General features: G+C 37.3%; 1 protein-coding gene and 1 pseudogene across 5 annotated transcripts; both read right to left on the minus strand.

Annotated features, from left to right (window-relative positions):
* Positions 1-10180: 10180 nt before the first annotated feature.
* LOC101274698 (HIV Tat-specific factor 1-like) lies at positions 10181-20911 on the minus strand (annotated as a pseudogene).
* Positions 20912-21049: 138 nt separating this feature from the next.
* On the minus strand, positions 21050-85184 carry SLC27A6 (solute carrier family 27 member 6). 5 transcript variants are annotated; one of them, XM_033405834.2, is made up of 10 exons: positions 83956-85184; positions 73497-73700; positions 65665-65823; positions 64242-64366; positions 38950-39144; positions 31162-31252; positions 28197-28395; positions 26855-26952; positions 25553-25683; positions 21050-21633 (listed from the first exon to the last, which is right to left on the minus strand). In XM_033405834.2, the coding sequence occupies exons 1-10, from the start codon at positions 84449-84451 to the stop codon at positions 21457-21459; spliced, it is 1875 nt and encodes a 624-aa protein (XP_033261725.1). In that variant the 5' UTR covers positions 84452-85184; the 3' UTR covers positions 21050-21456. The 5 variants fall into 5 exon arrangements, with proteins under 5 accessions (XP_033261725.1, XP_033261726.1, XP_033261724.1 ...); XM_033405835.2 differs by lacking the exon at positions 73497-73700 and adding an exon at positions 73757-73814 and having other exon boundaries at positions 83936-85184; XM_033405833.2 differs by having other exon boundaries at positions 28197-28368; positions 83926-85184.
* Between the last annotated feature and the right edge of the window lie 58995 nt (positions 85185-144179).

Consider the following 144179-nt stretch of genomic DNA (forward strand, 5'->3'; position numbering starts at 1 on the left):
GGAAGGGAGAGGGGTGAAAGGGTGGTTCTTGGATAACGAAGAGGTGGATTCATAGTGCAGTCTTAGTCTCAAACTCATATAGACTAGGAAAAGGACAACTATGAGAGTGGATGTTTGGAGAGGAAGCTCTTCAATTATGTGGAATTATTGATATTAGAAGAGTTGTGAAGTGTAAATGGCTCTACTTGAAAGGGAATGGGATTAGAGTTAAATCCAGGCTAGGAAAGAATTTTATCTGTTCAGGGAAGAGAGAGAAAAGTGCTAGTTAATTAGTTAGTTTTTAAATGTGTGTATAATTTTACTAATTGTAATTTTTCTTGAAATAAGTTAAAATTTAAGTTTTTTAAATGCTATGAGAAATGGAATTGTGCTGGGGCAGAAAATTCACTCATTTTTATAGCCTGTTGTCTTCTGGTCACATGGTGATAACAAAATTTAACTGAGGAAAAATTGAAAAAAAAATACAGAGATCTCATCCTCAACATCCTTTCTCCTTCTTATTAAAGACATTCAATCCTAAATCTCAGATGCTACCAAATATTATGGGATGGAATTCTCTTTCTCTCTTTCTTAAATGTATATTTTTGTATTGTTACTAAAGTAATACTTGTGTTCTTGCTAGACGATTGTATTTTTCAAATGACAATGTAAATTTTATTTTACACAGGAACGGGAAAAGAATTTAGACACCAGCCCATAAAAGCATTATAGTCTCCTGGTATAAGTACACAATCTGCTTAGCTCTATGGAGAATGTAAAGCTACAATTCCATAAAGGGAACAGTCTGAAACTGGCAACCTAGGCATGCTTGCCTGGGCCACACAGGCCAACCCCAGCCGTTACTGGGCACTCAGAAACTAGGGTGCCAGCTACTGACACCAGGGAGCAGCAAAGCAGTATACCGATATCTTTACTCAGGTTATCTATTTTGGCATTTGAAAGTTTATTTCATCCATCTTTGAAAGTACCATTTATGCAAGGTAATATGTGGCAAAATATGTTCTTATAAGTGATATTTGCACAATAACGGCCACTTCTAATTTCATTCTCCTTTTTTCCTTCTGGTTATGGTTTATTACTGCTGCTAATACTGTCAGACTTTGTGCTTGACTTACATGTGAACCTGACTTAGCTGCTCTCCTGAAAGTCCCTGATGTGTTTCCTAGTATTGATAGATAGTGAGCACCTCAGGATATTTTCTTTTTTTAACTTTTTAGTTTATATTGGAGTATAGTTGATTAATAATGTAGTGTTAGTTTCAGGTGTACCACAAAGTGATTCAGTTATACGTATACATGTATCTATTCTTCTTCAAATTCTTTTCCCCATTAGGTTGTTATAGAATATTGAGCAGAGTTCCCTGTGCTATACAGTAGGTCCTTGTTGGTTATCCATTTGAAACATAGCAGTGTGAACAAGTCGATCCCAAACTCCCTAACTATCCCTCCCCGCACCCTTCCCACCCTGGTAATCATAAGTTTGTTCTCTAAGTCTGTTTCTGTTTTGTAAATAAGTTTATTTGTATCATGTTTTTAGATTCTGCATACAAGTGATATCATACAATATTTCTGTTTCTCTGTCTGACTTACTTCACTCAGTATGACAATCTCTAGGTCCATCCATGTTGCTGCAAATGGCATTATTTCATTCTTTTTTTTGCGGTATGTGGGCCTCTCACTGTTGTGGCCTCTCCCGTTGTGGAGCACAGGCTCCGGATGCGCAGGCTCAACGGCCATGGCTCACGGGCCCAGCCACTCCACGGCATGTGGGATCTTCCTCGGCCGGGGCACGAACCCGTGTCCCCTGCATCAGCAGGCGGACTCTCAACCACTGCACCACCAGGGAAGCCCCTATTTCATTCTTTTTAATGGCTGAGGAATATTCCATTGTATATCTTCTTTATCATACCATATCTTCTTTATCCATTCTTCTGCTGATGGACATTTAGGTTGCTTCCATGTCTTAGCTATTGTAAACAGCCCTCCAATGAACATTGGGGTGCATGTATCCTTTCGGACCATATTTTTCTCCAGGTACATGCCCAGGAGTGGGATTGCAGGATCATATGGTAGGTCTATTTTTATTTTCTTAAGGATCCTCCATACTGTTCTCCATAGTGGCTACACCAATTTACATTCCCACCAGCAGTATAGAAGCGTTCTCAGGATGCTTTTTTAAAAAAATTCATTTATTTTATTTATTTATTTTTGGTTGCATTGGGTCTTCATTGCTGTGTGTGGGCTTTCTCATTGCAGTGGCTTCTCTTGCCACGGAGCACAGGCTCCAGGCACATGGGCTCAGTAGTTGTGGCATGTAGGCTCTAGAACACAGGCTCAGTAGTTGTGGCGCACGGGCTTAGTTGCTCGGCGGCATGCGGGATCTTCCCAGATCAGGGCTCCAACCCATGTCCCCTGCATTAGCAGGCAGATTCTTAACCACTGCACCACCAGGGAAGCCCCTCTCAGGATATTTTCAATGACAGCTAACTAAAGGGACTTTATTGCCTCCCATAAATAAAAGTCCAGATGAAGAACAAATTGTAGAGTGGTCCAATTAGGGCCTTTGCTCCATTTCTCTGCAGTTGTCAACTCTGCGCTTCCGTATGTATGTGTCAGTTTTTTTTTTTCCTTGGATTTTTGGTTGTTTTTTTTTTTAGCTTGATTCCCCTTATGATTGTAACAGAACTGCCATCAACAAGTATGGCAACCTGCGTCCTCATTCACATCTGACTGGAAAGTCTGGCTTTCCATTGCTGTCCATTAAAAGTAAGGAAGGGGGCTTCCCTGGTGGCGCAGTGGTTGAGAGTCCGCCTGCCGATGCAGGGGACACGAGTTCGTGCCCCGGTCTGGGAAGATCCCACATGCCGCGGAGCGGCTGGGCCCGTGAGCCATGGCTGCTGAGCCTGCGCGTCCGGAGCCTGTGCTCTGCAACGGGGGAGGCCACAACAGTGAGAGGCCCGCGTACCGCAAAAAAAAAAAAAAAAAAAAAAAAAGTAAGGAAGAACTTTCTCAGAAAATCTGCCCTGGTGTCTCATTAATTAGAATATGAGGCTCATTTCTATTCTTAACAAGTCACTGGTAAAGGCAATAGCAAGACCAACCACTTCTAGCCCATGAAATCATTACACAAATCTTATAAATGGAAGGAGAAAATCATCATCATCATTATCACCATCACTATAATCAGCATTTCAGATAGGTTTAGGAAATTAAACATATTGGTCATTTATGGACTTATTTTTTCTACTAGACACCCCCACTCCTGCATCTTTACAGTTACACTCCAGGGACCTATTCCCTAAGCATGCAGCTTCAAGCAGGCTTTTTCTAAGTTTCTTATATCCAAATCTTTCCTTCTCATGCCCCTCCTGCAAACCTTCCCCATCAAGCACATTCTCTCTCCTTGGGGGTTTGCTAAATAAAAGTAAATAAATATACTATATGCTATTCATTCATTTAATTGCTATTTAATTAAACTCCTTGTTTTTACTGAACTTGATAGCTTTAAAGAATACAAGACAGGTATTTTGTAGAATGTTCTTAACTGGGATTTGTCTGATTTCTTTTTCATGGTAAGACTGGGGTTGTCTATAGGTTATTGCCTACATATTGTCTTTTTTTAGTCCAGTGTCAATAAATAACATCTAAGGAAAGCATATGAGAAATCTGTATTATTGCTTTGCTCCTCTCATATAGAGAACTTTCCCACATGTCCTGTAAAAAATTGATTCATTTTACTACAAAACTCCGTTTGATCTAAACATCTTTCATGTTTTCATACAGCACAAAATTAGATCATAATAGCTTCAAATAATAATAATAATAATAATCTCTTTTTGGATTTAAATAGTTTATGAAGGTAATTAAATAGTTAAATCAGGTGTTTTGATGCAGATCAAAGACAACTGACCATTCATAGACTTCCTCTTTAAGCTTAATAGTTTGCCTTGCTTACCAATCACCAAAATATTTGACTGACACAGGATTTACAGGCATAGGTTTGATCATTAGCTTTGATATAAACCAATTAGTTCATATTTCTCCCTTACTGGTTTTCTTGGCACCATCAAAAAAGAATCGCCTTTTTGTTTACTTACCTCAGTCTGACAGAAATTTGTTCATTATGTTATTGCCTTTTTGGCATAAGCTTTCATGTATCATCTTCAATATTTTTAGCTTGTCTTCATGAGAATATAATATCTGGTCTCAATACTGCAGCTCTTAATATATGGAGAATTGCTTTAATTTTCCATTAAGTTATTGACAAGTTATAAAGCATATATCTATAGAAAATGGTATTTTTGGGTCCCAGATGTCCAGTTAGAGATAATAGTACATTCAAGAAATAGCAAAAAGAGCCACAATATAAAAAGATAGCAAATGCGTTACCTATTTCCATTCCCACATCTGGCAGCTGGGGGTCAGCACAAGTTTATCTTTGACCCACCCATTACTGATAATGCATTCCTTGTTCTCATTCATCGTGCACAATGAAGCCATAGTAATTGCTTGGCTACTCTTCCTATTCCAGACGTAATTCACAAACAACTAGAAAGAAGTAAAATAGCCATCAATTGTGAATCATCCTAGAAGACCCCAAGAAGCACAGTCAATGAACAGTCCTCTGAGCATCTATCGGTAGAGAGGCTTCTTTGTAATTCTGTCAAGAATTAAAAGTTAGGGAATTTAAGTTCAAGCCAGAATTAATCTAATTTCCATTTGAAAAGGCAAGACTGCAGCACTTAATTTCAGGCAATTTTGGCTTCTCTTCCATCTATCATTTCTCTTGACATTGGGTCTTAAGTTTTTGAGAGTGTGCTAAGGATACTTGGGGAGGAGGGGGGCATTGGGGCTGCTTAAATAAAGTATGATATAGGCATCAAAAACTACTGTAAAAAGTGAGAAAGCTCTTTGTATACTAATTTGGAAAGATCTCCCATATACATTATTAAATGGAAAACTTGAGGTACAGAATAGTATTTTATATGCTTGAAATGGGCACAGAAAATAAGAATATGTATTTATACTTATTATATCTTCATAAAGACACACTGAAAGTTTTCCCAAGAAATGAATAAAAATGGTTCTCTACTAAGGGCAGGAGACAAGTCAGGATGGAATCAAGACTTATCAATGTATCTTTTCATCTTGTTTTATGTATTGTTTTATTTAAAACCAGATGGTCTATTTAAAAGAAAATAAAATATTTAAATTCTCTCTTGACGCCACATACACTTCAAGCTCTTTATTTCTCTGTCCCCATTTAATGCAAAAGTTCATAAAATTATCTCCACTTTCTCACCTACCATTCACTCTTCAACCTATTTGAACCCGTCTTATTGCCCCCCTACCAGTACTCTTGCTGAAGTCATTAATGATACGTATTTTGCCAAACCCATGTAACAGTTTTCTTTCTAGCCCTGTCTTTCTAGATCAATCTGTATCATTCTACACTATTGACTATTACCTTGTTAGGTCTGTGACACTGTAGCACTCACTCACCTCTTACTTCTCTGATCACTCTGGTGTTTCCACTTCCATCTGAGCTCTAACTGTTGGTTCTCCTTATACGTTGGTCCTAGGCTCTCTGGGCTTGGTCTTGGGTCATCTTTCATTCTGTTACTAGAAGGTGTCCTTGAGCTCCTTAACATTTACATTTATGTGGCAATTCCAAAATTTTATCTGTAACTCAGACCACCCACTGAGCTCTAGACTGGTGGGGACATGCACTCTTGGATTGTTCCCAGTACCGTGTTACTACAGACAATGCCCAAGTCAATGACCTTGTAAATTCTTTCTGCCTACAGCCAGGTGCATCTGTTTGAATAAATTCCCAGAAATGAGATCACCAGACCAAAGATACATGTTTTAAAATGTTAATAGATATTGCTAAACTGATTTCTATGGGGTTATATAACTTTACACTTGCATTGGCAATATATCAGGGCCTGCTTCCTTATTCCATTGCCAACTGTTGTGAAACTTTTGAATTTTGCCAATGTGATAAGTGAAAAATAGAAGCAAAGTGTATTTCCAGTACATGTTTCCCTTATTATGAATAAGGTTGAACATTTTTTACACACTTATTTTCTCTGAACTGCTTATGTTCATAACCTTTGTTTTTGTTTTTTGGTTTTTTTTACTGTTACTTATCTTTTCTAAGAGATCTTTATTTAAGAGATTATCTCGTATCTGTGATACAAGTTGCAGATATTCCCCCAGTTTTTAATTTGTCATTTGATTTTGTGGTGTTTTTTTCCCAAGCAGAAATTTCTCGTTTTCTTTTCTTTTTTTTTCTTTCTCCGCCTCCTCTTTCTCCACCTTCTCTTCTTCTCTCTCTTTCACGTTTCCTCCCCACTCTCTCCTACCCCTTTCAGTCTCTTCTCTTTCCTGTCCTTCCTTTTATATAGTCAAATATCTTTATCTTTCCATTTTGATTTGCAAATTTTGAGTTATAGTTGGAAAGGCCTTTGCCTCGCCAGTGTTATAAAGGAATTGGTCCATATTTTCTTTCAGTGTTTCACATTTAAATATTTTAAGTGCTTAGAGGTTATCCTCATATACAGTGTGTGGTATGAATTTATCTTTTCCAGATGGCAATCTTGTTGTTTCAAGAAGATTTATTTAAAGTCTCATCTTTGTCCTATTGCTGTCATACTGTGTACTAAATTCTTGTCTTTGTTTCAAACTTTTGATCATTTTCCATTGGCCTACCTGTCTATTCATGAACCAGGGACACACTGCTTTAATTGCTGAGAGTTTATAATATGTTTTATTTATTTATTTTTAAAATTAATTTATTTATTTTTGGCTGCATTGGGTCTTTGTTGCTGCGCGAGGGCTTCTCATTGTGGTGGCTTCTCTCGTTGTGGAGCACAGGCTCTAGGTGTGTGGGCTTCAGTAGTTGTGGTTCATTGGCTTCAGTAGTTGTGGCTCACTGGCTTCAGTAGTTGTGGCTCACAGGCTCTAGAGCACAGGCTCAGTAATCGTGGCACATGGGCTTAGTTGCTCCATGGCATGTGGGATCTCCCTGGACAAGGGATTGAACCCATGTCCCCTGCATTGGTAGGCAGATTCTTAACCACTGCGCCACCAGGGAAGCCCTTATAATATGTTTTAATATGAGATATGACTCATTAGCCCTCATGGCTCTTCTTTTTTCAAAATTATCTTAGATATTTTTCCACACATACTTTAAAATCACCTTGTCTAGTTCTAGAAAAGGGAAGTCTTTTTAAATATGGAAAATAACAGAACATACTTATATACTGAGGAAAATAATCAAATAGAGAGGAGAGGTTAAATTCAGAGGAGAAAGGGAGATAATCAGGAAGAATTCTTAAGTGGGGCAGAGAAGATGAGTTCCAGAACATATATAATAAGAACGGCTTTTGATAGTAAAAGGAACATTCATTTCATGGCTAGAAAAATGAAAGTAATTGGCATATAGACTTACATTTTTTGAATGCTATGAAAATGATGGTGTTCCCATATGGTGACTTATGTATTCTCAATTAAGTGTGAGGGGAGCTATCAGCTGAATGGAGTGGTGTGGATGAGGAATGGAAGATTGGGAAAGCATGAGGAAGTATTATATGGTGAAGAAAACATGAGAAACAAATTGGTTTAATGAAGATTGGGATTGACTGATGACACGAATTAGAGAGAGAAGAAGGCTGTGAGCCCTTTGATGAAGTTTTCAGAGGATGAGGTGGCTGTACCAAAACATGAGGATGTTATAGCAAGATTTCAGGGTCCTCACAGGACCAGGAATCATAATAGTCCAGAAGGGACCATGAGGTACACAGAGCATAACCTCTGGACCACAACATTTGGGGTATATGAGTATTTACAGCCTCCACTTTAGTGGACCAAAGGGAAAATGGTACCCTCCAGGGAAAGCTACATTTCCAATAAGGCAAATAGTTGGAAGGATGGGTTTGATAAGACACTGAGGGTTTACAGGGGATTTGGTATGCACAGATCTGGGTTCTAAGAGGGCCTAGAGGAAACTCTGGGCAGCAGGGAGAGTTAGAGAATGAGAATAAAGAAATGGAACACAATACATAGCCAGAGCTCAGAATCTTAGGGGAGTTGTTAAAATGCAAGTTCCCAGGACCTATACCCAACAGAGTTTCTGATTCAGTAGAGTTGGGTAGCACCTGAGAATCTGTATATTAAAAGATGTAAAAATGATTGTTACTCACTCTGGCCTTGAGAACCATGTCTCTTGTTGGAGGCTGGGGACTGTGGCAATAAGAGCTTCCTGCAGTAGTCTGATGAAGAGGAGGAAGCATCACTCTTCACAAGGTCAGGTTGTGTTGACTGAGAAACGCAATCATACTTTCACTCTCTCACCTCACTGTTGAAATGTGACAGAGTACACAGCTGTATGGTAATCATACAGCTATGCCCCTGTCTCCAGAAGGATGTGAGTCAAACAGTTTACATAGACTAAATGTCAGATTAAATCAAGAGACCAAAATTCTGACTAAGGAAAAGACAATGAAAGCACTGCAAGAGGTTAGTAAACTCCATAGACAGTTTTAGTACTGCATTTTAACTTTGACTTTTAATTTGGTGAAGACATTGCCCAGAGCTTTCTGGTCTGAAAACCACAGTCTCGATAATAAATCCTTTCACTAGTAAAAATGCAGATGTAACAAACAATGAAAGATCATCAAGAATGTGGTTCAAACTTGATTTTTGTTACACATTAAAAATTTTACTTACAAATTTACTGATATGTAGACAGAATTAACAGCCAGTGTTCTTCCTCAAGAAGATAACACTCATGTGTGAAGTTTATAAAAAATATCAGATGCTTTTTCCTCTTCTCTTGAACTGTCTTAATTCATCTTAAATATGTCAAGAAGTGGTACAATCTACAGAGAAGTGAATTTTATTGAGAGAGAAAATGACAACCTAAAAATTATTTCTATTGAGAAAGGTTGAGCATCTTAAATTCCCCCCTGTAATAACACCTAATTCAATTCTCTGCTATCTGTCTTATGCTTTCCTTAAAGATGCCAAGACACTTAACTTTAAAATTGTCTTAAAAGCATACATAAGCAGTGTATGGCAGTTTTCACTTCAAATGACACAGAGGGTAAAGAGTAAAAACCCACCCATTCCCCATCCAATTCTATACTTAATTAATTAGACTATCTGAAACTGTCCTTGTAAATATTTATACTTCTCAATGTATTTTTAATGAATGATAAATACCCTTTAAATAAATAACCTCCATTCTTACTGATATAACATGGAAATTATTCCATGTCAGCACATGCTGACTTTTCAGTCACTCTTTGTAATCATTGCAGAGCAACACAAAATATGGATTCTACCAATATTTATTTTACTTTTCTATATTTTAGGTTGTCTTCAATTCTTCAATTAATAATGTTGCCCTGAACTGAATATAATCTGACATAAATACTGGCTCACTATCAATAAGTTTTTATTCCTAGAAGTAGAATTGTTGGATCAAAGTTACATGCATTTTATATTCTGATAGGTACTATCCTCCAGAAAGGTGAACCCACTTATAGGTCCACCAACAATGCCTATAAGACTTCTATTTTTAGTATGTTGCCAGAGCTAGACAGATCCAATCTTCTTAATTGTTCAAATCTCATTGGTAAAAAGTATCTCATCCTTATTTTAAGTTACAGTTTCCTAATTTGTAATGAATCTTAAGATTTCTTTCCCCAGTGCTTCATAGACATCTATAATTTTTCCATTGAATTTCACATTCTCTATGCTATAATTATTATTTGCATTACATCTACACAGAGTATAAGCCTCCAAAACAGTATTACAAATTATGCTTTAAACAAAGAAATAACATAATCTTTTATATTTACCCACATATTAACCATTTTCAATATTCTTCATTCCTTCCTGAGGACAGGAGTTTCTACTTGCTCTTATTTTTCCTTGGTCTATAGAAGCTACTGTTGTATTTCTTCTAATACATGATTCCTGGCTATAAATTTTTTTATCTGAAACTTCTTTTATTTCATTTTCATCCTTAAAGAATACATTTCCAGCATATAGAATTCTGGCTTCAGTTATTTATCATTTTAAAAATATTATTCCATTTTCTTCTGCCTTTCATAGTTTCAATGAGAAGTCAGTCATAATTCAAACTGGTGGTTTATTCTATTTTTTTTAAATTTTTATTTCTTTAGTTTTGGCTGTGTTGAGTCTTCGCTGTTGCACAAGGGCTTTCTCTAGTTGCAGAGAGAGGGGGCTACTCTTCGTTGTGGTGCACAAGCTTCTCATTGTGATGACTGCTCATTGCAGTGACTTCTCTTGTTGTGGAGCACGGGCTCTAGGTGCATGGGCTTTAGTAGTTGTGGCACGTGGGCTCAGTAGTTGTGGCTCGCAGCCTCTAGAGTGCAGGCTCAGTAGCTGTGGTGCACGGGTTTCGTTGCTCCATGGCATGTGGGATCTTCCCAGATCAGGGATCCAACCCATGTCCCCTGCATTGGCAGGAGAATTCTTAACCACTGTGCCACCAGGGAAGTCCTTTATTATTATTTTTAATGTAACATGCTGTTTTATTCTCTAACTACTGTCAAGAATTTCTCTTTATCTGTAGTTTCCAGCAGTGTGATCATAATGTGCCTAGGTATGGTTTTCTTTGTATTTTTCCAGTTTGAGGTTTGCTGAGCTTCTGGTATACTGAAAAAATTTTATGTCTATTGCCAAGATTGCTTTCAAAAATAACCCTCAAACCCTCAAACCTGTGCTGTACAGTAGGTCCCTGTTGGTTATCTATTTTAAACATAGCAGTGTGTACAAGTCAACCCAAAATGCCCAATCTCCCCTCCCATAACCATAAATTTGTTGTCTAAATTTGTGAGTCTGTTTCTGTTTTGTAAATAAGTTCAATTTGTATCTTTTCTTTTTAGATTCCGCATATAAATGGTATCATATGATATTTGTCTTTCTCTGTCTGATATACTTAACTTAGTATGATAATCTCCAGGTTCATCCATGTTGCTGCAAATGGCACTATTTCATTCTTCTTAATGGCTAATATTCCGTTGTATATAAGTACCACATCTTCTTTATTGATTCATCTGTTGATGGACATTTAGGTTGCTTCCATGTCTTGGCTATTGTAAAAAACGCTGCAATGAACATTGGGGTGTGTGTATACTTTTGAACAATGGTTTTCTCTGGATATATACCCAGGAGTGGGATTGCTGGATCATATGGTAGCTCTATTTTAGTTTCTTAAGGAACCCCCATACTGTTCTCCATAGTGGCTGTATCACTTTACATTCCCACCAACAGTGTAGGAGGGGTCCCTTTCTCCACACCCTCTCCAGCATTTATTGTTTGCAGACTTTTTTTTTTTTTTTTGCGGTATGCAGGTCTCTCACTGCCGTGGCCTCTCCTGTCGCGGAGCACAGGCTCCGGACGCGCAGGCTCAGAGGCCATGGCTCACGGGCCCAGCCACTCCGCAGCATGTGGGATCCTCCCGAACTGGGGCACGAACCCATGTCCCCAGCATCGGCAGGCGGACTCCCAACCACTGCGCCACCAGGGAAGCCCTGTTTGCATACTTTTTGATGATGGTCATTCTGACTGGTGTGAGGTGATATCTCATTGTCTTATTTCTTTCTTTAAACATCTTTATTGGAGTATCTCATTGTCATTTTGGTTTGCATTTCTCTAACAATTAGGGATGTTGAGCATCTTTTCATGTGCCTCTTGGCCATCTGTATGTCATCTTTGGAGAAAAGTCTATTTAGATCTTCTGCAAAGTTTTTTTTGTGATATTGAGCCACATGAGTTATTTGTAAATTTTGGAGATTATTCCCTTGTCGGTCGGATTGTTTGCAAATATTTCCTCCCATTCTGTGGGTTGTATTTTCGTTTTGTTTATGGTTTCCTTTGCTGTGCAAAAGATTTTGAGTTTAATTAGGTCCCATTTGTATATTTTTGTTTTTATTTCCATTACTCTAGGAGGTGGATCAAAAAAGATCTTGCTGTGATTTATGTCAGAGTGTTATTCCTATGTTTTCCTCTAAGAGTTTTAGAGTGTTCAGTCTTACATTTAGGTCTTTAATCCATTTTGTGTTTATTTTTTGTGTATGGTGTTAAAGAATGTTCTAATTTTTTAATATGTAGCTGTCCAGTTTTTCCAGCACCATTTATTGAAGAGACTGTCTTTTCTCCATTTTATAGTCTTGCCTCCTTTGTTGTAGATTAATTGACCATAGGTGCGTGGGTTTATTTCTGGGCTTTCTATCCTGTTCCATTGATCTGTATTTCTGTTTTTGTGCCAGTACCATACTATTTTGATGATGGTAGCTTTGTAGTATAGTCTGAAGTCAGGGAGCCTGATTCCTCCAGCTGTTTTTCTTTCTCAAGATTGCTTTGGCTATTTGGGGTCTTTTGTGTTGCCATACAGGTTTAAGATTTTATGTTGTTGTTGTTGTTCTAGTTCTGTGAAAAATGCCATTGGTAATTTGATAGGGATTGCACTGCATCTGTAGATTGCTTTGGGTAGTATAGTCACTTTCACAATATTGATTCTTCCAATCCAAGAACATGGTATTTCTTTCCATCTGTTTGTGTCATCTTCGATTTCTTTCATCAGCATCTTACAGTTTTCAGAGTACAGGTCTTTTGCCTCCTTAGGTAGGTTTATTCCTAGGTATTTTATTTTTTTGATGTGATAATAAATGGGATTGTTTCTTTAATTTCTCTTTCTGATCTTTTGTTGTTAGTGTATAGAAATGCAACAGATTTCTGTGTATTTATTTTGTATCCTGCAACTTTACTGTATTCATTCATGAGCTCTATTACTTTTCTGGTAGCATCTTTAGGATTTTCTATGTATAGTATCAGGTCATCTGCAAACAATGACAGTTTTACTTCTTCTTTTCTGATTTGGATTCCTTTTATTTCTTTTCCTTCTCTGATTGCCGTGGCTAGGACTTCCAAAACTATGTTGAATAAGAGCGGCGAGAGTGGACATCCTTGTCTTCTTCCTGATCTTAGTGGAAATGCTTTCAGTTTTTCACCACTGAGTATGATGTTTGCTGTGGGCTTGTCGTATATGGCCTTTATTATGTTGAGGTAGGTTCCCTCTATGCCCACTTTCAGGAGAGTTTTTACCATAAATGGGTGTTGAATTTTGTCAAAAGCTTTTTCTGCATTTATTGAGATGATCATATGGTTTTTATTCTTCAGTTTGTTAATATGGTGTATCACATTGATTGATTTGTGTATATTAAAGAATCCTTGCATTCCTGGGATACATCCCACTTGATCATGGTGTATGATCCTTTTAATATGTTGTTGGATTCTGTTTGCTAGTATTTTGTTCAGAGTTTCTGTATCTATGTTCATCAGTGATAATGGTCTATAATTTTCATTTTTTGTGATATCTTTTTCTGGTTTTGGTATCAGGGTGATGGTGACCTCATAGAACGAGTTTGAGAGTGCTCCTCTGCAATTTTTTGGAATAGTTTCAGAAGTCTATGTGTTGACTCTTCCCTGATTGTTTGATAGAATTTGCCTGTGAAGCCATCTGGTCCTGGACTCTTTTTTGTTGCAAGTTTTTTAATCACAGTTTCAATTTCAGTACTTGTGATTGGTCTGTTCACATTTTCTATTTCTACATGGTTCAATCTTGGAAGATTGTACCTTTCTAAGAATTTGTCCATTTCTTCTAGGTTGTCCATTTTATTGGCATAAAGTTGCTTGTAGTAGTCTCTTATAATCCTCTTGATGAGTCTGGCTAAAGGTTTATCAATTTTGTTCATCTTTTCAAAGAACCAGCTTTTAGTTTCATTTTTCTTTTCTATTATTTTCTTCATCTCTATTTCATTTATTTCTGCTCTGATCTTTATGATTTCTTTCCTTCTACTAGCTATGGCTTTTGTTTGTTCTTCTTTCTCTATTTGCTTTAGGTGTAAGGTTAGGTTGTTTATTTGAGATTTTTCTTGTTTCCTGAGGTAAGACTATATTGCTATAAACTTCCCTCTTAGAACTGATTTGCTGCATCTCATAGGTTTTTGATCATTGTGCCTTCATTTTCATCTGTCTCTAGGTATTTTCTGATTTCCTCTTTGATTTTTTCAGTGATCCATTGGTTGTTTAGTAGCATATTGTTTAGCCTCCAAGTGTTTGTGTTTTTTACAGTTTTTTTTTTCTTGTAGTTGATTTCTAATCTCATAGTGTTATGGTAGGAAAAGATGCTTGATATGATTTCAATTTTCTTAAATTTACTGAGGCTTGCTTTGTGGACCAGCATTTGATCAATCCTGGATAATGTTCCATATGCACTTGAGCAGAATATGTATTCTGCTTTTGGATGGAATGCTCTTTAAATATCAATTAATTCCATTTGGTCTAAAGTGTCATTTAAGGCCTGTGTTTCCTTATTGATTTTCTGTCTGGATGAGATGTCCACTGATTTAACTGGGGTGTTAATACTCCCCCACTATTATTGTGTTACTGTCACTTTGTCCTTTTATGGCTGTTAGTATCTGCCTTATGTATTGAGGCACTCTTATGTTGGGTGCCTATATATTAACAATTGTTATATTTCTTCTTGGATTGATCCCTTGATCATTATGTAATTTCCTTCTTTGTCTCTTGTAACAGTCTTTATTTTCAAATCAATTTTGTCTGATATGAGTATTGCTATTCCAGCTTTCTTTTGGTTTCCATTTGCATGGAAGACCTTTCTCCATCCCCTCACTTTCAGTTTGTATGTGTCCCTAGATCTAAAGTGGGTCTCTTGTAGACAGTGTACAAAATAAGACAGGTCTTATATTTTGTATCCATTCAGCCAGTCTACGTCTCTTGGTTGGAGCATTTAATCCATGTATATTTAAGGTAATTATCGATATGTATGTTCTTACTGCCATTTTGTTAATTGTTTTGGATGTGTTTTTATAGGTCTTTTTTCTTCCCTTCCTCTTTTGTTCTCTTCTCTTGTGATCTGATGACTAACTTTAGTGTTGTGTTTGGATTCTCTTTTATTTTGTGTGTGTGCATCCATTACAGATTTTCGGTTTGCAGTTACCATGACGTTTTGATGTGGCCATCTATACATAAACAAGATTGTTTTCAGTTGCTGGTCTTTTAATTTCAAGTGCATTTCCAATATCCTGTGTTGTGCTTTCCTCATCTCACAATTGCTTGTTTTGATATATTTGTGTGTGAATGATTTCCTACCTTTATTGTATGGTTGGCTTTACCAGTGAGCTTTTCTAGTCATAATTTCCTTGTTTCTAGTTGTGGCCTTTTCTTTTTCACATAGAGAATTTCCTTTAGTATTTGTTGCAAAACTGGTCTGGTGGTGCTGAATTCTGTTAGCTTTTGCTTGTCTGTCAAGCTTTTGATTTCTTTGTCAAATCTGAATGAGAGCCTTGCTGGGTAAAGTATTCTTGGCTGTAGATTCTACCCCTTCATCACTTTATATTGTGCTGTTCCCTTCTGGCGTGCAGAGTTTCTGCTGAGAAATTAGCCAGTAACCTTATGGGAGTTCCCTTGTATGTTATTTTTGCTTTTCCCTTGTTGCTTTCAATATTTTTTCTTTGTCTTTATTTTTTGTCAGTTCGATTACTATGTGTCTCAGTGTGTTCCTCCTTGGGTTTATCCTGCCTGGGACTCTCTCTGGACTTGGGTGACTGTTTCCTTTCCCATGTTACGGAAGTTTTCAGTTATTATCTCTTCAAATATTTTCTCAGGTCCTTCCTCCCACTCTTCTCCTTCTGGGACCCCTATCATGCAATTGTTGGTGTGTTTATCCCAGATATCTCTTAGACTGTCTCCATTTCTTTTCATTCTTTTTGCTTTATTCTGTTCCGTGGAGTGAATTCCCCCATTCTGTCTTCCAGGCTCACTTATCCGTTCTTCTGTCTCAGTTACTCTGCTTTTGATTCCTTCTAGTGCAGTTTTCATTTCAGTTATTGTATTGTTCATCTGTTTGTTCTTTAGTTGTTTTAGGTCTTTGTTAAACATTTCTTGTATTTTCTCTATCTGTGCCTCTATCTTTTTCTGAGATCTTGGTCATCTTCAGTATCATTACTTTATATTCTTTTTCCAGTAGATTGCCTATCTCCACTTCACTTAGTTGTTCTTCTGGAGTTTTATCTTGTTCCTTCATCTCGGATATATTCCTCTGCTGTCTCATTTTATCTGGCTTTCTGTGATTGTGGTTTCCGTTTTACAGGCTGCAAGGTTGTAGTTTGTCTTCCCCTAGTGGATGAGGCTGTCTGAGAGGCTTGTGCAGGCTTCCATTTGGGAGGGACTGGTTCCTGCCCACTGGTAGGTGGAGTTGGGTCTTATCCCTCTGGTGGGCAGGGCCAAGTCATGGAGTGTGTTTTTCAGGCAGCTGTGTGCTCAGGAACACTTTAAGCAGCCTGTCTGCTGATGGGTGGGGCTGCGTTCTTGCCCTGTTGGTTGTTTGGCCTGAGGTGTCCCAACACTGGAGCCTACAGGCTATTGTGTTGGGCTAGGTCTTGTTGAGAAAATGGTGGCCTCTGAGAGGGCTCACACCAGTGAGTATTCCCCAGAATTACTGCTGCCAGTGTCCTTGTCCCTGCAGCTAACCACAGCCACCCCCCCACCTCCACAGGAGACCCTCCAGTACTACCAGGTAGGTCTGGCCCTGTCTCTTATGAGTTCACTGCTTTTATCCCTGGGTTTTGGTACATATGAGACCCTGTGTGGACCCTCCAAGAGTGGAGTTTCTGTTTCCCCCAGTCCTGTGGAATTCCTGTGATCTAACCCTGCTGGACTTCAAAGCCAGATTCTCTGGGGGTTCTTCCTCCAATTGCCAGACCCCCAGGCTGGGGAGCCTGACATGTGGCTCAGAACTTTTACTCCTGTGGGAGAACTTCTGTGGTATAATTATTTTCCAGTTTGTGATCATCCACCTGGCATGTATGGAATTTGATTTTATCATGATTGCACCCCTCTTACAGTCTTTGTCTTTGGATGTAGGGTATCTTTTTTTGGTAGGTTCCAGCGTTTTTTGTTGATGGCTTTCAGCAGTTAATTTTGATTTTGGTGTTTCTGCAAGAAGAGGTGAGCTTGTGTCCTTCTACTCCACAACCTTGTCTCCCAATCTAGTCTCCAGAGATTTTAAAGAGCTATGAATTAGTAAAAAAAGTTCATTCAGATTTATAGCATTTTAATCTAAATTAAAAATATAAAGGCAAAACAGTTTTTTAATGGGAAAGGTAAAGAACAGCCAGATCATCAATATAAAAATTAAATGCCAATTTCTTCATTTACTTAATATTTTTTTAATAAAGACAATTAATCCATTCTCATTTATATAGTGGTAACATGGATATCCTTAGATTTATTTAACTTTTTCTATTTCTATTCATTTAAAAAATTTCTTTCTCTTAAAATTACAGATTTTTGCAAAACTGATATTATTTCTCTTTCATTTTTTTTTATTTGAAAGTGTGACCTTTTATTTCTATGCTACTTATGGTTAATCTTTACATTTAAAAAATGTTTTAACTTTATAACACATGTTTTCCTAACAATGACAAAAAGGAACCATCTGCAACTTCTCTTCCCACCAAAATAAACTTTTTAGCATGTGGAGGCAACATGAGGCAAAGCCAACTTTCCTTCTGGTTGTACAGAGAATTAGATTTATGGGCAAAGGAGTTTGCTGCTGGGTCCTACTCTACTTCTTCCTTTTTTTTTCATATTAACAACTTATTTTTTATTTTTGAATATCACAAACTTCAATCAGAATACTTTAAAAAATATTATTCTGCATGCACTTAACAAATTTGACAAAGGGCAAGGATCCAGTTGACTTGTATTATGCTATGAAGTTTGAATTGAACAGCCAATTCACATATATTTAAAATTGTTAAGTACAGGTAGCCATGAACACTTCACTGCATTAATCTGATGGCATCCTACCTCTAGGCACACGTTCATGTAACACTACTAGTAATTACCCTGGAGCAGAGGCAAAATGGAGATGGAGGAATTGCCCTACAAAGCAAGTTTAAGGGATTAAACAGCGTCATCATCATCGTCATCACTATTGAAGACAAAGCTGCTGCCTGTGGACAGGGGCCCTTCCTCCTTAACATTCCCTAAACCACCTGCAGTCCCTCTCTCATCAGAATCTTCAAACAACTTGTCACTGGAATTGTCATCAAACAACTTCTCGTTGGAATCTTCATCTTTGAACATCTTTTCATCTATGTCTTCATCTTCCTTTATATCTACATCTTCCTCTTCTTTTCCATCTGAATCTTCAAACACCTTTTCATCTGCATCATCTTCTTCGTTCTTTTCATTTGCATCTCCCAGCCCCTTTTCTTATGCATCTTCTTCGTCCTCTTTTTCATCCGACTCATCGTCAAATACTTTTTCATATGTTTCTTCCTTCTCATCTGACTCTTTGTCAAATTCCTTCTCAGAGCCTTCTTCATCAAACACTTTCCTGGAGCTGTCATCTTTGAATTCTGATTTTTCAGAGTCATTTTCTTCTAACTCTTCCTCAGAAACGTTTTCATTAAATTCCTTTTCAGAGCCCTCTTCCTCAAAACCTTTCTCAAGGCCGTTCTCTTTTAACTCTTTTTCAGAGTCATCTTCAAATTGCTTTTCTGAGCACTCTTCAGACCCTTGTTCTGAGCTGCTGTCTTCAGCTGCCTTTTGGGGGCTGGCCTCCTCCTCAGACTCCTGCTCAAGGCCATTCTCATCAGGATCCATTTTGGGTCTCTTCTTTTTGGACTCTCATTCAGGGCCATTCTCTTTTGACTCTTTTTTAGGACTACCCTCTTCATGCTACATCTCGGGGCTGCCTTCTCTGGACTCTCCGTTGAAGAAGTCTTCTTCACGCTCTCTTTTGGGACAGCCTTCCCCATAGTCTCTTTCGAGGCAGCTCTCTTCAGATTCTTTTTGGGGACAGCCTTCTTCAGCCTCTTTTTCAGGGCCACTTCTTTTAGCATCTTTTTCAGAAGCAGCTTCTTCATCTTCTCCCCTATCTTCTGTTTTTTCAAACTTCTTTTCATCTATAAGTTCTTCAAATGCCATTTCAGTTGTGGCTTCTTGAACATTCATTTGAGATGTGCCAGGGTGCTCTGAAAAATACCTAACTCTAGAAGGTCCCACGCTTCTGGAGCACAGAAGGAATTTGAAAGCTGAAGGCCTCTGTTGGCCTCGGGAGTGTTGAGGAAAGCCTCCCATCCTCTCAGCCTTTCCTCCCTTTCTCTTGTGGTCTCCTCCACCTGATAATCTGTAGTCCCATCACACACTTGGGCAGTGATTTGATGGCCACCAAACCACATTCCATTGAGGGTTTGAATACAATAACCAGCTTCCTCCGGGTCCCTATAGGACACAGAGGCCACACCATGAGGGTGCCTATCAAAGAGAAGGAGCTTCCTAATTTGTCCAAACTTTGAACACTCTACTTGAAGGTCTTCTCTGATCTCGTTCGGCACCAGTGGATCATCCTCAAAATCCATATGATGAAACGTATTTTTGATGATGACAACTTGCTCGTGGTGTATTCAGGCTGGGCCAGCTCTTCTCTCAGGTCTCCAATCCAACTGCTTTTGTTGCATAGGCAACTTTTTCTTGTAGTCTTTGCACTTCTTCTTCTTCTTTGAGGTGTCTTATTCCCCTTTCAGTTGAAACTTTGCCACCTCCATATGTAATCTGTAGTCTCTAATTTCATCTTCATCCAAAAGTTTTAATGCAAGATCCACAGATTCTCTCTTCAAATAACAGCAAAGTCCATCTCCTTTAAGATTTCCTTGATTATCTTTGTAAAGCTTGACCTTAAATTCTTGTTTGAAGATCTCTCATAATAATGCACAACTTGGATATGAGCTGTATAAATTCATCCACTGTAATGTCTGGAGGCATATCAGACACATATACATTTGTATTTCTGTCTTCAACATGAAACCATCCTGATTCAGCCTTTCTCTTTTCTCCCCTCTTTTTGGGATAACTGGGTTTGGGAGTTTTTCTTTGCAGAGGTTCTTCTGTAGTCCTAGCACTAACATCTTGGACACTCGCAGTAGAACTAGATGCACCATCATTAGAAAATCCATAATTGGCCTGATATGTAGCAATAAAATCTTCAGTGATCTTGCGGAACCAAGCCTTCTTGTCCAGGTCCCATTCATACAGGGTGTCAGTCGGCTGCTGCCTGAAAGAATTGGTTTCTCCACTGGGATCTTTCTGGGTATCACAGTCCTTGGTGTCTCCGTACAATTCTTGCATTCACAACTGCTCATCAAACTCGTCATTCGCACCCAAGTTGTTGCCGCTCATGTTGACGACTTAGCCCAGGGGCAGGGTCCAGGCGAGCGAAGAGGCCAAGCTGACACTGGTTCACCCTGCCAGGTCTTGCCGCCGCCACTCGATCCAGAACACGGCAGCAGCGCACACACGAGCTGCCGCCACCGATCGGGTCTGAGACGACTGCGGCTCCCACGGCAACGTCCAGAAACCACTTGAAAATGGAGGCCCACTTAGGCTGATGCAGTCGCCATTGTCCCCTACTCTGCTTCTTAGTCCAACTCCACCACCCCCTCCCATGGAAGTTAGCTCACTTTGGTAAGAGAGTCTCTTATATGTTTTTGGCTTGAGGCAAACACTGGAGGCTGGTGCTTCCACATGGAGATAAGTACCATTGTGCTTATTACACTTACTTTATGATACACTTCCCAGTTAACTACTCAAAAACCTGTTCACACTCAAAGCCTTTATGCCTCTGATCTTAGTGTTAACACATGGGTCCTAGTCTAGTCTATTCTTTCCCTGTATTATTAGTGGTTCCTACAGCTCTGTTGGATTTTAGCATCAATTTGATCCCATTTATATATCTTCCCAAAATTCCTAAATGCTTTGGGCTTACCAGTTTTCGTGCTTTGTTGTTTCATATTTTTACATTTCTTCTAGCATCTTAATGTGATTTTAGGATAAGGGAGACAGGAGTGCATACATTTAGTTAGTTACCTTCCTTTGAATGAATATTTACAATTAAAAACATCAAAACAAAACTTCAAAACTCATATTAATAAAGATGGTTTTATTGAGTTATAGGACAGGGCACATAAAAATCAAATATTTGATTAAAATTTAACCCTTTACTCAAAACTAGAAATTTTAAATATTAATAAGTAAATTTTTAGCAGGTGTCTAAATTGTTAACCACTTATTAATTATTTAAAAACTTTAAGGCAGATATTTACTTATGCACTGAATCCCAAATAGGTAAAAAGAATAATCACCCAAAGTTTGTTATCAATTAAAACAAATTAAAGTTAGTACTTAATTAAAGAAAACTTGTTGCATGTTAAGGAAATATAGCACATGCTTAATGTCAGTTCCCTCTCCCCATTTCATATTAAAGAATCACATACTCTCCCTTTCACTTCTCCTAAGCAGCATAGGAAAATCCCATATATAAAAAAGCTTAAAGTTTAATCTTCCCTAATACTATCTGATGATAAATTTCTTTGGTCAATGGAATGTATGATTTTTTCAACTTATCCATGAAGTAAAGTGGATCAGAAATTTTCAATGGACTAAATCCTTCTTCCACCAACCGAAACTTCTGTAGTTTGAATGTTCCTGTTGTTTCCATCTTTTCCTATAAAACAGTGACCAGGATTAGTGGAGTCAGTCAATATTATGTATAATATACAAATAAAATATTCAACAATATAGACTGTAATATTTAATGAAAGCATTTTTATATCCAGTGACCATCTCTATTTTCACTACTAATAATTTAATATTAGAAATTTTAAAATGCTCTTTAGAACATTTAAATCTTTACCTTGATTTTCCTGTGAGCTTCATTCAACATATAAGAATTATGAATATAGTTAATAACTGATTACAAATATGTCTAAAACATATAGGTTTATCTCTTCAATCCAATGTCAAGGCAATATTATGTACTAAGAATGCTACTAGACAGCAAGAAGATAAAAGCTATAAAAGACAGCAATCTATTCCATAAGGCAGAATACTGCAAGAACCAGAGGGGGTAAGGAATGATCTAAAACTTGGGTTCCCAAACTATGCACTGAGTTGCCTCATAGTACCTCAGTGAATTGCCAGAGTCCCCATAGGATATTTAAAAATTTCAAGGTAAACCCAGTGACATCTGTTGTCACACTACCAACTACTTGGTCAAAGTAGTTCAGTTTCAATATTAGTTTATGATACATTGTTTTCAATGATGTCATATCTTTGAGAAACAGGGTTTTTGGTGGTTGCTATGATAAAAAGCAAGTATAACCAAAAGTCAAGGTGGACTATGGAATTAGTCTGGCCCTGTTCAGCACAATCTCATTCCAACATTTGAGGAGCTGTGCAATGCCCAACTTACATCTCCTTAATACATGTGGTTATTTAAATATGAAATAAAAGCATTTTTCTTTCCATTTATATGCATTATTTTTTCAAAGAGCAACTAATTTATTAGACCTAAATAGTTATTTTGCTTTGCCCTAAGTACTGAATAAATGAATGTTTAGGTATTTGTTTTGGCCCAAGAGTGCCATGAATTAATTACTAAGACACGAAAGACGTTATGAATCGAGAAAGTTTAAGAATCTTTGCTTTAAGAAATTTAAAGGAGACAAGGATATTATCTCTGTGGTCGTTTCAGGCATAGGGAAGCAACCTTGTTTTAAGTCAGATGACATGCAGGGTCCATACAAGGTTCTATGAATAGTTTGGCCATTTTTATGCATCCTTCTGAACGAATGCAACTAAGTCAACCTCTCTTTGAAACTTCTTCCCTGCTCTCATCCTCTACCCAACACTGTCATCACAGAATGAGATGTAACTGTGTAAAAACACATATTCTTTTCTCTTTTTAAAAAAATTAGTTCACATTATACAATTTGACAGTCTGCCTTCTTTAAAAAAAAAAATTAACCTGGTATGTTTCTCCAGGTTAGGTAATTTTCATCAAAATGGCACTTTTTAATGGTTTCATAGGATCTCATCTAATTATATATGTTAATTAACCTTACTCTTATTCTTGAACTTATATAGAGAATACTAAAAAATTTTACTACATAAATAATAACATTTTATATATAACATTTGTACATCTTTAATTATGTCCTAAGGGTAAATTTCTGGAAATGAAATTACTAAATCAAAATATATGCAAATTCTAAGAGCATGATCACATATTTACCAACTTATTTTCAAGAGAGATGATAACAATTTGTGTTCCCAGAAGCAAAATAAAAGGACCAGTTTAATTTCATCTCAGCCATACTGAGTAATATCACATTTAAAAATTTTTTGTAAATTTATTGCTAAAAAGAATCCTTTTTAAATTTGTGCTAAACAGATCTTTAATAAGATAGTTGTCTTATTCATTTTGTCAGAAGTAACTTATATGTTTGATTGCTTATATCAGATCATTTATTATAATTCATTAAATAATTTTAGTGCCGGGGCTTCCCTGGTGGCACAGTGGTTGAGAATCTGCCTGCTAATGCAGGGGACACGGGTTCGAGCCCTGGTCTGGGAGGATCCCACATGCCGTGGAGCAGCTAGGACCATGAGCCACAACTGCTGAGCCTGCGCATCTGGAGCCTGTGCTCTACAACGAGAGGCCACGATAGTGAGAGGCCCGCGCACTGCGATGAAGAGTGGCCCCCACTTGCCACAACTAGAGAAAGCCCTCACACAGAAATGAAGACCCAACACAGCAAAAATAAATAAATTAATTAATAAACTCCTACCCCTAACATCTTCTAAAAAAAAATAATAAATAATAATAATAATACTTTTAGTGCCAACTAAGTGTCATTCATAGTGCTAACTATAGTAAATACTGTAATAAACGTAACACTCATGGGCCAAGTTCTTTTAGGTGTTTAATGATCCTAAAATATTTTCTAAATTTGTACAAGACTGATTTAATCTTACAGAGGAGTCCTGTGACAAATATTTCTTCTGCTTAATGACAGTGAATTTTAAGTTTCCCTTGGAGGAAAATGTTTAAAATATTATTTGATCCATCAACTTTCTACTCTACTAAGAATTAAAATCCATTCGTTCTGGGGCAAGATGGGAGGGGCAGGAGGGAGCTGGGTGTGGTTATAAAAGGGTAACGTGAGGGAGCCTTGTGGTGGTGGAATTGTCCATATCTTGACTATGGTCATTGATACATGAAGCTACACAGGTAATAAAAATGTATAGAGCTTAATACACACATACACACAAATGAGTACAAGTAAAACAGGAAATTTTAATAAGATGAGTGGATTGTATCAATGTCAATATCCTGTTTGTAATCATTTACACAGGATCTCTCTGTATTATTTCTTACAAATGCATGTGAATCTACAATTATTTCAAAAATTTCAATTAAAACCATGTTACTTCTTTTCCATATTTAGCTACCTTTATTATTTCAGAGGACTGCTATGAAATAATGAGACAATATATGTAAAAGCTCTTAAAATATTATGTAAATGGAATATGTATTTATGACAGTTTAGATGATGTGTCTCATTGGCCAAGCAGTGACTTGGCCACAAGGATTACCCAGCAAATGCTTTAAAAAAGAATATTAAGTCAGCTATTGCTCTATCAGGGATGTAACAGTGATATGACAAACATATCCAGAAAAGTTCTATGTGATTGGATGTTAAGAGATGATGAGGACTAGCTTTGGGAAATTATATTTGAGGCACAATATCAAATGAATAAATGGCTGGATAAATGAGCAGGCAGAGTTACCCAGGAGCTGAGAAATTTTGTTTCCTTTTTATTGGACTTTACTCCAGCAGCCTAACAAGAGAAAGCCCAACTCTCAAAACCAGTGAGTTCAGAATTCCTGCAAAATATAAGGTCCCCGAAGGAGACTGGACAGAATGAAGCTAAAAAATTAAAGGCAGGGGCTTCCCTGGTGGTGCAGTGGTTGAGAGTCCGCCTGCTGATGCAGGGGACACGGGTTCGTGCCCCGATCCGGGAAGATCCCACATGCCGCGGAGCGGCTGGGCCCGTGAGCCATGGCTGCTGAGCCTGCATGTCCGGAGCCTGTGCTCCGCAACGGGAAAGGCCACAACAGTGAGAGGCCTGCGAACCGCAAAAACAAACAAACAAAAAATTAAAGGCAAAATTGCTTAAAGCCAATTGCCCTGAGGGTCTACACACATCCTGCAGACACTCTGATGTCAGCTTGGTGGAACCTAATTTTAGGTACACAGCACCAAATGTCTTCACAAAGCATGAAGGCATGTGTAAGATTTGGGTTTGGCTTGCCACCATCACTGGGACCCTCATTTATCTGATTGAAGAGGAGGAGAGCAACAAGTAGGACAACGACAACGACTTCCTAGCATTTTATTGTCCTCCCTTCTACAATTAGGCTTCAAATATGGCATAAATTAGCATCCCAATGCTTTTCATTGTTCTTGAAATTTTCTAATAAAAATAAAATGCACCTATTATCTAAGCGGTAAATATTATTTTATAACTAAACCATCTCCAGATTCCTGGTCTTAAATTTTATGGGTAGGTAAAATTACCTGAATTCTTAAAAATTGTGGGCAGGCATAAGCCGGTAAAAATGTTACAACTTGTTCATAAACTTTTTCCAAGTCTAAAGACATATTTGGTTTTAAAGTTATAGAAGCCATTCCTGCTTTTCCTTCATAATCTGAAAAAAAAAGTTTGTAATAACATCAGTTTTACAAGTGGTAGGTGAACTTTTAAAAAAATCCAGTTAATTACACACTAATTGTTACAAATATAGACATTACATCCATTGCAGCAATAACAATGCAACAGTAGCATAAATGAGTGGGTCTTTCCGGGCATATGATTTACTCCCTAGAAATGATTTAGGAGAAAGGAAGTACAGAGTCTATGTTTAATTGTTTACACTACAGAAACATTTTAAAATAGATGGAATAGAAAACACCATAAGTGACCCATAATATGCATCCTGCCACTATTATTATAAAATATTAAGAGGAAACATTTTTTTAAAGGCAAATATATTTTAGAGAAATGTCCATGTTAAGCATCAATGCAAAAAATAAAGGGTATTATTCAATATATTCAAGTTAAGAAACTAGAGGCAGGTATTTCCACAACTAATTCCACAGATTGCTTACTGTTTATCATGTCACCTTTTTTCCAGGGCTTTGGAATCTCTTGTAGCATTTTCCCAGCACCCAGTGCCTGTCTATTAGAGTTAATATCCTCTTTCTTTGCCCCCCTATCCAAACATTCCCACACTCAGTGTCCCCTGCACCTACAAACATTAATTGGAAAATACTGTCATTTGTTTAAAAAAAAAAAAAAGGCAGTAAAGGGGAATAGCTGTCCTGTGATTTCAAGTTGGTCACTTTTCTTTGCCATTTTCACCAACGTGAGACAATCCTCATAGGCAAATTTATAACGATAAATGAGGCCAACCACATTTTAAAATAATTTCTGAAAAAGATTCAACTTAACTGCAAGTCAGTGTTATTAAACATTTAAATTAGAACATGTTCCTATTTAGTGGTATGTATAAACTCTAGTCATCAAGAGAAAAATAATAGACCATTGAAAAGCTGTAAATATTCTAGCAGTGAGTCACTGATCAGAGTTTTCAAGATCTGCTTAGAAATACACACATACATTAAAATGCAGTGGGTACCTTTCCCCTGGTGTGACCATGAAGTTTGCTAGCTTGGTCTAGGACATTACTTGCCAACCCAAAACTAAGATATTTATTTTAATATGTGAAAAATGAAATGCTGAGTTAATAAAATTGTTGCAAAGTGAAAGGAAAGTGGCACATTCTGAGAACCATTTCCAAACCTGAAACATATTCATACCTGGTACAGCCACACCATAGACATTTGTGTCCTGTATGAAATCCAACATTCCAACAATATCGGCAACCTCTGTGGTTGCAATATTTTCCCCTTTCCATCTAAACAAAAAACAAGTTCCAGTTAGTTACCTATACTTGAAGAATGAGGTGCCCAGCTTTAAGTTTTAGTGTCTTGCATTTGGCTCTGTGCAAGCACCTAATAATAAAAAATAATGGCAGTTTTCAAAATGAAAAACATTTCTAAGGAAGAACTTTTTTGAGAAGTCAACAAAGTCTGTATCTATTTTTTATTTAAAATTACATTATCTGTGTCTCATTGGTATCAACTGCTACTGTAAAAGGTTTTTTTTTAATATGTCATAAAAAATAAGATAACAAATCCCTCTTTGTTTTGTAATATAATAACAGTGAAGTACAAAGAAAGCATTCTCTATCTCTAATGATAGAAAAAACTGAAAGGAAAGCTATAGTTGTCTTTTGGTGTACTGACCCCCTTTAATTTCTAGGAATTAACCCCTTTGGCTCTTTTAATGCATATGAATGTTTTAATTAAAATGAATTGACGGGCTTCCCTGGTGGCGCAGTGGTTGAGAGTCCGCCTGCCTATGCAGGGGACACGGGTTCATGCCCCGGTCCAGGAAGATCCCACATGCCGCGGAGCGGGGGGGCCCGTGAGCCATGGCCGCTGAGCCTGCGCGTCCGGAGCCTGTGCTCCGCAACGGGAGAGGCCACAACAGTGAAAGGCCCGCGTACCACAAAAAAAAAAAAAAAAAAAAGATTTTACATAAGGTGACCTCCTAACATGACACAAAGAAGGTGAGGAAATATAATTCATTTATTCATTCAACGTTTTGGGACTGTCTACTGTCTGTCCTCTACTGTTCTATGGTCATTGATTAGTAAAGCAAAATAAATTCATAAGCCTAAAATAACCCTAAGGAATTAAAAAAGCAAATATAAGAAAGGGAAATTTTGCTGTTTCACTATTTTTGCCATTAGGTCAAGAATTAGACCATATTTGACTAAATTGGTTTTCTGTTTTAACCCTACCATTTAGACTTCACATCAGCCTGCCTGTATCATATGCTAAAAAAAAAGGAGCTCACTGATTTGGACCCAAAAGATTCGTTAAGATAATTACAAAAATGACATCAAAATGTAACTTATGTTTCAATCTAGAAACAGATGGGCAGTGAATTTTTAAACTGGGAGACATTATTGAGATAAAAGCTCTCCGTTCCCTGAAGGTAGGCAGCAGGTGGTGTATAATGTTTCCACAGAGCCTCACTCAGAGCAGGGTTCACAATCATGGAGCAAGCTTTGCAACCGACGCTATTTCATACCTGAAAGTGTCTCCAATACGGTCCCAAAAATAAAGGAAATTCTCCTGGTCTTGGACCATTAAATCTCCAGTGTTAAAGTAAACATCTCCCTTCTTAAAAACATCACAAAGCAATTTCTTTTCTGTTTGCTTCCTATTTCCAGCATAGCCAAAGAAGGGATTCTTTGCATTCACTGGAGAAATGAGAAGTCCAGGTTCCCCTGAGAGAGAGGTATTTTCAGTGATTTGATTAAAACTATTATTACACACACCATGCATGTACCTAAGTTACATATGACCAACACATCCAGTGTAGCTTATATTACTTTCCTCTGAACTTATTTTTATTATATTTGACATCAATTACTCTGGGTGCCTAAATCTAACACCATTTCACAGACTGCCAAAGCACAAATCACTTTGGAAAAACTAACAAAAAGGAAATTGAATATAAAGAAAGGAATATAAAGAAAGGAATATTAAATTTATTTTACATCCTGGGTGGATACAGCAATGGCTACTTTTTTTGATTATGTAGATTCTAACACTGATAATAATGACAATTATATAAATAACAACTACAATAATAATTTTAAATAAGGTTATGATGGTAGCAATATTTATTTATTGGGCACTTACTATGGAGCAAGCCCCAAGAGAAATGCAACTGTCACCTTATTAATTTTTCAAAGAAATCCTTTGAAATTGATCATTATAATCCCTATTTCACAGGGAAGGCACTAGGGTCCAGAAGAAGGAAGTATGTTAGCAAAGTCCAACAGATAAAAAGGAATGGACCTAGAACTCAAATTCAAGTCCCTATGATTTTTCTGTACAATATTATCTCTGATTTAATAAATATGTTATTAGAAGCTTAAGAATATGTTTTATTCCTCTGGAATGTTACTCTGGAAATCCTCAATGGACAGGAGATAAGCCACGAAATTTATTCGTTTTAATTACATTTAGACACATTATTTAAAATAATTTTTAATCGGACTTTTTCAAGTTAATCAAGATACTGCCCAGCCATCAACAAGGTAAAAAACTACTAAGAGTAGAAGACAAAGGGGACCAGCAATCACTTCCCCAGAAGATTTCAAGGTCATTGCTGACTTGTTTTGGCCACTGTGAAGAAACTAACATCTATGTGATGGGTTAGATGAGGCTGTATTCCAGCAAACTCTAAAGCGATTTATGTCATTTTAACACTCTCTTTTCAATTCTTATTGCTCCCACTCCTCTGGACATTATGGGTTCCAAGGGCACACATACCACTGGCCAAAACTAGCCTGCCCTGACTCAGCAGGGACCCCTCACTGTCACTGTCATCACGGACACCATCATTAGCATCGTTAGCATAATCACTGCCATTGTTACACTTATTGAGCACTCTCTGGGTACCCGTCACTACTCTGAGCACTTTACATATGTATCCCATCTCATCCTCATCACACACCTGTAAGACAGGGCCTCATATTGTATTCATTTTACAAGTGAAATTGAGGAAGAAAAAGTAATTTGCCCAATATTACACAGCTGACAAATGTTGACGTTGGAATGTTTTTAACCAGGTCCATCTGACTCCAAAGGCTGTCCTCCCTCGCATATCCCATCCATCTACATCCCCTATATACATTTCAGAATTTTCTAAGCCTCTTATATTTCCCTTAAAATTTATGTTCTTTATTTTCCTTCTTCAGGACACAGGTGATAGTTTCTTCACTGACAAATTAATTATTGCAAATGCTTAAAAAGGTCAGAGTGTATACTTATCTTTCCCTCCCAGGCATACTTTATGAAAGACACAATGCTTTAATGTAAAATAAAATTGAGCAATCCATAATGAGAATTACAAAATTGTAAAGCAGATATTTGGGGACAATCTGTTTTTGAAAAACCCTGAGGTTGCATAAGCAGTTCTGGGATTCAAGTTCCAATATCAGATATTATTGTAATTGTTATAAATAAAACACACTAGAAAAGAGTGCTTAAATAAAGTTCTTTGCAATCTCCTTAGAAGTGACTTTTTTCTTAGATGCTGTCTATAGAGTTGAATTAGAGAAAGATATTTGATAAATGCTCTTGAAATTCAGAGGATTGGGAAATTTGCTTTTTAAAAGACAAGGCTTATATTTTTGTCCAATCTTTCAGCTACCAGGAAAACAACCAAAACCCCAAAACCAAAACAAAGAAACCCGGGTCTGTGACCTTTATCTCCATATTTGAAGTCATCTCTGAAATGTAGTTTAAACATATTCTGAGGCAGTAGAAAGTAACTTGGGCCTGATTCTTTCAGACTGGATCTCAAACCAATACTAAGGGCACATCTCTACATTTAATTTTCTAGATTGATTACATGCAGCCGCACGTTAACTGGGGCACTCGCTTTCCTTAAAATTTCTAACCCAAAACTATGAGAAAGACTAGCCTGGTGGAGGGGGAGTGGGAGCAAGAAGAGAAAGGGAGGGAGGTAACTGGCCACATGACAGGCCCTCCAGAGGGCTCTGCATACATCATCTCATTAAAGTATCAACAATCACCTCCCGAAAGAAACACTGCTACCTCTACTCTGCATATGAAGAAAATGAGACTCAGACAGGTTGACAAAGTTGGACAGTTTCTAAGTGTGAGAGCCCAGATTTGAATCAAAGTCTGTCTCACTTTCCACTATACGTAGAATCATAAATTGCCATGCATTTTTATATTATATCTTGGTGGTACAGGACATCAGACATATGCCACTGTAAGAGTGGTGGATTAAGAGAACTATAAGCCCACAGTAATCACTTTTAAATTTTCGTAATTACCATCTGAGTGACCCACGTGGGGCCTCTAACTTCTAATAATTAAACCATTCTACCTGCATTAAAATTCCAAATAAGTCACATATTAGAAATAACCACTCTTTCTCTTCTAAATTCAGTAATTAAAGAGAAATTCAAGAACTTTGCCTGAGGAGACATCTTCAAATACAAGAATCTTACCTTTTTTCACACGACTACACCAGCTGTGTTCATTTCTAATGGGTTCATCTTTCTGAAAATCATACTTTATCAAGTCAAAAGCGAAAAAAAGCTGCAAAAAACAGAATGAAACAAAAACAAGATTTAGTTATTTATTTGTGCAATGACATCTCCTGGTAGTAGATTTAAATCTCAGTCAATTGAAATACAGAATTAGAATGTGGATTTATTAAAACAAGTGAGCTTTCCTGGTAAAAAGTTAAATAAATGTTTAAAAATCAAAACTGAAGCTGTTAGTAAACAGCGCTCATGTACTGGCATTTACTTTCACTTCTTTTATGTTGCACCTTACCTTAGAAAAGCCTTACTAATTCTAATCTTTTCTTTTTAAGTTTTTTCTTTTTTTTGATGTGGACCATTTTTTAAAGTCTTTATTGAATCTGTTACAATATTGCTTCTGTTTTATGTTTTGGTTTTCTGGCCCCGAGGCATGTGGGATCTTAGCTCCCCGACCAGGGATCAAAATCTTAACCACTGGACAGCCAGGGAACTCCCCTAATTTGAGTACCAGGAAGCAATCCCTGCACGAAATCACATACTCTGCTAACTATAGTCAAGAGGACACTTTCTTGCCTTCTCTTTTTGCAATCTTTCAAACATCCCTTGAAATGGAAAGTTTTAATAGAACTAAAATGTCAACTATGTGAATGCAAGGATTGTGTTGTGTATTTTAACTTACCATCCCTTGTAAAGGGACTAGATGCCTCAAAAGTACTTGTTTTTGTCACTTACTTAGACCTTTTCCCCAGGCCTTTCAATTTAATGTCCTTAAACTAACCCTCAGTACTTCTGTACACAGTTGTGGTGTAAGATGGAAATTTGTTGGAACATCCTCATCACATCAGGAAACAAGCTAATTGGACATCTCTCCTTGACCCCCAATATTTCCAGCTCCTCTGCTCTTGTAATGTTCATATTACCATGTCATGCAGATTCACAGATCCTCAAAATCTGACCCTGGGAGAGAACTGCAGATTGGTTCAATCCAACTCCCTCATTTCATGCATAAGAAAATTGAGGTTTTCCCAATCAATTAAACAAGCAATCTTATTAAGCTGAACCAGCATGTACTAAACTAAAATGGAGGTGATAAAATGAAGTGAGAAAAAATAATTAGGAAGGACAAACAAAAGAGAGAAAGAGAGAAGGAGGAGCATGAGGAGAAGGAGAGAAACAAAGAACAAATGGGAAAATATGAATAAAATTAATGAGATAAATGTAATAGTATAATTTATTATCAAAGACTAAACAAACATCTCAGGGAAGTCAGCATGTAACTACAATCACAATTCATTGTTTGAATTAAAATACAAATGAGAGCAACTAATATATATATATATTTTATAAATGTATTTATTTATTATTTTTGGCTGTATTGGGTCTTCATTGCTGCGTGTAGGCTTTCTCTAGTTGGGGCAATGGGGGCTACTCTTTGTTGCGGTGTGCAGGCTTCTCATTGAGATGGCTTCTCTTGCCGTGGAGCACAGGCTCTAGGCGCTCAGGCTTCAGTAGTTGTGGCTCATGGGCTCTAGAGCACAGGCTCAGTAGTTGTGGCACACCAGCTTAGTTGCTCTGCAGCATGTGGGATCTTCCCGGATCAGGGATTGAACCCGTATCCCCTGCATTCACGGGCAGATTCTTAACCACTGTGCCACCAGGGAAGTCTGAGAGCAACTAATATTGATTGAGTACTTACTGTGTCTCAGTCACTGTGCTAAGAGCTTTTAATTTAATCATCAAAAACCCTATAAGGTAGAAGTTAATATTATCCTATTTTAAGATGAGGGCCAATGAAAGAGACAGCAAAACAAAAAAATTGTTACTCTTGACATAAAGATTCTTATTAAAATGCAAGCTTGCATCTTGTTGGTCTTTGTCTGTAATTGGGCTAATAGGATATTGGCTACTTGCCTAATGACTCATCAAAAGAAAGATTCCAGAGGTTCCAGAACTGCATTTATCATTTCGGCCAAACTAGAACAGAGTCCTGTTTATTACTCTCTTGTGTTTTAACATGCTTTATATTTTGAAAAATTTGCCCAGCAACTGGTAATATCATCTTTAACATTATTTCTTTTACATTAATTTGGCAACCACACGCATGGGTAAGATTCATTCCACACCAAATCACTGTTCAGTGTGCCTGTTATCAGATACAGGGGACTTGATGGTCAGAAATTGAGTAATTTTATAATACAAATGAAATTTAAATATATCACAGCACCTTCTAGAAGTAGCCTGGATCAGAGCATTAAGTCTCAGCTAGAAGGATTTCTATTTTTTTTCCTGCCTTCAAGAGGACCCATGAGGTTACAAAAACGGTTATGTTATAATAACACAAATAACGAAACAGATGCCACACTTCAATATCTCCTAAATGTATAGTATACATACACGTACAGGTATAGGTATAGGAAGAGGTACACATGGCCAGAACGCAGCTGCAGGGGTTCTCATTTGTAACAGTCTAGACAGATGGGTCCCCAGAACTGTACAGCATACATCTATGTGACTGTGCACACTGGCCCTTGGAGTTCCCACACATACCTGTATGCTTTTGCATATTCAGATTTGCAAATTTAGAAGTTAGAAAGGGAACACAAAAATTATTTCCTCTATAAATAAATGAGTAGACTTTGAATCCAGAAGAAAGTGACTTGTCAAAGTCAAAAAGTCAAGTAGTGGCAGAGCTGGAACTAGAGCCCTAGGTACAGTGATTCGAATTCAGGAATTTTTTGCCTCAGCATTATACTACATTGCTTTGACCTATACAGTACAGGCTCATTTATCCCTCACCATAGGTAAAGGGTGGTTTCTCTGTTTCCTTAAACAGAAGACCCTTAAAATATACAAACACACACACTCATAAACTTATCATCTCTCTCTCTATCATAAATATACATTTATATACCTATAGTAACATGTAATATTATATAGACTTGGGACATTATGAATACTCATTTCTAGGATGCACTATTATGCAACAGAATAGTTTTCTGAATGGTTTGCAGACTTGTATTTAAAAAATAATCATTTTTTAAAAATCAAGTAAAACAGAAAAATAAGAAGAAAAAGTTAAATTTCCCCAAATTTTAACCAAAAGTAAACCATTCTTAACATGGTGTAATATATTCTCAATACAAAGTGATCCCTGGCCATTCTATCTAAAATTTCAAAAAACGCCTCCCAATACACATGCACATACACACAATCTCCTTTCCCTGTTTAATTTTCCTCTTTTGCACTAATGAGTATGTGCTATAGACTGTATTTTATTTATTGATCTCGTCTGTTTTCTGTCTTCCTCAATAGAGCATGACCTGCACATGGGCAGGAATTTATGTGCGTTTTGTTCACTGTGCTCACTTGTGTCAGGCATACTGGAAACATTATAAATATATATAAAGAAAGTCATTTGATGAACAATCATTACAAATGCATTTAAATCAATAGAGGGAAAGGTATGAAACTGATTAGTAAAATAATTTATGAAAAATGAAACCACACCATTCTAGTAAATGCAATCAATTTAAATTTTCTTGAATTTAACAAAAGAAAATGGAACCAAAGTTAAACTAAAATGTGTGTTTAGCATAACAGATACCAGTCCCTATGGGGTCAAAGAATTTAACTTTAACCACAAATTTAATTAGAGGCCTGGCCTTTGCTCTCAGCTTCTGGGAGATAATCTCTCACAATGTCATGAGGGACAGGACTTTTTATTTGCCTAAGGACCTTGGGCAACCAGATAGTAACTCTATGATTGAGAGTGGGTCTCTGAGCCATGCCAATAATGTTATGCAGGGTTGGGGCTTTGGGTCACCCAGCTTGACCTCCTGAGGGACTGGAGGTGGAGGTTGACCACAGAGGCAGCCAACTAGATTTAAAAGATTGAGCCCCCGCAAAAGACTCTGGACATCAAGGCTGGGTGAGCTTCCTGAGTTGGCAATACTCCATGTATTGTCACACATCAATTCCAGGAGAGTAATATCCTCCTGACTTCACAGGAGAGGACGACTGGAAGCCTTGCATTTGGTACCCTCCTGGATTCTACCCTGGCCTTCCCTTGACTGACGTTCCTTCCCTTGACTGATGTTAATCTATATCCTTTAGGTGTAATAAACTGTAACTATTATATGGCTTTTGGTGAGTTTTGTGTTCCTTCCAGTGAATTATCAAACTTAAAGGTGGTCTTAGGGACTCCCAAGCTGCAACTGATGTTAGATGTGAAGGTGGTCCCACGTGAACTGTTTTTTAACTTCACAGTTGGCTAAATTTCTTAGTCTCTAAAAGATGCCTACTTTAAGACAATAAAAAAAGTTTATACAAATGTGAGCAAAAGGAACCTTTTTAATAAGTCTCATACTTTATCTTTACTTTGTATCTATGGATTTACCACCATAAAAGATGAGATAATCAATACTTATACCTTCTTCTCTCCTCCCACACAATTCTCATTTTTTTTAGTTGTAAGTATTTTTATAGTGTCAGGATTTATACTTCCATTTGATCTATAAACATAATTCAGAGCCTTTCAATCCTCTATATTTAAGTGGATTCAAGCAAACCTTTCAACTGAAGGTGGTTCCTTCAATTTCTAAACTGCTTTATCTTCAGGTTCACTAGAATTTTTCATTCAATGAATATAAAGAAGTAGTATATTCCTGTAAGTACATGGGAATTATATTCTCTGATTTCTTAAAAGTTTGAGAACACTACTTTGTTGCCTTGGACTTGTAGGACAAGTTTGTTAGAACTAAAATTCTTAGGTGAAAACATTATGCTCTTTTTGGGGGGGCACTGAGTGTAATGTTTTTGTTTTGAAAGATGCCTGAGACATTTCCCATCTTCACCATATACTTTGTACATCTTTTGCTTTTTCTGCCTTAGCATCTTCTTATGGTTCTTCAATTTACGTTCAGTAATTTCACCAGAATATATATATTTCCTGATGATCATTCTGTACCATATTTTTTCCCCCGGAACATAATGTGCTCTTTTGCTAAAGATTCAAATCTTTATTTTCAGGAAGTTTTCTTCTATTAGGTTTCAAATAGTTTTTTTCACTTTGATTTGTTTTCTTCTACCAGAACATGAATGAAGCACATGTCAGATCATTGTCTATGCTTTCAAAATTTACCTTTTTAATTTATTTTATATTATTATTTGCTTATTCTTTACATCTGTGTGACTCCTTAATCCCATCCATCTTGCTAACAATGTTTTCAGTCCTGTTTATTTTTAAGTTCTTCAGTGTGGTGTTCAACTCTGTAATATTTTCATTTTTCCCTTTTATTCTTTTTCCTTTGGGTTGAGCATGCCTACTTTCCAACTCCATTTGTTGATCTATGATTTCCTTGCATTTTCCTTTGAGCTCTTATGTTTAAAGAGAATATTATTACAATTTTTTGAACCTATGGGAAATTGTTGTTCTAAACATTTTCTGGCCATTTGGGGGGACTTATTATTTTGATATTCATCCATATATTTTTAGCTGTTTTTTATTTAGATTCATTTTCTCCCTTTCTTTCAAGTTTTATTTCCTCTATGGATTTCATGTTTGTTCCTTCCCAATTATTATTACTGGGCATAGAAAAGGAGACGCCAGTCCCCAATTTTTACTTGGATTTGTCTCTCAAATGCACTGTCACTAAATTTTTTATATTTTTTGCTTTGGGGGCGTATATGGGACACACCTCCCTTCAGTTTCATGCATTTAAATAGTAAGCATAGCACAGAAGAAGGACATTTGGGTTAGAGGAACTCTGTTGCTGCTTCATCTTTTTCTTTCAGTTTTAACATCCTATCTCCATTTAGAGGCTGATTCCTCTCTCAGATGGTAAGTGTAAGCCTCCAATAAGTTTATATTTTTGAGAGACGCACTTAAATCTCCTCACATAGTTATGAAACAGTTATTGGTCCAATTTTTTTTCTGATTACCTGCTATGTGATGAAACAACATGCAAATGAAATGATAAAAGACTAGAATTCATATGACATTGCATACTTTTTTTTCATTTTAAACTGAAAAAAAAAAAAAAGAAAAAAAAATCAGAAGTTGCCCAAATAAATTGGAGACAATCATAACTTCCTGCATTATGGACATTATAACAGTCTGACAGGGACTTTAAGATATTAGAAAATTATAATGAGGTCAAGCCAGTAATACAAAATATAAATCTTCATTGTATTCCTATCACATGATTACTTAGGAATGACTCAGCTTCACCAAAAAGCTTTAATTATGAATACCAAATTTTTAACGGAACCAGTGCAATCCATTGAGAAAATTAACTGTAAAGAATGTAATAATACTCGGTAATATCAGCACTTACTTTCCCCCAATTATTTTTGTTCGCAACACACATGTATTTCTGAAATGTCAACAAGACCCTCACAGTCCCATAAAACGCATTATAAAAATAGTTTGTACCTTCTTTAAGTTTCAAACATTAGGGCAATTTATACCAGCTTTGAATCTATTTCTTTACTCTTTAAAAATTATACTTTTATCACTTTTGATAATCCTCACTAAATGTTTCTTTTTACTTTTTTAAATTATGCTTTTTATTACTTCCTTCCTTTTATACTCTTTGAGTTTATTTTAGTTGTTTTTTAAAATTAACTTACAGAAATGGATATTTAGCTCACTAATTTTCAGCTATTCTTATCTGAGCTTTGAAATGTAACATTTTCATTATGATTCAGCTTAAATTATTTTCTATTTCTATTTTTCTATTATGATTTTTTTCTTTGACTCAGAAATTTAGAGATGTTTCATTTCCAAATATATAGGAGATGATCTAGCTGTTATTTTAAACATTTCTATCTTAATTAAACTGTGGTCAGAGAACATAATCCATATATACTCAAGCTTATGAAATTTGCTGGAATTCCCTATGTAGTCCTGTAATCTTTGTGAATGTGTGATAAACGCTTAAAAATAATGGATATTCTGCAGTTTTTAAATGCAGTGTCCTATATATGTTCATTAGTTCAAATAGTTTAGTTATTGTATTATTCTAATACACTATGTCATTGAAAAAACTTTTTGCATGTTCTATCAAATAGTAAAGAGCTAAAATAAAATATTCTACTATGATTCTGGATTTGTTTATCTCCCCTTGAGGTTATATAAATTTTGATACTTTTAAAAAATTTTCATTTTTATTATTTAAAAATATTATTGTTGAATATAAATTCTATTTTGATAATTATTTCCTCCAAACAAGTTGAAGATATCTGTCCACTATATTTTGTCTTCCATGGTTGCTATTGAGAAATTAGCTGTCTTTTACTCCTAAGAAGGTAATTTTTTGGCTACTTTAAAAATTTTAGTGATATCTTGACATAGTTTTTAAGGAAACCATATATTAGAAGCCTACATATAATTTTTGAGTGATATAAAAATGAATGGAAAGTAGAAATAGTGGATTAAAAACAGAAAATGGAGTCAAATTAATATATATGGGACCTATGCTTGTTTATACATTATATCATTAAATTTGAAAACTGAACAAAAGAACTAACTATTATTATTCCCATATGACAGGGGGAAAAGATGGGAGATAATTGAGGTTTTCATAGTCTATGGCACCACAGTTCATCTAGAGGCCACTATGTTATTTATAGAAGTTCTCAAATTAAAAAAAAGGTGATAATATTTAGCATAATTTACAAGCACAACGTCTAGAGGAGAGGTTAGCAGATCTCAATATATTTCTTTTGTAAAGAAAATATTTTACTTACTTTGTGAAGGAAATTCGCTCTCCCAACTGATCCAATTTTCCCAGTGTGATTCATAAAACAAATGTTTCCTTCAGTAGCTCCATAAAGCTCACACATCTTAATGTTTCCAAATCTGTCTAAAAATTCTCTCCATACGTCACTCCGTATGCCATTTCCAACTGCCAAACGTACCCGATGATCCTTTTCTCCTTCTCTCTGTTAGAAGAAAAGATTTTACTAGTAATTTATTATTTCCAGTTCCCAATTTTTTCTTTCATTGCTATTACTTAAATAGCAACCATCCAGAAGTAAGTTGCATGTGTGCAATAATGCAAAGGAGTAAAAAAAGTATCATGTAAGTCCATGGCAGAACTAAGTCCAATAGCTAATGAAACTAACACTGGTCCAAAGTAATAGAGCTTTATTTCCCTATATCTGGCAAAATCGCTTCCTAAATTTGAGATGCTGAAGTCTTCTTTTTCCTGAAATATGCTTTCTTCCTTACCAGAATGGAGGCTCCTCAAAAAATTAAAAGTAGAACTACCATATGATCCAACAATTCCACTCCTGGGTATTTATCTGAAGAAAACAAAAACTCTAATTCAAAAAGATACTGCACCCCATGTTCATTGCAGCATTATTTACAATAGCCAAGACATGGAAGCAACCTAAATGCCCATCAATAGATGAATGAAGAAAATGTGGTATATACACACGGAATATTATTCAGTCATAAAGAAGAATGAAATCTTACCATTTGTGACAACATGGATGGACCTTAAGGGCATTATGCTAAGTGTCATAAGTCAGACAAAGAAAGACAAATCCTGTATGATCTCACATATATGTGGCATCTAAAAAAAACAAACAACAGCCAAAACAAAAACCCAAAACCCTGAGCAGAGAACAGATTGGTGGTTGCCAGGGGCAGGGTGAGGAGTGGGCAAAAATGGGTAAAGGGGGTCAAAAGGTACAAATTTCTAGTTATAAAATAAATAAGTCCTGGGGATGTACTGTACAGCGTGGTGACTATAAATAACAATACTGAATTGCATATCTGAAAGTTGCTAAGAGAGTAGAGTTGACCCTTGAACAACCAGGGATTAGGGACATGGAGATGAAGTAGAAAATCCAAATGTAATTTCTAGTTGGTTCTCAGTATCACTGGTTTCACATCCACAGATTCAACCAACTGCAGATCATGTAGTACTGTGATATTTACTACTGAAAAAAAATCTGCATATAAGTGGACATGCACAGCTCAAACCCATGCTATTCAAGGGTCAACTGTAAATCTTAAAGTTCTCATCACAAGAAAAAGAAAATTTGCAACTATGTATGGTGTTGAATGTTAATTAGACTTATACTGGTGATCAATTTGCAATATATACAGTATATTGAATCATTACATTTTACACCTGAAACTATATGTTTTATGTCAGTTATACCTCAATTAAAAAATTAGAGTAAGAATATAATATCAGCTTAGTCATGGTAAATCCATGATTCCTTCTGAAGTACCTCCAACCTTACAAAAGTAATACAAAATAACAAGAAATAACAATAAATAGACAACAATAATAGAGAAATCAATTGTCCCTGACACAGTTAAAAATGGTCCAATGAACACATTCTTTACCTTAGTTCCTTCTCCGTCTTAAAGGAGATTTTAATCTATTAACTCTCAAGAAAAAAGAGAATGTGAAAGAAAGGTAATTTCACAAACTGAAAGGTGAATAGATAAAAGGCAGGAGACTAAGCAGAGTAGTTAATTCTGAAATCTAAGCCCACAGTTGGGAACGCAACACATGCTCCTAAGAGTGTCAAGGAAACAACAAAAAAATGAGGAAGGCAGAAGACTTGGTTGGAAATTTGTTTAAGAAGCATCTGCACCCCTAGACACCCTGATTCAGATAATACATCTGGGAGTCTGACCTCTGCACACTGGTCAAACACTGGAGACACTCTCTGGAGAAGCCCAACCAGATACCATTTCAGATGCAGGAATCTACTGAAAACAGTAAGTTCAATGCAAAATGGTGAGATCTCAGAGCCAAACTAATCTACAGAGGTAGAAATCAGAATATTGTTCACATTTGGTAGGACAATGACTGATTTTTTTGATGACAACCAGGGGGAATATCTTCAAGAAGAAAATAAATAAAATTGATTAAAAATACTTGAAGTGTTGTTAAATCATATTCAGAAATTTGGGCTATGATGGACAGATGAATTAGTAACAGGCATTTAGAAAGCAAAATTTAAAAAGTCAATTATTTTCAGTAATAAAAAGTTAAAAATTATTATATTTTAAATACATTATGTGTCAGCTATGAATAATATATATATAATTTTTATAATGAAAAAACTTATTATCAAAGTATTTTAAAATGATCATAATTAGATTGGTGCCATAGAGGGAGAAGAAACATATGTGTGTGAATATCTGAGTAAGAAGCCAGGTAGATGACAGTTAAGACTGAAAAATCAAGAAATAGTAACATAACATGTTTTATTAAGAAATATGGAAGTAAATAAAACCCCAAATGTCTTAAAAGAATTAAATATGTTTACCTCTAGAGGTCAAGTATTGATAGGAGGGGGTATTGTTTTCTTGAGAGTACTATTTGATTTTTCAGAATTGTAAAAGTACTAATTTAATAAAATAAAAATTAAATTAAAAAAATAAAATAAGAGCCGAGGTGTGGACACATCAGAATCTGACTTGTGGATTTCATTAGGCCCTTAAACCCTTAAGGGTTTAAGGTAAATATTCCACTGATACAAACAAACAAACAAACAAAACAAACAAACAAAAAACCTCACTCAATCAAAGTAGCTACTTCCAAGACAGAGGATTATTTTCTACCACTAAACACTACCAGGAGCAATTCTGTCCTGGTTCCAACTCCCACGGGCATGCCCAGTATTGCCGACCTGGCACGGAACTAGCTCTTGGATTTTTCACTGCCATTTTCATATATAAAACAGTAGTGTTGAAAATCTAAGGATTTATTCTGCTTTAACAGAGAACAATCTTTTATTTTTATTACTTTTTTAATTAATTTGTTTTGGCTGCGTTGGGCCTTCAATGCTGCGTGCGGGCTTTCTCTAGCTGTGGCAAGCGGGGGCTACTCTTTGTTGCGGCTTCTCATTTCTCATTGCGGTGGCTCCTCTTGTTGCTGAGCATGGGCTCTAGGAGCGTTGGCTTCAGTAGTTGCAGCACATGGGCTCAGTAGTTGTGGCTCATTGGCTCTAGAGCACAGGCTCAGTAGTTGTGGTGCACGGGCTTAGTTGCTCCACAGCGTGTGGGATCTACCTGGACCAGGGATCAAACCCTGCATTGGCAGGCAGATTCTTAACCACTGCACCACCAGGGAAGTCCAAAGAACAATCTTTTATATGGCATGATTCTTGGATGCTTTTCACGTTAGAGATGAGTTTTAGCAAGTATTATTTATAAAATGAATTGGCACACTCTGGAAAACCAATAAGAAGGTGGTTGACACACCAAATTCCATAGACTTTAACCTGTGTGGGATATATAGCTATACAAGCTTACTAAATAATAATATTCATCCAAAGTCATTCAACTGATATAGAAAATAAAATCATCAAAACTAGGATAAGGCTTTTGTCTAGAAATTTCAAAGTCATGTATTTAACTCTCAAGATATGTATTTATTTAAAGTATTTAAATATTTATTCTATTTTCCTTTCATTTAAAAGAAAGCCCAGAGTATCATGCTTTGAGGAGTAGGAAGAAAGATCAACAGATTCATTACTTAGTGTTGTGGGAAAAAAGAAAATGCATATTTCTTCTGTTGTTGATATGCATGAACTCCTAAAACAGTAAAATACAAATGACAATTGATATAAGGGATATAAATTAGTTATTCTCAGTTTATTGAGATATAATCTAGTTTCAGTGATATTATTCAGATTTTTGTTTACCAGATTAAAATCATGAGCATGGAAATATATATATACGAAAATAATATGATTCCTTTATCTATAATAATGATATAAAAATTATATGAAGCTCTGTAGCAAGATCAAAATATACAGATATAGTTATTTTTTATTTTTTTTACATTTTTATTGGAGTATAATTGCTTTACAATGGTGTGTTAGTTTCTGCTTTATAACAAAGTAATCAGGTAAACATATACATATGTTCCCATATCTCATCCCTCTTGCATCTCCCTCCCTCCCACCCTCCCTATCCCACCGCTCTAGGTGGTCACAAAGCACCGAGCTGATCTCCCTGTGCTATGCGGCTGCTTCGCACTAGCTATCTATTTTATGTTTGGTAGTGTATATATGTCCATGCCACTCTCTTGCTTTGTCACAGCTTACTCTTCCCCCTGCCCATATCCTCAAGCCCATTCTCTAGTAGGTCTGTGTCTTTATTCCTGTCTTACCCCTAGGTTCTTCATGACATATTTTTTTTCTTAAATTCCATATATATGTGTTAGCATACAGTATTTGTCTTTCTCTTTCTGACTTACTTCACTCTGTATGACAGACTCTAGGTCCATCCACCTCATTACAAATAGCTCAATTTCGTTTCTTTTTATGGCTGAGTAATATTCCATTGTATATATGTGCCACATCTTCTTTATCCATCCATCCAATGATGGACACTTAGGTTGTTTCCATCTCCAGGTTATTGTAAATACAGCTGCAATGAATATTTTGGTACATGACTCTTTTTGAATTATGGTTTCCTCAGGGTATATGCCCAGTAGTGGGATTGCTGGGTCGTATGGTAGTTCTACGTGTAATTTTTTAAGGAACCTGCATACTGTTCTCCATAGTGGCTGTACCAATTCACATTCCCACCAGCAGTGCAAGAGTGTTCCCTATTCTCCACACCCTCTCCAGCATTTATTGTTTCTAGATTTTTTGATGATGGCCATTCTGACTGGTGTGAGATGATATCTCACTATAGTTTTGATTTGCATTTCTCTAATGATTAATAATGCTGAGCATTCTTTCATGTATTTGTTGGCAGTCTGTATATCTTTCTTGGAGAAATGTCTATTTAGGTCTTCTGCCCATTTTTGGATTGGGTTGTCTGTTTTTTTGTTATTGAGCTGCATGAGCTGCTTATAAATGTTGGAGATTAATCATTTGTCAGTTGCTTCATTTGCAAATATTTTCTCCCATTCTGAGGGTTGTCTTTTGGTCTTGTTTATGGTTTCCTTAGCTGTGCAAAAGCTTTGAAGTTTCATTGGGTCCCATTTGTTTATTTTCGTTTTTATTTCCATTTCTCTAGGAGGTGGGTGAAAAAGGATCCTGCTGTGATTTATGTCATACAGTGTTCTGCCCATGTTTTCCTCTAAGAGATTGATAGTATCTGGCCTTACATTTAGGTCTTTAATCCATTCTGAGCTTATTTTTGTGTATGGTGTCAGGGAGTGATCTAATCTCATACTTTTACATGTACCTGTCCAGCTTTCCCAGCACCACATATTGAAGAGGCTGTCCTTTCTCCACTGTACATCCCTGCCTCCTTTATCAAAGATAAGGTGACCATATGTGCATGGGTTTATCTCTGGGCTTTCTATCCTGTTCCCTTGATCTATCTTTCTGTTTTTGTGCCAGTACCATACTGTCTTGATTACTGTAGCTTTGTAGTATAGTCCGAAGTGAGGGAACCTGATCCTCCAGCTCCGTTTTTCGTTCTCAAGATTACTTTGGCTATTCGGGGTCTTTTGTGTTTTCATACAAATTGTGAAATTTTTTTGTTCTAGTTCTGTGAAAAATGCCAGTGGTAGTTTGATAGGGATTGCATTGAATCTGTAGATTGTTTTGGGTACTAGAGTCATTTTCACAATGCTGATTCTTCCAATCAAAGAACATGGTATATCTCTCCATCTATTTGTATCATTTTTAATTTCTCTCATCAGTGTCTTATAATTTCCTGCATACAGGTCTTTTGTCTCCTTAGGTAGGTTTATTCCTAGATATTTTATTCTTTTTGTTGCAATCGTAAATGGGAATGTTTTCTTGATTTCACTTTCAGATTTTTCATCATTAGTGTGTAGGAATGCCAGAGATTTCTGTGCATTAATTTTGTATCCTGCTACTTTACCAAATTCACTGATTAGCTCTAGTAGTTTTCTGGTAGCATCTTTAGGATTCTCTATGTATAGTATCATGTCATCTGCAAACAGTGACAGCTTTACTTCTTCTTTTCCAATTTGGATTCCTTTTATTTCCTTTTCTTCTCTGATTGCTGTGGCTAAAACTTCCAAAACTATGTTGAACAACAGTGGTGAGAGTGGGCAACCTTGTCTTTTTCCTGACTTAGTGAAAATGCTTTCAGTTTTTCACCATTGAGGACGATGTTGGCTGTGGGTTTGTCATATATGGCCTTTATTATGTTGAGGAAAGTTCCCTCTATGCCTACTTTCTGCAGGGTTTTTATCATAAATGTGTGTTGAATTTTGTCAAAAGCTTTCCCTGCATCTATTGAGATGATCATATGGTTTTTCTTCTTCAATTTGTTAATATGATGTATCACGTTGATTGATTTGTGTATATTGAAGAATCCTTGCATTTCTGGAATAAACCTCACTTCATTATGGTGTATGATCCTTTTAATGTGCTGTTGGATTCTGTTTGCTAGTATTTTGTTGAGGATTTTTGCATCTATGTTCATCAGTGATATTGGCCTGTAGTTTTCTTTCTTTGTGACATCCTTGTCTGGTTTTGGTATCAGGGTGATGGTGGCCTCGTAGAATGAGTTTGGGAGTGTTCCTCCCTCTGCTATATTTTGGAAGAGTTTGAGAAGGAGAGATGTTAGCTCTTTTCTAAATGTTTGAAAGAATTCGCCTGTGAAGCCATCTGGTCCTGGGCTTTTGTTTGTTAGAAGATTTTTAATCACAGTTTCAATTTCAGTGCTTGTGATTGGTCTGTTCATATTTTCTATTTCTTCCTGATTCAGTCTTGGCAGATTGTGCATTTCTAAGAATTTGTCCATTTCTTCCAGGTTGTCCATTTTATTGGCATAGATTTGCTTGTAGTAATCTCTCATGATCTTTTGTATTTCTGCAGTGTCAGTTGTTACTTCTCCTTTTTCATTTCTAATTCTATTGATTTGAGTCTTCTCCCTTTTTTTCTTGATGAGTCTGGCTAATGGTTTATCAATTTTGTTTATCTTCTCAAAGAACCAGCTTTTAGTTTTATTGATCTTTGCTATCGTTACCTTCATTTCTTTTTCATTTATTTCTGATCTGATTTTTATGATTTCTTTCCTTCTGCTAACTTTGGGGTTTTTTTGTTCTTCTTTCTCTAATTGCTTTAGGTGCAAGGTTGGGTTGTTTATTCGAGATGTTTCCTGTTTCTTAAGGTAGGATTGTATTGCTATAAACTTCCCTCTTAGAACTGCTTTTGCTGCATCCCATGGGTTTTGGGGCATCGTGTCTCCATTGTCATTTCTTTCTAGGTATTTTTTAATTTCCTCTTTGATTTCTTCAGTGATCACTTCGTTATTAAGTAGTGTATTGTTTAGCCTCCATGTGTTTGTATTTTTTACAGATCTTTTCCTGTAATTGATATCTAGTCTCATGGCATTGTGGTCGGAAAAGATACTTGATACAATTTCAATTTTCTTAAGTTTACCAAGGCTTGATTTGTGACCCAAGATATGATCTATCCTGGAAAATGTTCCATGAGCACTTGAGAAAAATGTGTATTCTGTTGTTTTTGAATGGAGTGTCCTATAAATATCAATTAAGTCCATCTTGTTTAATGTATCACTTAAAGCTTGTGTTTCCTTATTTATTTTCATTTTGGATGATCTGTCCATTGGTGAAAGTGGGGTGTTAAAGTCCCCTAGTATGAATGTGTTACTGTCGATTTCCCCTTTTATGGCTGTTAGTATTTGCCTTATGTATTGAGGTGCTCCTATGTTGGGTGCATAAATATTTACAATTGTTATATCTTCTTCTTGAATCGATCCCTTGATCATTATGTAGTGTCCTTCTTTGTCTCTTCTAATAGTCTTTATTTTAAAGTCTATTTTGTCTGATATGAGAATTGCTACTCCAGCTTTCTTTTGGTTTCCATTTGCATGGAATATCTTTTTCCATCCTCTTACTTTCAGTCTGTATGTGTCTCTAGGTCTGAAGTGGGTATCTTGTAGATAGCATATATATGGGTCTTGTTTTTGTATCCATTCAGCCAACCTGTGTCTTTTGGTGCAAGCCTTTAGTCCATTTACATTTAAGGTAATTATCGATATGTATGTTCCTATTTCCATTTTCTTAACTGTTTTGGGTTCGTTATTGTAGGTCTTTCCTTCTCTTGTGTGTCTTGCCTAGAGAAGTTCCTTTAGCATTTGTTGTAAAGCTGGTTTGGTGGTGCTGAACTCTGTCAGTTTTTGCTTGTCTGTAAAGGTTTTAATTTCTCCATCAAATCTAAATGAGATCCTTGCTGGGTAGAGTAATCTTGGTTGCAGCTTTTTCTCCTTCATCACTTTAAATATGTCCTGCCAGTCCCTGCTGGCTTGCAGAGTTTCTGCTGAAAGATCAACTGTTAACCTTATGGGGATTCCCTTGTGTGTTATTTGTTGTTTTTCCCTTGCTGCTTTTAATATGTTTTCTTTGTATTTAATTTTTGACAGTTTGATTCATCTGTGTCTTGGCGTGTTTCTCCTTGGTTTTATCCTGTATGGGAGTCTCTGTGCTTCCGTGACTTGATTAACTATTTCCTTTCCCATATTAGGGAAGTTTTCAACTATAATCTCTTCAAATATTTTCTCAGTCCCTTTCTTTTTCTCTTCTACTTCTGGAACCCCTATAATTCGAATGTTGGTGCGTTTAATGTTGTCCCAGAGGTCTCTGAGACTGTCCTCAGTTCTTTTCATTCTTTTTTCTTTACTCTGCTCTGCAGTAGTTATTTCCACTATTTTATCTTCCAGGTCACTTATCCGTTCTTCTGCTGCAGTTATTCTGCTATTGATCCCTTTTAGAGTATTTTTAATTTCATTTATTGTGTTGTTCATCATTGCTTGTTTCATCTTTAGTTCTTGTAGGTCCTTGTTAAATGTTTCTTGCATTTTGTCTATTCTATTTCCAAGATTTTGGATCATCTTTACTACCATTATTCTGAATTCTTTGTCAGGTAGACTGCCTATTTCCTCTTCATTTGTTAGGTCTGGTGGGTTTTTATTTTGCTCTTTCTTCTTCTGTGTGTTTTTCTGTCTTCTCATTTTGCTTATCGTACTGTGTTTGGGGTCTCCTTTTTATAGGCTGCAGGTTCGTAATTCTCGTTGTTTTTGGTGTCTGTCCCCAGTGGCTAAGGTTGGTTCAGTGGGTTGTGTAGGCTTCCTGGTGGAGGGGACTAGTGCCTGTGTTCTGGTGGATGAGGCTGGATCTTGTCTTTCTGGTGGGCATGTCCATGTCTGGTGGTGTGTTTTGGGGTGTCTGTGGACTTATTATGATTTTAGGCAGCCTCTCTGCTAATGGGTGGGGTTATGTTCCTGTCTTGCTAGTTGCTTGGCACAGGGTGTCCAGCACTGTAGCTTGCTGGTTGTTGAGTGAACCTGGGTGCTGGTGTTGAGATGGAGATCTCTGGGAGATTTTCACCATTTGATATTACATGGAACTGGGAGGTCTCTTGTGGAGCATGTCCTGAAGTTGGCTCTCCCACCTCAGAGGCACAGCACTGACTCCTGGCTGCAGTACGAAGAGCCGGTCAAGACTTTCCATTGTGATTTCAATGGAACATCAGAACTTCCAGCTTCTGTGATGCAGCAGAATTCCAGGAAGGCAAACGGAAAGTACACAGGGAGGAAGATGAACTGCAGCAAAGCCTTTGTCATATGATAGTGACCTCACGGGTTTGCCGGTCAGCGGCCAGTCAGGGGTTCTCTATGGCAAAGTGGAGAGAGAGGAGCTCACGGAGCCGCTCTGCCTCCACTTCACTGTACACTGCTCCACATACAGTACATGTCTATAGTTATTTTTGGCACACAATCACATGTATATACATAATGGAGAGAGAGAGAGATAAACAGAAGTTTTAAAAAAAATAGTTTGCCCAGGAATGGAAACTTTACCTAAAAGATATATAATACACAATAAGGTGTTATCATAAATGTTATAAAGGGTTAGCAGGGGCTAAATCCAGCTTACTTCCTGTTTTTTTTTGGTTGCACTGGGTCTTAGTTGTGGCAGGTGGGCTCCTTAGCTGTGGCTCACGGGCTTCTTAGTTGCAGCTCACTGGCTTCTTAGCTGTGGCATGTGAACTCTTAGTTGCAGCATGCATGTGGGATCCAGTTCCCTGACCGGGGATCGAACCCAGGCCCCCTGCATTGGGAGGGCAGTGTCTTACCCATTGCGCCACCAGGGAAGTCCCTACTTCCTGTTTTTGTAAATAAAGTTTTATTAGGACACAGTCACACCCATTTATATGGATTGTCTACCCTGCTTTTGCAATACAGAGGTAGAAATAAGTAGTTGTAACAGAGACAGCATGATCCACAAAGCCTAAAATATTTACTAATCTAGTGCTTTACAGAAAAAGCTTGCTGACCTCTGCCCTAAATTATAAAAAAAAAAAAGTAAAAACAAAATCAACTTAATATTTACACGCATTAAGCACCACCAGGTAAACTGGACAACACACTGGTGCTACAAATTGGTGAAGCTTCCTCATCCAGATTCCCATTTAAGTTCATTCTATGTCTTCTTAAGAAATGCTTTATCTCATTGGAAATAAATGCGAGTTGGTTTTATTTGTAAAGCAGGTGTAGAGTTTCTTATACTCATTGAGCATATCGGTAGGAGGGCAAAATATTGTTCAGATGAGCCTTTAAAAAATCCTACCCAGGTAGTGATGTTGTGAAGCTCTCTTGGTAACCCTGGAAGATGACTGGAAGCCAAGGGAAGGGATCAAGCAGAGCCTGAAGTAATAGCAACATTAACCCAGCATCAACTGGCACGATGGACTGGGAGGTTGGCAGGAGTCAGAGATAGCAGCTAAAATGGTCCAGATAAAAGATGATTAGAGGAGGAATCCAGATTATGGTCAGGGAAATGGAAAAGGAGGGTCAGCAGAACGACAAATGTATGGAAGAAAAAAATCATCAAGATTGGCAAAGGGAGCCTTCAAACGTCACCCTGGAGTTTATGGAAATTAAGAGGAGGGTCTGAGGTTGCTAATTATATTTGGTCTTATATGCGTCCATTTTGAAGGTGATTTGTGAAATTAGTGGTAAATCATCTAAAATACAACCAAATCTTCCTAATGCCCATCTATAATTTAAAGAATCTCCTCTCTGTCCATAAGTCTCCTGAAGGCTTCTTTAATTTAATTTTTTTAATAAATTTATTTATTTTTGGCTGTGTTGGGTCTTCGTTACTGCATGCGGGCTTTCTCTAGTTGTGGCGACCGGGGGCTATCCTTTGTTGCAGTGTGTGGGTTTCTCACTGCGGTGTCTCCTCTTGTTGTGGAGCACAGGCTCTAGGCATACAGGCTTCAGTAGTTGTGGTGCATGGGCTCAGTAGTTGTGGCGCATGGGCTTAGTTGCTCCGCGGCATGTGGGATCTTCCTGGACCAGGGCTCGAACCCATGTCCCCTGCATTGGCAGGTGGATTCTTAACCACTGTGCCACGAGGAAAGTCCCTGAAGGCTTCTTTAGAACAAATTCCTATTCCTTTCACTTCTTCCTGAGTTATGAAGTTACTACCTAACTGTCACTGGATATCTAAGCTGTGTTGGGGACAGAATGAGAAGAGCATGCATAAATACATGTACGATTAAATGAACTAATGAACACATAGCACCTTCATATGTACATACACAAGAGAAAGTCACAGAGTGGCAGAGACTAAGACACAGAGAGACAGAGATGGAGAATCTGAGAGAGTGCATGAGAGACAAAAAGACAGATAGAAAGCAGGAAAGGCAGAGAGTGAAAGTGAAAGAGAGAGAGAGAGAATATGAACAAAACAGAGAAAGGGACAGAGTGAAATAGAGATACACAGAAACATAGAAACAGAGTGACATATGCAGAGGCAGAGAGAGACCCACCGCATGTGAGAGAAACACAGAGACACTCAGAGAGCTGGACACACACACACACACAGAGATGCAAAGTGAGACACATTCACACAGCACAGAGATCCACAACACACACAAAGTGAAAGACAGTGACAAAGAAGCATGCACACAGAGGGATATTCTCTGTCACTCTCTCTCTCACACACACACAAACACACACATACACAAAAACACACAGCAAAAAAAAAAAAAAGATATAAACTAGACACATATACCAGAAGGCAGAGAGGCACACACATAAAGACACACAGCTGCTCACAGAGACATCAGTATTGAGACACACGGAAAGAGATACATGCAAATAAAGAGACTTACAAACAGAAATCAAGGCAAACAGAGTCCAAGAAAGGGGGAAAAGCAGAAATCCAGAGAGAGTGGGACGGGAACAAAAGACACGTCTGCAGCCATATCAGAAGAAGCAAGGGAGTGAAATATGTCTGTACCTCCATGACCAGGTTATTATATTATCTCATTTTAATCACCATGACAACCTCATGAAATAAGAAGCATTATCCCCATTTTGCACATGGGGATAATGAAGTTCAGGTCCAAAGGCATACACCAGATAAACAAAGATAGAATTTGAACTCATCAAAGTGTAAGTGCTCTGTGGGCAGAGAGGGTGGGAAGGAACGAGGGATGAGAGGAAAGAAGGAAAGAAGGAAAAAGGGGCAGAGGGAGAAAACCAGCTCAAAAACCCTTAACAGCCCCTGCTCTATTTTTCCAAGCCTTTCCACGTGATTTCAGTAATAGGAAGCAATTGAAACCTGGGTTTCTAATTCAGTAGTAAGTGCTTAAATGTTTATACACTGGCACACACACACAGTAAGCCATTTTACAGTACACAGAAAGGACTCATTTTATTGTCAGCCCTTTAAAATCCCATTTGAAATTTAAGAGAGAATTTGCTGAATGGGTCAGAGCTTTTAATGTAGTGAACCCAGGGTTATGGATTTCAGTAGACAGTCCCTCTGGCTTTCAGTACCACGCATCACAATGGTGTGCGGATAGCAGTGAAGGAGTCACGTTATTTTGTACCAAGGCTCTTGTTTCTTCAAAACATCCTTTGAGAGCTGTTTTCCAGGAGTGTCTGTTGAGCTACTATATTTGAGGCAGTGGTTGAACTACAGTTACCTCCTACCCAGTCACAGATTTATTCACTTGCCAAATATGCAGGTCTCTAACAACACCTCTTAGAAACAAAACCTCTTTCTTCCAGACCATGTGCTTAATCCTACTCAGTGAATCTATAACACACCCAGGCTGAAGAGGCTCTTTGTATGCCTGTGAAAAGTGAAACTCTGGAGGCTCTGTTTCAATACAGGTAATTTTGTGTATCAACCCTGATTTCTCAGGAAACAAAGACGGTTGTTAGATGGAGAGACAGAAAAGAAACATAAACTCATGGGAAGACAGAAGAGAAACATAAACTCAAAGTGGAAAAAAAGGAACAAATCATTTCTGCCTTCAGCCCTGGATAACTAGCAGCTTAATGCACAAAACAAAAGTATGGTCTAATTCCTTTACTAAAACATATTAACAACATGTGTTAGGGATTATGATTCTTCCATCATGATTCTATTTAACAGAAGACCTCTTTTCCCTAACACCCACTGATAATCACATACGCAAATGTATCGCACATGTACACAACCCTGTAATAAGAAGAATAACTATACATTCCAACAGTTTGCTTCTTTCATGGACACTCTAATACTACACACTGGAAAAATAAAGGCAGCAAGCCCAGTGGGTATCACAGAGCAGGGACAAAGAAACCTTAAATGCAAACAGGATATGAGAGAATCCTGTTAACAAGAAAATAGGCACAAAACAGCAGTTTCTTATACTGAAGCAGGAAAGGCATGGTGGAGGGGAGAGGGCAGGGGACTCTTTTGAGAAAGGACATAAGAGGATTCAAAAGGAGAGGCCCCCAAGGCTAAGATAGCGTGGGCTCAGCTGCCCGAGTCTTGGTGTAGCTGCCTTTCCAGTCTGGTTACGGGCAGGCCACGGTTTCAGAGATAACAGTCATCAGTTCAACAAACCATTTTAAGTCACAAATAACAGCTAGAAAAGACCTCTGTGATTGCAAATGTTACAGCAGAAAGATGTACCACATAGTGGGCTTATTTCCAATTCATTTTCTAGAAATAATAAGTAATTGAGATTACCATTTGCAGACCACTCCCTCTGCACAGGTGCTTTCTATCCTGGCAGCACTGGTGAGAACTGAAAATGGGAGGAAATCAATGCTTCAGACCAGAGGCATTGCACAGTTGCCTTGTAGAGAAAGACCAGCTCCAGGAGTCTGCAGGACTCACCTCTGACCCAAATGACTGTTTTCACTCACCTAGAAAAAGGCTGTGCAGATGTAAAGGGAGGATGATCTTCCTGGGAAACCCAGAAAGAGGTCACCTGAGCCACAGCTACCACAAGTCACTAATGAATGTTCTGAAAAGTTCAGGGGCCCATTAAAAGTGCAGGATAATTTCTGCTGTGAGCTGGAAGCAGCAATGGCCTGACACCCTTCCTGCAATGATGCTGACTTTGATTTTTCCAAAGTCTCTCCCTGAACTCTGTCCTCCCCAGGAACTCTGACTTTCTCATTACAATTGAGCTTTCCTTTCAGGTCTGGACTAGGCAAAGATTGTGCCCATCATGAACACATAGGTGTCCCAGCAACTGGTCTCATTACATTTGTTACTTTATTTTTTTAAATAATTCAACAAATTTTTATTGAGCACTAATATGGCAGGCACCATTCTGAGTACTGAGGATATAACTAGAGATAAAAATGATAAACTCCCTGCTTTCCTGGAACTTATATAATAGGGTGGGGAGATTAAGTGACAACAAATAAAAATTATCTATAAAATATGTAATGGGGTAATAAGTTCTATGAGGAAAATACAGCAGGGAAAGAGGACTCAGAGACAAACACTGTAATAAAGAGCTGACGCCATTCTTGATGTTTGACTGCTGAGAGCTTTCAAACCACCCCCAATCCCCTTTCCTCTTCTGCCCTATATCTGGGCAAGCTCTTGAGAAAGCCCAGGGCTCCTTCCTTTGGCAGCAACAGGAAATTCAAAGCGCATGAGCAATCCTGCATGCACAAGGCCCCTCAGCCTAGTGCTTGCCTCTTATTACAATAAAAGCTGAACCTGTCTCTTTCCCCTGTTTTCTCAAGCCAGTTTTTGGCCTGCTTGGGCCCCTGCCCTACTCTCCCCAGAAAGCCCCATCATAGGAGTGATAAACCTGTTCATATTCTCTTACTGCATGTGTGGCATCGTCATCAGTCTCCACTTTTGAACCAGATTTTGGGTACGGGGTCCACTGGAGTTGGGAAGGTGACCATACCAGACGTTTATAGGGGTTGTCGCCAGAGAAATGCTCTCCAAACAGGAGGAGGAGGGGATTTCAATGGATCAGGGAGTGAGGCATGCAAATATACGGGGGAACACTCAGTGGGAGGAAACTGAGAACCCTGGCGCACTGAAGAAAAAGAGAGGTCAGTGAGGTTAGGGTGGAGTAAACAAGTAGTCTGGTGGGGTGAGGGAGCGGATAGGGGAGGAGGTCCCAGCAGGGGAAGCAGATCACATAGAGCTATGTGACCCATGCCAAGGGAATCTGGACTTTTCCTCCAAGTAAACTATCAGAAGGATTTGAGTAGTGAAGTAACATAATCTGACTTACATTTTAACAGAATCATTCCAATTGCTACGTAAGAATTGAAGTTAGGGGGGCAAAATGGAGTTAAGAAGAGGCCATTGCTGGCATTTCAGGGGAGAAGTAGTGCTGATGGAGATGACAGCAGCAGGTCAGGTGGTAAGAGGAGGTTTGAGTCTGGATATATTTAAAGGTTGAAACTGCAGGATGTGCTCATGGACTGGACAGGAGGTGTGAGAAAAAGAGAAGCTGCAAGGGACATTCTAGAGTGTTTGTGACTGAGTACCTGGAAGAATGGAGTTGTCATTAACTGAGACAGTCAAGATGGAAGCAAGGAGTACATGCTGAAGCGGGAGGTGCTGACAAAGTTCGCCACTTTTTTTTTTTTTTTTTTTTTTTTGCTGTATGCGGGCCTCTCACTGTTGTGGCCTCTCCCGTTGCGGAGCACAGGCTCCGGACGAGCAGGCTCAGCAGCCATGGCTCACGGGCCCAGCCGCTCCGCGGCACGTGGGATCTTCCCGGACCAGGGCACGAACCTGTGTCCCCTGCATCGGCAGGCAGACTCTCAACCACTGCGCCACCAGGGAAGCCCAAAGTTCGCCACTTTTGAGACGAGATGTCAATCAGATTTCTAAGTGGAGATGCCAAGTAGGAATCTAGACACATAAAAGTTGACATCAAGGGAGAAGACAGGGCTACAGATATAAATTTGAGAGTTAAGTTGTAGATGGTATTTGCAGCTGGGAACATGTCCAGAGAGAAAAGGGAAAAGCGTGATTGAGAGTCCTGGACACACTAACAATTAGAGGTCAGGAAGATTGAGGAAGATCCAGCAATGGAGACAACTTAAAGCTATAAACTGGCATTCCTGAACCTGGTTTATATGAGTCTAATGTAAAGACAGGTACTGATAAATGCAGTTCTGAACCAGGCTGGAGGCTAGAACAATTTTGGCACATCTGCTATGATAACAAAACTGTTTTGCAAGGCCTCTTGGGAGAAGGCTGTCTCCTCTTCCAGAGAGCCCCCAGCATTACGGTCAATCTGTTTTCATTTGTACTTCAGTACTTAACTCATTCATCCTTATGTCAGCTCTGGATGTAATTGTTATTACACTCATTTTATAGATGAGAAAACTGGGGTGGAGGCTGCTCAGAAAAGCAAAAATTTGTCCAAGATCAGAGAGCTTGTAAGACAGGGAAGACAGGCTTGAACTTCAAGCTCCCCAACTCTAGGGGGCAAAGAAATTAAATGCTTTGCCTGATGTCACATGATGAATTAATGGAAAAGATGGAATTAAAACCCTCATCTTGGGCTTCCCTGGTGGCGCAGTGGTTGAGAGTCCGCCTGCCGATGCAGGGGACACTGGTTCGTGCCCCAGTCCAGGAAGATCCCACATGCTGCGGAGTGGCTGGGCCCGTGAGCCATGGCTGCTGGGCCTGCACATCCGGAGCCTGTGCTCCGCAACAGGAGAGTCTGCAACAGTGAGAGGCCCGGGTACTGGAAAAAAAAACCCTCATCTTTAAATTCATTGTTACTTTTTTTCATTGGGAATAAAATCATCTTTTGGAAAATTCTAGTTGGTAATAATTTGCTAAAGATTATTGTATTTGCTGGTAAGCCTTACTGGAAGGGCAAAGATCAACCATTTCTGACCTTGACTTCCTATGTCCGTAGCATGAATATCAGGAACACACAATTAAAGGAATAGGCAATGTGAAAAACAGCAAATAAACAGTAAAATAAATAATCTTGAAGGTATATTTTAAAATGTTAAATCAGTCTTTAATGTAGGAAAACCTTACTAACATACCACATTTACAGTAACAGCAGGATATACCCCAAGGGGAAACAGGTATAATGTTTTCAGGGTTTCTTATTTTATTCTTATTTCTAATGTTTTTGTGTGACAAGTATAATATAAAATTGTTAATATTTTAACATTATTAAAAAGTTTTATTTTAAAATAATCATGATCTAAATTGACTTTTACAATCAACGTTGTATGATTTTTGTTAGTCAAAGGCCAATTATTTTTTAACGCCACAAAAATTACTCTAATTTTATAATGACATTCATGGAAAACATTACCATGTTCTGCATAAAAATAAAATCCTTCCATTTGTATTGGCTTACCAGTTTACATTTTTTCACATATATCTCATAACCAGATGGTGAGAATCAAAGGCCGAATTAGGAGAGGTAGGTATTTATATAAAGACAGGAACTATGGCTCAAAGAGAAAAGACCAGCAGAGTCATACAACAGGAGCTTGAAACTGAGCCTGTCTTTTGATTCCACAGCCAACACACTATCTGATGGCTTTCCACATAAAGCTAAATTTGTAGGGAAATTTAATAAATAAAGGATATATGTATTCTTAATGGAAATGACAGCAGGAAAGGTATAAGCAGATAGACAGAAAAAGATATGTATACTTTATATGTACCACTACCCACGAACTACGAATCATTAAGAATTAAAATTGGCACTTATAAAAAGTCTTTAATATATACGCAGTTCTAAAACTTTCCAAAACATTAATTCCCTCCTAATTCTACTGACATTTAGGTTGCTAATAGCTTTTTTTTTTTTATCTTACTCCCTCATATTTCTTTTTGTTTTTTCCTTCTGCCTTTATTTATTCATTTGGCTGCGTTGGGTCTTTGTTGCTGCGCTCAGGCTTTCTCTAGCTGCAGCGAGCGGGTGCGGTGCGTGGGCTTCTCGTTGCAGTGGATTCTCTTGTGGCGGAGGAAGACGGGCCCTAGGCACGCAGGCTTCAGTAGTTGCAGCACGCAGGCTCAGTAGTTGCGGCACACCCGCCCTAGAGCGCACAGGTTTCAGGAGTTGTGGTGAGCAGGCTCAGTAGTTGTGGCTCATGGGCTCTAGAGCACAGGCTCACTAGTTGTGGTACACAGGCTTAGCTGTTCCATGGCATGTGGGATCTTACTGGACCAGGGAATGAACCTGTGTCCCCTGCATTGGCAGGCTGATCCTTAACCACTGCACCACCAGGGAAGTCCCCTTCATCATTTATTAGTTGGAATTCTTCTGGTTCCTGTCCCCGTCATTTGTGTACCTGATATTCTGAATGAAGTAGAATATAAGCCATGCTGAAGAAATAATCATCAAAATAATGAAGGATATTGACATGAAGACTAGAGAGCCACAGCTGAAGTTCTTTGGCAGCGTTCGAGTTCCAACCGCTATTGTCATTTGTAGAGATGTTTTTCTCCAGGTAACTCAAAATATCCTTACCTCTCAATTCTGTAATCATGACAGCAATAATATGTCAAGTGCCTGGATGAGTCATGGTGACTGGCTCCTGTTTGCATTTATTATTGTAGATAACCACAGCAACTGCATTGTGGAAAGCACCCTGTGATATTTTCTCTTTAAAGGTGCAATTTCCCCTCTGCAGCAAGGAAATTCACTGTTTGATGTTAGGAGGGACAAAGAACCATGTTTGACGATCACAGCTCAGATGATCAGCAAAGTTCTGAAGGCCAGAATCTTAAATCAAGGTTGTTGGCAGGGCCATCTTCCCTCTGAAGGTCCTAGTGGAGAATCCTTGCTTGCCTCTTCCAGCTTCTGGTAGCTCCAGGCGACCTTGGCTTGTGGCTGCATCACTCCAACCTCTGCCTCTGTCTTCACATGGCCTTCTCCTCTGTCATCCCTCATATTTCTATATTTGTAGTTTCTAAGCAGAAAAGAAAGTTCTGGTTCCTTGCTGACTTTTCTAAATGCTTTCATATTTAGTGTGAGAATAGTAAACACATCTTTGATTTATTCAAGAAAAACTGGGTTTTAAAAGAGAGTTGATTTTCTCAACCATGTAATAATATGCTTCAAATATTTGGGGAAAAGAAAAAATTTAAAAATATCTTTAAACGACTAGGTCTTGGAGGTAAAATCAATTGTTTTGAGTGTTGTCGAGAAAACAATGGTAATGAAACTAAATCAGAACATCTCAATAACAACTAAAATTCACAATAGTTTTAAAACGGCATTCCTTAGAGGTTACTATGTGTGATGAAAAAGTTTCCACAGCTTAATGCTTTGAGAAACTACATCTTTCACAAGATGTGAAATGGGGAAAACATAATGGTAAAACACTTGAAGTTATATAGAAACTAAGAAAATGAAAACACGATAAAAAGAACAAATGCTTTAAAAATATCCATTTTCAATTAGAAAAGAAAAGAATAAATGGTAATGCCCTGAATCAGGGACAAGGTAATGCCAATGCACTTAGCCTTTACCTGTCTTCAGACCCATTCAAAACATAACTGGTAAAACAAATAAACAACAAATTCAAGAGATTTAGGTTAAGTCAGCATCATTTAGTCTCCCCTACTGGAATTTTATTCTCTGGTACTGTTGCATTGTCTTTATCCTTACATCTTATCTAAATATGACAAGGAAACCTCTTAAAGCTTGAAAGAAATGATAGACTTTCTTTGGAGAAAATAAAGTAGGTGTCCTTTCATGTTGAAGTCTGAAAAAAATCTCACGTCATCAATTTCAACATTTTCATTTTTTTACCCTCAAAAAACACTTAGGGGTTCACTACAGGACTGTCTAAACATTACTAGTGACAAATTTAGTACAATCCATATGGAATTTAATGAACAATATTTAATGAAAAATATTTAATAAATATTCATCAAACATTCAGGTGTTTAAAAATGTCTCTTTTCATGATGGGAGTTGAGCATAATACTTTTTGTCGAAGTTTTAATATATTTTCACTACAGTATCCAGAATCATAAGTATACTTTCCGGCTCCCAATAAATATCTTAGATTTTAAGAAAATAGAATAAAGAAACAGGATATAATTAATAAAAAACATATATACAAATATATACTAAAGAATATAAGCTATGCCTTGAGAATGTCAAAACGTGGGCGTTCCACATTGAGAGCTATAGACAAACTATATAGTGTAAATGATAAACTATAACATTAACTTGAAAAACAGGCATCATACTTATGCATTATAACATAGGTCTTTGCTAACTAGGTCCCATCCCTTGCACTCTTTGGGCTCCAGATCCTTGCATCCAACTGCCTATTTTACTTCTTACCCTGGATGTCTAATTAACACACCAAACTTACAGGTCCAAAAGAAATTTAATTTTCATTCCCCAAATCTCAGTTTTCCTTATCTCAGCAAATGGTTTGCAATTTGCCTAGACATTTGAACCAGAAACCTGGGACGCATCCTTGATTCTATCCATTTCTTCACTCTTCACTCCCTATTTTTGAACTAACAAGTCTTGTTATCTTTCCTTCAAAATAGATCCCAAATTGGTATAGTATTTTCCAGTTTGCCTTCATCTTTTTCCAAATACTCTGATGGGAACAAAATCAAATTTCTCCTCCAGGGTCTACTGAGCCCCATAAGATCTGGTCTATGGATGACCCAGCTCCTTCTGTTTAAACACTCAGGCTATGTCCTCTGTGGGCTGCTCTGTTTTCAGGTTATTCCATCCAGACTGCAGTCCCCCAGCTTTTCCATGGCTGGATCCCACCTGTCATAACGATTCCTCAGCTCACAGGTCACCATGTCAATGAAGTCTTCCCTGACCATTCAATCTATTATAATTAGCAATGCCCCACTCTCACCACTCAATGGTCTCCATCACCTCAGCTGGTTTTGTTTCTTCATAATATTTATCATTATCTGTAATCGCTTTTCTTCATGTGTTTGCTGGCTTATTTTCTCTCTCCTCAAACCAGAGTGTAAGTTACGTGAGAAAAGGGGTCTTGTTTGTCTTCTGTGCCCCTTTCAACTCAAACCTACATTACTTGCATGAATGAATGAGTGACATGATCCTATTCCTAGGTAAATCCCTAGGTATGGCAGAGCTATTTAAATAAGATAAACTGTGCAGCAAGAGTCCCCCAGAGGATCACTGATGTCTAGAGTTCCACCACATTCCTCACCTATTGATATTAAATGCAGCATTAATATTAAGAAAATATAGAGCTAGACCCAATCATAAAATGTAGGATGGTCTTCAGTAATGTAGAAAATATAGAAGATTGGAAAGTGGGGAAAGAGCTGCCTTCCCAGTCTCAGGGGAAGAGGATAATTACCCCAACACTCCATGACTAAGAGAAGCCAGTACCTCAGCATTTTTTTTTTTTTAAGGACAGTGTGGCTGCCAGCAGTTTGAGGCACATCCAGTGTTTATGCAAAAGGAAATTTTGTAACTGGAGTTTTTAAAAAGAGAAAAAAGATGGGGTTGGGTGGGGGGTGCTAAGTGCTTCCAGCCAGGGAAAACCAACCCTAGGATGTTTTTATACAGCTATATACAAACACTCAACTCAGACTGTGGCTTCTGCCTGCAGGTAAATGTCCTTTGGAATATATTACTTACCTGAGATTGACAACAACTCTGGATATACTTAGGGAATATGTGGTTTCACTTTCTTTTAAAGATTTATATTAAATATCTATGGGGCTTCAAACCACGACTCATGAGACACGCAATTTAATTTCTCTGAGGATGTGGACCATGTCACTTGTTCACTCTGTGGCCCTACTTGAACCCCCTGCTATGTTGGCTGCACAGCAGACACTGACACTTCCTTTCAGGGGAAGTTCACTGAAAGGAATGAACACTGGACAGCAAGAAAGCAAGATCTCCTTGAAGGGATAAGATGTCATAACAAAATGACTTTCTCCCTTTCCCAATCTTTAATGCCAAGAACTGTTTGTACTCTTTCTGTGAGAAATCAACAAAGAGGATTAGGTAATACAACGCATCTCTGCTAAAAAAAATCATTCAGTTTTCCTTTGGCAAATCTATATTTATTTCTCTCTCTCCTCCTCAACTTGTCTTCAGGTAAGTGGTTAGAGATTATTACACAAACACTCGTCTTTCCTCAAAGAACTTTAATTAAGAGTTAGAATACTTAATAACTAAAAGCAACCAGGAGTTCTGCTTTCAATTCCTAGTTCTCTCAAATTCTCTGCAGCTATAGTATTTCCCCCAAATCAGTGCATTACAAATTCAGAGAGGTGAAAAGACTATTTCATTTCATTTAAAAATGTCAAAGGAAAACACCTTGAAAAAAGACTTGTAGCAAATACGACAAACTGTTAATTCCTTTATTATATGAAATGAGAGCGCAAATGAATAAGATAAAACATTATGTGCCAAAGAGATGAGTAAAAGACTCAGAAGAGGTATTTTAAAAGGGAAATACAGCTAGAAAACTATCCCACCTTGCCAGTAATCTTAACAAAGAAATTGAAAATGTTTGTTTCTAGTCTATAAAATTATAAATAACAAAGAAATTTAAAATGTTTGTTTCTAGTCTATAAAATTATAAATAAAATTAGAAATCTTTTCCTCATTTTTTTTTTTAAATAGGACATTCTTTGTTCAAACAGAATATCACTACGAAGCCCAAGCAAGTTGGGTTTCATCAACCGTATTTGACAGGGTGGGCCATGGAAACTGGCCTATTCTCCCTATTCTCCATCCTACAGGGACTTTTGAGGAAGCTTAAAAAGCATAACGTGTTTCAGGTGTTACCCACGTAAGTAAAATGTAAGCGTTACTGACTGACAACAACAACAACAAAAACAACTAGTGTCGGGCTTCTCTGGTGGCGCAGTGGTTGAGAGTCCGCCTGCCGATGCAGGGGACACGGGTTCGTGCCCCGGTCCGGGAAGATCCCACATGCCGTGGAGCGTCTGGGCCCGTGAGCCATGGCTGTTGAGCCTGCGCGTCCGGAGCCTGTGCTCCGCAACGGGAGATGCCACAACAGTGAAAGGCCCGTGTACGGCAAAACAAACAAACAAACAAACAAACAAAACCAACTAGTGTCTAGTTTTCCATGAAGGACACTGGAAGACCACTATTTTTAATACCACTCAGTATCGATAAGAGACTGTGCAGTGGGCATACTCCCACATTGTTGATGAGATTCTAAATCACATCCACCACTCTGAACAGCAGTCTGGAAATATGCCATAAAAAAATCACCAAAATACCCATGCCCTTTGACTACCTTCACTTCTGAGGCCCTACATGAAGCTACTAAGTACAGCATCGTTTAAGGTGGTAAAACTTCAGAAAAAAATTAATGCATGAATCCAACCATTCAATAGATACTTACAGAGCAAATGATCTTGCAAAAGTTAATGTTGCTAATAAAGGATGAGAGGAAATAAGAATGGGTGGGGGCATGGTCTAGAAAAGCCATGAAGAAGTTCATTAGGTAGTGCTTACTATGTCCTATACTGAAGGAGGCTTTCATTTTACTGGAGGGCATTAATTCCTTAAATTACATAGTCCAGATATCATATCATCAAAGAATACAATGAAAACTATAAGAGAAAATATGTAGCTTGTGGCATTATAATTATTCTACTGGGAATCCTCAAGTAAGACCACAACTCTGATATTGGCAAAATCTCCTGGAGGAAAATAAAGGTCAAAAAGCTAAAACACTTTTCTGGGACTCCTTGTCTTAGCTGTGGATGTGGGGAATCTTTAGCTATTTGAAGTACTCCTGACCAAAGAAAGAGGAAGGATGGTTTCTCCCACAAGGAGGCAGGTCAGGAGTTAGATGGAAGGTCTCTCCATGGCAAACTCCAAGCTTAAATTTACAGGCATTTTGTAAATAAGATTATCCAGTTTCAGATTCTTCTCTGTGTTATCTCTCCTGTGTAATTCCATATCTTTAATAAAGTCTTATTTAAATGCCTCCAGCCTCGTCTCAGTTGTGCTGTGGGTAAAGAAAGGCAACCTCTGTTACCATCCTTCAAGGGCGGCTGGTTTTGATTTGATTACAGGCTGAGAAACTTCCTTGTAGCCTCAAGAATGCTTAGACAATCAGACAGTGAAAAAATAAGCATCTCAAAATACAAATGAGACCAGGAAAAGGACAACAACTTCTGAGGGCAAAAAAGCAAACGAACTAATAAAGACAAGCTTTAGGCTAATGCAACTGTCTCTGCGGGTCTATTTTCAGAAGGGGGCAATTTATCAAAAGTTCATGGAAATGATTGCTTGAGGTGGTGGGGAGACAAGTGCAAGTCAAAGCAAAGTTTCTTTTTAAGTTTACAGCAAAACCAAACAAAAAGATATTCTGATGTAATCACTTATTCAAAAGAAAACAAATAGAAAAACAAGTATAATCATTGTTATTAGTTTTTGTGTGTTATTTAAAGACCAACATTTTAAAAGATGATCTAATTCAACCCTTGGAATAACTGCTTTCTGTAAACACAAAAAAATTTCATAATCAGATGCATGCTATGTTTACAGAAATTTTAATCCGTCTAAACATGAAGTGGACTGGATTGCGAGTCTGTCTTCTCCTGCCTCAATATAAAACACATTAGTACATTCCTGATATCCTCCTTTTATTTTCTCTGACTTGTTTTATACTCATTTTATCTTGGGGTTTTGCATACATCTTTGTAAGTCACTTAAACTATGTTCTGGAAGAAAATGGAGTATAAGCAAACAAAAACTATTTTCTCTCAATTATTTTCTTCTTCTTTCTGAAGTTACATTTTCTCTCTGACAACGATTACTCTTACCTTAGGTTGTTTGCAAAGGTAGCGACAAAGTTCTCCAATGTACTGAAACACAGTCACATTATACTTTTTGCAGTCGTTCCAAAATTGGCTTGCTGAAAATTTCTTCTTTAACACACAAGTAGCACCTACAAGAAAAGGTATAAAAAGGCAAAAGGGAAAAAAATTCAAGGGCAGAATTAACGTAAAACACAAATGATGTTGCTCTGTCTAGAACACTTTTGCTCACTTTCAAGGCTTTTATAATCCATCAGTGGCCATTTATATCAAGCTCATTTGAAAACATTAATCTTACAGTCCAATAAGTCTTTTAAAAATATTCATCTTGTAATTTTATATTCTGACTGTAGATACACTTTTTGCAATATATGGGATGAAAGAAGCAGTCAAAATATGTAGGAGAATTACAAGTATTAGAGCATGAATATAGATGAGGTCATCCTTCTTCACAGAAACCAAGAATATTCACTTGCTTTCAACGTTGAATATATATATAGTATTCATTTTTAAAAACTTTTAAGCAGTCTCAATATAGTTTGAGATTGAGAGCTGGTAAGGTAGAGTTAGTATGAAAGCACCAACAAAAAAGGTTCATTGATGACTGCTAATTGTAACATCCTAATTTTAATAACAATGTAAGTCATATGAGTATGTTCCAAGGAAAATACTAATGTCTTGACCCTCATCTTTATTTATTGTGGACATTGATCATATTTGAAATATACTATTCTATAAGATTACTTTATAGTATTTTAGACAAACATAAATAATGGTGAATTATCTCTGTATATTATTTCTGGGCTAACTAGTAACAGACACATAATCTCAGCACGGTTATGAATGGAATCTACTGAGTCACCAGCTCTACCAACTGACTTCTTGGGTATCTGGGGTACACTGTTTGCAAAGATAGCCTCAACAATTTCTCCTACGCCCTTACCTTTGCAGTGTGAATTTGCCACCCTTCCCTTCAAGAAGTGGGGTCTCTTTCCCAACTCTTCAAATCTTGAATTTAAACTGGCTTTTGACTTGCTTTGATCAACAAAGTGCAGGTGAAATGATCCATGTTACTTCCGAGGAGGCTAAGACTTAAGAGCTACACAGCTTCTGAGTTCACCCTCTGGGAAGGCTCCTACCACCATTTAAGGGCAGGGGCGGCAACCACTCAAGGGTGAGCGACCACATGGAGAGGGAAGCCCTGTCTACAGCCAGATCCAACCACAAGGCCAAATTACTGCTCTTGCCACTTCAGGCATATGCTGAAGTATGTGATGAAATTGTGTCCTTTTAATAAATATTTTTTTATAATTGTATAACATGCACACGATCACTCTGAATTCTACTGATAGAGTTTTGCACTTTAATGAAGGCAAGTTCCAATTATTAGGCATTTTGAGAACTTATGAAACAGAAAATAAAAGCTTACCTAACTCAATACATCCACCAATTCCCAGGAGAGATCCTGCGCTATGATACAGAGGAAGGGATATATAAATGATGTCATTGGAAGTACAACCAAAAGCCCATAATCCAGCAGAACTCTTCATAGCCTGCAGCTGACAAATCACAGCTGCTTTTGGGAGACCTAGAAGAAAAGAAAGAAAGAAAGAAAGAATAGAATAGATACTATGCTGGTATCAGCTACAACAGCAGTTGAGACAAAAATACATCAAAATGGTCTATATCCTTGGTAAAAGGGGCCATACAAATGTCAGCTACAACTGTAATTAATCTCTAGAATCTTAGATCTACCCAGAAGGATTAAAACTATAAAATTACATAGAGTTTGAGATCTTGTAAGGTTCAAAGAGCCATATCTGCTATAAAGATGCCAAAAATATATCATTCTTTCTCTGGTTCAACAGATTTACTGAATAAAGCCCAAGTTGTCATGGGTTTTTGGTGACAGCACATGTAGCTATGAACCCCAGTCTACAGTGACTTCCAGACACTCACCAGGGTGAGCCTCAAGTCCGCCTTGCTGCTGCACCTGCTTTGATATTTTCTGACAGGCTTTGTGCTCCATTTCCATTAACTGGAAGATCTCATACACAAAATTGGCATGATCTTGCCTACCACCCTAACCAAAATTCACTTATTACATTTTTTCAAAAGAAGTTTCTGTGGCTTTTCCTGATAGGTTGGCATCTCACACCCTAAGAGTTTATTGTCATCCACATGTACTGGGAATTCCTCCAAAATTTCTTCTCAAAGCCATGTATAAAGATTTTGAGTGAGACTAGCATCCTTGATTCTTGATAATGCAATGCCTTTCTCTTCTTCATTGAGAGCAAATATTTATGCATTTTCTGCTTCTGAGAAGTTCCCACCTACTGTTCTTCAGTCACCATATTCCCTACTTTCCATATTGTTCCTGACCTCATGGCAACCCAGCCTTAAAAATAACTTTTCAGTTGGAGGTATGTCGAAAAAAGAAGGATGCTTTATCTAGTTATTTTCCACCTGTGTGCTTATGTCACTCCTGTAAAGCACTTTAGTGAGCGAATTAGTCATGTTTTCGTTCCTAATTTGGTTAGCTTTAAGTGAATAATGATCTCATTAATTTATTATTAAACCATTCAAGGTACTCAGACTTTTTGATAAATGAGACAACAGATAGGAGCTTATCCAACAAATGAAAGTGATCAAAGGTTCATGGAGTTTAAAGTTTTAAAGAAGGAAAGAAGAACCAACAGAATAAATGAAGCACGTTAAAACTGCAAGTTAGAGTCCCTTCTTGGAAGAGTTAGAAAGCACATTAACATATTAAAGCTTTCGACAAGCCCAACAGTACAGAAATGTTACTATTTTTTCAATGATGTTTCTCAAGCTCATGTGGTCATAAAGCCCCTTTACAACTTTTATTTCCCTTCTTTGTAGACATGAAGGGACATGCTGTGCCACATGCTTGGAGAAATGCTACCTTAGATGGTCTCTGAAGTCCTTTGTTCTTCTAACCTTCTATGAATCCCTAGCATTGAAACTCCCCACATGTCCGCAGATGTGAGGAGACCACTGGGATAAGGTCCAGGCATAAAGGTGGGAGTGAGGCTGTGTCCAGTGAATTGGGGATTAGCAGGAAGAAGGAGGAACAGATGATATCAAGAGAAAACCAATTTAGGGGCAGGGATGAAAAAATCTGGGGAATTCGGGGATAATTTTGGAAAAATGGAAAAAGGAAAGAATCCATAGGATTAAGGAGAAGGAGGGACAAAAGTAAATAGAGACATAGATGGTGATAGCAACTAGCCCCAGGCGCAGCGTGGAAGGCAGTTCTGTCTTTTTCCCCCTCCCGCTACTTACCGGAGTGGCTGAAGGCAAGGTTGCTCTGACCAGGCTTAAATAGCCTTTCCTAGAGATCTTCAGGCACCTAACCAATTTCAGTGAGCAACAACAGAACCAGAAGCTGGCAGACTGAACACATACATAGGCCAAAAGAATGGAATTGGAGATGACAGCAACACAATTTTAGAAAGGCAGATGGGGACTTCCCTGGTGGTCCAGTGGGTAAGACTCTGCACTCCCAATGCAGGGGGTCCAGGTTCGTCGGGGAACTAGATCCCACATGCATACCGCAACTAAGAATTCACATGCCACAACTAAGACCCGGCGCAGGGAGGGAGGGAAGGAAGGAAGGAAGGAAGGAAGAAAAAAAAGAAAGGCAGATAGACAACTGGTGACTGACACAGCAGACCCAAGAAGATGAAACCGAAGCTGAAGCCTTGAAGAAAGTTGGTTTGCTCCCACAGAACCCCAGCGAGGCTCAGAAACTTGATGGCCAGGTACCCCCCCAGGTGGAATATCAATATGGAACTATAAAGAGGGAGCTAGGTGGGAGTTATGTTTAAGAAGCAATTCCATCAGAGTCATAGATAAGGGAATCACCCCTTGTTCATCAAGATCTCACAGAATCTCCCAGGTCAAAGACATGTGAATGGTATAAAAACTGACCTCAATCCTTTCCTTACTCAGAGACATTCTAAGTCTGTTCCTGGGTCCATGGATATAATATTTTGGTGAGCTTGGGCAAACAGAACTTCATAGTAGTAAAATGATTAGGAAAGATTCAATATAATCCAAAATGCTCCCTTATAACCTGCCTGAAAGGGCCTATGAGCAAACTCTACTGCCGTCATCTAACTTTTCCAAGTCTCATTTCTTTACATCACTTCGTAACTTGCACCAACACCTTCATCGTTATCAACATTATAAGATTTTTATGTGAGAATCAAGTGATTTTTATGATAATAGGTGACATACTAATATTAATTCTCATGTTCATTACAATTATCATCACTTAATTCAGCTCTGGGTTTTGAGTTGCAAAACATCAGCTTATATTAGAGAGAGAGAACAAGAGAGATGCTTTTAATAAAAAATGTCAATGAAGCCTCTAACAAGGCTCAACGTGAGACAGGCTGGGAGCTGGCGCCTGGGATCCTTTATTGGAGTTGCTTCACCTTGAGCAACAGAATACAAAGAAACTATAAGGGACTAAAAATAACTGTGCACGCATGCACAGTTGAGGCAATTATGAACAATAAAATACAAAAAGGCCACAGATCAACTGCCATTTCTGAGGTGCCCAGAGCAAAAGCAGGGCACTGCACGTGATCCCTGCACAAAGTACCACCCAGGGGGTGGGCAGAACACCTAAGCCACCCTCCAGCCCAATCCACCAATCCACCCCCACCATTTAAGGAACCAGTCCCTCCTCAGGGAGTAAGGGCACCTGTTACTTCTTTTCACTTCCTCATGTGCAGCACAAGTCCCGATAAAGCCTAGCATGAATCCCTCATCTGACCTCTTATCAATTTCTATTGAGTAGAACTTAATCAATTTCTATTGATTAAAGAGTCCAAGGGCCCTAGTCAGTAAAAAATATGATTTTGTTACATTCTTTGATAGCTTTGTATTTCTAAAGCATGACATCTACTATATGCCTAATTCTGTATGTTGCTCTGCTCTGATCTCTACATGACCCCATGTTGCTCAGAACTTTAAGCTAACAGGAGATGCTATCTGTATAACTTTCCCTGTATAAGATCATTCACAGTCCAAATTTGGAAGAATGTCAATAAATGCTTTTGATATTTTAAAATGCAAAAAATAAAATAAAATTACAGCCCCAGACTGCTTCCTCCACACTGCTATAAGATCTGATGTGTATTCTCTGGAAAAAGATGAGCCTCTGGAAACACCAGGAAGAAGAGAGGTTGAACAAGTAGGGAGAATAAAAGAAAGTCTGCATCCTTCTCCAGCTCCCTTTTCACACTTGACTAGTTTTCCCTTCAAGATTTTTATCTGAGGAATCTAAGGCGCCTGGAAGTAAAAATTGACAGTCACGAATCTCCCAACAAAATGTCGTGAGCAATGAAACTAACCAGTCCACAATCCCACTCAATCACACAGAGCTTCTAGTTAGGATTTGGTTTGTTTGTGTGTGTGTGTGTTTTGGTGGCTGCATTTTAAATATGCACAGCCAAAGGTCACCAGATATTTGAGAAAATCCTCTAGGGTAAAGGACAGAGAGCAACATAAAACAAAAGATAAAAGGATGACAGAGAAAATAGAGACAAGGTAGAGAGGAGAAATTTTCAAAAAATATTAATATTCTGAGAGATATAAGACAATGAAGTATCAATAATACAAAAATAACATGCTACAAAATGAGAAATAGTAAGAGAACGCAAGGGTTAAAAGATAAATCTCTCAAAAAGTAAATCAAGGGGTCCCATCAGTGAAAAACAGATTTTTTTTTGGCTGACTGCTAAAAGCTAAATTATAGAAAGTCATCTCTTGTCAAAAGGTTTACACCTTCCCATCTTGATTTTAAAAGCATGTCAAACAATCCACATGAGATGCCATAAACGTGAACTGTAGGAGGAAATGGTACAATCTTAGTGAATGGGAATTGGAATCAAAAGGGTTTGCTCTAAAATGTCAAGGCAGTTGCTTGTGTTTAACTGTGAACAAATAAAAATTTATTGTTTTGCACTTAAAAAAAAGTCAATCAAAAGGTAAGAGAAGGAAAATAGGATATAAAAGATTAGAAAATTAATAACTAAGTGCAAGGAGGCCAATCTTTAAAAAGTTAGAGTTCCAAAGATAAAAGAACAAACAAGCAAACAAATATAATAGAAGGAGGGAATGGGCAGAAAGAATAGAAATAAAGAAGGAAAAAGAAGAATATGTAGACACCTTTAAAAAAAAATTTTCAAGTACCTAGACTTGCAAGACATGAGTTTCTAGATTTAAAAGGCTTGCAAATTTACCAGCAAAATGGATAAGTAAGACTGGTTCCAGTACAAATAATCATGATATCATAGACTACTGAAGGCTAATAAAAGATTCTAAAAATCCCCAAAAAGAAAGAAAGAAAAACAATACCAGGTTGCAAGTAAAGGATTAGAAATCAGAAAGAAAAAGACTTCTCAATATGTGTACTGGAAGACAGAAGATAAAAAAGCAATGCCTTCAAGCCCCTGCATCAACATCATTTCTAATCTAGAATTCTATACAAACCAGTGTAAGGGTAGAAAAAGACACTTTCAGGCATATAAGGACTTAAAACATACCTGCTAAATACTCTTTATCAAGCAGCTAATGAAAGCAGTGCAGTGATAAAATGAAAAGCAAACTAAGGAAATGAATTTAGAATCTAAGAATCAGGGGATCAGAAAAAAAGAAAAGAGTTGAAGGGAATTCTCAGGGTGATGGTGAGGAATGAACCCAGGACAGTAAGAGAGCAACATGTCAAGACTGGAATCATAGGGAGGAAAGCTCTGGGAAGGGTGCAGCCAAGACGTGGGCTTGACAGAATACAGACTAGCTTTGCAACATGTAAAGGTGAGTTACTTTTTAATAAAGGGATGGGTACGAACCATTTATAGGTGTATAGAAAACTAAGCAAGCAAACAAACAAAACCAAATGATTAATCCAAGGTTGGGGAGAGTTTTACATGAAAGGAAATAAATATAATTTTGTTATACTATAGAGCTCAGCAAGAAATAGTACTTACTAAGTTATGATACTGATACCAATCAAACAAAAATTTATGATGAAACAATATTAGGGTGATATTGGGGAGAGAAAGTATCTGCACCAGAGAGAAAGAAATGAGTGGAGGGAGAGAGTGGTAAAGAAAGAAGATAAAATCCTCATCTTCCATTGTGGAAAAGCAGTACATACTTTTTAGTAGGTACCTATTAAGTATCCAGTAAAATACTATTCATAAATCTATTTAGATAAATGGAGGTGATTACAGAAGGAAAGATCTAAAAAATACTGAATGTAATTGGTTTCGGGATGGAGAAATAGAGGGGTAAGCAGGGTACTTTTCTCTAAAATTTTTAAAACTATTAGAATTTTTCATCTCTGTGATGTATAACTTTAATACAAATAAATATCAGACAGAAAAAATTAATAGCACTTTTGCTTTCAGCCTGTTGTGCAAATGTATCAAACACTCTGGTTTTAATCTTCAAGAACAAAAGATGTTAATAGTCTGCTCCACACTATTCTCTTTTGGGGTGGGGAGGGGGGTCGGAGGGAGCAGGGAGAGGTAAAGATTGTTTTGAAGACCAGAGTCACTTTCTATTTTTACAAGAAAACACAATAAAAACAAATTTGTCAAGTACCTTCCGTTGGAAGTTTTCAAAGCATATAATTTCCAAAATTTTATTGTCTCTTTCAAAGTCCAAAGTCAGTCTGAATTTATGCTGGCGACTTGATACATATTAGCATTTCCTAGTTCATTTATCAAAGCTGCTGCAAACAAAGTCAAAAAGAAAACCATAGTCTACTCTCCAGTATAGAGGAGATCATTGTTAGCCTCCAAATAGGAAAAAGGAAAAGAAAAAAGTAAGAAAATTTTACTAATGCAACAGTAGTTTTGCTTACAATACTACCTGTGCATAAGAAATTAGTACCAATATTTTTAATATGCCTCTAATTCAAACTCCCAGTCATCTTCAAATTAATTACAAAAGCTTACTTAGACTACCAAAGATATCATTCAATTTTTCTTAAGAATCAATTAAGTTTAACATTTCTTTCGAATTCTCAGGTAGTTTCACATTCTTTGTGTGTGTGTTGTTGTTTACCTAAAAAAGGGAAAGTTTAGTGACTTGATTCTATTTTGTATCCTTCCTCAAACCTGCAATGCCTTCAAGATTTCCTGTTTCTCATATGTTCCAATCAACTTATGAAAAACGAGGAGAGCCAGCTACAGGTGCTTAAATTGCAGCTACACTTGGACTGTGCTTAGGATTTAACATTTTATACAAGAATTAAGAAAATGGTTTTAAAGTAGACTAACGGATTTTTTTAATCCAGCAGGATAATTAGAAACTATTTAAACTAATCTTTTCATTTTATACATTAGGCAACTAGGGAAGCTAGCAAAGATCCTGCCAAAGAAGCTGGCCAAATTCCACACTCTGAGCAACCAGGTTGGGTCAAGTCTTCACACATTCCTATGCCATTTGTACTACCAAACTTGAAGAAAATCTTTCCACATGAGACAATGGCCAAGTGAACATGGTGACTTGTCAAGTTAAAGTTAAAACAATTACCTTTTTCATCCAAGTTTGGGAGTTCAAAGATGCAAGAACCCCAGGCCTTCTTGGATGCATGCTTTCTGAGATGTCTGGTGACTATGAAACCGAGCCCCCCTAAAACCAAGTTCTCTTACCAACTTTATGATTAATCTCTCTACATCCAAAGCTTTGTTCCCTTTCTTGTCCCCTCTGACCTCAATTCTGGGCTAACTGAACAATAATCAACCAGAGTCAGATGACTAAAATTGCTCTTGCGGATAACATTGTTAATGTACTAAAGTAGCTATTATAGATATCATTAACGTGTAAACTCAGGTTGTTTCTCCAGGGTGAGATGAGCTCACAGACCCTCAAGCCATGAAGCACCTGGTCAGAGAGTTGTAAACCAGAGACAGCCTGACTCCCCGGAAACTGGCACAGAAATGTCACAAGCTGATGATTAACCCTAGCTTCTTTGTTCTTCCCCTTTAAGAAACCCCTAACTCAAAGATCAAGTTGGAGTGGATCTGAGGCTGGGCACCCTGCAATAAATCCTTACTGGGCTGCAGACTCCCACTGTCAGAGTTTGGCTTTCTGTGTCAAGGGCACATGAGTTCTTTGCTCAGCTACAACTACACATGGCAGAGATTTGCCTGAAACTGCTGCTTTGCAAATACGCTGCATTCTTCTTAAGTTTCAAGAACAGATGGATCTTACCTGTTGTTCCAGAAGTGAAAATATAAAGATAAGGAGTCTTGAGGTTTGAGGCAGCATGGTGGCTATGTGGCACCTGACTGTCAGATGCTGTGCTCAGTTTTTCTTTGAGTGAAATTATGCCTTGTGGAACAGACTCTTTCATTGCCCAAACACTGATATCTGCTGGGAGGCTCGGAAGGATCTCTTCTATAGTTTCAAGCAAATCTGAAAGCCAAAGGGTTAGGAGTAAGTAAATAAGACATAAATCTCAAAGCACTCACCTTGTGTGTTCTTTTGCATGTTGGAACAGGGATGATATGTAAATACAACGCTTACTTCCTTTTCATGTTGGATAAGTAACATCCCAGCCATTTCATGAGTATGTTTCAACATGACCAACGGAAAGGAAAATCTAGTTATTACCTGATTTAATCAATGCAAATAGCCCAATTCAAATTGAACTTTGGAGATTCCATTATCCGGATTGTGTTTTTTTCCCAATTTTTAAATAAAACTCTATTTTCGTACTTTGCTTTACATTTAAATTCAGGACACTGCACTAAACATTCTCCTTGAAATACAACTCAGTAGCTCATTATTCCAAAAAGCCATCTGTCTGTCACTGTTTAGTTCTACTATAATGTAATGATCCAGGAGAAACACCTGACTGGATTCACAAGATTATGGCTTAGAGACCATTTCAGAGTGAAAAGTTAAATGAGGAGATTCAGAGATGCTCTTTCCTCTGGATTAGAATAATTAAAGGTAAAAGGTCTTTGAAAGCAAAAGGAGAAAAAGAACACCTTCCAGAAAAGGCAGTAGGATCCACGGTGCACAGCAGGCTATGACAATGGCAGGTGAGAGCGGGCTGGTGAAAGCAGAGCCTGTGTCAGCAGCAGTGGGATCCGAGGCCTGGCTAGAACACACGTCAAGCAAAAAAGACGGCAGAGGAGTAGAAAAGCCAGAAACACGGGTGTCTTCAGGCCTGAAGAGCTTAGGGGTCCTCACAAGGTCAAGGGTCTGGGTTGAAATTCAGACTGGAGAAAGGAAAAGGGATACTTCTCTCAGGAAGCATCTACTGTACACATTAACAAACGAGCAACTGTGGAAGGGAGACTGCGTTGAGTCACTCTGGGAGATTGAATTAGACCTTCTTAATTTGATCTTTAATATAGGAGAAACTGTCGTCTGTCCAGGAGGAGGGCAGTGGTAGAGAAGGAGGGAGATGGAGAGTGGGTGCAGGTCCTGGAGAAGGAAATATTCAGCGTGAAGGTATCTAGCACTCCACGGGGTACAAAAGAAGCAGAGCATCGGCATTCCTTGGATGAGGTGGAAGCGAGCGAGGCATCATTTTTTTTTCCAAAGTAGAGAGACAAACAGTTATTTATATTCTTTAAATTCTTTTAAAATGTGACACTCCTTTCCTTCAACATGGATCTTTAACAGTGAAGATCCACTTTCATGTTCTACATGGGTGCTCCAGTTTTATTTTCGTATTATAATACATCACACTTTTCTAAGATAAAAGCGATTTCTGAGTGCTATATTATTTATCTTAAAATCTACATTAACATCCACGGGGATATTAAGCAGTGGCCTTTTAGAGTTAATGTAAGGAATGCCAAAGATTACCAGCAACCACCAGAAGCTAGGAAGAGGTGAGGAAAGATTCTTTCTTAGACCCTTCAGAGGGAGCGTGGCCCTGCAGATACTTTGATTTTGTACTTTTAGCCCCCAAATCTGTGAGGGGATGAATTTCTGTCATTTTAAGCTACCCAGTTTGTGTTATTTTATTACACCAGCCCTAGGAAACTAATTCAACCAAGGTCACAAGTTGGTGGACAGAACTGTTAGTCTAACCTAACTCTAAAATCTATATATTACCTCATTAAAGAAATCAATGATAAAAAATATTATTAAATGTAAAATATACCCTGGTCAGAATGATAAGGTCCATGTAAATAAAACCTGTCCATCTAAATAATTACATTTTTAAATAATTTTTAAACAAAAAATAAAAAAGAATCACCAGATATATTCTATTTTGAAGCTGAATTCAGGGTGATGCATTAAACATCTTCCCGGAAATGTAAATCACTGTCTCGTTATTTCAAAAAGCCATCTGTCAGCCCTTAGTTCTACTATAATACAAAACATTTGAAAAAAACTCATGATTTACCGCCTCAAAATCTATAACCCAAATTGTTCACAAAGAAGCAGCAAGAGAAATACATCAAATAGGACTAGGAAATTCACAATAAAACCTGCAAGAAAACTGCGAAAACACAGAAAAATGATAAGGAGTTGAAATATCAGGGTTGGGGAGGCAAACTGGGGCTTGAAATTTTCTGAGTTAATTTTTATTTCTTTAACAAATCCAAATAAAATAACCTGTAAGATTCCAGAGAAAAATCTACTTGTACTGAGCATACACAGCATGCTGCTGTATACAGATTGCTTTGGTGAGAAGAAGTGAAAAATTACAAGGAATGCCAGGGGAAGGACGAGTCATAAATAAATGAAAAAGCAGGACAAGCACATCATCTGCATTTTGTATCTTCTTTTAATTTTTAGCACTAGATTTTGTTTAAATGATTCTCCTGGGCATTCTGAACATATAAGGTTAAGTCTCTGACTTGACCCATTTCATTACCTTAATTTCAAATTTCTCACCTGGAATTGTAAATTCACAGCACAAACTTTATGTGTTCTTAAAAATATGTGTGTCTAAATTGGCAAAGTAAGTACAAAGAAAGTTACAATATGATTAACTGTGGTCCCAAATCTTTGTTAGAATTGTAGAGTCCAAAAAATCAGAGTACTTACAGAGTGATGACTTTTACAAGAAAAAGGAAGTGAGTGGATTTCCTAGGAATCAGAGGAGATACAATTTAATCTCCTTCATACAATACAATTAAATTGACTTAGCTGAGACATTTAGAATTATCAAATAGAATTTTATCTAACCAAATTATTTCTTCAATAGTGGTAGGAAGTGTGGATGAGGATAGTGAAAATTGAAATAAAAATTTGAAAAGTCTTGTACGGGATAAAGAATCATTATTTACTTATCACTGTCAATCTTTCTTAATCAAATGGAAAGTTTTAGTGTCATTTTGCAAGTAAATTTTAAATATTAAGTCCCACCACAACACAGCATGTGTTTAAATACTTCATGGAAACTTGTTTGTGTTTCATGAAGATTTACTCTTTAGTGAAGTGTCCTACCATTGAAACCCATAGAACTGTAAGCACCTCAAAATGATGCCTGTCACTCCATCCTTTCACTGACTGTGCCTGGCACACACACCATAGGTGCTGGATATGGAATGGAGCTCTGTCCATGGGATCCACTGTAGGTGCAGGTCTTATCAGTAAATTACCATAAGAAAATGAGACAGACGACAATTCTACGAGATTTAACAAAGTCTGCACTACAGGAGAAGACTGAATCTCTCTTTTCAAAGCAATAGATTCTTCCAGGAAATATGCATATGCAAGGTACTGTGTTAGGAGGGGTTGCAAGCATAAAAAGAGGTAAATTATGATCTCTGCTTACAATCCTTTAGTACTGTTTGTACAAATTAATTTCTTGTTTCTACATCATTATTATGCCTCTTATTCACATTTCTAAGACTATGAAATCAATGAGTAAAAATGTAATATATTCCTCTAATATGCCATTAGTGTGAATTATGTTATTCATTCTGCATTAAAAACTCTTTTTTGGGGGCTTCCCTGGTGGCGCAGTGGTTGAGAGTCCACCTGCTGATGCAGGGGACACGGGTTCGTGCCCCGGTCCGGGAGGATCCCACATGCCAGCGGAGTGGCTAGACCCATGAGCCATGGCCACTGAGCCTGCACGTCCAGAGCCTGTGCTCCGTAACGGGAGAGGCCACAACAGTGAGAGGCCCGCGTACCGCAAAAAAAAAACAAAAAACAAAAAAAAACACAACTTTTTAAAAAAATTGAGGTATAGTTGATTTACAATGTTGTGTTAGTTTCTGGTGTACAGAGAACTGATTCAGTTATACATACCTATATATCCTTTCTCATTATAGGTTATTATAAGACATTGAATGTAGTTTCCTGTGACCTTGTTGTTTAGCTATTTTATATATAGTAGTGTGTATCTGCTAATCCAAAACTCCTAATATATCCCTCCCCCCTTTCCCCTTTGGTAACCATAAGTTTGTTTTCTATGTCTGTGAGTCTGTTTCTGTTTTGTAAATAAGTCTATTTGTATTATTTTTTTAATTCCACATATAAGTAATATCATATGATGTTTGTGTTTCTCTGACTTACAAAAATTATTTTTAAATTATCTTATTCTACATAAAACAAACTAATAGGTATCTCAAATGTATTGCTTATAGCTCTTAAAACACTGGCAAACATTTAACTTTAAACTTTTATGTGTTAATACAACTAATATGAAATTCATCTGCACAGGGTTAACTTGAGCTTTCCATAATGCAAAGCAATATTCACACAGAAACCAAAGTGAAGTTGTAGGTCTCATCACATGCTCATAATTACCATCCTACTGCTTAACAGCAGCTCAACAGGTTTCTCAAAGAACACATGGGTAGGCTATGGTGTCTAAGAAAACTGATGCTTAAGTAAGCAATGTCCTAAAGCAACGTATATCATGATGTAGATAACAATACTTCTTATCAGGCCAGAAACTAATTTCATCATCAACAATGTGCCAGCTATTTTTACAAATATTAGTTTATTGATAATCATAACCCTAGGAAGTACACTGGGGCATAAGCCTTTCAACTGTGATAACATATTCTTCCCTGAAGCACCTTTATTAACTGCCCTGAATACGAGCACACAAGTTTGTAAATGGGTTTATGGGTTTTCACTTTCAGCTGTCCCCACATCTTTTGGGGAGTAGACAGTGTATTTATTATTGGCAAAATTGTGCAAGAAAATAAAAAGTAGAATACTTCATTTGACATTATTTCCAACACATCTCCTATTGCCAGTAAATAATTATTACTCAGATGTGTGTTTCTCCCATTCAGCCTTGCCACTTCTCTGAGGAGGCACAATCCCTCTTTAAATTGTTTTTGCTCCTGTCAGTATTCAAGCACCATTCCCTTACAGTAAACACATGTTCAACATATACTGTACATAAGAATCCCAGGGTTGGTATCCTCATGATCACTGAAGAAAATAACACATGCTTAGAACAGTACCGTTTCCAACTAGTAAACCAGGAAGCCACTTAAACTTCCAATCAAAATCAGTTATTTTCTTTGGAATGGAGGTAATCCTTGACAGAGCTGAGTCTAAAACGGGAAAAAAAATTGCAAAACAGCCATTCATTCTACTACACATAAAAATTAAAATAGATATGTGACGCTATCATAGTACATGGATACAATACTACAGGTTCACATGAGCCATGTCTTATCTATCTGAATATGTATTACTTTCTATAGAACTTTCTACAGAATTTAAAGGGTCTTATTTATCCTCTACCTCTTCCTTTTGGTCTTTGAAAAGAAGATGCCTTTATGATTGAAAGTCATTTGGAGAATTACAATGGCTTGACTGTTAACTGGAATATTTGCCCTGCACAGTCTGAATGCAACAGATCATAAAAACGAACAGGGCAATGCTGCATGCATTACTGTAAGTTTAGAGAGCTGACATAGGATTGTATTTCTTGTGAACAGACACACAAAACCCTTCTGAGAATGTGGAGACACAAACTACTACTGAATATAAAGTAAAAAGGTTCTGGATAATATCAATATATATTTTTTAGTTATCCACTTATAATTATAATGATTTAATATGTGATATATTGAGAAAGGAGAGAGTGCAAAATACACACGTGCAAGTAAATCTGAGATTCTGTGGATGTTTAGTCTAAACACTAAAGACTACAAAGTCTAAAATGCTTTGACTTTTGGGGAGTCATGATTCTAACATTTAGTGACATTGATATAAAATAACACAACCAGAAATTCCATTGATATATCTACTGCCAAAATCAGCTATCAAAAGAACAGCAGAGGGACAATTCATGGGCAAAAATAGGCAAGTAAGTAAACAGTTAGTGAATGCCCAGATGTACGTTACAGTTTTTCATTAGGTCATTCAATCACCTATTCATTCATCCAGGCAGTAAATATTTATTGAGCATCTCCTTTACACTAAGTTCTGAGAATTTAGCAGCAAACAAAACAAACTTCCTTCTCTAAGAGCTTACATCTGAGTTCTTGGCCTATTCCTCAGAGCCACACAAATATCTATACGTGAATTGGCAAACAGATCTTTACCATTCCATTGAGTCACTGGGATAGCCACAGCATACAGTGACTGAGGCAAGAGGATTGGTGGGAAAGTGATGAAACAAAGTAGACGAATGGATGGAAGATGACAGAGAGAGAAGGAAAAGGAGCAGGGCAGAGGGAGGGGTGGAACGTGAAGGGAAGAGGAAAGGAAAAGATGGAGATGAGGGAATGGGCAGGAGCAGAAATGAGGACAAAGACAAAGGTATACCCAACAGGTTTTGAGATTTAGCATCAGAAAATCCAGGCTCCAGTTCCCATACTGCCTCTCCTAGAAGTAGGAGCTTAACAAGATTACTTGCCTACTCCCAACCATGCTTCCCTCATCTTTAAAACCAGGCTATGGCTGTGGTGAGGATGACATAAGATGTGTCTAAAAACAGCTTGTTATTTACACAGTACTTTAAAAATGGAAGAGATTATTATTTATTATTATCATTATTCTTATTATTGCTAAATATGTCAAAGGATATAATTACAAAAACTTTTAAAAGCCATACACAAACATCTCAACATTTTTCTGTTTGTTCCAAGTAAAGAGAAGAGCATATCTAGGTGGATGATAATCTTGGCAGCAGGCACTATTTGCAATATCAGTGTTGAAATATTGGGGATAAAGAACTAGGTTTAATACAAGACTATTTAATTTTCAGTAAGTGCTGAAATTTTCCAGGGAATGTTGGGATGCCACCTGATACATCTTCTAAATGAAACTATACAGATATAAAGCTTTTTTGCAACTATTTTTGAATCTTCAGAATGAGAAATAGGAATAATAGTTTTATAAACATTTAAATTTTTTCTAGTTATCTGTGCATGAAAAACCTAATGTCTTAATATTGGCAACTTTAATTTTACTATTTTTATATAACTGGAATGCAATTTTTTTCATGGTTATATCAAAAGGGGATTAACAGAGCCAGAAACCATTGGGCTATAGTGTATAATACAGCAGTCTTAACATCAGATACCAGGTTTTGAGTCTGCTCTGTACCTACTAAGCTGTGTCATCCTAGACACCCTAGATGAATTTCTTTCCCTTTCAGTTTCCAAAATATAGCTCTGTGCCTGCCTCTCAGAATCACTGGGAGTACCTTTTACACAGTCAGCCTTGAGTAAATGGCAACATTCGTATTTCTGTTAATGACAATTAGAGCAAGAATAACAGCTATTTCCCTGGTGGCTTAGTTGATACAGACAGAACTATCAGACACCTGCCATGATTAAAACGTCACCTATCACCATGGACCACCTTGGACAATATCTGGCCTGCCTATAAAACCTGTTTGACACTGTTTTTATATAATTTATGAAAAATAACATTTTGCTAAAACACAGCAAAGTGAAACGTTAAAGGTCCTATCCCAAACAGATAGTCCGACTTACTAGTCTTTCTTACAGCTAACACCAAATTAGAATGTAGCAGCAAAATCCAAATGAGATCCCTTAGTAAAAGCCCCCATGAATCTATAATGATAACAGCAATTATGTTAATTCACCAAGGATTTACTTTGTACATACTAGGCACTCAGCTAGTCACTTTACAAAAGTTGTCATTTAATCCTCAGAATGACACTGTGAAGGAGATGGTATTATCACCATTTTACAGCTGAGTAAAGCGAGACTCAGGGCAGCTGATAATCTTATCTTCAATCACACAGCTAAGAAGTGGCAGATCATAAGTGAAACCTGGGACTGTCTGGCTTATCTTGATCTAAACCACTTGACTGGTCTTTCCACCTGATACACTCTCCCTGGGGATATAATGATTTCATAATACATCTCCATTAGAAACATCCAATGAGAATTTAAGACCTCTGAAATGGAAAGTTCTAAAAGCTATATATAGAAATTGTTCATGGATGAGACGCAAGATGCCAAGAATACAGTTTTCAGGGTAAGAGCTTCAAATACAAAAAAGTGACCGTGATCTAAGCCGTGCTGTTTTACAAAACAAAACAAAACTAGTAATTAATAAAAATAGAACTGTCCTACCTTTGAAAAACATAAGCAGTTTATGTATTTTGGAGGCATGCTAAAAAGAACTGTTACTAGGATTTAAGGTTGATTTCTCCAGGTACCTACTTACTGAGCAGAGCAATTAAATGTTTTTGGCTTAAAATTCCAACAAAACCTGACTGGTAGTGGTAAAGACAAGGAAACTATGCAATTAGTTATTGGCAAGCAAAGCAAAAACTGGTGCAAGTAAAACTGCAAAATTAATTGGTCCTAATTAGGCAAAAACATGGTCAAGAGAAAAGTTTGAAAACTCTGTTTTGAGAGGTAACCAGCCCTATGCACTTCAAGCCGAGTCCCTCAGGAGACAGGATATGGGACGCTTCTCAGGTTGGCCTCAACATCACGGCCACAGAAATCTTTTCAGAGATATCGTGGCCCTTCTAGTTTGCTCTTCTAAAGGGACTTTATGGCTTTACTAATTTTTTGCACAATTTAAAGTTTAGATTTGCTCCAGAAACTGCAATCTAAATTAGAATGAGCAACTAAAATGTCAGAATATATCCAGAGATGCACTGTGATAGTTTTCCCTGCTGCATTCATATTATCACTGCCCCTGCACTAGAGGTAAATATTGCTTCACCATGTTATCAAAATTCTGCGTGACTCCTTTATCCTACTTATTGCTACAGTTCAGAGAAATTTTATCATACTAGTTAACTTCCTTCCAAGGTGAAGAGGAGCTGAATTTCAATCTTGGAGGATATTACTGTTGAATGGAAAAAAGAAAAAGAACAAAAATACACAATAGAGGCCTTCTGGCTTCTCCACTCCTATAACATAAGATAAAATCAGTGCTTAAGAGTAATAAGGGATAGATTGGGAGTCTGGGATTGACATGTACACACTGCTATATTTAAAATAAAATGCCTTTCTATGAAAAAAATATCATCATAAAATAAAAAGAGTAAGCATTTTAGCTATTTCATCAGGTCACAAACTGAGCTGGAAGGACAACTGGAACAAGCAAAAGCGAAAGCCTTGAATAACTAACCTTTCTACTATATACTGCCTAATTCATTTTCATGTGATGTGCAATTATTATATAATAAAGGTTACACGGAAGGTACTGTACTTTAGACACCACTGGTGTAGAAATGTAGATTTTTCCCCCCATACTTCTCTGTGAATCTAAAACTTCTATATGAGGTGTCAGTATATATCTATTAACCTAAAATACTTAAATATTTTCACTGAGGTCCTTGCCATGATCCTCCTCATGCTCCACCTTCCTACCCCCATGCAAGAAGCATAAGCATAAACCACTTAGATTATACCAAAGCATCCGTTTTCATACTGCACTTCCACTTTGTTATGCAACCCATCTTACTAGGTCCTTCATTAGTTAGGCACTCAACCAAAGACTTTTCTTTGTAGTTCACTGTCAGTATATTTATGCAAAGCCTAAATCGAAGGGGAGCGGGAAGAAGGTTAGCACTTACTGAAATAAAGAAAGTGATGCACAGGTTGGGGTGGGAGAAGGGAGAGAGAGAAGCTGAGAGTCTGCCAAGAGCCCGCCACTGGCTGGGAGGTGGGAGCCCAACCTTGCCAGGCAAATCCTAGCTTGCAGGCAGTGCAGAATAAGAGCAGACATGAAGACTGGCATTCATGCACTTGCGATTAAACATGTTTTTTCTGCAAAGGCAGTCAACCCGGATAATGTTACTATTGGAGGCAGTAGGTATTCCACAATGAAATCAGGATCACTTTCCTCCTCGTCAAATAATCTTGTCAGATCTGACAAAATTTAGAACTTACCAAACTCTATATCTCTGCGTTCTTGCACTCACTGAAGGTATCAAGAAAGGTAAAATGCGCGCCCCTACCCCTCCCCCCTGCCCCCCCCCGCCTTCGCTAAAATAATAAGCAGCAGAGATTTCAGAAGTCTTCAAAAGCTGTGCTAATAATTAGTAATTTACAACAGAGTAAGTGATTGAAGTGGGAGAGGGGGAATTAAACCATTGGCATAGAATTATGAAACTATTTTGTACCCTTAACATGCACACTTCATCACACACCCAGAATATTAGTTGTGAATTGGTTCTAACAAAAAAATGAGGGGGTAGGGGTAGGAGGCAGGGTTGCCATTCTGCACAAGCCGACCACACCCCATACTCTACCTGCACCCACCACGAGGGCCCTGGGCTCACAGCTGCGGATGCAATGCAGGAGGGAGACGTAGCGAATGTTGGAGTTGAGGAAGGCCACCACGCAGCCCAGCTTGGCCAGGCCGAACCACACGTGAATGAAATCGGGCTCATTGCTCATCAGCAGAGCCACGGTATCGCCCCTTTTCAGCGTGGAATGGTTCAGGAAGACATGGGCCACTCTACTACTCCTCTTGTCCACATCCTGATAGGTGTAGATGTCTCCCTCATAGATGATGAAAGGTTTCTGAGGCTGCTTCCTGACATGCATCAGGAATTTATCCAGGACAGTGACCAGCTCCCCTTTCAGTCTGTACATCTCCAACCGAAGTCCACAGTGTACCACCTTCAGCAGGTACCAGAAGTCGTCCCAGAAGTAAGGGTACAGGACTTTCTGCATGAAGCTCAGGAAGACCATTCCAGCCCCTAGTCCTGTTAGCCATGACAAGAGCATGGGGGCCACAGGGCCAGAAGGCAGCTCTGATCCCGGCCCTGCCATTGTCCTCTTCTAGGTGCACCTCTCCTCGGAGACACCTGGTCCGCAACGTGCAAGGCTAGCACCTGCAGCTCGTCCCAACCTTTCCGGGAAGAAGGGAATCTTGCGAAACAGAATCAGAAGTTTGCACAGAAGTCGCCCCAAGGAGTGCCGGGGATCAGGCGTGGGACACCTGGTGGATGAGCAGACAGCCCATGAGATAAGCTCAGGGCCTCGGGATCTATGAATCAAGCACAGCCCCCTCGCCTCTGAACCCCGACGGCCGCCCACGCCCTGCGGCTTTCTCAGGCGCCTGCCAGCCCTCCCCGGGCTGGTTGGGTCAGTCCCCGGTGCCTTCTAAGCCCCTGAGCAAACCCCACCACAGTCAGGGGCAGATGCCCTCCTCGTCGAGGTAGTCTTTCCGGTGCCTGCAACTTGGAGGCTGAATTCGAGCTGAGAGAAGCTGGGGTGGCGACTGCTTAGAAACGCACCGGCTTCCCGGCTTGATCAACCACAAACCGCGCAGGGTGACGCGGCCACACCTCCGTCCCGGGTGTCCCAGGTCTCGTGGGATCCGGGCCCCGCAGCGCCGCCCCGCGCCGCAGCCGCAGCCCAGCGCCCGGGAGCTCCCCTCGGGCACGTCGGGTCCCCGCGGGGCTCCCAGGTGACCGCCGCGCCCTCTGGAAGAGTTGCCTTCTACGCCGGCCGCGGCTCCGCTCCGAGAGTTCTGGAGCCGGTGTAGCTCTCCTCCGAGCCACGGCGGAGCTGTTGCCCGCCTCCCGCCCGCCTCCAGGCTCCCAGCCAACCCCTGCTCAGACCGCGGCCGCTTGAGCGACTCTGGCCCCCTCGCCGGCTCCTCCCTTGGCGCACGGCACGTCCAGCCCCCCGGCGAGTGTGCTGCGATCGGACTCCCAGGAGGGAAAGTCGCATGGCATGGGGTCGAGGGGAACCAGGCTGCTGGAACAGGGTCGGGGAGTTCATTCATTCAATAAATAGTCAATAAAGGAAACTAGGCTAGAGAGGCGAGGGGAAGAATTAAAGAAAAAACCCCAAAACTGCCGTAGGGGGCAGGGGGGAGGCAGGGAACAGGGAGACAGGCAACAACAAAAAAGATATTTATGAATTGGACAGATCAAGCAATATTTGAACTCTTTGTTCATGAAACATCACAAAGTTGGTTTGCCGTTCTACAAAAAGTATTTGTGAAAACTTATATCAGTAGGTTGGTATTGACATTTATACTAGAATTCTATCCTTAGAGTGCCTTGATAGTGCTTTTTTTTTTTTTTCCCGGTACGAGGGCCTCTCACTGCTGTGGCCTCTCCCGTTGCGGAGCACAGGCTCCGGACGCGCAGGCTCAGCGGCCATGGCTCACGGGCCCAGCCGCTCCGCGGCTTGTGGGATCTTCCCGGACCGGGGCACGAACCCGTGTCCCCTGCATCAGCAGGCGGACTCTCAACCACTGCGCCACCAGGGAAGCCCTGATACTGCTTTTTATAAAATTTTCCAGTACTGATTGATGTGGGAGCTTAAGTCCATACCCCACATCCATATATTTTTTAAAAGCATAAAATAATTTTTTTCCATTGAAATAATTTTAAAAAATGAACAGAACTTCAAACTAAGGATTCCAAAAGGGGGGAGGGCAAAGAGGAGCTGAAACAGGTAATTGCAAATAACAATAAATTTTAGACAATGGTGAAATTTTACTGAAGATAAACTGAGGGGTGTTTAATTACACATTTTTTTCTTTCACATACCACCATCCCAGCTCTCTGCTTTTAAGAAGTGTATAAATGGTTAATTGCACATATTGAAATGATTAAGCATTGCCTCACTTTGTCAGCTTTTCCTCCTTCAGTCTTATGTTCTGCAACTGGGTTCTAGCTAACCTCAGATTTCCTCATAAAGAAAAAACTGATAACTCCAAGGCAGACTGGTTTAATAATCTGAAAATGATTACTTTGAAGTCACAGTGAAGAGCCCAAAAGAAAGACAAGCCTTTAAAACCCTTTTGTGTAGATCAAGAAAATGCTTTCTAAATTTATTTGGAAACTCTGGGCTTTTCAATTCAGAAACACCTTTCCATTTAAAGAAAAGTATTAGTACCCAGTAGTTTACAACTGAGAAGTTAGTTTACAGCTTGAAAAGCATCTTTGACATTCTATGCTTTTCTCTCCTAGATCTAGTCTGAATCAGTCACCTCCAAGAAAACAATATTTGAAGCAGAGAATAGAATATGGAGCAGTTGGTCTCAGACTTTTGAATTCCAATACAAGTAAAATCTGTCCACCTCTACTGGAAAATGAGTAACAAAACATAGGTTTGCCATCTTTTTAATGTGTAAAATTAAAAACATTAAGCACACATTAAAACAATTACCATCTACTGTCACCACTATTTCATAAAGGGAAGAATTTATTTCAGCATTAAAGAAGGAAGGGAATACCATTATAATAAAAGACAGTCTTTGAGAATAAATAAAATTAACTTCATGAAAAACTCATGTGTTACACTGATTTTTCATATCACGGACCTCCTAACATCATCCCAGGTCATGGAACAAAATTTTTAGCAACTATTGATATAAGTGAGCTGAGAAAATATTTGGCACCATAAATGTGAGACAGTTTGATTTATTAGGAGAACTAAAAACATATGTTGCCAAAATTTATATTGGCTAAGGCCAATTCCATGCCTGAAATCTCACCACAAAGAAGGAATCAATGATCATCTTGGGACAGCTAGAAGTATTGTGTGTATTCCTACATTAGCCCCATGTAAAAGAAAAATCTTGCTTTATTTTCAGTCCAAATATGCTCTACTCTACCCCTTTCCCATTTCCGATTTGACTTTCCTCTCTAACCCACTCTCACCCCACTCTTTACCCTCAGTTACGTTGGGGATGAATTGTTTAGTGAGTAGATCAAAGTAAAACTGAAACAAAGCATCATATGATGAGCCATGACTTATGCCCATAGGATTTTAGCACTGTAAGTTGAAAATTTTTACTTTGTGAAGATCAGTTACTTGTGTTCATATGTTTTCTGATGAAATCCTACAGCAGTCACATTTTGGATTATGGGAGGTTTGGGGAAGAAGGTAGAGGTTTAGAAAGGCCCCAGATGATGCTACATTGGCACCAAAATACCATAACAGGTATTTGCACTGGGCCAAGAAGCACTGAGTTCCTACACTGCAGCTGGCACTTGGGGAAGGGGCTGGGGTGGAGTGGAGTATATGAGGAAGAGAGATGGTGAAATGAGAGTGAGAAATTCTGACTGTAAGTAAGACTCATCCACTTTAAAATTCTGTCCAAGAACAGGGTTTTGTTCAGGTTTTAATTACTGTTTTACTCTCTGATTGGAGTTCGGTTTTTAATGGGAAGCTTACTCATCCTACAATCTGTTTGTTTGTATTAATGAACAATTATTGCCCACGATAGTATTCCTCACAAGGACTCATGAAGCGAACTCAACATTAAAGATGAGGCTTCCTGTTAGAGAGTTGGGTGGTATTAACATTACCACATGTCTTAGATACACCAAACACTTCCTGAAATATAAAATTTTTATAGCACCAAATAAGTGATTCAGTAATAATGGTCTGGGTAACAATTCCCAAACAAATTAAATATATAATTATCATTTTTGCCACAGAATACAAACTATGCCTAGAAAGTCATGCCAGTCAGAATTCTGCCAAGACATTTTACACTCATATTTTATTCATGGCTTTTAAAAACAGTTTGCATACATCTGGATACTTCTGTTTATGATAACTTCCCCTTCCTCAGTGCTGGTGACATGTACTATTTGGAAAAGATGTTTATATAAAGTTTTATCACTGACTCTGAGTCCTCAGTGTAAGCCTCATTTCTATTTTATAAGCCACCTATGTGGAGGCAGGTCATCTGATCATTAATGAGATAAATCGAAGAAAGTCTTTGGCAGCTTTTATTAGGAATTAACAATGTACTGAATATTGCAGTGAGTTGTTCCATGGGCCCCTATTTTTGCATATCTGATAAGGTCTAAGATTTAGTCTAGAAGGTATGGGCAGGGAGAGTGGGACTTCTGAGATTCAGAGTGTATATCTTATTTCTTGACACATCCTGCAAATTTATAACACTTAAAATTAAAAATTTCCACCAAAGCCTTAATTATAATAATCATTTCTCCCTGGGCAGGTAGGTGGTCCAGAGCTGGCATGACTCTGCAGACTTCAACCTGTGCCTTCTACTTAGAAAAGCAAGGCAGCTGCTACAGCTCTTGCCTGTACCCAGTCATCGACCAAGAGAGGATGGGACCAGGCAACACCTCAGTTGGTGTTTCTTTGTTTAGGTTTCATTTTTTAGCTTTTTATTAAGTGAAAAGTTTCAAACATACATAAAGATAGAAATAATACAAATATTGCTTCCAAACCAAACTCGGGTCCACTTGCCCAAATGCAGCAAAGCCAATCTACTGACACCTGGTTGAGGTGAGAGAAATTTCAGTATTTATTGCAGGACGCCAAGCAAGGAGAACATGCTCAAAAGACCCAAACTCCCTGATGACTTTCAGGGAAGGGTTTTTAATGTCGACCTTAGGGGTAAGGGTTGTAGGGTACCTGATCAGCTCATGGACTTTCTTTGATGGGCTGGTGGTGAGGTAACAGGGTGATGTTTTGCAAATCTCAATTATCAGCCTTCTGATTCCGATCAGTCTGGCGTCTACGGCCCGTGGTGAGTGTGTAGTCCCCATCCTCTCCCTGGGTGAGGGTCTTAGGTTCTACAGAACAACTCAAAGATATGTATCAGATTATTATACATATCCCTTCAGGAGGAACTAGGACTCTTTCATTGCTGAACTATTTTTCAAGCTATCATACTTTTCTTGCTTAACTGCTTTTCCTGTGTTTCTGCATTCCCCCACTTCTCTAATTAGTAACTGCTTGAGTCTGCTCTTTGGAACTTGGGGAAGGCCTAGAAGACCAAAGCCTTTTTCTACAAATATAGAGGGGACATGGAGGGGCTTTTTTACCCAGGAAGGCCCTGCAGGGTTCTACTTAGTTTCAATCCTCCCTTTTCTTTGCTACTCCTCAATCCTGAGAGGAACAAGGGCAGGGCAAGAAAGAAAATAAAGTTTTGTTTTGTTCTGTTTGTGGTACGCGGGCCTCTCACTGTTGTGGCCTCTCCCGTTGCGGAGCACAGGCTCCAGACGTGCAGGCTCAGCGGCCATGGGTCACGGGCCCAGCCGCTCCGCGGCTTGTGGGATCTTCCCGGACCGGGGCACGAACCCATGTCCCCTGCATCAGCAGGCGGACTCAACCACTGCGTCACCAGGGGAGCCCGAAAATAAAGTTTTTGATTGAAAGGTTCATCACAGACTTGGCAAGGCAACTTGGTTTTAGGGGACTTGGTTTCACAATATCCTCCCCAATATACTCATCATCTAGGTTTCATGATTGTTAACATTCTGCCCAATTTTTTCAACTATTTTTTTCCTGAAGTATTTAAATTACAGACAACATAGAGTATTTCTACCCTAAATACCTCTGGGTACCTCTGAAAAAAGGATGTTTCCCTACCTACTCGCCATACAATAATTACATCAGATAAAATTAACAATAATTCTTTAGTACTATCTAATACTTAGTCCATAGTTGATTCCTTCCAAAATGTTTTTTAGAGTTGGTTGGTCTAAACCAGGATCAACTCAAGCTCTTTCTCTTTTAATCTGAATAGACCTTATCACAACCACTGTATCTTTTCCCAAGACATTTTCTAGTTAAAGTCCAGTGGTCTTGCAGAGTGTCCCAACTTCTGCACTGGTCTGATGCTTCCCCGTGTCTCCTTTAACATGTTCCTTTGTCCCCTGTATTCCAAATAAACTGGGAATTAGACTTAAGGACTTGATGAGGCTCAGGTTAAACATTCTGGGGGAGACTATAGGTGATTCTATGTACTTTAGGTTGTAGTACATCAAGATAAACATAATACCTAGTTGTCCTGAAATAGCACATCACTATTGATGATGAAATGTAGCTTACCGTATACACTGATCGGCACCTTGCTTCCTCCACCTAATGTGTCCCTGTGATTACAATCTGTCATTATGCAGAAATCCTCATTTTGTGTGTGTGTGGTTGCATATACTCCATTGTGTGCTATTATCACAACCTACTCTCTGCTGATGGGTTTGTTTTCAGTCTTTTGCCATTACAAATATTGTTACAGTTAATGAGCATGTGCACATAGTATATACTTTTGCCAGTGTAACTTTGGGATAACTTCCTAGAAATGAGATTGCTGAGTGAAAGAGTAAACATATCTGTGATTTTTCTAGATATTGCCAATTTACCCTCCATATCAGCTGTATCATTGGCATGTTCACCATCAGTGTATGAAATTAGCTGGGAAGTACAAAAGCAGTTACTAATGGCTTTCATTAAATTGGAAATATCAGGGAATACATATCATATTTACACAAATACGTACAAGTTAGTTCATGTTATATATTGTAAAGGTTTTTGTTCTGTCTTGTAACGCTATTATGGAAGTGTTTCATGCCTATCAAATGTAAACTTTTCTTTTACTTTCCATGATACTATTTAATTCAAAATTCATATGTTTTATGATTTTGATGATACTGAATTTCCAGCCTATATCATACAGTAAATTAGAAAAACATATTTAAAACAAAAGCTAAATTAAATTAACAGACCTTTTCAGAGTTGAGAAATATGGCAGCAATATAGCCTCTAACTCCAGGCCACACTCCAAAGAGATACTGTTTCCAAATTATCATAAGAATGTGTGTTCTTATTTGCTACAGGAGGTACATACAAATTTTGCCTTGTTTAATAGTTGATATCCATGAACTGCATAATATAATACCAACTGAAAACCTACAGATTACAGACAAGGAATTTCTGATGCATGCCAACAGGAAAAACTTGTCGACTCTTTAAATCAGCTTTTGAACCCTTAGAAAGATTACAAAAGGCCTAATATGGACCTTTCTCAATGTGGAAATTTCATGAATAGAATACAGATTTGATTATGTATTTTACTATTAATGAAAGATACCCAATAACAGATGTAGAAAGCCTGCTACTCCATCACAGCTGTGAGTTTCCAACAGACAGTCAATGCCAGTTTCTGTGGCTCAGGTTCAACAAAATGAGAACCAGAATAAACACAGTGACTGACACCCTTGTTTAAAGATCAGAATACAAGAGACACGAGTTCTAGCAATGACACACTGACAGAACCTCTGGCTAGAGGATTTACCCAGGGGAGGGCAGAAGCACGGTTAGCTCTCGCTGCTGCCATCTGACCACATAATTTGTCAAAGCTTAGGCACAGGAGTGCCTCATGCAACTCAGGACCATCTTTGACAAGGCTCTAGAGGGAATGTTAATTAAGTCATTTCTCACCAGGGAAGCTTATGAATGGCGCTCTCCCTGCGCCCTGGCATAATACTGGTAGATCACCAGTGAAATTAAGCATACAATCTGGGCTTCAGGGTTACCTGGCGATACCCACCTGACCCTGTCATCTAGACCAGGTGAACTAAATAGTTTTCTTACCTGCTCTTCAACGCCAAGTACACTGGAATTTGGTCTCAGCAGTCTTACATGTAAGTCTTTACACTCATATTAGCAAAGGTTGCCCAATTCAACCCCCTGATATGAAAAATCCTCAGATTGTCACACTCAGGTCTTTATGTCCTCTGGCTTCCAAGATCACATGATAAGACTAAAGAATTCTAATTCATATTCTTCTCTTGGTGGGCCCTTTTCAAAAATTCCATGTACTTATACAGCTCTAAATGGTACCCCCTCCTATGCCAATAACAAATGCAGAGAAAATTGTAAACTGAGGGGTACCTCAGTGCTGTATCACCTAGTGGGACAAAGTTAGCATAGTCTAATTCTCTCCAGGCATTTACTAAGTACATATTCTTCATCGTAACATTTTTTTATCCTTTTCAATGTCATTGAGGCAATTCTAATAGCAGGCCAAGATTTAGAGAAGCTGCATGGCAAATAAAAGGGCTCAAAGTAGGTAAATCAGAAATAGATAACCACAGCCAATAAGGCATACATTCTCCAGGTCCATACACATCAAGGAGTCTTGGTAGGCATAAGCAATAGCTCTCACATCTCCATAACCATCCTACCTGGACCTTCCATTAAATAAAGAAGAGCTTCCTTGGGTGATGTTTAGAGACCAAGCTAATACCCCAGGAAAACTTCTGCCTTCTTTTCCTTTCTCCCAAGACTGAACCCTGGCCTGCACCATTCCCTCCCATCACTACCCCACAGAGTCCTAACTGGTTGCACCTCTCCTTCACCAGCCTCAATATTAAGACTAAAGGATTAGGATATATGATGTGATAATCCTGTATTCACATAACCACAATGGTCAATTGTAGTATCAGGTGGAATGGGAGGGATGTAGGCCCACCTCAAGCATATAAGAAACTTGAGTAGTTCCTTGGCTTCATTTAATCAGCAGAACACCAAGGGGACCAGCCTGCCCTCCTTTAACAGAGAGCACCTACTGGAAGACTGATGAGTGATTCTGCCTCATATCTGAGGGGCCCTCAGCCCACATGTGACAGAAATGTCACTGCTGGCACTCACTGCTGGGCCTCTCCCCTAGAAGTCCTCAGGCTCTAACATCAGCAGGTTGGTAGGTGGGTCTTTCAACTCCTGCAGCTGGCCATCCCCCACTGACTCTTACATTTGCTGGATCCTTAAACTACCAATGTGCTAAAGGTCAATTTGATGAGTGACACATTCACCAATATTTAATTTACTAAAAGATGATTTGCTGAGCTATTGAGAAGTTCTTTAATGTTTCAGCTTTTTGTTTTTGTTTTGTTTTGTTTTGCCTTTTGCGTCTCCCTGTATTGCTACCAATACCTCAAGCTTGCCCTTGTACCTTCCAGAGGCTGTCAGACAAATACTAGAATGTGTGTAAGACAATTAATCCAGCAGTATTGCTGCCAGAGGCAGGGAAGGGGCAGACCCAATTGTGGGAGCAGGGCAACATTAAGCTGCAAATAGAATTTAAAGGTCAATCTATCCTTTTAATATAAAACAGGAGCATTAGCACAGGGTCAAGTGGAGCAGGGGAAGGTGCAGGAGGAGGCAGGGACCTCATTTAGCAAAATGGAAACTTTTCAAAGAGTCCAACATTTTTCTTCCCAGGCTCAATGCTTGGTATATTTCCTCACACTAGATTAGGAGAAGGGTGGAGTAAATATAGGGATTACTGGAGCTTCATTATGGAGCCAGAATGAGGAAGGGATTAGTAAATATGAATGAGGATTTTTTTCTTAAAGCAACTTAATTATTTAAAAATGCATTTGAGGGTTAAAAGACTGGTTCAACAGATTTTAGAAGATAGAATAAAAGGACTAGAAAATACAAATTATTTTCTTGCTAGGGTTTATTTAAACCACCGGTCGAAGGCTAACCCACCCATTTACTATCCTACTTGCTTCAGCAGCTCCTCTTCTGCTTTAAGCAAAGCCAGTAGATTGTTTTCTGATGTGCTTTCATGAACTGTTTGACACCTGCTCAGACTTGGTTGCAAAAGATTTTGGAAAAATAAGTAAAAGCATGCTTATTCACTAGACTAAAAATAGAGGTTCATCAACATGCATATACAGAAGTATCTACAACTGAGGCATTCACAAGTAATATATGGGTTCTTTTTGTTTCTTCTAACTTCATGACAAGGTAAATAATTCAGAATTAGCTCATGTGTATATATATATATATATATATATATATATATATACACACACACACATATATATGTATGCATGTATGTATATTCTTTCACTGTCTAATATCAATAATAAATATTATTATTAGTCAAATTTAAATGCTCTTTAGGTGACTCAGAGAGTTTCTTGAGAATATCTTATTTTTCAAACAACTTTACTGAAGTATAATATATAATAATTAGAAACAGTACAAACTCAAAGTGTAAAATTTAATGTCTTGACATATGTATATGCCTAAGAAATCATCACCACAGTCAAGATAATGAACACATCATCAACCCTCAAAGTGTCCTCCTTTGAATCCCTCCTTCCTGCCACTCCCCACCACACCTGCCCTACCCCTGTCCCCAAGCAAATCCTGACAGTTCCTTCTATCATTATATATTAATTTGCATTTTCTAGAATTCCATGTAAATGAATCAATGATGTGCACTTTTGTTTGGTCTGTTTTCTTTCACTCAGCATAATTATTTTTAGATTAACTTATTTTGCTGCAAGTAGAAATGGCTTGGGATTGACATATATACACTAATATGTATAAAATAGATAACTAATGAGAACCTGGTGTATAGCACAGGGAACTCCACTTCGCTGTACAGTAGAAACTAACACAACATTGTAAAAGAACTATACCCCAATTAAAAACAAAAAGAAATGGTTTATTTCTTTATATTGATAAGTAGTATTACATTGAATGGATATACTACAACTTGTTTATCCACACACCTTTTAATGAAATTTTAGTGTTTTCCCAGTGTTTGGTCATTATAAATAAAGCTGCTATGAACATTATTGTACAAATATTTGCCTGGACATATTCTTTCAATTTTCTTGAATAAATAGCTGGGGGTAGAATAGCTGAGTCATAGGGTAAGGATCTATCTAACTTTCAAAGAAACTCCCAAAATGTTTTCCAAAGTGCTAGGACAACTTTTTATTCTCATTAACAGTGAATGAGAGTTTCAGTTGCTCTACAGCCTGATCAACACTTAGTAAGCTAAAATATTTTCATTTTAGACATTCTAATATCTGTGTAGAAATATCTCACTGTGGTTTTGACTTTATATCCCTAATGAGTAATAATGAGCTACTTTTCAAGTGCTAATTTGCCTTCATACAGCTTAAATGTCTATCCAAATCATTTGCCTATTTTGCATGGATTTTTTTTGTTTTCTTATAGAGTTTTGAGAGCTCTTTTTATATATATTCTGGACAAAAGGTCCTTATCAATATGTGCTTTGCAAATATTTTCTCCTGGGCTTCAGTTTGTCTGCTTTTCCCCCTCGGATTTCTTAAGAATGTCTTTCAAAGTACTTTATTCTGTTTAAGTCTTATTTACCATTTTTTTCTTTTATGGTTCATGCCTTTTACACCCCATTTAAAAGTCTTTTGCCTGAGGTTTCACAAAAAAAGTTTCCTCCTATACTTTCTACTTGACAAATACGAGTTTTAGGTTTTATATTTATGATCCATTTGAGTTAATAATTTATACAGTGCAGGGTATGGATTTAACTTCATTTTTTGGGTATACTGATATCTATTCCAGCACCATTTGTTAAAAAGACTTCTTTCTACACTGAATTTCTTTTGCAACTTTGTTGAAAATCAGTTGTCTATATATGAATGGTTCTATTTTTGTAATCTCTATTATGTTCCATTGATCTATTTGTGTACTGGTACAGAATTTTTTCAGTATCTTCATTACTCTAGCTATAATCTTAAAATACATCATTAATCCTCAAACATTAATTTTCTTTTTCAAAGTTGCTTTGGCTTTTCTATATCATTTGCATTTCCATTTGAAGTTTAAAATAAGTCTGTCAGTTTCTACAAATAAAGTCTGTGAGATTTTTATTCAAATGCACTGGATCTATAGAATAATTTGGAGAGAATAGACATCTTAACAATACTGATCTTTGAATCCAGTAACACAATATATCTCTCCATTTATTCAGTCTTCTTTAACATCTGTCAACATTATGTTGGTAGTTTTTGTTGCACAGTTACAGCTCAGCTTTTGTCAGATTTATATAAGCATTTGATAATCTTGATACTACTATATACAGTATTTATAAAATTTTTCAATATCTGACTTTTCTTTCTTGGTATAAAGAAATACCATCAATTTGCATATGTTAATCTAATACCCTGGAACTGTTGCTAAACTCATTTATTAGTTACAATAACTTTTTTGCACATTCCATTGGGTTTTCTGTACAGATAATCATGTCATCAATGAATAAACATAGATTTACTTCTTCTTTTCCAGTTTGGATGCCTTTATTATTTCTTTGGTTTTACTTTGCTGTGCTACCAAGAATTTGAAGTACAATATTCGATAGAAGTGGTGACAGGACAACTCTGTCTCATTTCTGATATTAGGAAGATAACATTTAAGTCTTTCACCATTAAGTGTGATGTTAACTGTAGATTTTTGATTGCTACCTTTCACCAAGTTGAGGAAATTCTCATCTATATCTAGTTCAGCGCAAGCTTTTATCCAGAGGGATGTTAGATTTTGTCAAGTGGGAGGAGAACCAAGATGGTGGAGTAGAAGGACGTGCTCTCACTCCCTCTTGCAAGAACACCAGAATCACAACTAACTGCTGAACAATCATCAACAGGAAGACACTGGAACTCACCAAAAAAGATACCCAACGTCCAAAGACAAGGGAGAAGTCACAATGAGGTGGTAGGAGGGGCGCAATCACAATAAAATCAAATCTCATACAGCGGGGTGGGTGACTCACAAACTGGAGAACACTTACACCACAGAAGTCCACCCACTGGAGTAAAGATTCTGAGCCCCACGTCAGGCTTCCCAACTTGGCGGCATGGCAATGGGAGGAGGAACTCCTAGAGAATCAGACTTTGAAGCCTAGTGGGATTTGATTGCAGGAATCTGACAGGAATGGGGGAAACAGAGACTCCACTCTTAGAGGGCACACACAAAGTAGTGTGCACATTGGGACCCAGGGGAAGGAACAGTGACCCCAGGGGAAACTGAAACAGAGCTACCTGCTAGTGTTGGAGGGTCTCCTGCAGAGGTGGGGGTGGCTGTGGCTCACCATGGGGACAAGGACACTGGCAGCAGAAGTTCTTGGAAGTACTCCTTGGCATGAGCCCTCCCAGAGTCTGTCATTAGCTCCACCAAAGAGCCCAGGTAGGCTCCAGTGTTGGGTTGACTCAGGCCAAACAACCAACAGGGAGGGAACCCAGCCCCACACATCAGCAGACAAGAAGATTAAAGTTTGACTGAGCTCTGCCCACCAGAGCAACAGTCAGCTCTACCCACTACCAGTCCCTCCTATCTGAAAACTTGCTCAAGCCTCTTAGATGCCTCATACACCTGAGGGCAGACAGCAGAAGCAAGAAGAACTACAATCCTGCAGCCTGTGGAACAAAAACCACATTCACAGAAAGATAGACTAGATGAAATGGCAGAGGGCTATGTACCAGCTGAAGGAACAGGATAAAACCCCACAAAAACAACTAAATGAAGTGCAGATAGGCAACCTTCCAGAAAAACAATTCAGAATAATGATAGTGAAGATGATTCAGGACCTCGGAAAAAGAATGGAGGCAAAGATCGAGAAGATGCAAGAAATGTTTAACAAAGACCTAAAGAATTAAAGATCAAACAAACAGAGATGCACAATACAATAACTGAAATGAAAACTACAGTAGAAGGAATCAATAGCAGAATAACTGAGGCAGAAGAACGGATAAGTGACCTGGAAGACAGAATGGTGGAATTCACTGCTGTGGAACAGAATAAAGAAAAAAGAATGAAAAGAAATGAAGACAGCCTAAGAGACCTCTGGGACAACATTAAACACAACAACATTCGCATTATAGGGGTCTCAGAAGGAGAAGAGAGAGAGAAAGGACCCGAGAAAATATTTGAAGAGATTATAGTTGAAAACTTCCTTAACATGGGAAAGGAAATAGCCACCCAAGACCAGGAAGTGCAGAGAGTCCCATACAGGATAAACCCAAAGAGAAACATGCTGAGACACATAGTAATTAAATGGCAAAGAAGCAAGGGAAAAACATATAACATACAAGGGAACTCCCATAAGGTTAACAGCTGATTTCTCAGCAGAAACTCTACAAGCCAGAAGAGAGTGGCATGATATACTTAAAGTGATGAAAGGGAAGAACCTACAACCAAGATTACTCTACCCAGCAAGGATCTCATTCAGATTCGATGGAGAAATCAAAAGCTTTACAGACAAGCAAAGGCTAAGAGTATTCAGCACCACCAAAGCAGCTCTACAACAAATGCTAAAGAAACTTCTCTAAGTGGGAAACACAAGAGAAGAAAAGGATCTACAAAAACAAAAACAAAACAATTAAGAAAATGGTCATAGGAACATACATATCGATAATTACATTAAACGTGAATGGATTAAATGCTCCAACCAATAGACACACTCACTGAATGGGTACAAAAACAAGACTGATATATATGCTGTCTACAAGAGACCCACTTCAGACCTAGGGACACATACAGACTGAAAGTGAGGGGATGGAAAAAGATATTCCATGCAAATGGAAATCAAAAGAAAGCTGGAGTAGCAATACTCATATCAGATAAAATAGACTTTAAAATAAAGAATGTTACAAGAGACAAGGAAGGACACTACATAATGATCAAGGGATCAATCCAACAAGAAGATATAACAATTGTAAATAGATATGCACCCAACATAGGAGCACCTCAATACATAAGGCAACTGCTAACAGCTATAAAAGAGGAAATCGACAGTAACACAATAATAGTGGGGGACTTTAACACCTCACTTACACCAATGGACAGATCATCCAAACAGAAAATTAATAAGGAAACACAAGCTTTAAATGATGCAATAGACCAGATAGATTTAATTGATATTTATAGGACATTCCATCCAAAAACAGCAGATTACATCTTCTTCTCAAGTGCTCATGGAACATTCCCCAGGATAGATCACATTATGGGTCACAAATCAAGCCTCAGTAAATTTAAGAAAACTGAAATCATATCAAGTATCTTTTCTGACCACAACGTTATGAGATTAGAAATGAATTACAGGGAAAAAAACGTAAAAAAACCCAAATACATGGAGGCTAAACAATATGTTACTAAATAACCAAGAGATCACTGAAGAAACCAAACAGGAAATCAAAAAACACCTAGAGACAAATGACAATGAAAACATGACGATCCAAAACCTATAGGTGCAGCAAAAGCAGTTCTAAGAGGGAAGTTTATAGATATACAAGCCTACCTCAAGAAACAAGGAAAATCGCAAATAAACAATCTAAACTTACACCTAAAGGAACTAAGAAAGAAGAACAAAGAAAACCCAAAGATAGCAGGATGAAAGAAATCATAAAGATCAGAGCAGAAATAAATGAAATAGAAACAAAGAAAACAGTAGCAAAGATCAATAAAACTAACAACTGGTTCTTTGAGAAGATAAACAAAATTGATAAACCACTAGCCAGACTCATCAAGAAAAAGAGGGAGAGGACTGAAATCAATAAAATTAGAAATGAAAAAGGAGAAGTTACAACAGACACCACACAAATACAAAGCACCCTAAGAGACTACTACAAGCAACTCTATGCCAACAAAATGGACAACCTGGAAGAAATGGACAAATCCTTAGAAAGTTATAACTTTCCAAGACTGAACCAGGAAGAAATAAAAAATATGAACAGACCAATCACAAGTAATGAAATTGAAACTGTGATTAAAAATCTTCCAACAAACAAAAGTCCAGGATCAGATGGCTTCACAGGTGTTCTATCAAACATTTAGACAAGAGCTAACACCCATCCTTCTCAAACTCTTCCAAAAAATTGAAGAGGAAGCAACACTCCCAAACTCATTATAGAGGCCACCATCACCCTGATAACAAAACCAGAAAAAGATACTAGAAAAAAAGCAAATTACAGACCAATATCATCGATGAACATAGATGCAAAACTCCTCAACAAAATACTAGCAAACAGAATCCAACAACACATTAAAAGGATCATACACCATGATCAAGTGAGACTTATCCCAGGGATGCAAGGATTCATCAATATACGCAAATCAATCAATGTGATACACCATATTAACAAATTGAAGAATGAAAAGCATATGATCATCTCAATAGATGCAGAAAAAGCTTTTGACAAAATTCAACACCCATTTATGATAAAAACTCTCCAGAAAGTGGGCATAGAGGGAACCTACCTCAACATAATAAAGGCCATATACAACAAACCCACAGCAAACATCATTCTCAATGGTGAAAAACTGAAAGCAATTCCTCTAAGGTCAGGAACAAGACAAGGATGCCCACTCTCACCACTATTATTCAACATAGTTTTGGAAGTCCTAACCACGGCAATCAGAGAAGAAAAAGAAATAAAAGGAATACAAATTGGAAAAGAAGAAGTAAAACTGTCACTGTTTGCAGATGACATGATATTATACATAGAGAATCCTAAAAATGCCACCAGAAAACTACTAGAGCTAATCAATGAATTTGGTAAAGTTGCAGGATACAAAATTAATGCATAAAAATCTCTTGCATTCCTATACACTAATGATGAAAAGTGTGAAAGAGAAATTAAGGAAACACTCCCATGTACCACTGCAACAAAAAGAATAAAATACCTAGGAATAAACCTACCTAGGGAGACAAAAGACCTGTATGCAGAAAACTATAAGACACTGATGAAAGAAATTAAAGATGATACCAACAGATGGAGACATATATCATGTTCTTGGATTGGAACAATCAATATTGTGAAAATGACCATACTACCCAAAGCAATCTATAGATCCAATGCAATCCCTATGAAATTACCAATGGCATTTTTTACGGAACTAGAACAAAAAATCTTAAAATTTGTATGGAGACACAAAGGACCCCGAATAGCCAAAGCAGTCTTGAGGGGAAAAACGGAGCTGGAGGAATCCCTGAGTTCAGACTATACTACAAAGCTACAGTAATGAAGACAGTCTCCTCAATAGGTGGTGCTGGGAAAACTGGACAGCTACATGTAAAAGAATGAAATTAGAACACTCCTTAACACCATACACAAAAATAAACTCAAAATGGATTACAGACCTAAATGTAAGACCAGGCATTATAAAATTCTTAGAGGAAAACATAGGAAGAACACTCTTTGACATAAATCACAGCAAGATCTTTTTTGATCCACCTCCTAGAGTAATGGAAATAAAAACAAAAATAAACAAATGGGACCTAATGAAACTTCAAAGCTTTTGCACAGCAAAGGAAACCATAAACAAAATGAAAAGACTACCCTCAGAATGGGAGAAAATATTTGCAAACGAATCAACGGAAAAAGGATTAATCTCCAAAATATATCAACAGCTCATGCAGCTCAATATCAAAAATACAAACAACCCAATCCAAAAATGGGCAGAAGACCTAAATAGACATTTCTCCAAAGAAGACATACAGATGGCCAAGAAGTACATGAAAAGATGCTCAACATCACTAATTATTAGAGAAATGCAAATCAAAACTACAATGAGGTATTACCTCACACCAGTTAGAATGGGCATCATCAGAACATCTACAAACAACAAATGCTGGAGAGGGTGTGGAGAAAAGGGAACCCTCTTGCACTGTTGGTGGAAATGTAAATTGATACAGCCACTATGGAGAACAGTATGGAGGTTCCTTAAAAAACTAAAAATAGAATTACCATATGATCCAGCAATCCCATTACTGGGCATATACCCAGAGAACACCATAATTCAAAAAGACACTTGCACCCCAGTGTTCATTGCAGCACTATTTACAATAGCCAGGTCATGGAAGCAACCTAAATGCCCATTGCCAGACAAATGGATAAAGAAGTTGTGGCATATATATACAATGGAATATTACTCAGCTATAAATAGGAATGAAATTGGGTTATTTGTTGAGTGTGGATGGATCTAGAGACTGTCATACAGAGTGAAGTAAGTCAAAAAGAGAAAAACAAATATCATATATTAATGCGTACGTGGAACCTAGAATAATGGTACAGATGAACCGGTTTGCACGGCAGAAATTGAGAGACAGATGTAGAGAAGAAATGTATGGACACCAAGAGGTTTGAAAGCGATGGGGAGCTGGGGGTGGTGGGGTGATGAATTGGACGATTGGGATGGACGTGTATACACTGATATGTATAAAATTGATGACTAATAAGAACCTGATTTATATATAAAAAATTGTTTTGCCAATATGACAGGTATAAAATGGTAATTCAGTAAAAAAAAAAGATTTCTCAAGTGCTTTTTTGCATGTATTGAGATGATCTTATGGCATTTGTTTTTAAATCTACTTTCATTGATTTTCTTACGTAAAAACCAACACTGCATTCCTAGGATAAGCTTCACTTAGTCATGATATATTTTCCTTTTTATGTATTTCTGAATTTGATTTTCTAATGTTTTGTAAGGAATTTCTTCACCTTTGTCCATGAGCAATAGTGGTCTCTACCTTCCTTTCTTTCCTTATAGTTTCTTTATCGGTTTGGTATCAGGGTAATACCTTCCTCATGGGATGAGTTAGGAAGTATTTTTTTTTTTCAGTTTTCTCGTTATTGTTCTTACATGTTTGATAGAATTCTTCAGTAAAGTGATATTGCCCTGGAAGTTTCTTTATGAGAAGTTTCATAACTACAACTACTCAATGTCTTTAGTAGATATAGGTTTACTTAGATTATCTATTTTTATTCATTATGCCTTTATAGATTGTTTTTTAAATGAATGTGTCCATTTCATCTAAATTGCCTAATTTGTTGGTATAAAGTTGTTCATAGTATTACATATTGTGGTAGGCACAATTATGGCCCACCAAAGATGTCCAAGTCCCCAATACCCAGGACCTGTGACTATGCTACCTTACATGGTAAAGGGATTTTGCAGATGTCATTAAGTTAAGGATCTTGATATGGGGGAGATTATCCTGGATTATCCAGATGAGCCTATATATGAATTCCTATCTGATGTTTATTATTTTCTTTATTCTGTTTATTTGAAGTTTGATTTGGTCTTCTTTATTAGTTTCTTAAGGTGGAACTCAGGGCCTTGATTTTCTACTAAGTACTGCTTTAGTGCATCTCACAAATTTTGAAATGTTGTGTTTTTAGTTTCCTTCTATTTAAAATACTTTCTGATCCCTTTTTATTCTTTGACTCATGGGTATTTTATAAAGTTGCTGTTTAGTTTCTAAATATTTGGAGATTTTCCAGATACCTTTCTCTTACTGATTTCAAATTTAATTCCATTGTGGTTAGAGAACACACTTAGTATGATTTTAAATTTACTAAGACTCGATTTATGACCCAGAATATGATCTATGAATGTTCCAAGGACACTTGAAAATAATGTATCCTCTGTTATTGGTAGATGGAGAGTTCTATAAATGTCAATTAGGTCAAGTTGATTGACAGTGTTATTCACATCTTCTATGGCATAACGGATCTTCTGACTAATTGTCCTACAATTTATTGAAGAGGGGTGTTGAAATCTTTATATTTGTGCATTTATCTATATCTCCTTGTGATTCTATCAATTTTCACTTCATGTGTTTTAAAACTCTGTTAGTAGATGAATAAACATTGAGCATTGTTATGTCCTCTCGATGCATCAATACTTTTATCATATTAAATGACCTTGATAATATTCTTTCCTCTTAACTCTACTTTGATATTAATATAAACATTAATAATGTTTATATATTTTATATATTTATATATTTACTTAATATACTCAGCCTGTCTTTTAATTTCTTGAATATATGGAATGCAATTATAGTTATTGTTTAACTCATCCTTATTAATTCCATCACTTATGTAATTTCTGTATCAATTTCAATGGATTGATTTATCTCTTGAAAATCAGTCATATTTTCCTTTTTCTTTGCATACCTGGTAATTTTTGATTGGATGCTAGACATTGTGAGTTTAACTTATTTAGTGCTGAATATTTTTGTATTTCTTTAAGTATTGACCTGTTTTCTGGGATGCAGTTAGGAAACACAAATAAAGTTTGATTTTTTGGAAACCTGTTTTAAGCTTTGTTAGGCAGAACTAGAGCAAAGATTATTTTAGTGCTAAGTTTGCCCCACTACTGAGATAAAACACTTTCTCTACCCAATGCCCTGTGAATAATGAGATTTTCCACTCTGGATAGTCGAAATAGGAAGTATTCCTGGTCCTGAGTAAGCTTTGCATATTGCTCCCTCATATCCTTTTGATTGGCTCATTCCCCAACCTCAATACTTTATTCACATGCATTCACTGATCTGAACTCAGCTGAAATTTTAAGTACTACCCTCTACAGATTCAGAGTTACTCTGGGCATCTCTCTCCTCCCTGATACTATGCCTTGCAACCTCTAACCATGTTGGTCTCCCAAGATTCTGAGCTCCATCTCTTCAACTCAGAGAGACGGCCAGATTCCACCTTGCTCTCCCTTCTCATTCTGTGCCCTGGAACTCTTTCCAGTCAATAAGCTGGCACAACTATTGGGCTCATCTCATTTACTCCTTATAACTCAAGGATTACTGTTCTTCATTGCTGGATGTCCAATGTCTTGAAAATCATTTTTTAATATACTTTGTCCAGTTTTTAAGTTGTTTCAGATGTGAGATTTAATCCAATCATATTAGTCTATCTTAACCAGAAGCAGAAGTCTTCTTCACAGGATTTCCTTATCACTAAAAATTAGATATACTCTTACTTTTCCCTCTCAAAACCATTTTTATTGCTTTCAAGAAGTACCCACAACTCTGTGTACTAGCTGTTAAATTTTTGATGTACAGAGAGATTAGTACTTATATTATATTGTAATTCCAAAAGATTGTCAGTTTTCCTTTTTTCCAGAATAAAGAGAATATTATATCAAGGAATTAGCTTTGAATGAATAGGAAATCTATTTAAAAACTATTCCAATGAAAATGTTATTATTGAGTGTTATATAACAAAATTACTTTCATAACTACCTACACTTAGTCCTGCTCCTTTTTGCTATATAATTATTTAGCATCTATGGTAAAATTTATTTTTCTTTTCACTTTCTTTGAAAAACTATTTTATGAAAATCCTGCTCTTTACTTTTTTAAAGCTTTTAAGAATATTAACATAATGCTGTATCATATATGCTGACTCCATTATTCAATGGATTTTCTTTTTTTTTTTTTCCTGTAACTAAGAATAAAACTTCCATAGGAGGCAGCTGTAAAGTTTTAAGGAGTTAATGTATCAGAACCTACTTTGTAAAATGTAAACTATTCAGTGAAGGATCAGAAATGTTATTAATGAAACTAAAGTCCATTATCTTTTTCATATTGTTGAAATATGACAATATGAAACAATGAAAGCCTTGAGTCAATGAAAGCTGTAGGTTTGCCATTATATTATCTTTTTTTCTTTCCTGTATATTCCAAATACATTAATAAGATAAATTACCAAGCTATTAAGCAATTTGTTTCTTATGTATTGTTTAACTTCTCACCTAAATATGATTATTCTTAATATGTATAATTATAAATATATTATCATTATAAAGTAATTTAATTAAACATTATTATTTTATCCACCCTAATGGTAATTCTGTGAGTACAAGCAACTTTAGCTGGAGCAGCAAAATTGCATGCTTCACTCAAATGCATTTCATCTACTGAGGGAAGATTGGCTCTTCTTGAAGAAGATGCATTTACAGGAAAGTATAAATTCTAAGAGAATTAATAAGGGACACTTGACATTGGTGGACCATTTTGCTCAGCAAGTGAAGACATTTCCAAACAAATCTTTTATCTTGAGAAAGAAGTCCACACCTGTCAGGATGCAGACACAGGAGCACTCAGGTTAGCTATGTCTTACTATACTAGGCAGCTCTTAAGAAGAGAAACACATTGCTCTGCTGTTGATTTCACTCATGTATGGTTTGGACTGGCCCAGATGGACTATGTAGCAGCACTCCTCACGCCAGTGCTCAATCGAACTCCTGTCTGCTCTGCTTGTCAAAGCAGAGCCAAGTTATTGGTATTGGGTGACTGTCTTATTTTATTTAAATTGATGGTCAGCCTACTACCTTTTACTTCCATAGAAAAATGTTAAATATGCCATTCATTTATTTAAATGGATATACATTTAGTACCTACTGTGTAGCATATATTGATAGATTCTGGGGATACAACATGAAATATCACAGTCCCCTCTCAGGAAAGAGAGATGGACAGGAAGGAAGCAACTAGTATGATGGTTTATATAATGGATGAAATAATAAAGTGTATTGAGGGGCAAAAGGAAAGATTTCTTGAGCTGCTTGGGAGAGTCAGAGAAATCTTTTTAAAGGAAGTAATATTTGAAGTGAGCTTTTCTGAACTTTCTCATACCAAAGTGTAGGGGATACAACCTGGGTTTCACCTAGGCTTCGCGTCACATGGCAAAGTTACTTGGCTTCTTTGTATTTTACATTAGACACCTACCACCAAGACTACTATGGACCTTAAATGAGACAACATAAAGAACTACACTGTGTGGCACATCCTAAGTTTCTAGTAAATATGATCCATTCTTTCTTTCTTTGCATTATATTATCAGGTATTGTTTAGTCTTATCAGGTATTAGGGTAACACCAACTGGCTCAGGACTCACAAATGAGGAAAAGCAGACCCAGAGAAGCTGGTTAGCCATAGCCACACAGGTAATTAATCTCCCGAAATAATTTCCAAAGTTAATTTATGACTCTTCTAGAAATAGAATTTACTTCATTTTCATTTTTCTTAACTCTAAACAGGCTTAGATTCTGCGCTTACCATTCCTAAAACAGGTAGCACTCAAAAACCTATGAAGATCTTTAAATGTGACAAATGCTTAATTATTTTTTATCAGTTGGATCAAAGATTAAAACTATTTGTTCTTACTTTAAAATTTTTAAGTATTTTCCTTCTCATTTTTGATTATGTGACTATTTGTGAAGATAAGTTTATCTGTCAGTTTCTGGGAGCTACCTTTAGCATTTGGTTCATGAGCAAGAATTATTCTTTCCAAACTTTAATACTTTACTGAATAAACTAGATGATGTCCCCAAGAATTCTGTCTCTTCACATCACAGAACAGCGGCAAACATAGGCAGAACAGCCTTAATTATACTCAAGTCCGAAACGACAGGTGATACTTTTTGATAATTTATTCATACTGTTCAAAATCTCTACTGCATGAAAATCCACATGAACAAAATCTGTGCCTTACATCTATATCTCATTATAACAATGCAGGTGAAGAAAAGTCTTAGGAAAAGAAAATTTTCTAAGAAAATAAGTATTTCTAAGACTGTATTTTTCTTAAATAGAAACTCATGAGATGAATGCCAGTAAATATTACCTTTCCAAATTTTTTAAATATTAAAATTGATATTTAGATATTAAAACAATATTTATATTAATTGTACCTATATGTCCACTGCCTGAGATAAATTAGTCAAAGTTGAAATGAAATTATTTGTTACAGCATCTTTTTTTTTCTGCTTTTTTGTGAATTTATTGGTATTTCATGTTTGTTTCATTAGAAATTTCAAAAGCACTTATTTGCTACAAGAACATATTTGTGCTCATTTAGCTTAGAAGCAAGCATAAAGAGTCATCACATTTACACATGTGCATTAATCCAGTGCAGATTTGGTAGCCCAGTGATATTTGGGGTGTGAATTAAAGTTTTCAACATATTGCACTAGATTTATACACAAAACATTTAGTCTGAAATCTCTTGTGAAATGAGGACAGTTGAAGTGTCAAAACATAATGTTTCAAAGAAGAAAGCAACAATGGAATTTAATGAGTGTTTGCCCTAACAAACCTGCATCTTTGTACTTGGGGTACAGAAATTGAGTACCATCTGGATGAATCAACCAGGAGAATTTATACTGTTAATCTAGCTCTTGATTGGGAAGCATTAAACTGGATATCACAGTGTGTCGACAAAATACTGTAATAATAATTTTAATTATTTATGTTATTTAATAATAATAAATTATACTCAGATAAATGCTCATGGGTAATAATGTATTTTAGCTTCCTGTATAGTTCTCTACTCATACATACCCAGGACTGCCCTCTTGCATGTGAAAGTCTATCTCCAGGAGTGACCATAACAGCTTGCTTTTATTCCCTAATGGGCAACTTGGGTTCCCTTTCCTTTCTTTGCCTATGACTGCCTTTCCTTTCCTCCACTCTGAATCTTGGTATTTTAGTACCCCCCGAGTTTTTGACAATAAGAAGGGAAATAATGAGGAAGCTAGTTGGAAAAGAAAAGTGGGAAATTCCAAGATGGGTTCTCCCTCAACTTAATGTCTCACCAGCAAGCCACATTCTCAATCTCCCAATTAAACTTTCACTTCTCAGAATTCCCCAACCTTCTCTTCCCTGGACTTCTAATGCAGATTTTTCAGAGAATTGCCAAGATAAATTTTTTTTTGCATAAAGCAGAGCTAAAATCCCTAATGTTTAATTAAACCTTAGGGAAATGGATTGCAACTGATTGCAAACAAGAGAAATCAACTTACACTATGCAGATTTAAACAGGAGGAGAATTGCTTTTAGCTGGAGAATAAGACACAGACAAAGCAAGAATCGAAGGAACCTGGGCACAATGACCGTGGCTAAAATCCCACCACCAAACACCATGTGGGTGCAGACACTGCTGTCCTTGCAGATGACACTGGATGCAGCCTCTGGCACTAGACAGTGTACACCGTTGTACCATGGTGTCTGCGGTCAAGAGTAAGTTATGCTGCCAGATGAACTCTTGCTCCAGACCAAGGGCCTGTAAGGTTGTACTAAATCCTCACTTCCAGGGGACAGAGAAAGAGGGGGTTTGGATAGTGGAATGGGAGTGTTTTGCAGTAGGAGAAGGGCCCTGCCTCCTCAGGTATTATAAGGTGGAGAATTTTCCAAATGTACGAATGAGTTTCAACACCTAAAGACGCAAAGCAAACTAAATGTCCAGTAGAGTGAGACTTTTAGAAATTTTGTGAATTTTCCTTTATTCGTTAGTTTAAAATTTTTTTTAATTTTATTATTGGACTCTTTTTTAAAAACCTTAAACTGAGTTCTTCAAACAATGGGATGTAACCTGTAAAACAGTCATGAAATCAATTTAGTGAGCTGTGACTAACATCTTTTAATACACTAGAATGGAACAGAAATTATCATTGAGCATATCACATAGTATGTTGAGTTTTGTTCCATAAAACTTTTGTTTCAGTTAGTTATATATTTATTTAATTATGGTGTAAAATACTTCTATTACTATGAGTCTTAGTCACACACACAAAAAATTGAAAACCGCTGCTGCAAAGGACTGTACTTTCCACAGACTTGGAGACTAGAGAGTAACTCTAGTTTTTCATGTTAGTGGCCTGGGAGAGGAGACAAACTGTTGGCAGAACGGACAGGTCAAGGTAGGAGAACTGGGAATATGTGGGCAACTCTCAGGGCCGTATGAGAAATGTAATTAGAAGCTGATGTAGCAGAAAGGACCTCAGAGGACTCTGTGCTCTCTCTCCATTGTCCTTCACCCAAGCCTCAGATGGCTGCAACTCTTTATCCAGGTCCTAATAATTATTCTGTTGAGGAGACAGTATTGAAAGGGTTACAGCAGTAGGACATGGTTCCTGTCATCCCAAGTTAGAATCCATTTTGAATGTCCCCTGAGAGGGCTCGGAGTACGATGCTGGAGTCTACAGCGTTTTTACTGCTATATTTGGGCATGAGTTAGGTAGGCTACAAGTATATTGTTTTTGTAGGAAATCAGTTCGGTTTCTAAAGAACTGACTCAACTTTCTAATGATTTGGTAACTTCCTCTAATAGCTTTAAATAGAAATGGGGGCTGGTGAAAAATCATTAAGATAGTGGAGGAAGTGTCTCTCAGTTTAAACACATGAACAGGCGGTAGAAGCCATGTAGAAATTGCTTTGCTATTTTTTTCATAGTGCAAAAATTCTTTTCCAAAAGCATAGAGGGTACAAGCTTATAATTTGGCATTTGTGTAAATTACAGTAATACTAGACATTTTTAATGTCATATACTGTCCTTACTCATTTTCTGGTCTCCCTAAAACTGAGTTATTAACTTGAATGTATTGAGAGCCAGACTTTTTTTCTTTTTCTGGGGACGGGAGGGGAAATCTTATGATACTATCATGTTGATCTCCCTGTGTACGACACCAGGGCATCTATTCCTGGCAATGGAGGATGCACTGAATTGCATAATCTATCTGCTGATTAAACATTGTTCTGTAACTCTCCTTGCTTGGTGTGGTGAGGTACAGGACACAGAACTACAAAGAGATTCATTTCCAAGGAAGCAAACACATTTTCTCTCAAAGAGCACAAGACTGTGAACTGCTAGAGAGTTCCGTGTGAACTTGGAACTCTGAGATGTAATTGATGTACAACACTGTGTTAGTTTTATATATAATACATAATGATTTGATATATGTATATATAGCAAAATGATCACCACGATAAGTCCATTCCCACATGTGGGAATAATAATTTTTCTTGTAATGAGAACTTTTAAGATCTACTCTCTTAGCAACTTTCACATATACAATATTATTACCTATAGTCACCATACTGTACATTACATCCCAGTACTTATTTATTTTATAACTCTAAGTTTGTACTTTTTGACCACCTTTGCCCACCGCCACTCCCCACCTCTGGCAATCACCAAACTGTTCTTTGTATCTCTGAGTCTGTGGTCCTTTTTTTTTTTTTGGATTCACATATAAGTGAGATTATGCAATATTTCTCTTTCTCTGACTTATTTTACTTAGCATAATGTCCTCAAGGTTCATTTGTATTGTCACAAATGGCAAGATTTCATTCTTTTATGGCTGAATAATATTCCACTGTGTATTATATACCATATTTTCTTTATCCATTCATCCATCAGGGGGTGCTTAGGTTGTTTCCATGCCTTGGTTATTGTAAATAATGCTGCAATTAACATGGGGCTGCAGATATCTTTCTGAGTTCTTGTTTTTGTTTCTTTCAGATAAAAACCCAGAAGTAGAAATGCCGGGTCATATGGTAGTTGTAATTTTAATTTTTTGAGGGACCACCATTCTGTTTCCCATTGGCTGTACCAATTTACATTCCCACCAACAGTGCACAAGGGTTCTCTTTTCCACATCCTTACCAACACTTTTCATTTCTTATCTTTCTGATAATATCCATGCTAACAAGAGTGATGTTGTTTAGAGTATGGGGAGAGAAGCAAATACTCTATGAAAGCCTGATCCAGTCATTTCTTCAAAAAAGAACACACTAATGATAATTTTCACCTCACTCTCCAAATGTCTTCTTGGAATTCCTGGATCATTTGGTAACTCTATGTTTAACATTTTGAGGAAATGCCAGATTGTTCTCCAAAATATCTTCCAAATTTCATATTCTCACCCTCAGTGTATGAGGGTTCCAGTTTCTCCACATTCTCACTAAAGTTTGTTAATATTATTGTCTTTGATTATAGCCATCCTAATAGGTGTGAAGTGGTATCTCCTTGTGGTTTTGATTTACATTCCCATGATGAGTAATTAGATTGAACATGTGCTATTGGTATTTGTATATCTTCTTTGAAGAAATATCTATTTAGATCTTTTGCCTGTTTATTTTTTGTATATACAATAAAGTATTGCAGCTTTAATTATTTATTTTTCCAGTCTTCTTGGGATATAATTAACAAATGAAATTGCATATGTTTAAAGTGTAAAATGTGGTGATTTGATAAATGTATACACTGTGAAATGATTACCATAATCAAGTTAATTTTATCGCTCTATTTTTTTTTTTTTTTTTTTTTGCTGTATGCGGGCCTCTCACTGTTGTGGGCTCTCCCGTTGCGGAGCACAGGCTCCGGACGCATAGGCTCAGCGGCCATGGCTCACGGGCCCAGCCGCTCCTCGGCATGTGGGATCTTCCCGGACCGGGGCACGAACCTGTGTTCCTTAGCATCGGCGGGCAGACTCTCAACCACTGAGCCACCAGGGAAGCCCAGCTCTATTTTTTAAAAAAGGCTTTTACTGACTTAACTTTATGTGCCTAGGATCATGTTTTTTCTTTCTGCTTCTACTTAAAGCATTTGAGTAATCTTTCTATATTTTATATTAGCTAACTCAATTTATTTGGAGTCAAAGTTGAGTATAAATAAAGAAATAATTAAGCCAAGAACTGTATTGACCTAGTTTATAAGTTGTTTGTATAGAATAGAGAATATTTTGACCTTCCTCATGATCACATCACAAATTTTCCTTCACCACCCCCAACTTTTATATCACTTACATTTTCATGAAGACAAAGTAACTGCAAATGTAATCTGCTCCAATATATGCATCTGACATGCACTAAACCACTAAACGGCACATTTTGAAATCTTGTTTTCATTTTACAGTCCCCTAAAACAGGCAGAATACCTTTTATTACTTAAAACTGTAAACTTTTTGTTTATACTAATTTTTTAAAGTTTTATTTCCCCACAAACAAAAATAATATAATAAAATAATTATTTGTCTGTGAAAACAAGTGTTTTATAGAACAACAGTTTTTTAAAAATCCTTCTACACGGTGTCTGTTAAAGATCACTTAAGAAAATAGAGTTATTAATAGACAAAGCAGAATATTTTGCTACCTCAAGTACGTATTTCACTTCATTTTGATTATTCTTGAATCTTAGAAATCAAACAACTGTCTTAAGACATTCTGTATTAAACAAGGGTAATTGTAGTATGAATTATTTGCCTGAAGTGGTCCTTTCTTTTCAAATTCACATGGAATTTACTTAGCACTAACTAAGTAATTAAATACTATATCTTGTTTCATTTCTGTTTCTGACATTTTATTCTAATTTAGGAACAACTTGTGTTGTTCCTAAAGAAATTTTCCTCCAGTAAGTTCTGGGATGATTACCAAAATTATAGTGACCATGTTCCTATATGTTGAGTGAGTTCTTACATGAATTGTATAACCAGCCAAGAGTGAAGTTGAAGGACAGGGTCCCAGGGCTGGGCCCAGGTGATGGGGCAATTGACCCTGCTCTTCATGCACACTGGTGGTTCTAACCAGGGGAATTTTGCCCTGAGGCATATTTGGCAATGTCTTCGCAACATTTTTGATTGTCACAACTAAGGCTCCAGGTGGCTCCAGGTGGCAGAGACGGGTGGGGAGAATTGACAGTGAGATGCACTGCTAGCCCCTAGCTGTCAGGCATGTTACTAAACACACTACAATGCACTGAACAATCCTCCACAACAAACAATTATCTGGCCCAAAATGTCAACAGTGCCTGAGCTGAGAAACTCTGATGCAGACAGAAAAGAAACTGCTCTATCCAAATATTCTGCTTCTTCTGCTTCTAAGTAGTACAGGTCATTTTCTATTGAATTCCAGGAAGCGTTCTAGGTCTTTGACATTGAATCATTTTCTCTTTTAACCCTGGATCTATCACCTAGACTCACCCTTTCATTATTTATGCAACGTAGATGTTTTTCAGGGTAATTAAATAATTTTCCTAAGTTTGTAGAACTAGAAAGAGACCAAACCTGGATATGGACCCAAATCCAGACTGACTCCCAAAGTTTCCACTAGTTTTATTACATTCTATGGCTTCTCTGCTGGCCTATGGCCACAATGCTCAACTAATTAAGTCACGTGTTTCTAGATAGCACAACTTAGAAAATTGGAAAGAAACATAGGAATTCAATTGTAATCTAATTGGATGTAGAAAACAGCCCTTACTCACCAAACCATTGCCATTGTAAGTTTGTCATTTTGAGTTAGAAATTTAAGAGAACACACTAAGATGTGAAAGACTAATACTTCTCTCCAATTTTCTCTGCTAAATGGACTTGAATGATTCATGAATTTCTCTACTGTTAGAGTCATAAAACGGTGTTCAATTTGACATATGCTTTTAGAATTTTCACACATTTAAAGAAATTATTTATAGTATGATTAATCACCTAACACAGATTTCCATTTCACGCTACCTACTAAGTTTATAGATTCAGATGTGATAATGCTCTATACAGCATTTCCCCTCATGAGTCCCAGTAGTTGTATATGGCTTTACCATATTTTAGATGTCCATAAAAATGAAAATACACCTGCTCTGTGGACCACACAGTAAAAATTGCTAGTGACTGCTTTGTTGATGTGGCGAATGAAAGGGACATATCCATTTGCTTTTAAGCATGATCTAGGTTATTCCAGAAGTGGTTTTCTTTCACTTTTCTTAGAAGTTGGTATAGATGGGGAATAAGGTTCTAGAATTCTACCTCTTGAAATGAGCAAGCTCATAATGGAGGAGACATGGAGCTGAGACACATCATAGGCAAGTTAATTTTTGGTTAATTTTTCGTTAGTTTGGTATAAAAATAGGGTGTTAGGAAGGAAGAATATTGGATAACGGCCAGAATACACTGTTAACAAGTGATTCAAATTCATTAAGAATCCAAATATGCACGATGTTTGAAACATTGCTCTAATAAAATCAAGCAATCTTGGTCCATGTTTTAATGAAACATCACCTACATATTAATGGTAAATTATTATCTTAAGATGTAAGGATAAGAAGAAAATATACCACTCTTTTTAATCTCTACTTGAACATTTTCATCTAACCTGAATTTCATGTGATTCCTCCTCTTCAACCCATCAGCATCTATTTGTAGGAAGACTGTCATTGAGGTCTCTCAGTTGGTCTCTTTCAGGAGACATCTTTCTTGTGATTATGTTCTTATGCATTAATATGCAAAACTAATATGAACAACACAAAAAAATAATATCAAGAAGAGAATAGAGAATTGACTAATATGGAATAAAATAATAACCATGAAAATAATTAGAAATCTTCATTATTAATTTTATCCTCAAGCCCTCCCACCTCTCACTATGTCAAGACCATCTTCAATTTACTCCATCAAATAGCCTTGGTTTTGCTGTAAGGCAAATAGAAATTTAGTCCAACATTTAGGAAAAGTCTTCTGTTTATATTTAATTATTGGCTAGGCATCTATAATTTTCAAATAAAAAATATGAATATTTTCCTGTGAGCAAAGATATTTCAAATTCATCTAATAAGTGATATTTAATGCTTTTTATTTAGGTTGGACATGGATATTTCTTCTGGTTGCCTAATTGCCCTTCTTTCTGACTAGTGCCTATTTCTATGTACCCCAAACAATTTCTAATTATACACAATAGCAAATATACAAAAATAATTTGTTTTGTGTCATCCATTCTGTGCCATTTCCCACAATTATTTTTCATCTGTGAAAAGTTTTAAATTGACATTTTTGTTTAAAGAACCCATAAATATATTTATTTATACCATGAACCAAAATCTAAGTAATTCTGGGGAAACAAATAACCATCACAAGCAGGGGAAAAGGTAAAAGTAGGAGAAGGACAAGCAAAATATGCAAACATTTTTAGTGGTTTGTTAAAAGGAAAGCTCAAGTTAGAAAACCAACCTAGAGAAAGAAATATGGATGGAAATTTTCTGAGGTGCTGAGAATGAAGGGCTCCTTCTAGCTCAAGCCACGCACATCTGAAGCTAAGAAAAACTGAAGTTATATTGCTTTACAACATGCATTTTGTTAAAAAGGTGGGCCATAAAATGAGAATCATGCTATATTCCCATTTTTACCAATCAATTAGATGTTTGTACAATTGTTCTAAATAAAAGATTTTACGAAATGAATTGAATATCACGATTATCACCCATATGGCTTCATACATGCCTCCTTGCTAAGTGGGAAAGAGTAAGTTTGGTCCCTGAGCCACCAGGGGCCAAAGAGTATTGAAGAATGGCACATCCTGTCTTGAGGCTATCTGACCACATCTTTAAGATCCTCTTTTCAAAGTCTGAGAGTAACTATAAGACATACAAAGTCACGATGTTCTGAGACAGTCCTTGACTTGTCCTCCACTATCACCAAGGGACAGAGTTCTCCACAGGAAAGTAACAAATATGAAACAAAGTATTCTGTTTACCACAGCCACACACAGGCTAAAGTAAAAATTCACCCCAAGAAAGACTCACATTTTCTGCAATAGAATCATTAAATATGTAATTTTAAGACCCTGGAAGACAGTAGAAATCAGCACAAGTCTGTGTCTCATTCATAACCTAATAATTGAAATAATTTATAGTTTTTATAAAGTCCTCAACACAGACTGTACTTCCGGTATTTTGGCCTTACTTGTGTTCCTTCTATTCCTTTTTTTATTTTTTAACGTTGTTTGATTATATCCAATGTAAAAATGTTATATGTAACATTTTTAGGAAAAAAAAAAAAGAGAGATCACCGAGCCAGCCTGGCAGTGGGAAATGGAATAAGGCCTGAGACTTGAAAGGAATTTCCTGAATGGTTTAGTCTAATTTAAATGTTTGAGGTGCATAGATCCACAGAGGGAAATATATTTGTCTTCACCTACACCAACGGCCCTGGGGCTGTGGGAATCACAGTGTCTTCTCTGAGGTAAATGTTACCTGCTTCTGTGTAGAAAGGTTGCCAAGCCCTACCTCTGGAGAACTACAAGCTTGATTCAGACTTCCTTTAGTGTTTGCCAAAATAACCATAAGTTTGCCAAATGGTGCTTTTCATTTGGTTTGACGGTCCTTTCACCCTCTTGATATGGATATAAAGAAGAATGAACAATTTGGAGAAAATCATGGATGGTATATCAAGGCCAAATTGGCTATAAGATGGCTTTGTTTCCAGTACCCCATTGTTGATAGCCTGAGATGAAAAAAATAATACTACAGCATTGTGATGATAATGATGACATAAACACAAAGCCAAAATATACAGTAAAAAGATTAATACCAGACAAACAAAAAAAAAGCCCAAAAAAGTGCAACACCTTCCTTTCTGAAGTGAGCTGAACAGTGTCCCCCCAAAGAAATGTCTACGCCCTAGTTCTTGGAACCTGTGAATGTTACCTTATTTGGAAAAATGGTCTTTACAATGTAATTAAATTAAGGAACTTGAGGTGAGGAGATCATCCTACATTATCTGGGTGGGCCCTAAATCTACTGACAAGTGTCTTTATAAAAAACACACGGAAGAGAAGCCAGACATTCAGGGGAGAAGGCAATGTGAAGACACAGGCAGAGATTGAAGTGAGGTAATGATTAGCCAGAAGCTGGATTAGCCAGGGTCTCTAAGCGAGACTCTGTAGGGAGTAAGGTTCTGCCAACACCTTAATTTTGGATTCTGGCGATATATATATATATATATATAGAGAGAGAGACACACACACACACACACATATGTGTATACATACACATATGATTATGCATACACAGGTACATGTGTATTATATGTATGCACATGTGTACACACATACTATGTGTATATGGATGTATTAAACATATGTGTGCTCATGTGTATATATTCATAATCAATATATTTATTATATAACTTCCATTAAACAACTCTTAAAAATTTGAAATGTTCTGCCATATTTGGCAAATATCCCCCGGTGTCTGTTATGGTCTAAATGTGTGTATCCCCCCGAAACTTGTATGTTGAAATCCTAACCTCCAGTGTGATGGTATTAGTAGGTGGGGCTTTTAGGAGGTGTATAGGTCATGAGGGTAGAGCCCTCATGAATGGGATTAGTGTTCTTATAAAAAAAGACATGAGAGAGCTTGCTTCCTCTCTCTCTCCCCCTGCCATCAGATGATGGCCATAATGTAAACCAGGAAAAGTGCCTTCAGGAAGAACCCAACCAAACTAGCACTCAGATTTCCAGCCTCCAGAACTGTAAGAAATAAATGTTTGCTGTTTAAGCAACCTAGTCTATGGTATTTTTGTTATAGCAGCCCAAACTGAGACAGTGCCCCAGGTTCAGCAATTTTTCCTGGAGGATATTATCATGAGTTAAAAATTATACGGTAAGAAGACCTTGAGAATTCTATTATCCTGTCTTTTGCTTTCAGAATGCTTTCCACCTCCATGTCAGATGCCCTATTCAAGTTACAGTGCTTAGATATGACCCATTTTCTAAAGGAGATGCTTCCACTGTGATGAGCCTATCCCTGATGGATCACGTGAAGTTGCACTGAAGCTGTGTGAAATATCTGGTTTTCCGTCTATGACAATCTCCTTAATTAACCTTAGATTACTTATAATCCTATATTTTTGTGCAATTTAAACAAGGGATATTTACTACCAATAAATACTGACAATGAATCCTTTAAGAAAAGTGTGAGAAATGCATTTTCAAACTGTCCATATATGGATGCACATGTCACCGATGAATGAGGGCAAATATAATCTTTCCTTTCTCTTATCTTTTAGAAAAAGTTGCTTTTTTATAACCCAAGTGATTTCAAACAACCCCCTCCTAAGCTGTGATAGAAGTGAAAAGGCTACTAAAAGCAAACTCCTACACAACGTTATTCATGAAAGTAGATCAGTGTGGTAATTTGGGGCCCCACTCTTGATGGCCCAAGAAGGTTTCTACACTCAGGAATCCAGTGGGGATAAACTCAGGTAATTCATTTTCTGCAAAAGTACAGAGATGAGGCTCAGACACTAAAGAAATGATGAGAAATAACTTACAGAAAAAATTATGTTATGCTCCTTCAGAAAATTATATATTATGTTAATATCAATTATTAATGACAGTAATTTCAAACTTCTCTTGTTCCCCATATTCTCACTTCCAACAATCCATCCTTGCAAGCATGGCCTATGATTGTCAGCCTTTCTTCATATAAAATAATGTGCTTATAAAGTTAGCTTACTTGCCATGCAACCCAATATGGTTGCCCTAAGGTGTGCTTGATCTCCCAACTGAACTGGGTAAGTCCAGGGTTTTAAAAGGCAGACATGGAACCCTGGATGCTTTAACAACATAATCAGTCTCCTGTTTTCTAAAGAATGTCTAACAATTCAGTCCCACTGTCTCCGGATGGAGATTCTCCATTACTCTTGCACCTCATGTTGGCAGGCAGGCTCCAGACCTGTCCAGCCCATGTTAGATGACTGGAGATAACACATTTCTCCAGCATTTTGTTTGGTAAAGACTATAAAAGGAGGCTAAAAAAATATTCACTAGGTTAGAAAAGCAGTATTGAAGGAGATACTGCATAATTTTTAAATTTTATTAACTGGAATTTTTAGAACATGTGAAGACAACACCAAATTTCAAGTGTATGAAGGGAGCTCTAACAACAAAAGGATTTAACCCAGATGTCTCTGGACCACTCTAGTACTTGGAAATCCAACCTTCCCTCAACAAAAGGAAACCTACAAGAAAATCAATTCTAAATGTGTTCAATTATAATTGTTACCATGATATTTTTCAAAGAACATGGGAATAATTCTGCGAATCAGAAAAATCCCTGATTTTGTAACAGGGAAGAGTCAAATCCAAATGTTGGATCTGTTTCTTTTACTTTAATCTTTGCTTCCCATTGCTCTTGTTCACTAAAAGGATACTGTCTCTACATAATGGCCTGCCTCGGGGAGCCCTGCCCCTCTGCCTGAATGTTAAACCAAAGTGCCATTGTTCAGGGAAACATCCAGACCCTGTCCACCTGTGGATGGCTGCAAGGAAGAAGAAATTAACACGTCCCCTCCCAGAGGCTGGTCATTCCAGGAGATATTTGCAAAACTTATGGTCTTTTTACTTTACTTCCTCATCTCCTCCCCCCACTCTGTGCTATAAAAGAAACTGGCATCCAAACCCCGATAAGATGTTGAGGCATTAGTCTGCCCTCTTCTTGGTCTGCCTGCTTTCCGAATGCAGTCGTATTCCTTGCCTCAACACCTCGTCTCCGATTTCTTGGCCTGCCGTGGGTGCACAGAGCAAGCTGGGACTTGGTAACAAATTGAATGATTGTCTGACAGTTTTTCTAATGAGCACTGCTGTACCTCCCATCTTTTTCTTTTTTTCATTGCTTACCAAAAAGTATCATTTTTAACTGAATCATGAATCTCAAATTATAAAAATAATGATCAGGTTTAATGAATACATTTTGTACCAAGAAGGTAATGGTAAGCCTAAGAATTTTATAAAATATTCTTATTAAAAATAAGTACATTAATTTCTTTGGATATGTATAACTATGGGCTCTTTTTAATAAATTATGTTCATGAATAGAGATGAGTCTTTTTAAAATTTACATTTTTAATAGTCAAGTAGTAGACAGAATTAGTTATGGTGTAGACCTAAGATTCAGAGGATGGTCAGAATTCACACTTTTTAAAAAAACTGTCTGTGCTAGAAACATTTCATATAGATCCAGGAGACATATGTGTATGCTTTGACTAATGATGACACAAAGCCTAAACATGCATAGTCAGAGCTATAGAGGTTTGGTTGCTTGAGTCAGGCAAGGGCATTTGATGATTTCAGCAACAGCCTCTTATTTGGAATTATTTTTACTTTTTTAAAATAATTTCTCTCTGCTCCAATCTTTTTCTCATTCAACAACCATATTAGTATGTTTAAAACACCAATTCTAGGTCATTCTCTTTCGCAAAAACGCTCAGCTATCTTGTAAGACAGCACTCAAATCTCCCATCCTGCTTATAACATGCTTTCTAAATACACCTTTCCCTCAACTATTCACCTATGTCTTCCATGAATACCTAGTACTGCTCTTTGCCCCAAATTGTCCAGTTCCAACTTTAAGTCTTACCTTGTGCTTTACATGCCACCTGCCCCTTCTCAAACGGTCAGCTATGTAGTTCGAGCCCAATTTCTTTTCAAAATATCTCAGTATCTTTAACACTCATGTATCTGAATTCCTGTAGCACTTATTTTCTCATCTGCTTATTTTAGCGTCTAATTATATACTTCTGCATCTCATTAATTATTATTTTAAACTTCAATCAGGTTTCTATGATTAGGTATTTAAATAATAATCACTGTTGTATATGAGAGAGACCTTACTGTTCTCCAGCTAACAAAATGTTTTGCTCCTATCAGACCCTTTTTACCTGTTGAATGAATGAGTGTCGAGAGAGGAAGTTCAAGTATAGTGATCTAGCAAAACCAAAAGTAATGTGAGGTCTCCTGGTTACATATGTCCAAAAAATATGCAATATATAATAGCAACTAATTTCTCATCTGTGACCACATCAGGAAAGGTCTACCAGCAGGAAATGACTTGGATATGTGGTCAAGACACATCTTCTAGATCTCAATAAAGATTCTGACAAGACTATTTTTTTCTAGTCTGTATTATTTTCAGTATGTCTTCCCCTGATATTGAAGAATATCTAATAGTGCCTGCTACCAACTCACTTTGACTCTTTGGAAATGTGGACTTAAAAAATTATTAAAGTTGAGAGTTATGTTTTATTTGGCAGGAATTTTTAGGACTCCAAGCCTGGGAGGCAGCATCTCAAGTAACCCTGAGAGAACTGTTCCAAGAAGGCAAGGCGGGGAGCCAGGTTATATAGAAGTTTTGCAACAAAGGGCAGGTAGTCGGGATTATCAAAAGATTATTGTAAATTAAAGAAAACCAGATATCCTAAGTTAAGGAATTTAGTGCTTTTCTATGTATGGGAAGATGCAGGAGTCTGGGCTCACTGAAATCATTCCTTTGCTATGCAACTCAGCTCTCTGGGGCCAGTATCCTGTATTTTCAACATCCTGAGTTTCCTCAGGGCTCACTGTAGGGAGTGGCTGCAGTCTGATGGCTGCTAGATGGCAGGTATTCTTTCCTTCCTGAGTTCCCCCAGGGCTCACCAGCTCACATTGGAGGGCTGCTAGCACTGATGACTGTGACATCCTTTGTTTACTGATATGGCAGGAAATATTTCACTTCTCAGAAAAAATAAGGTTGTTTCAAGATGTGCCTGAAATTCTGTTCCCGACTTTTCAAAAAAGCAAAAATAGATATTATACTTCCAAGTAAGTTTAGTTGGTTGGTTTGTCACATGGTTTCTTTGAAAGACTAGGATTATCTAGTCATCATCATTGAAATATATTTTTAAAATTTATAGTCATAGACAGTTTACAAGTTACATGAGACAAGATAAATTTTACATTATCACCACAACTTGTTTTGGACCCCAGACAATATGCACTGTATTCACTAAATTTAGCTCCAGATTGAGTTGCCCCTAAAATAAATCTACCTTCAAATGATGATTTGACATTATTGATAATATTTTAAAAAACTGGTTCATACATTGAAGGCAATTACAAAGGAAATGTTCCCCCCAAAAAGGCAAATTTTGAGTATCTTTTTAACTCCCACGTTGGAATAAGGAAGAACCTTTGTATTCTATTACAAGTTAATCACTAAAGGAATGTTGCTTATAAGCTTGATTTTCACATAATGGCCCATCTCTGGGAACCCTTCCTTCCAGGTAATGAACAGTAAGCTAAAATATCTTTGTTTAGGTCACCAGGAACATCCTGACCAGACCCACCTGTGAATGACTGCTGGGAGGAAGAAATTAACACATCCCCTCCAGAGGCTGACCAGAACCCAAAAATGTTTGACTTTACTCCCTCCCCTTTCAGTATAAAAGAAGCCTGAATTCTAACTCAGGCAAGATAGTTCTTCTTTGAAGATAAATAAAAAAAGAAATATTCTATTATATGTATAAGTTCTGGTGTGTTTGTTAATATACTGTTACGTTCTAGCCATACGCTATGAATGTGTATGTGTTTTTATATGGTTCCTTTCAGTTAATACATTTACTGAATATCTTTCATCATCCAGGCACCTTGCTGGGGATAGAAATAGAAATAAAATAAAATACCTCAAGTGGCTCATATCTAATGAGGAAGACATATACATATATGATTAATTATAACAAAGTATCATATGTAACTGTACCTGGGCATCTCAAATGTTCGTTTTGTGGTTACTCTTGGCAGATGAGGGAAGTAGAGGAACGTAAGCCTTTTCCGTTATCACAAGTGCTCTGTTAAAACACAAGTGACAATTTTCCTTTATGGAGCTTACGTTCTAGTAGAGAAAGGAAGACAATGATCAAAACTAACAAGCAAATACACCACGTTAGATAATAGTAGCATGAATTACAGAAAAATGAAGCAGGAAATGGGGATGGTGGTATCGGGGGAGATTAAAATGTAATAGGGTGACCAGAGAGGCCTTTGTGAAAATGTAAAAGTTGAGCATCAGCTTGAAGGAGGTAAGGGTATAGTCACAGCAGGTATTTAGAGAAAGAATGTTCCAGGCAGGTGCAAAGAGCCTGCTGGAGAAGACTGGTTGGACCGTTTAAGGAAGGGCAAAGAGCCTGTTGTGTGAGAGAAGAGGAGCCAGTGCGCAAACAAGGAGAGGGGGCAGTGGTGGGGGCGGGGAGTGGAGAACTGATATGAGGTGAGATCAGAGAAGTAAGGACGAGGTGCATTTGTCAGAGGGCATCGATGCTCGGTATCACTGATTGAACCATTCTTGAGTGAGATGGGAAGCTATTGGTGTTTGGGAGCAGAAGAGTAATATGATCACACATTTTAACAAAGTCACCATGGATGTTGGGTTAAAAATAAACTGATGGGACAGAGCAGAACCAGGAGACCAGTTAGGAAGCTATTGCACTCATCTACTCCAGGAATGAGAGTATCTTAGACATGGCTGACAATTGTGAAGATGGAGAAAAGTGGTCAGAGTTTGGATCTCTTAAAACAATGAAGCTAAAAGTGTATACAGATAAATTAGAAGTTAGGATGTGGGAGAAAGAAGGAGGCAAGAACAAACCCAAGGGTTAGGACCTGAGTCACCAGAAAGACAGAATTGCCAAGAGTTCAAGTTTTTAGATGTGAGGAGTCCATGAGACCTTCAAATAGAGACATGGAGTGGGCACTGAGGTCTGGAGTGGAGAGAAGTCCTGGCTGGAGATACAAATCTGGAAGTCATCACATGTTTGAAGATCCAAACCTATGTTGAAATGTGAGTAAAAATGGTTTTATCATCTGTATTGACTAAATAGAAACCCACAAAGTTTGAAAAACAGCACAAGGTGCCTTGTCAGCGGGGCAGAACAGAAATGAAACTTCTACCTCTGTAGTCTTAGATTAGGACTCTTCCATTTACAACACTTGTCCTGTTTAAACACACCTACCATTTTGCTATACTTATTTGTTCCAGCCTCCATGGAAACCCCTTCAGTGCCTATTTCTTGAACACCCACCATGTGCAGGAACTATTCTTGGGACTGCAGATACAACAATGAACAAAGCAACAAAATCTGTCTGTGTGGAGCTTACATCTTATTAGGGGGGACACAAACAGGCAAATACTCAAGTAAATGTATTATAAATTGGGTGATGATAAATGTAAATTTTAACAATAAATCAGGATGGGGGGAAAGGCGTACTACGGGAGGAAGGGGCTTTATGGTGTCATTATTTTTTACAGGAGAGTCATGGAAAACCTCATTGAACTAAACTGAGCATAGACCAATGGAAATTAGAGAGCCATGTGGAAACTGGTGGAACAACTTTTCAGAGGGAATAGCAGTTTGAGATGTTTCCCCCTCTAAGTCAGTAAGTCAGAAGAGAGGTCAAATAAGATTTGTGATTAAGGATATCGTCTTCTGGCCTAAAAGTAAATAGATTTTTCACCAGGTAGTTTAATTTATAAAAGAACAAATTTAGATTCTGCATCATGGGGTGATAAATACACATTGCTCTAGAACTTAAGAATATGAACAATAAAATAAGCAATAATGTAAACTGGTTACATTATAGAAGGTGGAAGTTCACCTCTGAATCATTCTTTACATGTCCCCAAACCAAAAGATACGTTAACTATACACTAATACGTTACTGTAAATAGGCACCCTTGCATGTGCTGCCATCTTGTGGCACAATAGAAAAGTGTTCCTAAATGACTACATTTATGCTACTACTGGATCACTTAGTTGACCAAATACATGTCCCAAGAGAGAAAAGTATGCTTTATAACTGATCTTTGAAATTAAATGCCTTTGAGTTAAATTAACATTGAACAAAACAACTGAAAAAGTAAAACTTATAAAAACTGAGACTATCAACTTCCCTTAAAAATAATTAATTGCTTTGTTAAATTACTTCACCACACGTAAAGCTTCTTCTCAATACACAATACATACATTTAAGATTAATTTCACTATTCTGTAATCCCCAAGTCAACCTTTTTCTAAACGTAAGCAGATCTTGTCACTCAATCTTTGATGAATTGTTTTCTACATATGCTAGATAACACATACAGGGGTAACTTTCATTCTTCCCCCATGTCCATGACTTTCATACTTTTTAGCTATAAGTGACCTGAACAAATCAGTTGCCTGAGTATTTATGAGCACTGTGTGGGAAGGAATAGGATTCCCGATGGGGAGCTGCCTGAGGAAGTGAATTAACCTGTCATGGAGAGTAACTCCCTGTCTCCTGGAAGGTTAAAGAACATGGGACATCACCAATGTTATTCTAACCTCATTTGCCTTGAGAGCAAACGTGTGAGAGATCACCCTACCGTAATGAGTCACAGGTTTGACGGTTGCCTCCAAACAGTACTTGTCCGTACAGTGTGCTGTGGCCCTGCTCACACCTGATCCCAGATCCATCACTTTTACCTTAAAATGGATTGCTGCTTGGTGGGTCTCACAGACCTATTTCACCTCCCCTACTATATTTTTCATTGAGGTATAATTTACACAAAACAGTATATTGGTTTCAGGTATACAATATAACGATTTGATATTTGTATGTATTGTGAAGTGGTCACAACAATAAGTCTAGTAAACATCCATCACCATAGATAGTTACAGAAACTTTTTCTTGTGGTGAGAATTTTAAGATCTATTCTCTTAGCAACTTTCAAATATGCAATAAAATATTATTAACTATAGTCACCCTGCCATACATTACCTCACCAGGACTTATTTATTTTACAACTGAAAGTTTGTACCTTGTTTCCCCTTTCATCCATTGCCCCCCACCACCCTCCTGCCTATTCTCTCTGTATCTATGAGGTTTGTTTTACTTTTTAAGATTCCACATATAAGTGATATCATATGGTATTTGTTTTTCTCTGTGTGACTTATTTCACTTGTTATTCACTTATTTCACTTGGTGTTTTTATATTGTCAAAAGGTGTGGCATTTACATTTGGTTCTATAGCAGTAACTCCTACAGTTGTTTAACCTTGTTTAAATGTAGGTTTAAATGATAATAATAACCATGTTTAAAATGTTCCATGTTTAAATGTATTTGACGTTTATGGCAGAGATGGTCAGTGGCCCTCCTCCTTGTCCATTGTCTATAACAGAAATCTCAATCTTTACCTGCACACTTGGTTGCCCAGACTGAAAACCTCCACTTCCCAACCTAGACAGGGCTATTGGACTAAGTTCTAGCCCATAAGAAGGAAGCATAAGTGCTGAGTGACTCCAGGAATCTTTTCTAAAAGGCAGCTAGTGTTCTATACATTAATTTTTTAAAAAATCAATTTCAAGAAGAAGTATGTATGTTGGGAGACTTTAGACACATTCTATAAGATGGAAAATAAATCGTACAAAATTTCAGGGACGCAGCACATCAGTTAAGATTTTATGAGCCCAATAGTAGGGGGTGTGCCAAGACATCCCCTCCAAAATAAAAGACAAATGATCACTTCTCAATGCCTGGCCCCCTTGGTGAAGAACCATCCAAGCTCTAAACTCCCCGTTAGATTGACTGAGACCTCTGTTGCAATTTCCCTGTCTACCTAATCCTGATTTTCCCACTTCCTTATATGTGATGAGAGGAGTATCACCCCACCTCCCCTTAATTAAACTCCTGCACACATAGTCCTTTTTCTTAGTGCTTTTCCAGGAAACCCAACCTAAGACACCTTCTAGTGTCCACCCTATCTCCGCTCAGACCTATCTGATTTACACATTCTTCTGAACCACACAGGGTCTGACGTTAAGTGTATTTAACACCGAACTTGAAGCCCCTCTTACCCATTTAGTTGTAGTACATACGGTTATACACAATATACAACGTGATCCTATACATACATACATGTGCAGATTTTTAAAATACTGAACAAAGGTCACAAAATGTATATAGAATTATCTCTAGATTGCAGATAACTTTTATTAATCATTTTTTAGTGAATTTTTCCTAAAAAGAAAATTTATTATTTTTAAAACAAAATTTTTTTAAGATAAAGTAAAAAACCATCCCATCTAATAATAATAACAACCAAACAGGAATACCAAATAAATCAGATGGAATTCGTCATACAAACCCTGCTTGTAGTGACTGATAGGCACATAAATTATCCCAAGTCTATCCCTTTTTCTGCATTTCAAGTTGAGTAGAGATAAACTTTGTAGCTCTGAATAGGAATATTTCAACACTCGAAAAGAATAAAAAACAAGGAGATATTTCTGCGGTCTCTGTCAAGTGATGTTTCTGCTGCAATCTGCTTTGAGTCAAGTAGAGGATAAGCATTATAAATGTGTGCAGTGAGACCAACATTATAACACATTTGCTTAGATTTGTCCAGGTTAATCAACATGGATGATGTTTGAGGATTTATCGGAGAGGAGGGATTTCTGGTGGTATTAGAAATTATTAGAAATTTCAGAATGGATAGTTACTTTTTGCTGACTTTTTGAGATCCTGGCTTACAACCTTAACTCCCCTGAAGTATGTGGTTGGCTTTCCTTTCTTTTTCCTTCTAGTCCCATCCTATGCAGTTTTCCAATTTTTTTTGGCGGTACGCGGGCCTCTCACTGTTGTGGCCTCTCCCGTTGCGGAGCACAGGCTCCGGACGCGCAGGCTCAGCGGCCATGGCTCACGGGCCCAGCCGCTCCGCGGCATGTGGGATCTTCCCGGATCGGGGCACGAACCTGTGTCCCCTGCATCGGCAGGCAGACTCTCAACCACTGCGCCACCAGGGAAGCCCCAGTTTTCCAATTTTTGTTGCACTTCTTATGGGGGAAAACTCATGATCCTTTACAGAGTTAGACCTAATGTTTATTTGGAGAGGGTGCATTTCTTTCTCTGGAGCTATTAGCTACAGAGTTAGATCAATTGTTTCTCAGTATAGATAACATTGGCTTTTTACACCACTTATTTTTGAGGTCTGTTTTTTTTTTCATATAGTGATAATCATAAGTCAAAGTTACAGTTGAAATGCCCACAATTTGCTCTGTGTGTGTGTGTGTGTGTGTGTTTGACTCCTAGACCTCTCTAGGACTTCATGGGCCTGACACACAAGTGTCTCTATCTCTTAAGATAACACATTTACACATCCAGATTTGTAAGTCCACCTATATTAATGCCACATTTTACAAATTACATCTTTTTTCTTCTAAAGGCTTTAAGTGTAGCTAAAATGTTTTAAAATAAAACTATTACCTAGTCCTAACATTGTGTGGTCAATTATTAAAGTATATTACCACAGCTAAATGCCTTGGAATATTAAGAATAAAGACTATAAAATGTTAAATGGGCTTGACACTTATGCATTAATATTATATAATTTTAATAAACAGTTTTTCTGCAATCATAAGTAAGCCTGCATGGACTCTTGAATGGGCACCGGAATCAACTTCCCTATGAAATCACACCCCTTTCTTTTTGATGCTTGTTTGAGAATGGTTACCTTCTTAATAGATTCTTGGCTCTTTAAAGGTTGGAATTTGGGGTTCATGTTTTTACTCCATAGCAGTTAGCACAAGTACCCTTGTCTTGTGTACAGATGGTGCTAATAGTTATTTGTCTGATAGGCAAGAGGTTAATATTATCATGAGACTGACTATAGAAATTTGTGTTGCTAGCTTTGAGTAAGGACAACAGTTGATACTATTTGGTTTAACAGCAAGTGAATGGGTGTGCACAGATATTCCAATGTTATCCTGAGCCCATTGTGACTGTATGTGGCTTATTAAAGATGGCCACAAGCTCTTTGACACTTCATCCATTTGAACTGGGTACAATGTCCCTTCCCTTTGAATGCAAGTTAAACTTCGACCGCTGTGGCCAATGGAGTATTGCAGAAATGACAATATACTAGTTCCAAGTCTAGACTATAAATGATTGACAACTTTCACCTTGGTTTCTACGAGGCCCAGGCCACCATGTGAGAAGTCTGGCTAACCTGAGGGACAGAACTAATGGAGAAGCCCTGAGATTACAGTGGAGAAGAAGAAGGAGTGACAGCTGTTCTTGCCAAAGTGTCATGCATGTGAATGAATCCATCTTCGAGCCTCCAAACCAGACCAGCTACCAGCTGAATACCATCCAGTGACCTCAGCTGATGACACATAAAACAGGAAAATTATCCAGTTTAATTCTGCCTGAATTCCTGACTCACAAAATCATGAGGTGTAAGGAAAGGATGGTTTTAGGCCATTGCTTTTTGGGGTAGTTTCATACACTGCAATCAATAACCACAACATTCCACATTATGGTTTGCCCAGGACTGTCTCAATTTCTGCCAGTTGTCCAGGCATTCTGTCATGATCTACATTTGTTCAAGGTTCTTTATTTTTCACAAAGTATTATTAATAATTGTGTTAAAATACACCAAGGTAGGTCTGGTAGTTTCTTTCATGGTCTCATGTAGAAGAGTGTGAGAATTATGTGGAATGAATAGTTTTGACTTGTTACCTAATTTAAACTGAAAGACAACCAACATAACTCCTTCTCTTTTCCAGAAACCTTCAGATTGAAGAAAACTAACATTTTCCTTTCAAGGTCAGTATGCAGGATGCTTGCTGACAAAGGATGTTCCTGGGACATAAAATGCTAGAGACAGCCATCTCCTGGTCTTGGATAGGGGTGGAGGAACACTGTACACTCTGCTCTAGCCAGCCACTGGGCAAACCATCCAGTGGTACTTTCATCCTGCCTTAGTCTATGAGACAGATAAATCTGCCAGGCAACCAGTCCTGCATGAAGACTCTGTTCATGATAGATGGGAGTGAGGTCGGGGGAAACATGAGAAATTATAGGTTTCCTGTAGGCGATTACTGTGTAGGAAATAGATCTGAAGCTGTCCTTTTATGGAGTGAAGAGGGAGTAGTCTGAATTCTTGATGTAGTGGTATTGTCATTATTGTATCATACAAATGTATAATATTTATTGTCTATCAAATTTTTAAATTTTGCAATAGAAGCAATGAGCTAAAATAAAAGTGCCTATTTAAGGAAAATTAGTATTGAATTTTCATTTCTTAAGAAAGTAGGTGATAAAAAGTAACTTGCACAAAATGTTCATCATTTCCCATACACCATAATACCTGTAGTACTGTATCACTAACACATGAAAACCAGAAGACATAAATCTCCTAAAGAAGCATTAGTATCTACTTCAAAAATTATTTGTTTTAAGAAGATGGTGCCTGGAGAAAACAATTTAGTACGTGCACTTGCAGAAAATGTGCTTACATATCAACCTGTGAAGTATCACTTTCATTTTTTCTAAGTTAAATGTGTTCATTTTCAATTCCAAGATTTCTTGTCCATATGTAAAAGTGAAGCAATATCTGTTAATGCATCCATTATTGGCAAAAGAAAAACTTGGTAAATAATTAATTCTGTTTGTCATCAATGTCATTGGGTACTTCAAATAGAAAATCAATTCATTCATATAAGTAATCATTCAAATATCTTTCATTCAATTATTGGAATCAAAGAGAAGTGTTTAGTTCATTTTGCACAATAAAACAGCTGACGGAGTGGATTATATTGTAAAATGTGTTTAAAAGTTCAACACTGAAGATAGAATAATTTGTAGTAAAACTATAATGACAAATTTAGAACAACAAAGTTTATGATAAAAACAATAGTCTTAAAAAAAATTGAGAGAATCGTTCACTTGGAATTGGTGGTAGTACACACATAGCTCATAACTGAGTTCAAGCCAGCTTCAAGATTCTACCAATTGAAATGGAATGTGTTAATTGTCCAAATTTGCAATTTGTAAATATTATTACATATATATAGTTTGAGTAATGGGTCTAAAATTTTTTGGTGGTGAAACTGATATTTAATATTTTAAAAATCACTTCAGCAAAGGTGCAGGCACTTCACTACTTGAATATTAACTGAAAATTAGATTTGAGCCTGCCTTGTAAATCAACCTAAGTGTTCTACAATGGCATTGAACATTTCAGTAAATTAGTCCTTTAGCGTTTAGGAGAATTTTCTTTAAAATTAGTTGGAAAATTTTAATCAAAATGTTGCACGAGTTGAGCATTAAAAATCTTTTAAACACTTGCATATTGAACCAACTGAAAGCACTGCTTACAAAATGGAAGACAATGAAAAATCCCCCTTACAAAGCTAAAGAGAAACTGAACAAATTAGATAACATGAACTCAAAGGATGTACATTATTTAAGATAGATGTTCTATAATTGAAATTTGAAATGTCTCTATTTGTGTGGAGAATCTTTAATGGAGCTTGTTTTTTAATAAATTTCAATTTTGTACTGGAGTGGAATAAAATTGAGAAGGCCTACAGTTTTCCAAATTTAAACTTGCAAAACATTGAAAAGAATCATACATAGAGAGGATTTTTTGATAAATGTTATCTTGGAGTAATATTTCTCAGAGATGGCTTCTTGAATGGAGGCAAAAAATACCCAAAATATTAAGCTAAAATTAGGGTTAAGGTTAGAGTTAGAGTTAACAGTTTAATACAAAGTTTAAAATTGAGAAAGTCTTCTATTTAGCAGAACTTGTTCTGAATTTAGAAAGCATGTCAGCATGCGTAGTGAGAGCACTTTATCAAGTAAAATTATCATAGTCTACAGTCAAGCTCACTTCAAATTCAGTACCATAAAAGACAATTTTCGAGAAGATAGCAGACAATTTTATGAAAAATTAAAAATAATAATTTATATTGAACATATATTCTCTAGAAAATATTAACGACAATGTATTAAAAGCAGAAATAGCTATAAAACTGATAAAAGTATGTGAATATATATAACAAAAACAATTATTTTGCTTCTATTTTTAATTTTCAGCTAATCAATATTTTACTTTAATGTATATGGGCATAGTCTATTTTTGAAAATGGATATTAAATAGAACAATTTTATAGGTCCATAAAAAAGATAAAACTAATTTGCTGGCTCATAAATATTTCTAAAAGTTATAATATTTTAATGATTTTAGTGCCCATGTTTGCTCTCTAAAGCATCCCAGTTTGAAGGATAAATTATGTGGTCACTTTGCTTATTTCCAATCTGAATTATTTTTCTTTAATTTTTTTTCATTTTTTAAATTGAAGAATAGTTGATTTACAATGTTGTGTTAGTTTTAGGTGTACAACAAAGTGATTCAGTTATACATACATATATATCTTTTTTTTTTCAGATTCTTTCCCTTATAGGTTATTACAAAATATTGAGTATAGTTCCCTGTGCTATGTAGGTCCTTGTTGGTTATCTATTCTATATATAGTAGTGTGTATATGTTAATCCTAAACTCCTAATTTATCCCTCCCCCTCCTTTCCCCTTTAGTACCTATAAGTTTATTTTCTATGTCTCAGAATACACAAATATAACCATCTTTAGTCAAATGCTTTTAATTATGACTCACTGAAGAAAGATACGAGAATTTGTTTAGTCAAAAAAGATAGAACTGCTGATAATACAAACAATGGAAAATTGTTTGGATTTAATTTGTTTATCAGGAGCTTTTATGTATGCTTAAATATTGACAACAAAATTTAAGAAGCAAATAGAGCAAATGACATAAAACTGCTGTCCATCTCTTACAGCCCTCTGGTAGGCCCCAGTGATTTTCAAATCAGCCAAGAGGACTTGTATTCCTGGTGCCAGACCCCAGGACTGGCATGCCTAATGTGTGGTTCAAGCCCCTTCCTCACCAGGGAGGATCCCCAAGCCTGTAACATCTCCCTCCTCTTCTGGGTCACCACTAGGGGTGCAGATACCTTCTCCTCCCCTCCTACCAGACTCTATGTGGTTCTTTCTTTACAGCCCTGTTTGTAGAAGAGCTGCTCTGCTAGCCTTTGGATCTCTCTCAGAGAGAGTTTGTCTATATGTAGTTGTAGTTTTGATGTGATCATGGGGAGAGGTGAGCTCAGGGTCTTCCTACTCCACCATCTCGAGCCACCCCCACCTCCCACCATCCATTAGTTTTGATTTTAATTATTATTCTTTTCAGAATTTCTATTTTGTTCTTTCTAATCTACTATGTCATTTGTCCTCTTCAACAGTGGTAATTATTTATTTTGCATACCACAAAATTCACTATTTTACAGTATACAATACAGTGTTTTTAGTATATTCACAAGGTTGTGCAATCATCACTACTATCTAATTCCATAACATTTTTATCACCCCAAAAAGAAACCCCATATCATAAACAGTACCCCCATTATATTTCCACTCAATTCCCGCCAAACCCTAAATTACATTCTCTTTTTATGGATTTACTTATTCCACATGTTTTATAGAACACAATCATACAATATGCATTTTTTATGTATGGTTTCTTTCAGTTAATATAATGTTTTTAATGTTCATCCATGTTATATAGCATGTATAAGTGCTTCTTTATATTTTATGATTGAACAATATCCATTGAACATATCCATTGTATGGATATGCCACATTTTGTTTATCCATTCATCAGTTGGATACACTGATACAATTTGGATTGTTTCCACTTTTTGGCCATTTGAATAATGCTGTCTTTTGGAGATAGCATATAGTTGGATTATGTTTTTATAACAATTCTTCCAATATCTGCCCTTCAACTGAAGAATTTGGTCCACTTGCATTTAATGTACTTACTAATAAGGTAGGCATTATGTCTACCATTTTGATACTATATTTATTTTCTATATATCTGGAATGCTTTTCCCTCAGGTATCCACAAATTTCACTCCCTCAAGTCTTTATGATCTTTTCTCAAATATCAGCTGCTCAGTTATGTCATTCCTGGCTGGCCTGTTTAAAATTAGAGCATTTCTAACACATACATTTCCTAACTTCATTTCCTGTTTGATGTTTTCTCTCCAGTACTTATCATTATCTAAAATACTATATATTAAATTTATTCATTTTGCTTAATGTATGTATTACGTTGTATAGAAACAAATTTAGTGCATTACATCATAAGCTCTGTGAGTGTAGGGTTTTTTTCCCTGTTTTATTCACTGGTGTATCTCTAGCACCTAGAAAAGTCTTGCCCATAGTAGATAAGGCTTGCCCATAGTAGATGCCCAATAAATATTTTGTTGAATGAATGGTCAAAATAACTGGTCATCTTTTTCTATGAATCTGTCAGTGGAAGCTGGTTATTTTCTTTTCAGTCAAAAACACTATGAAAATTTCAGAAACTGAATTTTAAATGCTGTGTTTAGAGAAAATTAAAAGAGAAGTCATTTATGAAGCTTATTATATGTGATACAGAAGGCTTGCAGATGCAAACACGGGGGATTTGCAAAATAGAATTCAATAGATACATTAATTGAAGTCTCTGCATAATTAGAAGGTGAAGTTGACCTGGCTCAGGGGGGCTCCCAACTTCAGCATATCTCTTTCTTCTTACAGATGGGGCAAGAAGTGTTAAGCAGCTGCAGTCATCCCAAACATAATCATTTACCTCCAAATCCAGATATCTTTCTGCCACTTAACATTCTGTCTTTGCTATTTCAAGGGCCCTCAAACTCAGCATATCTAAAACCAAAATATATTTCTCTTTACATGGAATCCTTTTCCCAAGAATGCCATTTCAATCATCCTATTACACAACCATTATTGACACATCACTTTCCATAAGTCCTAATATAAAATCTATCATCAAATACTGTTTCATTCACTATCTAAATAGTTAACAAAATTATCCATATTTTTCCATCTCCATCACTACTATCCTAATCCAGGCTACTATCATCTCTGTTTTGCTTCCTGCAGTATATCCTTAACTGATCTCCCCTCTGCCACTTTTATTCCTCTTTGATCCATTCTACACACTTCAGCAAACATTGTTTTTATTAAAACTTCTGCTTAAAATATTTTATCATCATCTCTCCTAAGAGAAAGAAAAAAATTCTGAATTTGACCCAAAGCTCTGAATGGTTTGGTCCCTGTCTACTAATTTTGAACCATTCTCCCTTTCCCTACTTATACAGCTGCTACACTGACCATTTCTCATTTCTTGAAATGCATCTTGTTTCCTCCTGCAGTTTTGTTTCTATTTCCTGACTCTCTCCCTCTCTCATTCTTTCTCCATACAGATATCTTCTTGTCTACCCACTCAGAGAATTATTATTACACATCCAGCAGATCTAAGCTCAAACCTTTCTTATCAAGAAAGTTTTTCCTACCATCTTCCCCCTCCATAACTCCACATATCCAAATTAGGTATCTCTGTTATAATTCTCCTATAAATCATGTTCCTTTTTCTCATAGCACTTATTTGGTTTGCCATTAAATGCCACTTACTTAAAAGGTTACTTAATTATTATTAATATTTTAAGCTCTGCAATATTGAGACCATGCCTATTTTTGCTCCATATGTTTTGCCCAAATACAGTGCCCAGAGCAATCAATATTTATTCAATGAATATATTATATAGCTTTGTATCGAGTAGATCATAACTTGGTGTTATGGTGCCCCTATGACTTCCTTTTTGCATTACCCTCACTAATGTCACCCTACCCCCATCTCCACAGTGACAACTCCACACAGCACACATGGTTATCTCAAGCTCTCAGAACAAATAAAGAAGACAACACTGCTCAATCATGTGATCAAGGACCCAAAATAATAATAAAATTGTAGCAGGCAAATACATGGGCCACCGCATACAAAAAAGATGGTTACGTCAGTACTTGCTGATCTCCATACACTCTTTTATCACTCACACGTGTATAGATTATCATATTTTTGTAAATAAGTAAATATTTATATATATATATGGAAATGTATATATGTATTGGAAGTACATGTATGTATTGGAAAAGGAGTCATGATCATATATGCAATCATTACTCAAACCCTCCTCTTCTTTAATTAACTGTTGACTCCAGACTCAGCTCCATGAGAACTGTGAAGTCTGCCAACTTTTTTCTTAATGAGTTCTTCCACTCTCCTTTTCAACCACCATTGCCCCTACTCTCATTCTTTTCTCATCATGTATCAGGATACCCTGTGGTTCTCTAGATACCCAGTTTCACCTCTTCCACCTCCCATCTTGCACTTCCTTCACCTTATTTCCCTTGCTGTTGCATGTGAAGGATATTATCAGGTGATTTGTAAATATCACAAATTGTTGTCCCTCCTGAGGAGGAAAAAAACCCCTCTTCTGGTAGCCTTACATTTACATAAAGTAGACTGGCAGATGATAATTTTGGCAGCAAGAAATATTATATGTGTCTCTTATCCAAAGAATGTAGGTATCCTCTAGCAACCAAAGACAACCCAGATCTTTTCCCAGTGGTGCTGTTCTTAGCTAGTATTAAAAAAAAAAAAAAAACAGTCAGTGCAATATATAAGGAAATGTATCCTTTTAGAGCTATTCGAATGTTTTAAAAGAAAGAACCACACCCTTAAAACTAAACATTATAGTGCTTCCTATAGCTTTTCTCCATGCCTTTGGAAACTTCCCAACTATTTTCATATGTGCTTAGTAGTACTCCTCCACCCCCTTGATTGATGTGGTTTGAATGCTGTAGTTCCCTTGTCATCCTAAGTTACTTTCCAAAATGATCTGTTTCCTCTCAAACTTCAGACATTTAAACTCACACTCTGACAACAGCCAAGGCAGTTCTTATGAAGATCAAATTAACTTACCATCAAGGACATGTAAAAAAAATTTTCTGGATCCTAGACAGTGTTCTTAGATGTTCCTGGACGTGACTGAAGCTCTAAAACATGTTCTAACTATAATCACTACAAAAAACAAATTATATTTATTTAAAATTAAAGAAGACTGATTTTTAAATGTCCACTTTTCCTCTATAAAATCATTTAAGCTTCACCGTGATTATATGCATCAAACAAAGAGAGGATCTGAAGAAATTTTCCCCGGTCCCTGTATAACAGAAGAATTAGTCTCTTATTCTATCTTTGATGATCTGTGTAGTTCAGGAAAAGAGCCTTATTTTGGCCTGAATTACTTGGGCAATGCCTCAGCTGTGGACATCCTTGATCAAGTGGGATGGGTGCCTTTGTAGCAGCAAACCTGAGTGTTTCTGACATTCTCATCAAAGTTTTCAATTAAAATTTAGAGATAAAGTTTCCATTCTGTACAAAAGAGACCAGAAAAAAAGAAAATGTATTCACAAAATCTATGCCTTATAAAGATGAAACAGAAGTTTGTAGAACTGTCAGTTATATTGACCTCTGTCTCCACCCATCACCCACCCTTGACCACACCTGCTAAACATAGTCCTCCATTTGCAGCGTGGCCTCAGGAGATGGGGATATCAGCTCCCTGTTGCTTAAATAAGATACCAGGATATAAATGCTTGACTCCAAAGTTCTCAACATTCACAAAAGATAACATGTTCTGTTGTCTTTACCTCATGTTAGTATCTCTAGAATTCCTCCACTTAACATCCCCACTGGCTCTACTTGACTCCACAGCCAGCTCTTGCTAGATTAAGGGAGGACCTCTGCCTGATTTCTTCAGCCGCACCTCTTAACAGTTAGATTTTTCTACCTTGTCCCTCTCACACCCGATACTTCAACAAAGCTAATATATTGACAGGTCCCAGTATATATCACGCTCACTTTTACCCCTGGACGTTGTGCATTCTGCTTCTTTTGTTTGGATGTTTTTCCTGCCTTAACTGCTTCTTGTCTTCTATTTTTCCTTCAGGGCTGAGCTCAGTAATTAGCCTTCCTGACTTTTTCCACCACCACAAGTCTGAAGGGTATCCCTCCTCTGTGTCCTTTCATCTAAAAGAAATTTACGACAAACAAAATTAAACTGATGTTTTAACTAATATAGTTTTATTATGATAAAATATATATTTTCCATCAGACTTCATGAATTACTGAAAAATAATGTGCATTTCCTTTTTGGTCACACTCGTGCACCTCAGAAGCTAGGGATGCTGAGATTAGGTCAAAGGAGTGAAGCGGCTAATGCCACAGCACTTTACTAGGGTAACTCAGTGGACAGATTCTGATGGCCTGCCTCATACCAGATTCTTGAAGCTTCTTGACATACAGACTTGTTCATAAAAAGTACAGGTCTCTATAATTTGGCATCCTTTCCTTCTCAATTTTATAATCCACAAGAGAATGTGATGATTAAACTCATTAGAGTTGAAGCATTTCCTTCTCTCTGTAAACACCTATCTCTACTATTGTTTTCCTCTCAACCGAAAAGCTTCAGAACTGTGTTATGTTCTATAATTACAACGTAGCTTTAATATATATGGCTCAGTACAGAACATTTTTTCCTTTATGTGTTTTTCTGTCATTACCTAAAATTGCAGTCATTTAAAAATTTTGTGGATGAAAGCAGAGACAAATGAGTTTAAAAGATTTGAATTCTTCCACCAAAAAGGAAAAGTAATTTGCTTTTCAAAATCCCCACATGAGAAGGGTATAAATAAGGTCTAAAAGTAGTCAAAGTTGGGTCTCATACCCACAGGCACTGCCCAAGCTGTGCTGTCTTCCAATCTTAGTGACTCTAAAGGGTCCTTCCAGTCTCTCTGCTTTACCTTAGGAAAGTACACTAGCTCACTCAGATTCACGTAAAAGATGGACCCAGCTTTAAATAGGGTCCTTCTTCCATTTGCATCTGGAGGAGGGGCTTAACTGGGAGTAGTAAGTCTTAGGAGAAGCAAATATGGGGAGGGAGATACTTCAAGACCCTCAAACTTTAATTGTCTCTGCATGAGGCATGCTCTATCCCAGAGGAGTAGAAGAGTTAGTTTAGAAACTATTCTGTCCACTATTAGATGATGTGACTTAATATTCTATATTAGTCAAATATTTAAGTCAATAAAGTTGATACTTACAATAGTATTTAATCATTAAATCATCACTGATTACTTTTAATATGTCTTTGGTTATGAAGGTACTTTAGTGTTTTACAGGACCTCAAGATTCCCATTAAAGGAAAATTGTTGTTGATGTGAATTAAATATATTTTTATTATCTAACTCAAAAATTAAAAGAGCCGATTACTTAATAATTCTGCTAAAGATATGGATTATTTTTTGCTGGAGAGCAATGGTGTTGTTTTATATTCGTGTGCCCATACTCTCAGACCAGATGAGTAGATTCCATTGACCTTGTATGTGTAGATGAATGTTTTTCATCAATTTGAGGAGTTTCCAATCAATATTTCTTCTGCTCCTCTCTGTCCTCTCCTTCTGGTACTCCCATTTTACAAATATTGATGCACTTAATGGTGTCCAAAATTTCTCTGAGGTTCTGTTCATTTCTCTTCATTTCTTTTTCTCCCTGTTCTTCAGGTTGCATAATGTCTAAAGATTATATTCAAGTTCATTCTGCCAGTTAAAATCTACTGTTGAACCCGCTAGTGAATTTTTTATTTCAATTATTTTACTTTACAGTAAAAACCAGAATTTCCATTTGGTCCTTTTTAATGATATCTTTATTGAAAATTTTTGAAATTTATTGAAAATGTCATTAATTTTAATAATCTCTTTATATTTTCTATTTCATGAGACACTGTCAACACTTCTCCCTTTGTTTCGTTAAGCATGGTTTTGTTTGGTCCTTTGAACATATTTATAATGGCAACTTTAAAGTCTTTATTAAATCTAATATTTAATATTAGATTAAATATTAATTTAAAACAGGCAGTTTCTGTTGCCTGCTATTTCCCCAAACATGTAGGTTTTCCTTTCTTTGTATGTCTTGCATTCTTTTTTATCCCTTTGGAAACTAGACATTTTAGGTAATATAGCAAGACTAGGTATTGGTTCTCTGGCCCTTCACAACATGGTTTGCTATTGCTTTTTGCTTATTTGTTTAGTGATTGGCTTGATGAGTTTAGTGAAGTCTGTTTTCTCCCCAAATTGTGAAACATCTAACGTTGTTCTTAGATGGAGCAGCCTTGAGCATGCACAGTCACTCTGGGATGGCAGTGATTTTGGCAGGGCTCTCTCTGACTGTTTCTTTCCCTGGCCACAACCAGCTGTTAAGCCCCACTGATTGCCAGCTGACTGCTCTATTGCTTTCAACAATGCTCTGGGGCATACATTGCTCCACAGGCTGATCTAATTAAATTCAGGATCTGTTGTTAGTGATAGTTTTTGAGGTCAGTGTTTCGGAGTTGTTCGATCCCAGAAAGGCTCTTCTTTTTTTCTTTTAATTTTTTAATTTAATTTATTTTTTATACAGCAGGTTCTTATTAGTCATCAATTATATACACATCAGTGTATACATGTCAATCCCAATCGCCCACTTCAGCACACCACCATCCCCAGCCCCAATGGCTTTCCACCCTTGGTGTACATATGCTTGTTCTCTACATCTGTGTCTCAACTTCTGCCCTGCAAACCTGTTCTTCTGTACCTTTTTTCTAGGTTCTACATACATGCGTGAATGTACGGTATTTGTTTTTCTCTTTCTGACTTACTTCACTCTGTATGAAAGTCTCTAGATCCATCCACATCTCAACAAATGACTCAATTCCATCACTTTTTATGCCTGAGTAATGTTCCATTGTATATATGCACCACAACTTCTTTATACATTTGTCTGTCGATGGGCATTGAGGTTGCTTCCATGACCTGGCTATTGTAAATAGTGCTGCAGTGAACATTGGGGTGCATGTGTCTTTTTGAATTATGGTGTTCTCTGGGTATATGCCCAGTAGTGGGATTGCTGGATCATATGGTAATTCTATTTTTAATTTTTTAAGGAACCTCCATACTGTTCTCCATAGTGGCTGTATCAATTTACATTCCCACCAACAGTGCAAGAGGGTTCCCTTTTCTCCACACCCTCTCCAGCATTTGTTGTTTGTAGATTTTCTGATGATGCCCATTCTAACTGGTGTGAGGTGATACCTCATTGTAGTTTTGAATTGCATTTCTCTAATAATTAGTGATGTTGAGCATCTTTTCATGTGCTTCTTGGCCATTTGTATGTCTTCTTTGGAGAAATGTCTATTTAGGTCTTCTGCCCATTTTTGGATTGGGTTGTTTGTTTCTTTAATATTGAGCTGCATGAGCTGTTTATATATTTTGGAGATTAATCCTTTGTCCATTGATTCATTTGCAAATATTTTCTCCGATTCTGAGGGTTCTCTTGTTTATGGTTTCCTTTGCTGTGCAAAAGCCTTGAAGTTTCATTAGGTCCCATTTGTTTATTTATTTATTTATTTTCCAGTACGCAGGCCTCTCACTGTTGTGGCCTCTCCCGCTGCGGAGCACACACTCTGGATGCACAGGCTCAGCAGCCATGGCTCACGGGCCTAGCCGCTCCGCGGCATGTGGGATCTTCCCGGACCGGGGCATGAACCCGTGTCTCCTGCATCGGCAGGCGGACTCTCAAGGAAGACCCTATTTTTGTTTTTATTTCCATTACTCTAGGAGGTGGATCAAAAAAGATCTTGCTTTGCTTTATGTCAAAGAGTGTTCTTCCTATGTTTTCCTCTAAGAGCTTTAGAGTGTCCAGTCTTACATTTAGGTCTGTAATCCATTTTGAGTTTATTTTTGTGTATGGTGTTAGGGAGTGTTCTACTTTCATTCTTTTACATGTAGCTGTCCAGTTTTCCCAGCACTGCTTATTTCTCCATTGTATATCCTTGCCTCCTTTGTCATAGATTAGTTGACCATAGGAGCGTGGGTTTATCTCTGGGCTTTCTATCTTGTTCCATTGATCTATGTTTCTGTTTTTGTGTCAGTACCATATTGTCTTCATTACTGTAGCTTTGTAGTATAGTCTGAAGTTGGGGAGTCTGATTCCTCCAGCTCCATTTTTTTCCCTCAAGACTGCTTTGGATACTCGGGGTCTTTTGCATTTCCAAACAAATTTTAAGATTTTTTTGTTCTAGTTCCATAAAAAATGCCATTGGTAATTTGATGGGGATTGCATTGAATCTGTAGATTACTTTGGATAGTGTAGTCATTTTTACAATATTGATTCTTCCAATCCAAGAATATGGTATATCTCTCCATCTGTTGGTATCATCTTTAATTTCTTTCATCAGTGTCTTATAGTTTTCTGCATACAGGTCTTTTGTCTCCATAGGTAGGTTTATTCCTAGGTATTTTATTCTTTTTGTTGCAGTGGTAAATGGGAGTGTTTCCTTAATTTCTCTTTCACATATTTCATCATTACTGTATAGGAATACAAGAGATTTCTGTGTGTTAATTTTGTATCCTGCAACTTTACCAAATTCATTGATTAGCTCTAGTAGTTTTCTGGTGGCATCTTTAGGATTCTTTATGTATAGTATCATGTCATCTGCAAACAGTGACAGTTTTACTTCTTCTTTTCCAATTTGTATTCCTTTTATTTCTTTTTCTTCTCTGATTGCTGTGGCTAGGACTTCCAAAATTATGTTGAATAACAGTGGTGAGAGTGGACATCCTTTCCTTGTTCCTGATCTTAGAGGAAATGCTTTCAGTTTTTCACCATTGAGAATGATGTTAGCTGTGGGTTTGTCGTATATGGCCTTTATTATGTTGAGGTAGGTTCCCTCTATGCCCACTTTCTGGAGAGTTTTTATCATAAATGCGTGTTGAATTTTGTCAAAAGCTTTTTCTGCATCTATTGAGATGATCATATGGTTTTTATTTTTCAGTTTGTTTATATGGTGTATCACATTGATTGATTTGCGTATACTGAAGAATCCTTGCATCCCTGGGATAAATCTCACTTGATCATGGTATATGATCCTTTTAATGTGTTGTTGGATTCTGTTTGCTAGTATTTTGTTGAGTATATTTGCATCTATATTCATCAGTGATACTGGTCTCTAATTTTCTCTCTTTGTAGTATATTTTTCTGGTTTTGGTATCAGGGTGATGGTGGCCTCCTAGAATGAGTTTGGGAGTGTTCCTTCCTCTGCAATTTTTTAGGAAGAGTTTGAAAAGGATGGATGTTAGCTCTTCTCTAAATGTTTGATAGAATTCACCTGTGAATCTATCTGGTCCTCGCTTTTGTTGGTTGGAAGATTTTTAATCACAGTTTCAATTTCATTACTTGTGATTGGTCTGTTCATATTTTTTATTTCTTCCTGGTTCAGTCTTGGAAGGTTATAACTTTCTAAGAATTTGTCCATTTCTTCCAGGTTGTCCATTTTGTTGGCACAGAGTTGCTTGTAGTAGTCTCTTAGGATGTTTTGTATTTGTGTGGTGTCTGTTGTAACTTCTCCTTTTTCATTTCTAATTTTATAGATTTGAGTCCTCTCCCTCTTTTTCTTGATGAGTCTGGCTAATGGTTTATCAATTTTGTTTATCTTCTCAAAGAACCAGCTGTTAGTTTTATTGATTTTTGCTAATGTTATCTTTGTTTCTATTTCATTTATTTCTGCTCTGATATTTATGATTGCTTTCGTCCTGCTATCTTTGGGTTTTGTTTGTTCTTCTTTCTCTAATTCCTTTAGGTGTGAAGTTAGATTGTTTATTTGAGATTTTTCTTGTTTCTTGAGGTAGGCTTGTATAGCTATAAATGTCCCTCTTAGAACTGCTTTTGCTGCATCCCATAGGTTTTGGATAGTTGTGTTTTCATTGTCATTTGTCTCTAGGTATTTTTTGATTTCCTGTTTGATTTCTTCAGTGATCTCTTGGTTATTTAGTAAAGTATTGTTTAGGCTGTATGTGTTTTTTTTTTTTTTAATGTTTTTTCCCCTGTAATTGATTTCTAATCTCACAGCATTGTGGTCAGAAAAGATGCTTGATATGATTTCAATTTTCTTAAATTTACTGAGGCTTGATTTGTGATCCAAGATGTGGTCTATCCTGGAGAGTGTTCTGTG

This window comes from Orcinus orca, chromosome 3 (genome assembly GCF_937001465.1).
Source record: "Orcinus orca chromosome 3, mOrcOrc1.1, whole genome shotgun sequence".
Lineage (NCBI taxonomy): Eukaryota > Metazoa > Chordata > Mammalia > Artiodactyla > Delphinidae > Orcinus > Orcinus orca.

Bases quoted from the DNA above. Each gene is read 5' to 3' on its own strand.
- SLC27A6 (XM_004279868.4), bottom strand. From the start codon at position 84,451: ATGGCAGGGCCGGGATCAGAGCTGCCTTCTGGCCCTGTGGCCCCCATG. The intron at 39,145-64,241 runs GTAAGAGTAATC...TTCTTCTAACAG, and splicing joins ACCTTTGCAAACAACCTAAG to AGAGAAGGAGAAAAGGATCA. The intron at 31,253-38,949 runs GTAAGTAAAATA...TGTTTTTTGCAG, and splicing joins GAGCGAATTTCCTTCACAAA to CTTTTTTTCGCTTTTGACTT.